The following is a 143,770-nucleotide window of genomic DNA, read 5'->3' as shown; positions in this document are numbered from 1 at the left end:
TACACGTTAGTTATTAAGAGCAAAAAAAAATGCTATATAAAATAAGCGTTATAAAAGAGGTGTTGTCTTCTTTACATAAATATATAGATTATAGCAGTGATGCGCAAACTACGGCCCGCGGGCCAGATTCGGCCCGCGACGTGGCTCCATCCGGCCCGCCTAAACATCAGCACAAAGTGAAGAAAATTTTTAAAAAGGTTGAAAAATGTATTTTTGATACGTTAGGACTTTTTCTTGGATGGATTTCATTCTAATCTAATGTTTTCTAATATTCATATTATTTTTAAATGAACACGACGTTTATTTTGTTCGGTGACAAGTGTTGACAGTTGTTTTAGGTTCTTGGATAATTCCGCTGCTGTCTTGTAAGTCATGCTCTAAACATATTGTGTGTAATATAGGGCATCAATTCGGTATCAATTTTGGTAACGTTCTTTTGATATCAAAGAGAATAATACGTACCATTTAGTATTTGTGCCTTAATGAAATGGTAGAGCCGTAAAAACAAAAACTAGATTATGAATGTAGATTGTTGGTTTGAGCCGCAAAGAAAAAAATCGCTAACTTACGGCTAGTTGAGTGAGTTGAGCGACTGACGAGAAAAAAGGGATAAGATTTGTGCCCACGGTAAGGGCAAACTACAGAGTTGTTTTAACTTATGAGAAATGAAGCGTAAAAAAAATGTTTTCTAGCAGTGATGAAAGAATTTGTCCTGGGGAGAAAAACAGTTAAAGCATTCAAACGATTGGACGATATTGGTACAAATTTCCATTCAAAACTAAACGACAGAGCAGCAGATTTTGAAATGTTTTCTGTTGCCATTGAGGACTGCCCCAACAGATCTGCAAATGGAGCTGATTGACTAACAAAGCCAGACATTCCTGGTTGAGAAATTTAGAGCGATTTCTTCACCAATTTGTATGAAGGAACTTTTCAAATTTCCGAAATCAAGTGTTATCACAATGTTTACAAGCACTTCATTGATTAGACAAACTTTTCATTGATAAAACGGATGAAGCCGATCTTACTTAATCGCCTAGCACTGCTACGGGTTTGCATTATAATTTGTAATAAAACTATTTAAAATGGTTTATTCGCTATTTCATTTTTTTAAATTTATTCCATGATGTGGCCCGCGACACGAGTGTCGAAAATTAAAATGGCCCGCCGGTCGAAAAAGGTTGGGCATCACTGGATTATAGGATTGACGAGAAAATTTACCAAGAACTTTTTAGGAAGGGGCAAGAGTCGTCGGTAAGGGCCTGGTACAGATTTTCTCACATTTTAAGTAGTGAAATGAAGCCCTTTTTTTTTCTACGGCAGGGAATGCTTTAGAGGGGGGTAACTATCAGTGATGGAAGAAATGTGTCATGAAAATAGGAATGCAGGTTGAAGCCGCCACTCTTTTTTCGCATGACAATTAGAAATCTCAATTGAAAACTAAGAGATAGAGCAGCAGAGCTGGAAATGTTTTACCGTTAGCGCCGACATATCTGATAGCGCTCAGCCCTTGCTGCTTCTTCGCAGTACCGGTACGAAAAGCAATGTTTAAATCACGGGAAAGATATCTGCTACGAGGAACATGCATTTGGGACGAAGTTTTAGACATCATGGAGGAGGAGGCTTCTTTCCATTGGGAGAAATTAGTGGGAGTGACTGCTGATACCGCCAGAAGTATGGCTGAATGACATAGCGAACTGGCACCAAGAGTTATTGGAAAAAATTGTCAAGTCTAACAGAAATTAAAAAAAAAAAAATACTATATTAGTAGAAGTAGTACTTTTTAAAAATTGAGGGGGAGGGGGAGTAATCTATTATTATTCTTAAATTAGAATGACATCAATATCATGATATGCGTAAATTTAGGTACCCATTTTCTTTTTTTAACTGTTATAAAAAATTGAATTTAAATAGGTGTAGGCCTACATATGATGGAACTATTGTATAGATCCAAAACATTATATTTCAAATGTTTTGTTGAAGATTTAAGGTGCTGACAACTTGTAATATTTTTCAATAAAGCTGAAATGAATGTTGAATTTTCAATAGATCCAAGCCCAAATTTACTGTTGTGTTGTGTATTATGAGACTTAAGCCTAAATGTAGTGTGTTATTAGGTTTGTTGTATAGTATCTAGCTAGAATGTCCCTGAGGATACATGCAATAAACAACTTATATAAATGTCCTTATAGAAAAGAATGTCATAAATATTTATTCATTTCATAGAAATATGCCAGGTGCATTGACTGTCTCTAAATCTAGCCTCTAGACTACTCTAGAGTAAAGAAATGTGGCTAGGTAGCCAAGATCACTGACGCTGACTGACTGGTTCAAGAAATGGGTGAAACTGCGTGAGCGGGCTGGGAGGGGTGAGGGGGCTGGGCTGGTGAGGTGTGGAGCAACATACGTGGACCAACACAAGATATCCTTTGATCGGGAAACAATAAATTGACCAGAGAATGCGGACGTCCAGGTGTGAATCTCACAGTGACGAGGGCCAGATGCGTGGCGCAATCAGACAGGAATTGTCGCTGTATATGCCAATGAAGGTTATGCTTTGAAGTGTCTATCCGTGCTTGCTTAAAGGGAACTTACTGTCAAAACGAATCTTTAGATCTATATCAGCATTTTCTTATTGCAAAAATGTGAGCGGGGAGGAGACTGGCTGAAAGCTCACTATAATATATCTCTTTCATCAAAGCAAAAGCATTTTTTTTATGGACGAATATTTTGTTGTTATTTAATTACCAGCAATAAATCTAATTACCATTGGTATAACCTGCTAGTTCCATTGCTTACTTTAGTATACTTAGTGTCTAGTTTGTCCATAAAATACATTTAGTTTAAAGTCCTGATTATAAGGTGTGTGGGAAGCGTGGTCGAGAGGCTAAGTGCGATTGAACTTGGCTTTGCTACCTAGAAGGGGCCTCGAGGTTCGACACCTGACTCGGGCAGAGTTGTGAGCTACGCGCTTTCTCTCTAATTCTCACTTTCTCTTTTTCTCACTCTTTCACTCTCTCACTTTCTCTCTTTCTCTGTCGGTCTCTTTCTTCACTACATTGGGCACATATTTATCTATAACTCTTTATCTTATCCTTATCTTATAAATACAGGCGTTACTTCAAAACAAAAAAAAAAAAGCATTTAATCATGCATCACAAATAAATGACTAAACAAAGGAAAAAATGTTTACAATAGTACAGTGCTTTGAAAAAGACTTTGATCTAGTAGAAATATCATCCCATTGTTTTTTTCCACAGGACATCGTGGATCAGAAACCCTGTGTGTGATTGTCTGACAGTCTTGACACGGTGTCAACAAGAACGGTGTGCTAGATTGAATTACGACATAACACTGGGATAACCTTACAACAATGGGGGGGCTCAGCTGATACTTCCTCTTCCTTTTGATACAAAACTTTGCAGACGGTAAGCGGAACAATTACCACAATCCCCTTGTGTTCCGTTCCACGTCTTTATGTGTGTGTGTGTGTGTGCAATCCATAGACATACATAAATATAGACTGGCCGATAAAAGAGTTTTATGAATAGAAAATGTGTGACTTGCAATTTTGTGAACTTTATTATACAGCAGTGTAGTTTTGTTTAATCTCTAAGACTGAAGATCATGCAACTGTTCAGCATTCGGAAATCCGACAACAATAGATATACATGTTTTCAAGTTACATGGTTATTTCCTTTTTCCAGTCTATATTTATTTATGTATATGCTATTATAATTTGAAGTTTTGAACTAGCAGCATTTTTATGCACTTTTCACATATTAGTTGACAACCATAGACATAAATAAATATAGACTGGCCGATAAAAGAGTTTTATAAAACGAAAATTGAAGACTTGCAAATTTGTGTACTTTATTATACAGCATTTATGAGCAGTATAGTTTTGTTTAATCTCTAAGACTGAAGATCATGCAACTTTTCAGACTTCGGAAATCCGACAACAATAGATATACATGTTTTCAAGTTACACGAAGTTATTTCCCTTTTTCCAGTCTATATTTATATATGTCTATGGTGCAATTATTTATATCTTTTTATCTGACTCTAATATTTCTGATAGTCTCTCTTTATACGTGTATTTATCTCCCTTTAATACGACTATTTATCTCTTTTTAATACGACTAATGATCTCTTTTTAATACGACTAATTCTCTTCCTGTTTACATTTATTTACTGGGCCGGCCTTACAAAGCGCTGAGGCCCAATTTTATGGATGCGTGTGAGGTCTGTCTTCTAAATTTGTTTAGAATAACAGCTATTACTATTAATTAGACCATTACATCAACATGTATTATACAACATGCATAGGAAGCAACTCAAACGCAATAAGCAGCCGGTGGGTGAATTAAAGTGACGTCAATTGTATGATACGTCAATCGTAACGAAACACTAAATATATTAACCCTATAAGTTTCACTTCTGTTTCTGTGGCCTACGGCTTACATTCCATGTGGCCAGCATAACGACCAACCGCCTTTACTTTTCCCCAACTAATGTCAGGTACCCATTAGAGCTGGGTGGACTAAGAGGCGCCTGAAAATCCCGAAATTAAAAATCCCAGTCTTCACCAGGATTCGAACCCCCGCTCCCTTGTTTGGAAGCCAAGCGTTTCACCACTCAGCCACAGCGCCATTTCTTATCATAGAAACACATAATGTTTGTTTAAAACTGTACTCAATTAAAAAAATAAACAAACCAACTTGTAACTAGAGTGCGAATCGTTGGGGCATCACTGTTGACTATTTTATAACCTTAATTCCATTGTCTAGTCTAGGTGGTCTGTTGTCCTCAACAAAATAATGTGAAAGAAAAGTTTTTTGAACTGGCTGTATCTGTTGTGCAGCATTCGCAGAGTGCCTGAATAGTGACACTCTTTACAATACATAATATATAACACTGATAATTAGTTTAATATAATGCATATGATTGATTAAGCAGTCTACCATAGGGCCTATTATTCACCTGTTTAGATTAATACATATAATTATGCAGTTTAATAAAATCCATCTTCTTGTCTACTATCTTATTTCATTGAATAAATTTTATAATAAAATCAATGGGGGTGGGGGTCCAAAATTGAAAATACACCAGAGCCTTTTACTTGAGGGGAGCCCTAAATGAGTGTCAGAACTTTTTTTTTACATTAAATATTACGACATTGTCTCATGTCATGATGTCGAATGTCAATATGCAGGGGCCTCTAAAGAGATCGAGCCCCCCACCCCCCCGTCCCCAAAAAATTCTATATTGTAGTATACAATTGAACACATCTTTCCTGCGGGATGTAGACCCCCCCCCCCTAATTATTGGCTTAAAACAATTTTTCAAGCTCCTTTTCTTTATTGGACTTCCCACGAAAAAGAGTGCACCAAGGCGCACTGAAGATCTTATAACGTGAAAGATGCGCATTGCTAAAAGTATTTTCAAAGAATCATTTCTTTAAAAGATGTTGATATTGATAACCGCTTATAAATAGCTTATTGCTTACAATATGAACTTAGTAGGTGTTATGGAGACTGTATGTGTGTGTGTGTTTCTATGGTAACGGTTGGTGGAGGCTAGCGATTAAGTTGGCGGCTATGCATTTTGAATGATGCAACAAAAGTCAGCTGACTTGATGTCAGATGACTCCAGATTGCCAGAGTGAAAAAAATGTGACTTTGTAGTGAGATTTGGTTTCAAAATACCATTTTTATATTGTTAATAAAGTCCATTACATTTATTTATTTTTATCGTTGTCTATATTGTAATCAATAATATAAATATAATATTGTTTACAAAAGAGGTTATTCCAGTTTTTTAAAAGTTTGAAAGTAAAAATATACTACAGTGGTTTAGTTGTCTACCAGCAGTTTGATTGCTACAACTAAGCTACCGTTCATAGGAATAGGCAAATAAATGAGATTGACTATCCCACATTAGTACAGACCCTGGTCGAGTTAACTTAGCCCTAGGCTCTTGATGCCGAGCTATAGGTGTACCACGCTCGCACTTATGTTGAAGGCCCTTATCTACTGTTGAAAGAAAACACGCCTATGTGACAGCCCCATTGGTTTACTGCTCCTGAGTAGAGCAGACATTTTTATGAGTCTCAAACGTTTGTGGACATTAACACGCCAGTACCCACACTTTTTTTTTATTGTGGGTCAAAAGGAAATTTTTTTACAAAGCTTATATCAACTCGCTTAAGTCTGTCTAGTAAAAAGTTTGTACACGTTATTTCTCCGACACCCGATCTCGGATCAAACTGAAATTTTATTTTATTTTATCTGACAACGAATGAAATGAAAAAAAACAAAACAACAACAATTAGTTCATTAAGTATTGGTAATTAATTACTCTGTTTGTTATTTCGAATAATGGAAGGTAATGGTACTTGACTGAGGTGTGGGTATAAGCAGAATTAGTCCCCTTTATAGATCGCCGCTTTAAAGTAAGCTTGAAACAAACGATAACTAGACAATCTTCTATTTTCATAACTCCTGACTAGCAGAGTGGTTAGAATGCTGGGCTGAGAAGGCTTGAGTCATGAGCTCAAATTTAGATCGTTCCTTACACATTTTTTTAAAATAAATGCTTTAGAGTTAGCAAAAAAAAAAAAATAAAAATAGCGCTACAAAAACCATTGGTAAAATATTTTTAATCGCACAGATTTATTGTTGTTAGTCTAGTCTAGATGATGTCTAGATCTATTTTCTTTCTCTATGATAACCCTTTTCTCTCATTCTCTATGGCATTCTCTTTCTTTGTCTATGATAACCCTTTTCTCTCATTCTCTATGGCATTCTCTTTCTTTGTCTATGATAACCCTTTTCTCTCATTCTCTATGGCATTCTCTTTCTTTGTCTATGATAACCTTTTTCTCTCATTCTCTATGGCATTCTCTTTCTTTCTCTATGATAACCTTTTTCTCTCATTCTCTATGGCATTCTCTTTCTTTCTCTATGATAACCTTTTTCTCTCATTCTCTATGGCATTCTCTTTCTTTGTCTATGATAACCCTTTTCTCTCATTCTCTATGGCATTCTCTTTCTTTGTCTATGATAACCCTTTTCTCTCATTCTCTATGGCATTCTCTTTCTTTGTCTATGATAACCTTTTTCTCTCATTCTCTATGGCATTCTCTTTCTTTCTCTATGATAACCTTTTTCTCTCATTCTCTATGGCATTCTCTTTCTTTCTCTATGATAACCTTTTTCTCTCATTCTCTATGGCATTCTCTTTCTTTGTCTATGATAACCTTTTTCTCTCATTCTCTATGGCATTCTCTTTCTTTCTCTATGATAACCTTTTTCTCTCATTCTCTATGGCATTCTCTTTCTTTGTCTATGATAACCTTTTTCTCTCATTCTCTATGGCATTCTCTTTCTTTGTCTAGGAAAATATTTGTCTCCCTAACTTTCATTATTACCTTTTCTTTGTCTCTAAATTTCTTTTCGCCTTTGTTTTTGACATTATTGTTCTTCTTAATCACCTTTCCTAAAACAGTTTTTTTCTCTTTATACACCAAAATCCCTTTCTCTTTAACTGTGGCAGTGCCAATAGAAATAAGAGAATCTCGCTGACAATCTCTTCGTTCTGTCTTTATCAAAGAACATTTTTCTCTGTATTTGTAACCCTCTTTCTATTTCTCTTTCATTAGTTAAAAGCTAAGATGCATGACGCGTAGGACGTAATCATGTTAATTTTTGAAGTAACGTCTGTATTTTCTCTATCTCTCTCTATTACATAACAGGCAATTCAAACAACAATTGGAATATTAAATTCACAATTAAATAATTTGTTTAATCACGCTTTTCTACGGGAAGCAGGAACAGCTTTGAAATTAAAACGCTTTTGGCTGTTGACACCTAGATTTTTTATTTTTTTTTTTGGAATTTTAGATAATACTAATACTGACTTCGCCCAACTCTAATGGGTACCTGACTTTGATTGTGGAAAGTAAAGGCGGTTAGTCGTTGTGCTGGCCACATAACACCCTGGTCGTTAACCGTAGGCCATAAAAACGGATGACCTTAACATCATATGCCCTATAAATCGCAAGAACTGATGAGGCATGTAATTAATATTGCAGAACATAATTTTCAAAGAGATTTTGTTTGAAACTTTTAATTAGTTTGCAAAATGGACATTTAATTTATAGTCCTTGATATTGTTGATGATGACCTGCTAAGCACTCTCAGAACTTTAACTCTATGGCCTCGAGGTCTTCATGGCTCGGAAAGAGTTGCCTTCAAGGAACAGTACTGGGAAAAAGAAGACCGGTGTGAATGCACATTTTGTCATTTCATAGTTATAATATTTTGTATGGTGTAATCCACTAATTATAACACACATTTCCTTACGGACAATAAAGATTATTATTATTATTATGTTAGAAATGAACGAGTAGTCATTCTCTGGCGCTGCCAGGGTCGAGTTTCGCTAAAGAGAAACAAAATTCATCGTAGTCCCTTTAACAGTTTCCACTGAGGAATTTTCTGGTGATGTGGCAGGTTATTATTATTATTATTATTATTATATCAGGCCTGTCATTGAATGAAATTCTATCCAAGGCAAAAGAGAGGAATGGAGAAAGACGCATCTTATGTGGTGCCCCATTTGTTCGAAGGGATAGGTGAAGGTAGAGGTGTTTAGCTCAATGCAAAAATCCGCAACCAACTCTGCTACAAATTATCGCGGTTTTTAATGTTTTTTTTTTCCCATCTCTTTTCACAGAACGATGTTTGCGATTTTTTATTCTGTAGTATATTGCTGAAGTGTGTGATTTCCTTGTCCTGTGCATAAAAAAAAAGGTGTTAGTGTGCGTGAATGAGAGAGTTAAGACCTGAGAGGAGAGACAGAAACAAGAAGTCTTGTTGTGAATGGAAATAAACTCAATGTGAAATCAAGTCTGTGTTGAGAGAACATTAAGTCTTGTCATCGTCCGTATTAGTGAGGGTTGGGTCTTTTTGAATGTCCTCACGGGAGACCCATTGTGTCTCGAGACAAAGGAGACTTCTAGAATTTCTGCTCGTGGTTATAAGATGAATATAAAGTGACAGCGGCATAAATGGACACATGTATGACGTGGGCTAAGGTCAAGGTGATCGGGATGTTTTGGCGTGTGTTAACAATAATGACCTTTGACCTGTAAATGTACTCTTGTGTTGAGAAACTAATGCACTGGGCTGCTGGAGTTGTAAAAAAAAAATGTTAAGTGTGTCAATATTTAGAAATAGATCATCTGGTAAATTCTAGTTGTGTGATTTTAGACTTGGAGAGAGAGAGAGAGAGAGAGAGTGAAATGGAGAGAGAGAGGAGAGAGAAAGAGAGAGAGAGAGAGTGAAATGGAGAGAGAGAGGAGAGAGAAAGAGAGAGAGAGAGAGTGAAATGGAGAGAGAGAGAGTGAAATGGAGAGAGAGAGAGTGAAATGGAGAGAGAGAGTGAAATGGAGAGAGAGAGAGAGAGAGAGTGAAATGGAGAGAGAGAGAGAGAGTGAAGTGAAGTAAAGTCCCCCTATAAGACCGTGCCATTTATAGGTAGAATGATGTTAAAAGTCATCTGTTTCTATGTCCAACGGTTAGAGAACAGGGTGTCATGTGGCCAGTTTTAAACCAAGATTTCAACCCAGGACCCCAGGTTCTGAAGTCATGTGCCTAACCACTCAGCCACCGAAAGAGAACTGGGTGATAATAATAAATGTAGGAACAAAGAAAGTTTTGTGCGGCGACAATTTAAGTTGATTAAAACGAGTTAGAGTCTTCTTGCCTCTCTGAATTAGGACCAAAACAACGAAAGTGCTCACTATTATACTAAATGGGCCTCAGTAAAAACACGCCACTCTCCACGGTCTCTTGCTAGTCTTTTAATGGCTTCCCAGCTCTTTCCGGTCCTCTCGGCTTCATCTAGTCCACTGCGTCGCCACGTTCTTTTTGGTCTTCCTCTGCGTCTTGTTCCCTGGGGGTTCCACTCTAAGGCCTGGTTTACCGTGCGCGAGCATGCTACTCAGTCTCATCGTGGCGCTCGCGTGGAAACGGCCATTAGAGGCAGTGGTTAGGCTAAATGGGTAGCAACACAAGACTCCCGTGGGGATGCCCACGGGTAGACGAGAGTCCACCCATTGCACGGCGAGTAAAAGAGTCCCCACAAACCTGTCACAAATCCATGCGCCGTTCCTCAAGGGACCGTTACATAAACGGCGAGTCCCCCACGGTTAGCTCGGTATAACAAAGGAAAATGGTGGAGACTCCCGGTGCTCTCGGCCTTCGGCCATGTCCAACCAAGCACGCGTCCGGGGCCAAAGGCATCGGAAACAGAAATGCTTTACATATGCATTGACTTGGGTCTCTCCCAGACAGAACGGTGGTTCAGACAGGTTTGTTATTCTGTACTGTTCTCAATATGACGCCTTTGTACAATGAGAGTAAACTGTATTTCTAATGTTAAAGGGACGTAATCTGGAAAATACTTAACGTTTCTTGAATATTTTATACTTATTTTCCTTGTAAAAATGGCTCATTCTTTAAGAATGTTTATTACCGAACCATTTTTGAAATCTCCTCTTCTCAAAGAAATATTCGTACTGGTATTGAATAACAAGCGAAATATAACAAATACTTTTAAAAAGCTTAAATGAGTTACACATTTTAAATACATTAATTTCTCCCACTTCCATTTTTCGAGAGGGAATAGTCGGTAACACAATTACACATTGTCCCTAAAAAAGAGTGAATCACTACGAATTTTGACTAATCATATAATCAAGTTACTGTTGATGGTAATACATTAAGATAGTGAAAAAATATTCAATCCATTTGCCATAATTGATAATTTTGCTTTATAAACTAAAGGGAGATAAGACGTGTTGAGAATAAGATCGTCGCCTAAACATATCTAAAAATTAAAAATATATAACTTTGAAACCTTCCATCTTCATAAGCAGTTCTCTAGCTCAGTGGATAGCTTGTTGGCCTCCATCAAGCAGGCTTGAAACAGTCCCCACCCCCTCCATTGGTCTACACGAGTGGTTGGACCGTGGCGCACTGAGTATGCAAAAAGCAAAAAATTGCGATAAAAAAGAAAGCCAAAAAAAAAAATAAAAAAATAAACAATTGGTGAAAATATTTCCAATTGCACAGATCTATTGTTATCAGTCTAGATCTATTACAAATTCAAATTAACTAAATGATTGATTCAAATAATTGATACAATTACACTAAATATAAGCTTTGTTTTGAATTTTTTAAAAATATTTTCCCCGATAGAAGAGCTAGCACCACGCGTAGACGTAAATAAATATAGACCGGAAAAAGGAAATAACTTCATGCAACTTGAAAACATGTATATCTATTGTTGTCGGATTTCCGAATTCTGAAAAGTTGCATGATCTTCAGTCTTAGAGATTAAACAAAACTACACTGCTGTATAATAAAGTACACAAAATTGGCAAGTCACAAATTTTCGTTTCATAAAACTCTTTTATCGGCCAGTCTATATTTATGTATGTCTATGGCACCACGTTAATAGTCGGAAAACATCATTGCTGGACTAAAACATCATTGCTGGACTAAAACATCCAAAGAAGCAATAAACTAAATCGTGATCAAAATACTAGCATGCACTCTTCGAGATATTTACTGCGGGATAATTACGATAAAAAAGCTTTATTATTATTATCATTACTGGCTGGCTTGGTCACCTCCATAGAATGCCACAAGATCGACTTCCACAAGACACTCTGTATGGTGATCCAACAGAAGGCAGGAGAGCCGCTGGTCGCCCATTTTGCGGTATACGAATGTATGCGAAAGCGACATGAAGCTCTTCAAAATTGACACTACCAGCTGGGAAAAAGAGGCACTCCATATGGAGAGAGAGCTTAAAGGAAGGGTTCTGGATAGCAGATGCCATACACAACAGAAGCAGAAAGAAGGGTAAAAATGCAGCGCGCTTGCTGATTACAGAGGCCCAACCTGTGACCGCAGCTGTGTATCAAGAATTAGCCTCTTTTTGGTTTAGGATACCTCAGCTTTTTAGCTTTACACTTCAGTAATCTTGCTGTTTACATCCTAGGAATCCATGGGCTTTTGCCTCTTTTCTTTGCCTCTTTTTTGGGCTAGTGGCCTCTTTATTTGGGCTTTTTATTTCATAACAACAAGATACATATTTTATTGGTAAGGGTACAAATTAAATACTTACATTTTAAAATACAATGATTGCAAAATGACAGTGGAAATAATTACATTAAGGTTGTCATAACATTTTAACGTTTTAAGTTGCTTTGTACAGGTTATTCATCACATGGCATTTTTTTTTGTAATAGCATATACTGAATATTTTTTCAATATAAGGTACTTAAAATGTATATAGTGAGAATGTCAACAATAGATAATTCAATAGAACAAACAAGCCTCTTTAGTCTCATAAGAAGTTGCAAAGGGAAAAGAGCACCTTTCGAGACGTCAAATGCCCCAGAATATGAATTACTACGTGCTACTTGGCCGATATTATAGAATGTTTTGACTAAATGTATGTCTTTTTTTTACACAAGTTCCTTGCGGAATATCGAGATGGAAGATTATAAAACGTTCACTTAATTTTTAAAAAATATATTATGGATTAAAAAGGTTTCAGAAGTCTACATACATTTCTGAATTTTTTTTTAATAGTGATTATTAAAAGAATGCATCTCTTTGTTTCATTAAGGTCAGCTGGAAATGTGACGCTATCAAAGATCTACCTGGAATCTACCATATCTACACATCATCGTCTCAAAGTACAGACATCATCGTCTCAAAGTACAGACATCATCGTCTCAAAGTACAGACATCATCGTCTCAAAGTACAGACAGACATCATCTCCTTTTCATCATCTTATTATCTTATCAAACAGTAATTGTAAAAATCATGAGATAAACAATATTTAATGCATTCATTTGTATTTGCATGCCAAAAAAATTAACAAATTAGATAAGAATAAAATTAAATTCCATAAAAACTAAAAAAAAAAAATTAATAACACGTAGGCCTATAAATATAGAGGTCATGTAAAAAAGTGTTTTGTGTTCATCTAGATCAGTGATGCCCAAAATACGGCCCGCGGGCCAGATCCGGCCCTCGAAGTGTTTCCATCCGGCAAAAAGTGTAGAAAATCCCCTCTTCAAAGGTTTGATAAAGTTTTTTTTACCTACGTTAGGGCCCTAACTTTTTCTCTGATGGATTGGTACCATGACCTTTGTATGTTTATGAAATGGGACTAAATGTATAATCTAACAGGAAAGGTGAACGGATCTTTACTTTTTTTTTTTGCGGAACATGACAATGAGCCAATGTATTTGATTTGTAAAGATAGTGTGGCTGTTTAAAAAAACAAACAAACAAATATGGCAGCATTCTTGATTTGAGCCGCGAATAAAATATTATTAAACTTCGCCTAGAGATTGAAGAATTGAATAGTTGTCGAAAACATATAAGAAAATGAAATGAGTCGGTGGTTAAGCCAGATAGAATGTTGCTCACATTTTAAGTAGAGAAATGAAGCCATTTCTCCGAAGGGTAGAAAAGAAGACAAGCTTCAAACGTCTCACTAATTAATGTAAGTACTAGATCCACGGGTTTCTAATAAAATAGTTTTAGTTCTATTTCGTTACGTTTTTGTATCTTTTTGGTCGTGTGGCCCGCCTATTGATTGTAAGTACAGAAGACGATCCATAGATTCATATTGCTGAACAATGTTTGCCTTTAGCACAATTTAAAACGTTTAAAAGAAATAAAAGCAAAACTTATATAGGCGACATGATATCCTGAGGACGGGTCAAGTCAGCCTTAATTAGACAAAAAAAAATAAAACCTTATTTCAAGGCTAAAAATGACGCGCCCATTTATAATAAATAGCGATTGACAAATAAAATAAAGTGAAAGATGGTCGTCAGGAGTTATCAGCGGCATGGTCAAAAAGCATTCAAATCGTTCTTATCTCACAAAAGATTTCCACTACTTCCACCACACCTTGGACTTTGATGATAAGTTATCAGCGGTATGATCATTATTGTTAAAGAAAAAAAAAAGTATGTTCCCACTGCTATAAAGGAAAAACATGTAAGTAATTCAGGTTATCCATAAATAGGGAGAGTAAGACAAGGGAAGCAACTTATCAGCTCACCTAATTATATTTAGATTGTGTCCCTTGATATTTAAGGTGTCGCAAAAATGTATCGAGAACGCAGAGCCTGGAAAGTTCTGAGATTGAATTCACAGATACGCGGAGTTAGATTTTCTAAATCATGGCGAGTATAGCGATGATTGGAAAAGAATTATTATGGGGATTATTAAAAACTTTCTTGTCCATAATAATACCATAAAAACTATATAATAAATAGTAAATAAATACAATGAATGAATAAGATGAAAGACTGTATTATTTATGCATTTTAACTATTTTCAAACATTGTATATTTTGCTTTGAATGTTTATTACAAAATTTCCATCAATATGGAAGTGTGGTCAACATAAAGAGGAACAAGTGATATCGACAGAGAATATTTAAATATCGATAAGTTGAAAACTTACATTCTCAAGCGTAAACATAATGTTGTAAATCTAAGGCAGACAACTGAACAAGTTCTCATAATAAATAAGTGTGTTTATTTACCAGGACAAACACATAGCAGCCTTCTGCATTCCAAGAGTCTTGTTACTAATTCTACCAGTCCTTTCACAAGCAACCTGAATACGGACCAAAGACAGCCTTCCCTGCTTCGCTCCAGGTTCCAACAACAGTCTTCAGAAAGCACAAAAGACGGCTCTTTGGTTTCCAACAATTCAGACTCTTCACACTGGCCCCAAAACACCAAAATAGAAAGAAAACTATATGGAGAACTCCCTGATTTGGAAACCACTGCGCAGTTCATCTCACATATTGGTCTAGTCATCTGAACGCTCCAACATAACAATGAGAACAAAGATGAAGAAGATGAAGACTCTTCACAATCACTAGATATCCTGCTCTTTCATCTATCCTAGCGCCTTCCTATTCAATAGTGCGCTCGTGCGCACCACAAGCATTGGTGCAGGGCAGGGTTACAACAATAACATCTGATACTTATTGAATTGTCATAAGTCTCCTGTGGCTACTAAATCGTGTCGCCATTACAATGCTGGATTTACTTGTAGGCAACATAAGCTAAAGCCTAAGACCCCCACTTGATTGCCCCCCCCTCCTCTCCAAATATTGTTTTGATTATAAAGCAAAGGAATAACATGACTTATGTTTATTACAATGGGCCATATCTAGTCTAAATTCGGCCCTACGCTGTCATATAAACATAGGTACTAAATACCAGTCACTTTCAGACCCATATATTTCTCATCGCTAGCTCACTGATCCTTTGGCTTGTTTGGTGTGCTTGTAGACGCACTGTAGCTTACTAAGTGTATCTTCCATAGACTTATATATCAAACCGTGAAATCGGAAACAAAATCTTATCCGCGATTGACCGATTCACAGACCTATGTATAAAGATTATTATGTACGTAACTCTTTTTCAAGGGAAGTCGCCCCAATCAATCTTTTCTGTCTTAGAAAAGTAGTAATGATCTTTAGTTTTCAAAGTTCAGAAATAATGCAAAATCAATTCTAGGATTTTCTTTAGATTAGTCACAGAACTATATATTCATGCAAATATATGAAACAAAGCCATTTCCTGTTAGTTTCCATTGAGATAAATAAAAAAAAAATTCTAGATCGAAATAATTCATGTGTGTTGATTTTAATCTTCTTATGTACATTTAAATAGATTGATCACCGAGATCTTTCTAGATTATGTATCAAAAAATTGCAAAATAATAATTATGAGACGAGAGTACTCTTATTTTTGATGTTCAATTACTAGATCTAGATCTAAAAATTAAATTATATATTACATAGGTTAGGGTTGAAAAAAATGTTACTACCTATAACTACTTTACAAAACAACGCCTTGTTTCATCTTTTAAAAAAAATTTTCACGACATTTTTGTAGTGGTAAAAGTCTCCATGTCCAGTCTAGATATAGTATATATAAGTCTATGGTATGTGTCACAGTCTTAGTTGACATTGCATGATCTAAAGTTCACGTCATGTTAAGAGTTTGAAAGACACGTGGAATTCCTGATGTAGAGAACAGGAAGTAGAATAAATAAAGTTGACTTTGAGTTCAGTCAAGTCAGTAAGGTTTTGCTCCCGGTCCAGGAAGGTTGGACGTTGCTTCCTGGACTGGTGTATATATATATATATATATATATATATATATATATATATATATATATATATATATATATATATAGGATGAAAGTCGATGGACTAGTGATTGGTGATTAGTTATATTTGAGAGTTGATTTCATTATGTGCTTATTGAATATTAAGGTATTAATCGTATTTCAAAGGATATCTATAGTTGAAGCTCCAGTGTCACTAGTAGTAATTGTTCTTATTGTTACCCACTGAGATGCGGACGTGATTGATTAGTAACTGACATATGTCGGATACTTTTGATACCGCTGTTATGCGGATAGGATTGTTATTTCTTGACTTGTAGCACTAACAAGGAGTGCAGTACATTATTATTATAGTAAAATAAACTTCATGTTGTCTGCTGAACGGACTTGAGTCAGTCGTGTAGTGTTTGTCTTATCACGTGTCTAGAGTACTTCAGGAAGCAAGAACCCAGTATTACACGACATTCACATTCTACAAAGTGTTTGTCTTATCACGTGTCTAGAGTACTTCAGGAAGCAAGAACCCAGTATTACACGACATTCACATTCTACAAAGTGTTTGTCTTATCACGTGTCTAGAGTACTTCAGGAAGCAAGAACCCAGTATTACACGACATTCACATTCTACAAAGTGTTTGTCTTGTCACGTGTCTAGAGTACTTCAGGAAGCAAGAACCCAGTATTACACGACATTCACATTCTACAAAGTGTTTGTCTTGTCACGTGTCTAGAGTACTTCAGGAAGCAAGAACCCAGTATTACACGACATTCACATTCTACAAAGTGTTTGTCTTGTCACGTGTCTAGAGTACTTCAGGAAGCAAGAACCCAGTATTACACGACATTCACATTCTACAAAGTGTTTGTCTTGTCACGTGTCTAGAGTACTTCAGGAAGCAAGAACCCAGTATTACACGACATTCGCATTCTGCAACATTACACCATTCAGCGTTCATTGACAGTATGTTTTCTTCCAGTCTAAACGAACCACTGAATAGTAGACAGTCTGTGCAGGCACGCAACTCAAAAAGAAATTCCTACATCTCAGATCTACTTTTGTCTTCGCCCATTAAGATATCATAATAATCTCGGCCAAGGACACTTATTGTTAACTTAAGATCAATGTTTCATTGTTGTCATTGCGCTGCATAAAGTAGTTCTGATTCTTAAGCCTGTTAAATTTAAGGCGTACGCAAAGCTTACTCTATTTTATATTTTATAGGCCTATATCATTTTTCTCTGTATAAACTTACTGTAAGATATCCATATTTGTCTCCACCTTGAAGACTGTTCTCATTATGAAACACGGAGCCATTACCTGTAGCAAGCGTCAATATTGTGATTTCTTTTATAAGACACGCCTACGTGTGTTGACATAGTCGCCCTTTCCCGTCGATAGACAAACAGACCGTTTGAATTCAGGTACCAACCATCAGGGTCGGCCTTACGCATATTGGACCGATTGTTCTAAATGGCCCCGCGTCTGGCAGGGGACCCGCCATTTCTATGATGCCACGCTTCACTTCACATAGCCCATAAACCTTATAAGTAGGTCAGCCAAGATAAAAAGTCATATCTTTTTAAAACCTGGTTGCCCATTGAACCATTGGGTCAAGACTTGCAAGGTATTTGTTTAAACGGACACGCTAGCCAGCATTTAAAAAAGAGTCAGGAATAATTGTAATATCTAGAAAAGTCTTTATGGCAGACTATGAAACTATACACGGGAAAAAAAGTGGGTGAGGTGGCTGAGTGGTAAATCGCTTGAATGAGAGGTCTTGGGCTTGAATCTAGGCGAAGACTGGGATTTCGAATTTTGAAATTTTTAGGAAGCCACTGAGTCTCTAATGACTATCGAATATTAGATGGGGAAAGCAAAGGCGGCTGGTCGTTGTGTTGGCCATATGACACCTTAGTTAACTGTTTGGCCAAAGAAACAGATGACCTTAACATTATCTGCACTATAGATATCAATGTCTGAAAGGGATACTTTTTAATAAGAGATAGACAAGACAAGATGTCTAGGTTTAGACAAGGCAATATGTCTAGGTTTATGGTTTATGAAAAGTTCATTAAGTTTCATCGTAGTCCACTAACTCTAAATCACAGACATCTTGTTATTTACGTTATATAATTGATGTGAAATGTATACGACTTACATATATGCACTTATATTTTCTGTAACCTATTTTATCATTCATACATTCATTTTCTGTCACTGAGCTTTAAGGCATTAAGGTTTACACAACTTAATATAGAGACTGTGACTTTTCAGTGTTGTATTGATAGGAGCTTGCGGGTGTGTGCTTTATTTTGAAAATCGAACAGTTAGTGCTTCTTCATTTAGTACTTCTTCATTTAGTGCTTCTTCATTTAGTGCTTCCTCATTTAGTGCTTCCTCATTTAGTGCTTCTTTACTTAGTGCTTCTTCATTTAGTGCTTCTTCACTTAGTGCTTATTCATTTAGTGCTTCTTCATTTAGTGCTTCCTCCTTTAGTGCTTCTTCATTTAGTGCTTCTTCACTTAGTGCTTCTTCACTTAGTGCTTCTTCATTTAGTGCTTCTTCACTTAGTGCTTCTTCATTTAGTGTTTCTTCATTTAGTGCTTCTTCACTTAGTGCTTCTTCATTTAGTGTTTCTTTACTTAGTGCTTCTTCATTTAGTGCTTCTTCACTTAGTGCTCATTTAGTGTTTCTTCATTTAGTGCTTCTTCATTAAATGCTTCTTCACTTAGTGCTTCTTCACTTAGTGCTTCTTCACTTAGTGCTTCTTCACTTAGTGCTTCTTCACTTATTGCTTCTTCATTTAGTGCTTATTCATTTAGTGCTTCTTCACTTAGTGCTTCTTCACTTAGTGCTTATTCATTTAGTGCTTCTTCACTTAGTGCTTCTTCACTTAGTGCTTATTCATTTAGTGCTTCTTCATTTAGTGTTTCTTGAGTTTGGTTTTCTTTTGTTTTTCTTCCATACTTCGTATCTTTATTCCGAAATGAAGACTATTTCATCCTAGCTCAAATCTCCCGCAGTATGGCGTGAACCGGAATCGGACAGGGCTTAAGCTCGGTACCATCGAGACAACAGCCCAGAGCGCATACCCCACTACCATGGAGACGTCCTACATAATACGTTTCGGTTCTCACTGGTTTTTGTTATAACGATTTTTTTCCGCCATTGCTCTTGATGCCTGTGATATTTCACTTTTAATAAAATGTAAACTGTACGATGTAAGGAATTGTTAGTTTCTTTGTATTCAATATGAGCTTATTGTTGCAGTCAATGAGAGATAGTGTCAGTATCGGGAATATTAAATTGTATGTGACTTACTTGACTTGGCTTAATCCTGTGCACTCCCGGAGGAGCATAGGGCCGCCACCACACCTCTCCACCGAACTCGGTTCTGAGCAGCTTTCTTCATTTGCTCCCATGTCATTCCAGTACCCTCAGTTTCACTGATGACTGACCTCTTCCAGGTTTGCTTGGGTCTGCCTACTTTCCTTTTGGGTTCCAGTCAAGTGCCTGCCTTGCAACATTGGTAGCTGGTTTTCGCAGAGTGTGTCCTATCCAGCTCCATTTTCGTTTTGTGATGTCTTGAGCTATGGGCTTTTGTCTAGTTCTCTATGTAGATATCTTTTGATAAGTGGACACTGTACACTTATTCTTTAGTAAGGGAAATTACTATTATCTTTACCTGTCAGCGAGCTGTATACAGCTGCTGCGGACCTGCCACATCACCAGAAAATTTCTCAGTGGACACTGTTAAAAGGTCTGCATTAATAATTTTGCTTCTCTCTAACGAAGCTCGACCCTGGCAGTGATAGAGAATGAATTCTTGTTTTTTTTTTAGCTTTAAAAAATTATAATAATTCTAACAAATAATAATAAAATAAGAAAGAGGTTTAAGAAAAGAACAACTAAAATATATGAGAAATAACTAAACGAGTAAAGCATTTTATATGTGGATTTTATTGTTTTTATATAACTAAACATTTAGAAGTAGAGTTTTATTTTAGCGCAGCCAAAATATACAAACATGAAACTCAACAACAATGTTCTGATGTTTTAACATGATTTAGATGCTAGGGACACTACACAATAAGTCTGGTGTTTTTCAAATGATGTAATGGTAATAAAAGTAAGAAGATTATTAAAGTGATTAAGTAATTAATTCACAGATATAGTAATGGCGTTTTGTTGTTAAATCGCATCTTCCGTCATAAACCCAAATAAAGCTACTGTAGTTGGCAGCCACTGTACAGTTTTCTGTGAGACTATTAGCTGTGCCTTCACCTGTAACAAGATGGTTTTAGTTTCAGATTAAATCATGAGCAAACATTTACATTTCGTAATGTTCACTAGGCCTATTGTAGTAAAAAAACAACAACCACAAACTGTCTTATTTTAAATAAAATAAAATTGAAAAAAAAAAGTTTATAGTCAAGAAACAAGCTTTTTAATATATAAATATATACAATCATAGTCAAGAAACAAGCTTTTTAATATATAAATATATACAATCATAGTCAAGAAACAAGCTTTTTAATATATAAATATATACAATCATAGTCAAGAAACAAGCTTTTTAATATATAAATATATACAATCATAGTCAAGAAACAAGCTTTTTAATATATAAATATATACAATCATATTCAAGAAACAAGCTTTTTAATATATAAATATATACAATCATAGTCAAGAAACAAACTTTTTAATATATAAATATATACAATCATAGTCAAGAAACAAGCTTTTTAACATATAAATATATACAATCATAGTCAAGAAACAAGCTTTTTAATATATAAATATATACAATCATAGTCAAGAAACAAACTTTTTAATATATAAATATATACAATCATAGTCAAGAAACATTAGTAAAAAAAACAAAACAAAGGACAACCTAAGAAAAAGCACCCTGACTATACAAATATATATCAAACACAGACGTGGCCAAACGTAATTTAAAACCAACTCAAACTTGTTTAAGCCTAGAGAATAACAGCAATTACAGTTTCGTGACAACTGCGTTCACACCTCGCTGATGCCAGTCAATGGATTTGAGGTCAATTTGCAGGTGTTTTTTTTACAATGTGTGTCTCCTGTCGTCCAGGTATTTGATGAGAGAACAACACACTGGAGCTTGCATACTTTCGAGCTAGCCAGATAGAATAGCTCAACTCCATAATACTATATACAATGTTTATTTACAACTAGCCGGATATACCCGCGTGCCTTAGTTTGTGTATCACTGATCTAGTACATTGGATTTAGATGTATGTCATAAACATGGCGAAATGTTCCATTAACAATTTTTTTTATTTCCACACAAAAATGAAAGTAGGCTCTGAAAATGGAATCTACCCTTTAGCCGACATATTCCTAGCTAATATAAAATACTACTGTGAAAACGGGTTTACCCGATTTGTTAAAAAGTTTCGTTCTTCAAGAAAGATATTTATTTTTTTTCCTCTTTAGGGCCTTTTCGTTGTGGGGGAGACATTTAACACACTGCCGTCTCTTCTGTGAACATTCAAGCCGAATTATATCAATATTAGTCAAAATGTATTGATTTCTATAAGTAACATGCATATATACATACAAACATAGGCCTGCATACGTACATACGTGATACTTACATAGGCCTACTCCTTAAATTGTGTTCTATAAATTAAAATATACACAGAAAATGTAATAAGGGTAATGGTGCATGCCAAACCAAATATGAACATGATACAATAGATGAGACTTATAATGACTTATTCTCCATATTTTGAGATACACAATGAGTTACGACTTAGTACTTTGTAACTTTTAGTACTTTGTAACTTTTAGTACTTTGTAACTTTTAGTACTTTGTAACTTTTAGTACTTTGTAACTTTTAGTACTTTGTAACTTTTAGTGCTTTGTAACTTTTAGTGCTTTGTAACTTTTAGTGCTTTGTAACTTTTAGTACTTTGTAACTTTAGTACTTTGTAACTTTTAGTACTTTGTAACTTTTAGTACTTTGTAACTTTTAGTACTTTGTAACTTTTAGTACTTTGTAACTTTTAGTACTTTGTAACTTTTAGTACTTTGTAACTTTTAGTTTTTTGTAACTTTTAGTACTTTGTAACTTTTAGTACTTTGTAACTTTTAGTGCTTTGCAACTTTTAGTACTTTGTAACTTTTAGTACTTCGTAACTTCAATATATAAATACTTGGTACTGAGTTCTATAACTACCTTCTCCCATCTTTGAGCATAACTCTCATTGACTAGATTTTCTTGATTGACATAACTTGACTTCTTTACATGACTTCTGAATTAAGTCCACTGGCTCTGAAATCAACAGCTCTCTAGCTCTCATGTCGACAGCTTACTTTCAAGCACTTCGATGCAACTTAGCTGACGGATTTTGAACCCGACAATTAGTGACGTCACGGATAGTGGGGTTTGGTTTGTTGATGCTAATATCAGTTGGTATCAGGGCTGCAAGTTGACAACATCGTATTACTGACAGAAGATCGAATACGGTCTTTACGTATACAACAGTGTTCAAGTTATTTAACAGTCTTTTTATGTGTGTGTGTGTGTGTTTATTTTACATGTTTTGGATGTTCCTTCAGAGTTGAAGATTATTTACTTCCTAGTCTAAACTTCCCGCAGTACGACGGGGGATGGGTGCGGGCAGGGTATGAACCCGAGACAATCGAGACGGCCGAACGACAGTCCAGCGCGCATACCGCAGCCATCCTGGAGTTCTTCACTTTTTCTTGTGATAGTGTTTGTTACATCTAGCTTGCAAGAATAACACCCTTACAAGAGACATCCGAAGAGTAGGTAAACGTGTCGAAGTCAGGACACATAATAAGAGAAAGCCTATTACAATACTAAATGAATGACTTCTCTCTACAGGACTACTAAGTTGACTTGCCATGTATAGTACACTAACCACTCATCTGATTACTAATGTTGACATGTTAGGATTCTCGCTCTAGGTTTAACAAATTCGCATTAAATATAATTAAGTGCCCGAAGGTTACTATTTTATCTCAGACAGTCGTTTGGTGATAAATATATATCCATAGCACAAAAACGCGAAAAAGAAATGCTTTTAATACAGCGGTTCTCAACCTTTTAAGCTCGGCGACCCCTTTTTACAATCCCCCACTTTGCCTCGACCCCCCCCACCCACACACACGTACAGCAATAGAAGAATAGGCAATAACAATCCATATTTTCGATGGTGTTAGGCAACCCCTGGTAAATCGTCAATCGACCCCCAAGGGGGTCGCGACCCACAGGTTGAGAACCCCTGTTCTAATATCTTTATATTTCAATGAGACTCAACCAAGTATCCTTATAATTTCATGAATTAGACGCTTAAAAACAGACAGGGCGAAATTTACATCACAGACTGACCCTGAAGTGGTGGGGTTCCGCATAAACTTAAAAAAATGAAATATAATATTAAATTTACAATACTGTTACGAATCTCACTATCCAGGCTCTCTGCAAACTGCACCATACACCACCAACTTAAAGAACTTGACAACTCTGGGCTCCAAAATAACGTAACACTTTAATAGTTGAATAAATAACAGCCAATACTGTACAATTGGCAGCACGTAGAACAGTACAAATAGCTCTGCGATAACAAATATCTCTCCGATAACACCGTTCCGCCGTATCAAGTCTTGCACTGGCCTCTCCGTCTCGTTCCGGGCTTGCACTGGGTTCAACAGTTCGGGACTGACTTCACACACTTGGGCTCGTTGTGTCGGACTCGATCACAGACCAAGATCAAGACGCCGTTCGTCTCAACTGTACTTGACAGTACTCCGCACTGAACCGTCGTAATGCTCCGTACAGAACCACACCGTTGAACTGTGCTGTAGTCGACCGTGTTCTGAACTCCTGTCGTGAACCCGCTTTCTGAACCGTCTTGACTGCGACACCTCCGCTCTTTATATAGGGTCCCTACTGGCCTTCTAGAACCGGACAGAACGTCGCTCGACCGTTCTGGGACGCTCCTGAGCTCTGTTCACGACGCCGATCCTACTCGAACCTTCATGTTGTTAACTCGTCTCGGCCGATCGTCGTAACTCGTCACGGTTGACCGCTCGTCTAGCGCTGGCCTGGGGCGATTTGCGTCGGCTGACTACACTCACACCACTACCCCCATCTGTGCCACCACCAGGTTTATAACACTGCCCCCTCCTTAGATCTGTCCGTCCCGGACAGAATCAACATCATGACATTGTCTGTAAAGTTTCATCGCTGCAGGCGGGGGTCGATCAGTGGCAGTTGGCTTGCCTCTTGAGCTTGATGGAGCCATCCATGTTGCAGTCAGCAATGGTCGCTTCCTTCTTCTCCTCCAATTGGCCTTCACCTGGTTGCATGAACGTCTTGCGTGCATCGCCATCCACGTTGAATTCAGAAAACGTTTTCTTCTTCTCTTCCAGTTAGCCTTCATCTGGTTGCATCGATGTCGTTGTCGCATCGTCATCCATGTTGTACTCAACAAAAGTAGCCTTCTTCTTCTCTGCCAGTTGGTCTTCATGTGGCTGCAGTTATTTCTTGGGAGGATCACCATGCACTTTGGACTACGCAAACGTCGCCTTCTTCTTTTCCTCCAGTTGATCGTCCTCTTGTTGCAGTGACGTTGTGGTTGCATCGCTCTCTTGTCGGTCGGTACTGAGGACAGCCACTTGACACATGGAGAGGTATAGGATGTAAGGGCAGGGATTACCAAGATTGTTGACCAAAGAGGTGGCTTCATAGGGCTTTGCGAAGAAGGACTGGGATAGGCTTCAAATCCACAGGACAGGGAATTGTGGGACAGGTCATCATCTCCAGCCTTGTCTGGATGGCATGCTTGTGGGGCAGGTTGGTAACACTCCTCGTGCAAAGGTCCCTCGTCTTCGGCTTCAGGCTCCATTCGGCTTTCTTCACCACCATCAGGACCTCTCTCTCTCTCGTCTCAGTATCGGGACAATCGCCTGTTGGTTTCAGACCTGGTCGATGACTTTCATCGTGCGAATGTCCATCAACTTCAACGTCAAGCTTCTTTGGATTCTCTTCACCACCATCAGGACTTTCATCTCCAGTCTTGGCAGCTGGACCAACGTCTGTTAGGTCCGGACCTGGCTGGTATCTCTCGACTTGCATATGTCTCTCAACGGCTTCGTCAGGTTTCAATGGGTTCTCATGATCACCATCAGGGCTTCTCTCGCTGGTCTTAGAATCTGGGCAGGCGTCAGTAGGGTCCAACCTTCGTAGGCCACTTTCAACTTGCAAACGTTTCTCAGCAACATGCTTGGACGCGGAGCAAACATTCACTTGATCTGGCTTGCTGTTTGAGGTGATCTCTTCTTGCATAGCTGCCATCTGTCCCTGCATAGCTGTCATCTGTTCTTGCATGATACTGGTACTGGTGGTCAGTTGCTGCATGCTACTGGCGAGCTGTTCCAGCAAGTTAGGTTCGACTTCAAAAAGATATGTGTCCGGATCTTCTTTTTCTTCCAACATGTCTTCTCGGAGGCGTGCTTGTAAAGTTTCCTTGTTACCATATACCTTCAGCCTTCGTCCACGGAGTTCTTCCTTCAGTTCTCTAAATTCGAGTTCGTACAGCAGTTTCAGACGAGCCATAGTAGATCCGATCCAATCCGATTCCGATCCCACTTCTGACACCAGTTGTTACGAATCTCACTATCCAGGCTCTCTGCAAACTGCACCATACACCACCAACTTAAAGAACTTGACAACTCTGGGCTCCAAAATAACGTAACACTTTAATAGTTGAATAAATAACAGCCAATACTGTACAATTGGCAGCACGTAGAACAGTACAAATAGCTCTGCGATAACAAATATCTCTCCGATAACACCGTTCCGCCGTATCAAGTCTTGCACTGGCCTCTCCGTCTCGTTCCGGGCTTGCACTGGGTTCAACAGTTCGGGACTGACTTCACACACTTGGGCTCGTTGTGTCGGACTCGATCACAGACCAAGATCAAGACGCCGTTCGTCTCAACTGTACTTGACAGTACTCCGCACTGAACCGTCGTAATGCTCCGTACAGAACCACACCGTTGAACTGTGCTGTAGTCGACCGTGTTCTGAACTCCTGTCGTGAACCCGCTTTCTGAACCGTCTTGACTGCGACACCTCCGCTCTTTATATAGGGTCCCTACTGGCCTTCTAGAACCGGACAGAACGTCGCTCGACCGTTCTGGGACGCTCCTGAGCTCTGTTCACGACGCCGATCCTACTCGAACCTTCATGTTGTTAACTCGTCTCGGCCGATCGTCGTAACTCGGCACGGTTGACCGCTCGTCTAGCGCTGGCCTGGGGCGATTTGCGTCGGCTGACTACACTCACACCACTACCCCCATCTGTGCCACCACCAGGTTTATAACAATACTATATTTGATTCTGTACAATAAAGGCCAGCATTTTACTTATATGTATATATTTTTTTGGTCATTTATTGACGTATTCAAAAGAGGGTAGGTATCACCACAAAAATCTTTCCCAAAGCCTCTCGTTCGGTCCAAAAGTTGAAAAACAACTAGAGCGTATCTTAAATTGCTTACCATACATGTAGATTGTGTTCTTCCAGGTAGGATTGATCACCTCACCGTCTTCCCATTGAAATATTCCGTCTGTCACTTGGTCCGTCAGGCCAAGGAATGTGAAGGTCCCAAAAACATTCCTTGCAAAGTGAAGAAATAAGTCATATCTATCCTGGGTCTTGGCCTGCATGACTCTACCACCAATGGCTGAATAATTATATTCTAAGTAAAACAACTAAGATATTCATTGTGTAAACACTTTAAAGATTAAACGTTTAATTTTTAGAATATTAAATCAAAACAGATTAGTGCCTAGCAAGGCGAGTTATTTCATGGCCTCAATTAATCCAAGACTATGGATCATCTCATTGAAATTGGATGAGTGCCTGGTTATTAACTTTGGTCGAAACGCAGTTAATCTATCCAAAAGGATTGATTAGTGTCAATATAGTTTGGAAGTGTGGTCGAGAGGTCAAGTGCGCTTGAACTTGGCTTGGCTACCTAGAAGGGGGCTCGGGCAGAGTTGTGTTTACTGAGCGCCTAAAGGCAGGACGGAAAACCAACTCCTAGATACCCCCTCCCCCCCCCCCACTGGTCCACAAATGAGATTGGACCAAAAGCGCTCTGATCATGCTATAAGCATGAAAGTAGCGCTATATAAACGCTATAATAATAATAATAGTAATAATAATCAGCAGCGAGGTAGGTTCTGGTGAAGACTTTGCACTTTGTGTTGCCAGCTGCCTAACTGATAAAAACAAACCTGACTGTCATTAAACGGGAAACCTTTCATGACAGAAAACTTTAAAATAAAGTAGCAATTATACATAAAACACTTCAAATACAAAAACAAAACCTAATAAAATACACAGGAAGACACAAAGAACAATAAAAACAGAACTGATATTAAGCATAGTTGTATCAATCCGTTTGGATCAATCATGTACTTAAATTTGTAACACATCTAGACTAACCATAACAAAGCATTTATAAACATAAATAAAAAAGGTGTGCATGTGTGTGTGGGGGGTGGGGGGGGGGAAAGACCTGAATTTGAACTCATGGTTCCAGCTTTCTCATGCCTTTCAAGCCAACACGTTAACCACTTTGCTAATGGAGAGCTTATGAACATGGAAGATTGCAGAGTTATCTATTGTGTCTATAGTCTCGTCCTATTTTTCAGGTTTTTGTTCACTAAGACTCAGACGCCGACCTACAAAGGGGACTAACTCAGCTTATACCAACACCTCAGTCAATTACAAGCTAACGTTGATCATTTCAGATGATTATAAAATGATGGCGTACCTGAGCAGTTGGATTGGGCTTCTGTGTAAATGGCCCATTTCTGGGCCAAATAAAAACAGTCCACAACACTTTTGTAAATATAGAGCCTGTATCCCTGTGTTTGGTTGCAGTAATCAGTGAAGTAAAACTTATCCCCCGTGGAGTTACTTGGTCTTGGTACACCATGCATGATTTTATCTCCTGGTGAAGCAAGAGAACATAACTCTACATTTTATCAATAGCGGATGTAAATATTACAGCATAGACATATATAAATATAGACTGGAAAAAGGAAATAAATTCATGTCACTTGAAAACATGTATATCTATTGTCGGATTTCCGAACTCTGAAAAGTTGCATGATCTTCAGTCTTAGAGATTAGACAAAACTACACTGCTGTATAATAAAGTTAAACAAAATTGCAAGTCACAAATTTTCGTTTCATAAAACTCTTTTATCGGCCAGTCTATATTTATTGATGTCTATGTATTAGAGATATAATTGTAAGTGACAATTAAAAAAAAACAAAAAAACAAATCTGAATATGAAAAAAGTGTTTCGAATAAAAAATTTTGATTAAAGAAATTGCATTCTTAATTTGTATAAACCAGCCAGAAACATAGAATCTCAGAGTGGACTGGCTGTATGGGCATTTGGGCATATGCCCAATTGGTAAAATAAAGTGGACACGCGACATTTCGACGCAGCAGTTTAAGCGCGATTGTCGTTTTGACGCAGCAGTTTTTTTGCGCGAGAGATCTGACGATAATATATAAAGAACAATTCTTTTTAATAAACATTGTTTTTCACTATACTTTACTATATTAGATAAAGCATACATTCTTTCTACCCTCCCGAATAAAAAAAATAATTATGATTTCATATTGCTGATGGCTGCCTGGTCGTATGTTATAAGTTCGGGACATGTTGTCTAGATGGTCCTGGGTTCAAACCTGCGGACCGAATTTCCTCTCCACATACACATTATACTTTTAGTGGAGTAACCATAAACGCACAACAAACTTTAATCCCAGATCTAATGGACACAAATAGCTATTGTTCGTTATATACAAAATATGTTTAAACATACACACACACTCATGATATAGTTATGCATCATCCTTCTTAAGGGCATTATGAAACCAACATAGATATAGATAGTGTGGCTAAAACATTTCGAAACAAAACGACTGCGACAAAACTACTGCTTTAAAACAGCAGCGCCAAAACGTCCTGCTTCTAAGTAAAGTAGGCCTACTCCTTTCAGATATTGCGAGTTATGGGACGGATATTTTAAGATCATCTGTATCTGTGTTCCCCCGGTTAACGAGGGTGTCATGTGGCCAGCACAATGATCATCTGTCTTTATCTTTCCCCTAGTTCACAAAAGTCAGGTACCCGATAGAGTTGGGTGGACTCCAGACGTTCTAAAAATCTCGAAATTTAAAATCCAAGTATAAACCGAGATTCAAACTTGAGACGTCTCGGTTCAACAGCTAGGCGCTTTACCATTTAACCCCCTACCCCCCAAATGCCAGGTAGGACGGCACCGTAATTGGCTGATGAACTGACATTGAAAGGAACGTATGTAATACAGTACGAGATTGTATAAGGTTCTCTTACAAAAGGAACCCCAAAAAAATTCACGATTGGTCACGCATTATAAAAGATATTTTACAGACCTTACAGTACGATGTCCATAACCATGTCTTTGATTCCGAAGCTGAAGAATGAGTGCGCAGTGTCTCACATGATTACGCAAAACGCATTTGTGTCCTGCACATTTTTTTCGCATCTAATGGTATTTCATTTTGCCACACAAGTACTACAAAGGCAGTTTAAGTTACAAAGTCGTTGTCCACCAGGAGTGTGTTAAAGTTTTCTTTGTCTTCTGCGCCTGTCTTCTATAAAGGTTTTCCTCTGGGCCTCAAATGTGTTATCGCGGCCTTCGTGAGAACTGCCCAACAGTCTCTTTCAGAGGCCATCTGCTGCAAACTACTTTCCTCTAAGCCAGCGAGGATAAAAAATGGCGCCTGAGTGCATCTTTATAGCGCTTACGTGGGTACTTCTGTTACTAGTCTAACACATTCTACGTAATAATCTAATAGTCTTTCCCGTACACTTAGCTTCAATCTTGCATATCTAATAGTCTTTTCCTGTACACCTAGCTTCAATCTTGCATATCTAATAGTCTTTTCCTGTACACCTAGCTTCAATCTTGCATATCTAATAGTGTTTCCCGTACACCTAGCTTCAATCTTGCATATCTAATGGTCTTTCCCGTACACCTAGCTTCAATCTTGCATATCTAATAGTCTTTCCCGTACACCTAGCTTCAATCTTGCATATCTAATAGTCTTTTCCTGTACACCTAGCTTCAATCTTGCATATCTAATAGTCTTTTCCTGTACACCTAGCTTCAATCTTGCATATCTAATAGTGTTTCCCGTACACCTAGCTTCAATCTTGCATATCTAATGGTCTTTCCCGTACACCTAGCTTCAATCTTGCATATCTAATAGTCTTTCCCGTACACCTAGCTTCAATCTTGCATATCTAATAGTCTTTTCCTGTACACCTAGCTTCAATCTTGCATATCTAATAGTCTTTTCCTGTACACCTAGCTTCAATCTTGCATATCTAATAGTGTTTCCCGTACACCTAGCTTCAATCTTGCATATCTAATGGTCTTTCCCGTACACCTAGCTTCAATCTTGCATATCTAATGGTCTTTCCCGTACACCTAGCTTCAATCTTGCATATTTAATAGTCTTTCCCGTACACCTAGCTTCAATCTTGCATATCTAATAGTGTTTCCCGTACACCTAGCTTCAATCTTGCATATCTAATAGTCTTTTCCGTACACCTAGCTTCAATCTTGCATATCTAATAGTCTTTCCCGTACACCTAGCTTCAATCTTTCATATCTAATAGTCTTTCCCGCACACATAGCTTCAATTTTGCATATCTAATACTCTTTTCCCGTACACCTAGCTTCAATCTTGCATATCTAATAGTCTTTCCCGTACACCTAGCTTCAATCTTACATGTGGTTTCTAATTTCGGTGTTTCTGAGTTTCAGGTTTTTGGGACGCCCCTGAGTCATCCCACTCATACATTGGAAAGGTAAGGCCATTTTTCATTGTGTTGGCCACATACCACCCACCGTTAACTGTAGGTCATAGAAACAGATAGATCGCTAGGTCTGAACATGTCACGTTATCCTGATTGTGGAGATGTATTCAATGACACTTTGTAAACAGAAATAGAAACAAAAAAAGGATTGAATGAAAGCTAAATTTAAAATATTATTTAAAAATCATAAAAAAAGCTTATCTAAGGGAAAGAACTTTGCACTTACAACTTATATCTCAATAATGTAGAAGTTATTTCCTTTATTCGACATAAAAAAAAAGTTACTAATTACCAATAATAAGTTAACTAATTGTTTAATTTTTCTAATTGATTCATATAATTATTTATTAATAGAATAGTACTAACAATTAATTTTTTTTTTATTGACTCATAGTTTTCTAGGTACAATAAATAATTGTTGAAAGTCTCAACTTGACCCTAGACTCGTCGCGCCCAAATCTGCATGTTGAATTATCTTACATGACGAAACAGTACATATTTATCAGTATCTGTGAAAACTGAAGAATTAAATCCCTTTGTTAGTATATTATAAACTATTTAATGACCAGTAATTCTTTGACTAATTGATTTGTTTGTTTTTTAGATACATGCATTGTCTAAGCCCATGAATAATTGAGCAAAGTTTCAACTTGAAACGAAACATTTTTACCAGACAGACAGATAGAAGGAGTTGATATAAGTTTTGTAAAAAACATAAAATGCACATAAAAACATATAACATCAACAATACGAACAACTTCCATCTCTATTAACTGCATAGTTATTTCACAGTGCTTAATTCCCTTGCACGTACACATGGTTTAGGGTTGTATCTTCAAGTGTTTTCTTCTGAGCACATAAAATATCATTTTGTTGTACCTAGATGTATCAAATTCTAATTCCTAAACAAAACATAAAAATTACCTGGGGTACAATTCCGTGTATTTACATTGAACACAACACTGTAACAACTTGGGTAATAACTCCTGCAGGCTACTAGACACGACGCCAATGTGGGGGCCTTCCAATGATTCCCAAGTCTCGAAGCCCCGTACTTCACATCACTCATTCCATTGTAACTCAGAGTGATGATCTGTTTGCAGTCTACGGAGACTTGAAATATATATAGAATATTTTTTTTAAACTTAATCTTTGAAGATGTAACTAAATGGTTTTCAATAAGAATTTTCGTGCATGGGGAAAAAAAACTCTAAAAATTTACCTGTTTGGTGTATCGGGTGTGTAAAGTAAAGGAAGTATAGATATGTTTTGCTTTCAGAAAGATATATGATAATTTTGCGCACTTTTTGGTACTTCTAATTCAAATATTCAAAGCTCTTCAGACTAACCCAAAACTCATTTCTACATGAATTAAGCATTAGACTTTCATTATTTGATACAAGGGTCACTACGGAGTAAGATCCACCAGCTTAGGGTAATAAATGGATGGCTGCCTGGTCGTACGGTATTCGCACTGGACTGTCGTTCGGACTTCACGATGGTACCGGGTTCATACTCCGCCTGCTGCCATCCTCCGTCGTCCTGCTCAGTAGCGGCCTCAGGGGGTGGCAATTGGGGCGACAGCCACAGACCCCGCGCCTGAAAGGGGTCCCGCGATAGGAGATTCCCTTGCGACCGTCAGATTAAAAAACAGGCCAGTTCTCATAAACTAGGTCTTGTTTGCTCACTATTTCCTGGCGGCTATATCATACAAAGTACCACGTAAGCTCTTAAAAATCATATTTTTGGTTTTCAAATACAGTTCAGTTTTGGTAAAGCATGCATCTTACGACCTGTACATTCTAAGCGGCTATCATTGTTTAACAGTTCACCTTGGCATAAAACAAAAAGTAGCCGGAAGCAACCAATCGAATTGATTTATCTTGTAAATAAAGATTCAAACAGTACTGTTATCTGACATTACAGTATACAAAGAATTGGTGCGCACACAATAAATATACTGTTACTTTAGTCCGCCATAGAAAATAAAGGGACGAGGGTCTGTGAAAAGCATTCCCTGTTTTGTACTGCGGCCTAGCTCGCACAGTTATTTGTGTCTATCAGCATCCAGAAAGTTTGACGGTGACGCATTCATATTTTCCCCAATAGGCTATTGGGCATATACATCGGATGGCCGTGTGAAAGCCCGTGTTTCAGTTGAAAAAACAAACGCGGACGCTTTTTTTTCAACTAGAAAGTCGTATCTGCGAAAGTCAATGTACTACTGTAGATCCTATCGTACTTTTAAGACTAAGACTAAGACTGCTTTATTGATCCTTACGGAAATTTGTTGTGATTACAAGGACTCGTTTCTCATAAAGACAACACAACAGAAAAATACACATAAATACAACAGACAACATAAAGAGTTCATTCAGCGACTACACACAGGTATCTTGATGCATTTCATGTTCCCTGATCAATGAGTGGCGGTGATAGTCTGACCGAGTGAGGTACGAACGAGTTTTTGTACCGCTCCGTTCTTGTTTTGATTGACAACAGTCGCACACTTCGCGACGACCTGGCGTAGTTCTGATGGAGCGGATGGCCGTTGTCTTCCAAGATTTTTTCGATTTTTCTTAGGCACGTTTGTTCAAAAAGTTCCTTTAAATGTCGTAATGTTGTGAGTGTAATTTTTGATGCTTTTTTAATGATGTTTTCTAGACGTCGCAACAGTTTAGATGAGGCGTTGCCTTGCCAACAACTTATTCAGTATGTTAGCAGATTTTGTACAAACGCGCCGTAAAATGTCTCAAGGATCTTCTTGTTTAGTTTAAAACTATTGAGTTTGTATAGAAAAAAAGAGTCGCTGGGCTGTTTTCTTTGTCAGAGTTCCAAGGTGGTCTTCCCATGAAAGCTTGTTGTTGATGATAACGCCTAGATATTTTTTTAAGACTTAAGACAGTATTTTCTTTTTCTAGTAATTTGTTTGGCAGGGTAGCTACCGGAGACCACTTAGCAAACGAAAAGCCGCTGCGACTGGAAACATATTGATAATAAAGTTAAGCAGCATGAGGTTTTGTAAATCACGTTAAGATGTTTGTAAAATGTTTGTAAAATGTTTGTAAAATGTTTTTAATGTTTCGAGTGTTCCTTCAAAGTTGAAGATAATTTACTTCTTAGTCCAAACAGTTATCCGAATGGACCAAACCGCACATATTTAGCCAAATCTGTGAATAGCGAAGGATCTAATTCCTAAATTAGGTATCAAACAAAATTATTAATTACCATTTAAATTTAATGTTGATATTGTTATATAAGTTTTGAGAAACTTAAACGGCAATGTTTGTATTAAATGTGTGAACTCTTGAACCTGTGGTTTTGAGCTTCAGAAAGGAAATTTCTCAAACCACATCATTACGTGACAGTAATACTAATCTACTTCGCCGCTTTTTATTCACAATTTAAATAGACATATGGTCGGGAAAAATCAACTTTAGTTCACTTTCAAATGAAATGCATAATTACACCAAATATAAAACCATAAAGCCCAAGGATTCCTATGATGATAAAGCTAAAACTAAATAGCGCAAATTCTGAGGTTTCCTTTAAAAAAAAAAAAAAAAAAAACATTATATGAACAATTTCAACGTGAACTGTTGTGTAAACCGTAAACATATGGTGGTGTCTTATGTGTTGTTGGCAAGGTAATCTCTTCAGTACTGAATAACAATTTATATTTCTTGGAATCTTTGGGCTTCCATAGGACATAATGACAGATCCTTCCAAAAAAAACCCCAAAAACTTCGTTTGTCTACAGCAAAGGACAATGGACAACCCAGTGATGGTCAAGTTTGGACAGTTTATGAACAATTTTAACGTGAACTGTTGTGTAAGCCGTAAACTTATGCTAGTGTCTTATGTGTTGTTGGCAATGTCATCTCTTCAGTACTGAATAAAAAAAATGAAACCATTTTATTCTAATGTAGACTTATCTATTTCATAATACAGACCTTTTCTAATTTAACAATATAAACAATAATGATAACACTAGTCTGTATTGTCCATAGGAAATTTGTCTTGAACTGTGTGCATTATACGAAGCTAAACATTATAACTATAGAAAACAAAAGATACATTCACACCAGATCCACTCAAAAGTGGGAAGCGTGTCCGAGAGGCTAAGTGAGCTTGAATTTGGCTTGGCTACCTAGAAGGGGGCTCAAGGTTCGACACCCGACTCGGGCAGAGTTGTGTTTACTGAGCGCCTAAAGGCAGGACGGAAAACCAACTCCTAGATACCCCCTCCCCCACTGCTCCACAAATGAGATTGGACCAAAGCGCTCTGAGCATGCTATAAGCATGATATAAGCGCTATATTAAAAAAAAAAGCTATAAAAGTTACAGGTGAAATATTTATGTTAGACAGTTAGATTGTATTTGCATGGGAAGAAATGAGTTTTTGTGTCTGTTTATGTAAACGGTATCTCCTTTAAGTTGATAAAATCACCAAATCCTGACCCCAGAGGATGTGTTTTTTTATTATTATTATAGCATTTAATGTTATTTAAAATTATTGCTAATAAAAACAAAAACCATAAGACCTAATACAGTAGTTGAGGTGGGTTAGATAATCATAAATATCTTATATTTAGAAATGTTTTGAGCAAGTTTACCAAATATTTCTTTCACACATATATTTGGTGGAAGCGTGGTCGAGAGGCTAAGTACACTTGAACTTGGCTTGGCAACCTATGAAGGGGGGCTCGAGGTTCGACACACGACTCGAGCAGAGTTGTGTTTACTGAGCGCCTAAAGGCAGCACGGAAAACCTTCTCCCAGATACCCCCCTCCCTCACTGAGATTGGACCAAAGCGCTCTGAGCATGCCAAAAGCATGAAAGTAGCGCTATATAAAAGCTATAACTTATTTTATTTACCAACCACTTGCTATTTACCTTTACCTATCCCTTAGTCTGTTGGACCGTTGGGGCACCAGGCAAGATTTGTCGACCGTCTTTCTCCATTCCTCCCTTTTTTTTGTCTTGTTCAGAACCTCTCTCAATGGCAGGCCTGTCCATTCTTTAATGTTGTCCTCCCATTGCTTTTTCTGTCTGCCTCTTCTTCTTTCCCTGGCACTGTTCCCTGAAGAAAGGTCTTTGCGAGCCCCGTAGATCTTGTAATGTGGCCAAAGGTTTTAAGCTTTCGCTTTTTCACAATAGTAAGCAGGTCGTCATGAGCTCCGATCGCTACAGTAACACTGTCTCTGATTTCTTGGTTTGTGATGCGGTCTTTGAATGTGATGCCTAGGATCCTTCTGTAGCATCTCAATTCCATTGCTAGGATCCTCCTCTCAAGCTCTGCATTCAACGTCCACGACTCACAAGCATATAAAAATGTGGCCATGACCAGAGAGCGCATCAGTCTAATTTTGGTGCCGAGGGCTAAGCCCTTATCTTTCCATATTATTTAAGTTTTGAAAGGGCTGCTGTGGACTGTGCTATTCGGGCCAATAATTCGGGTTTTGTTCCCTCCTCTGAGACAATAGCTCCGAGGTATTTGAAGCTGTTAACTCTAGTTAGCTTTTCACCTCCAATACTGATGCCTCTTTTAAAGCCCTGATGGCTATTGGTCATAATTTGAGTTTTTTCGGCATTTATTTGCATGCCATATGCTGCGGAAGTCTTGTCAATGCGCATCACCAGGTCAGCTAGTTCTTCTTCTGTCCCTGCTAGGCCGTCAATGTCATCTGCGAAGCGCAAGTTAGTAATTCTTCTTCCTCCAATGCTAACAGTACCTTCATAGCCCTCGAGGGCATCTTCCATTATCCTTTCAAGGAAGATATTGAAGAGTGTTGGTGACAGTAGGCAGCCTTGTCTTACTCCAACTGTGGTTTTGAACCAGTCCCCAATATTATTGTTGAAGTACACCGCACTGGTGGCCTCCTTGTAGAGGTTCTCGATAACTTTGATTATGTTTTTATTAATGTTGTACTTTTCCATTGTCGCCCAGAGTGCTCCGTGCCATACTCGATCGAAAGCTTTCTTGAAATCAATAAAGACATGGAAAAGATTCTCTTGGTGTTGGAGATATTTCTCACAGAGTATTCTGAGGTTTAGGATTTGCTCTGTTGTGCTGCGACCTTGTCTAAAACCTGCTTGTTCTTCTGATATGATGTTGTCTGCTATCGGTTTTAGCCGGTTTAATATGATTTTTAACAGTACTTTGCTGGGATGACTTATGAGGCTGATGGTGCGATAGTTTTGACAGAGTTGTAAGTTGCCTTTCTTTGGAAGTGTTATTATGAGTGATTGGGTCCAGGGTTTGGGCCAATCTCCTGATTGCCAGATCTTGTTGCAAATCATATAGAGTGCGTTTATCATAGTTTCTCCTCCCGCCTGAAGAAGTTCGCCAGGAATGTTGTTAATTCCGGTCGATTTTCCCTTTTTCAGGGCTTTTACTGCTGCTGCTACTTCCGAGCGAAGAATCGGATAGTCGTCAATGTTGGAAACTGTGGGGACACTTGCTATACAATTATGTAAATCGTAATTACAGGCAAAGTGTTTCCGTTTTTATAAGGCTCGTTTTAACTCACTCTATCAGGTAAAACGTTTGTACACGTTATTTCTCCCACACCATATTTCTTTTACCTGGCAATCAATATAAAACAAGGTTATGAATGTGGTCCGCCCAGGCAGATAATAAAAAAAAAAACTAGGCACGGTTCAATATGGTCAGAAAGAATATCAGGAACTATGAACTACAAACTATTACCAATAACAACCCTGTCTCCGTCCATATACAAAGAAGAGACGTGCTGTCGCTAGTTCGACTAACGACTTAACTCTTTGTCCCCATAATTATTTCCCAAGTTCTGATGGAATTTTTTTCATTTCGATCATTGTGTTTGTTTAAACTTCAATAACATTTTTGTATGTAATCAGGAAATGTTATATAAGGTATATAATTATAGAAGTATGCATGCTCTTTTTATATATATAACACAAATTAAACTTTATAAAACCAAAATTTATTTAATGGGGTCGAATCAACGTTGGTATCGTCGGTTAGGAGAGAAAGAGTTAATACCACAGGATTTATTAAATTTATTATGTTAATATTCACTAGTATTCGATGAGCTGATAGTTATAAAGATATTGTTAAATCCTAGGTGTCACTTACAAAGACCACATTACGAATGAAGAGATAAGAAACAGGATGAATACAGCAATTAGACCTTACGATGACCTGCTAACCACTGTCAAAAAACGTAAACTCAAACTCTATGGCCACATCACAAGGTCCTCAGGGCTCGCAAAGACCTTCCTTCAGGGAACGGTAACAGGAAGAACATGAAGAGGAAGACAGAGAAAGCGATGAGAAGACTACGTAAAGGAATGGACGGGCCTGTCAGTGAATGAAATTCTATCAAAGGCAAAGGACAGACAGGAATGTAGAAAGATGGTAGACAGATCTTGTGTGGTGCCCCAATGGTCCAACAGACATAGTGATAGGTGAAGTTAAATATGAACTTGGCCTGACTGATGTCATTTAATGATTGTCTAATTGATCTAATTGTTTTGTAAAGGGCCGATCTCTCATTTGAAGCTTCAGCAACTGCAACTTTTCCCTTTAAATTGGTGTACAGATGCATGCCCGCTGCCGTCGACATGTATCATATATATTTTTAAATATTTTTTCTAGTTTACAAGATCTAAACGGGACGGACGAACATACAGACAGACCAGACAAAACTAACAGCAGCTATCCCATTTCGGCGGCCGCTAAAAATAACCAATTAGGTCATTAACTATTGGTAATTTTTTTTTTCGGTATCGAACAAGGGAAGAAAATCGTACTTGACAGATGTGGTGTCATAAGTTGAATTGTCCCCTGGAGGAGGCATGATCCCTAAGTGAACTGTCGTTCAGATTTATCGATGGTCCAGGGTTCAAACCCTGTCCGCTCCCATCCCCCGTCGTCCTGCGGGAGGTTTGGACTAGGAAGTAATTATCTTCAACTCTGAAGGAACATCCGAAACATGTCAAACATTTTACAAACAAGTTTCTTGATGCATTTAAAAAAGCGATCAAGATAAAAATTCACCAAATTACCTCCCTTCTGCCCACCACTCACCTTTTCCCACCGGACCAGTGCTAGGATCAGAGCGTATTGAGAAAGCAAAAAAAAAACATGAAACAGCGCTAAACAAAAACAATTGGTAAAATTATTTCTAATCGCACAGGATTATTATTGTTAGTCTGGATCTATTACATAATTAATTACAAGTTTGATCCAAACTATTTGATACAGTTACACTTTATATTAGTTTTATTTTATGTAACATTTTTGTTATGTGTTTTTCCTGCTATAAGTCACAATTCTTACCTGAGAAAAATGGAAGAAAGCGCACAGAACTAGACAACATTACAACTAGGACATAGTTTGCCATCCTTGAATAAAGGTTTACGTCCCCGCAAGTATGTTACTAAATAAAGCAGCAACACATTCTGTACATATCTAACACGAATTCGTAAAACAAATTTAAAATATTAAAAAGAATATACTTCTTTTTTATTCTCATCCAATTTTATAGTTCAAAATATTTATTTTTTTAGATTAACTTACAGTATGATAAAAAGAATGTCTGTTCTAAAAATCAGCATAACTTAAATTCCTAATAAGTTAATAAAAACAAAATATGTCAATCACGTTTAAATTATTAGTTTTAATTTTGTAAATATTGTAATTTGTAAAAAGAAAAATATTTGAAAAATTTAGGATAAAAAATCTGACTTTAAAAAAAAAATTATTACTAGCTTATGTATAAATCTAGCATCCAGATCTTGGCTCTACCACTGGAGTCTAAGCTCAAGAAGGTAAGGGAACATTTTGTTCATATTTTGTTCATTGTTTTGGCATTACGAAAGTATTGAACGCGTTTCAAAGACCATAACCAGAAACATTTGAAGAGAAAAGCAAACCAAGAGCCAGTCCTTGGTTTTAACTCTATCCATTGTCACATTGAGATATTTACATTCTCTGTCATTGTTGTTTAGCTTTGCTCAATAACGTTCGCCTGCTATCCGTTGAGTTGACCACGTCATGGATTCACTGAAGTTCCTTATATTTAATTGTTACAAAAAAAATAAAAAACTATCACGGTCTCAACATCCAGATTGGATGCCATTGTTCATGTTTTTTGCTTAGAAAAAGAAAATCGATAAATATCTTTTCAAATGTATAGAAAGAACATTTTTAATAAATCGATGAATGCATTATTTGCTTATTAATTTATAATAAAATTATTGCAGAAAAGCTCATTCTGTGTTGTAAATAGGCCTATATGTGATAAATCCAGATGTTTCAAAGCTGCCAATATCTTTCTCACGATAGTGGAATCGGTTAGCATTAACTCTTTCTCTCCTAACTGACGATACCAACGTTGATTCCACCAGAATGTAGTAAATAATTACGGAGAGAAAGAGTTAAGTAGTTCAGTTATTGGACGGAAACTTTGCGTAAGTTTCCTAAATTGTTTTATTTTGCGGCGGCTGAGTGGTTAAGCGCTTGGTATCCGAACCTGGGGTTCTGGGTTCGAATGTAGACTGAGATTTTAAATTTCGGGATCATCGGGCGCCTCTCAGTCCACCCAGATCTAATGGGTACCTGACATTAGTTGGGGAAAAGTAAAGGCGGTTGTTTGTTGTGCGGGCCAAATGACACCCTCGTTAAACGTAGGCCACAGAAACAGATGATCTGTAATACATCATCTGCCCTATAGACCACAATGATATTACCATTCTGAATCGGCGTTTATGGAACTGATTTTTTGCTGTTCTTGAGTCTTTAGCTGCTGGATAGATCGTTGACACTGCACGTCTCTAGAGACAGAAACAATGTACATTACATCTGAGTAATCTCCTCTACAAAAGGGTTTAAAACAAAAAGCATTAATCAATCAGATGTGTGTTTTATTACAGGTTTCAAGTGTGACACAAAATCTTTACATTAAAATGCTTAAACAAGTGCAAATGATTGGATCAGTGCATCAAAGGTTGATTAGCATATCAAATGACACCGACGACGTTCAGTTTTTGAGATTTAAATTTCAGTGTTTTGGTTGCCTACGAGCAAAAATGTTTGTCTTGGCAAATAGGTGTATGTGTTTGTATGTGTATGTGTGTGTGTGCGCGTGTGTGTGCTGGGAAGAGAGAGATCTTCTTACATGTTTGTGTTTTTAATGAAATTGTGACTCGCTTCAAAGCCTAACACCAGATTATTAAACCACTAAAGACTTTTAAAGTTTTTGCCGACAAATTGTTTCATCTGTCTTTTTGCAGGTCAGTGACATTAATTTATTGAACTTTAAATATTTTTAGGTCAGAGACATTACCCGATTTTTAAAAACTTAAATCTAGAATATTTATCACAGACACACGCACACACACACATATATTTATATTATATTATATTATATTGTTATAAACCTGGTGGTGGCACAGATGGGGGTAGTGGTGTGTGTGTAGTCAGCCGACGCAAATCGTCCCAGTCCAGCGCAGGACGAGCGGTCAACTGTGACCAGTGACAGTACACGCCAGTTCGGCAACGACCTGTGTGTAAACATTACGCACGCAAGTCACGGCGATTGTGATCATTCTGAGTTGTCAAGAACGTTCCATCCGATTCTAGAAGGCCAGTAGAGACAGTATATAAGAGCGAGTGTGTCAGAAAGACGGGAATTCAACGTTACCTCGCAATGTGACCAGTACGAGGCGAAGTTAGAAACAGTACGGTGTGTGAAGTCAGGCGGAGCAAGGCTTGGGATTTTGGACAGTTTGTGTAATATTGTTGCCAACTGTACAGTATTTGTAATGTATTTGAAATTAAATTGCTACTGTTACTTTGGAGCCCTGATGAGTTGTGAGGTTCTTTAAGTTCGTTGTGTCGTGTGGTGCAGTTTGAAGAGAGCCTGGATAGTATGAGAATCGTAACAATATATATATATAATATATATATATATATATATATATATAATACCTAAACCGGAAACTTGTCCAAATTACGTACTAGATTGTTTGACATGTAACTATTTTTCATACTCTTTGGGAATTCGTCTTATGAATCTTGAAACTTATTCTTCTGGCTCAGAAAAAGTAATGATCTTTAGTTTTTCAAACTTTAGAAATATTACAATCCCATTTTGCGGATTTTAAATAGAATGGGCTATTGATCTATGGCCTCCTTCAGTCGCGAAGCGACTATAATGGACCATCTCATGGAAATGACATGAATGATTGGGCATTAGCTGTGTTCGGAACGATGTCGCCCACACATCAGTCCCCCCCCCTTCTCCACGCAGCTGATGCATCCAAAGGAACGGCAGTACCGATACAGTTTAGGGTCAGCGGAGTCGCAGGTTCTGTCAGGGTGTAGCACTGGGTGCTGCAAACATCCTAAGGGCTGCCAGTTACTGTTTTTTTTTTCTCAGGGTTGACTCCCGAAGCCTTTCCCATGATTGGGTATAGCTGCAAGGCAACAGAGGTTTGAATTTCAGAGTTTTCCTTCTCCTCTGTGGGTAGCCAAATTTGTTGATTAACCCTTAAAACGCGTATGGTAGTTAAGCCTCTAAACATCAGAATTGTAATTCCGTTTTGTTTGCACTCACTGAAAAAACAGCTCAGCACTTTAAGGGTTAATCAGTTTCAGATTAAAACAGGAGTTTCACAAATACAATAGTTTAGAATCAATCCAGATAATCAATAAGTTTCACTAATTTAAATACTTCAGTATCAATCCAAGGTAATCCACGTGTTTTACTGTTGTAATATTTTATGTACCAATCCAGATATTTAATCTTATCTTATATATTAGAGACGTCACTTAAAAAAAAATATGATTACGTCCTACGTGTCAATTTAGTCATGCAAGTTAATCAATGGTTTTCCTGGCTGAGTCAGGCAACCAATACCATGCTCTAATAGCGCTAGGGAAGAGGGAGTATTTCTGCAACTATGTACTAGCATATGGAATAAGGAATGTCCCTTTATCTCTGTCTCTTGCTGAGAATTGTTTTTTTTTTAATTAGTCGGACATTTTCATCTATGGCGTCTGGCTAATTGGTGTATCCGGTGTAGAGAATAGAGGGAGTGTTGGTTAGGTATGCAACTACAACTTATTTAGTTTGCAACAGGGAGGCCCAGTGGCTGAGCGGTAGAGCACTTGGCTTCCTAACCGAAGGTCCCGGGTTCGAATCAACCTCTAAACATCAGAATTGTAATTCCGTTTTGTTTGCACTCACTGAAAAAACAGCTCAGCACTTTAAGGGTTAATGAGTATATTCCTCCGTATTACAAATACTCGCCACAAGTTCTCGAGTCAACCGATCACTTATTAAACTGGAATAGGCCTCTTTTGACTCACAAAACTGTGGTTTTTAATCGCCCTGATCTGTAGTTTATTGATTTAAAAAAAAACAACCTTTACAATCATTGACATCGCCGTACACTATCCCATAATATAAGGAAAACCGAAATGGAAAAAACAAATAAAACATGGGAACCTATGCTAAACCTAGTGCTCAAAAGAAAGAGTTTTTGTTTATAGACATTTTTGATTTGTTGAAAGCGTGAGCACTTAAGGCACTTCACCATCCCACCAATCGTTATTGAGACAAATAGATCGTTGTGTCCAAGAAATACATGCATGCATTCCATAGACTTTTATGTCTTTAAACTTTGCGATTATTTCTGTAGACAAATTGGATTTCACTTTATAAAAGCAGGTTTTAAAGTTATTTTGTATCTGCATGAAATTTGCCTTTGCTTTTTTCTATCTATCTTATCTTGCCTTACAATATTTAAGTATCAATCCAGATAAACAATGTGCTTCAATAATACAATTATTTGTTATCAATCCGGATAAGCAATGTGCTTCAATAATACAATTATTTGTTATCAATCCAGATAAACAATGTGTTTCACTAATATAAATGGTATAAGGTTCAGTTTCAGATTAAAACAGGAGTTTCACAAATACAATAGTTTAGAATCAATCCAGATAATCAATAAGTTTCACTAATTTAAATACTTCAGTATCAATCCAAGGTAATCCACGTGTTTTACTGTTGTAATATTTTATGTACCAATCCAGATATTTAATCTTATCTTATATATTAGAGACGTCACTTAAAAAAAAATATGATTACGTCCTACGTGTCAATTTAGTCATGCAAGTTAATCAATGGTTTTCCTGGCTGAGTCAGGCAACCAATACCATGCTCTAATAGCGCTAGGGAAGAGGGAGTATTTCTGCAACTATGTACTAGCATATGGAATAAGGAATGTCCCTTTATCTCTGTCTCTTGCTGAGAATTGTTTTTTTTTTAATTAGTCGGACATTTTCATCTATGGCGTCTGGCTAATTGGTGTATCCGGTGTAGAGAATAGAGGGAGTGTTGGTTAGGTATGCAACTACAACTTAGAACTTATTTAGTTTGCAACAGGGAGGCCCAGTGGCTGAGCGGTAGAGCACTTGGCTTCCTAACCGAAGGTCCCGGGTTCGAATCATTGTTTGTTTGTAAAATGTTTTACATGTTTCGGATGTTCCTTCAGAGTTGATGATAGTTTACTTCCTAGTCCAAACCTCCCGCTGGACGACGGGGGATGGGAGCGGGCAGGGCTTGAACCCTCGACCGTCGATAAATCCGAACGACAGTCCAGCGCGCAAACCGCACAACCAGGCAGCCATCCGCACAACCAGGCAGCCATCCAAGTCATTGAAGTCTGAGATTCTTAGGAATCTTTAGGCGCCTCTTAAGTCCATCCAGCTCTAATGGTTTTTATATGTCGAAAAACACAGTAAAACAACCTAAGGCCTCCGATTGGTGGGGACCTCGCTGAAGAATCAAAACAAGTTGTTTTTTTTTCTATTTTATTAGGAGCAACCAAAGTCACGTCATCTCGGGCCTTCAGTAACAGCTACCTCCAGCCTCCAGCTGCGCACAAAACTACCCCGTTGACATACAACGAACTCAAAACATACAGTCAACATAACATGCACACTGTTTACACGCCATGGTTATATATAAACAAAGGGATATAATTCTTTCAAACGTAAATAATAATAAACAAACAATAGCTTTAGTTTCCCAATACACGCAACTGACAAGTATCGCAATATTAATTATGGGGTGACATTAGTATTGTACTGTAAATGTAATGTGTACTTTAAATAAGAAACAACCCAGCACAACTACAGATGGGTAAAAAAAAAAGAGTTATCAAACACACCTTTTAAACGAATCCATTTGCTTTGGATAAATTACTTTAATGCATATATTATTTTCTATATCCACACCTGTATCTCAAAGCATATTGATTATGGAGAGAGGCTTCCAAAGTTTCCTAACCCTTGCATTCTTTTTCTTGTGATCCAATGACCAACGAAATAAACAGGTAGAGTCAAGTGACTTCACGTAGGTCGCGGGACACATATTTAATCTTAAATATAAAGTATAATGTAAGGAGAATGTATGTAGGTATGTCCAGTGTAAAAATCAGAACCGTTTGAACAATGTTGATACAATTTGGGCTAAATATTCCTTATATCCTGTCGGAGACCGTTCTACATGTTTAATGTCCTTCCCACAACTGGAATGCCCTTAAAAATAAATTTAAAAATAGCCCAATTTATCTCTTAAAGAATATTTTTTTTAAGAAATCGGGTAAACTCTTTTTCACAGTAATTTATAGTTGATATCAATATGTCGGCTAAACGGGTAATCCCATTTTCACTCTCCACTTTCGTTTTTGAGGCAAAACATTTTAAAAAATTATGGGTCTTGCGTGATTAAAAAGTTTCCTTCTACTGAAGTTGATAGCAGAGGTGTGAAATCGAGTTCATTCGTTCTAAAAAGGCCTCAACACTGACCTTCAAAGTCACACCCTTTGTACAATTTAGACCACTGGCACTTTTCCACGTACAGACATGTGACGTGCCAATGAGCTTTTGGTCTAAACCTATAACGATTGGTCTTGGAGAAACACGATTACTGCGAGACTACAGAGATTTTGCATTAGTTACGCTTAGATGCATCGCTGTAACTCAAGAACAGATTGCAGATACATGTGAAATCGTAATCGGGAAAGAATATTTTAAAACGTCACAAGTCAAACGCGATTCTCATAAAGGGTAGAAGATATTTACCCTTTTCAAATTATTTTATGTACATGCTCAATGAGGTTTTAACTTATGTTAGACCCAAATCCAACGCTTCAGTTGAACTGGTGAATGAGCACCCAGGCGTAAAAGAAGCTGGACATGTTTTCCTAAGTAACTTATCAGTGCTTGACCGTCACTATAAACATCCACCCGTACTAACCCCTAGTTAAAACCGTCACTTAATTTTGGCTAATAATATGATCTGTATTGATTACACCTTACTCGTGATTGGGCACTGTGTGTAAAGTAGGTACATACAAAACTATAAGGATCTACTACATTTTTTTTACACTTTCATCATAGTACACACTAACACAAGGGTTAATACTGCTATTTCGTATCATGTATTTTAAAGTGTCTATAAACTCGAGGCATGACGGTTGCAGATTTCTATTCTGTCCTTAAAAAGAATAAGGGAGTATCATTTTGGGCTATTTATTACGCATTATACTTTGGTTTAAAGATTATATTCTGTCAATTTTTCTTATATACTGTGCCATTTGAATTTAGACATATATTTATTAAAAACATTATCTCTTGTCATGATGCGGAATGTCAAATTCAGGGGGTCCTAAAAAGGTCGAATCCCCTCCAGGTCCCTAAAACCCTAGCTACACCACTATACATGATCAATTGATGATAAGGGTAGCTTTTTATAAAAATAGAGGCTTATGATCAAATGCTAATGTGGTGACCTTCTTTAATGGTGTAGGCAAATTTAGCAATAAGACATTAAAACAAAGCATTCTACAAAATAAAAACAAGCCGACAAAATCCAAACATACATACATAAGATTACTGTTTAAGTCTAGCTGTAAGTCCTTCGTCATATTTTACACAATTATTAAAATAAAACTTCACTCGGTATGTACCAAAATAACTGTCAGTACAGACGACTAAATTAGATACGAACTATGTCAAAGAATGCCCATCAGAACGCAGGAGACAAATGTCTAGTTACAACAGAACGCAGGGGACAAATGTCTAGTTACATCAGAACGCACGAGACAAATGTCTAGTTACAACAGAATGCAAAAGACAAATGTCTAGTTACATCAGAACGCAGGGGACAAATGTCTAGTTACGACAGAACGCAGGAGACAAATGTCTAGTTACATCAGAACGCAGGGGAAAATTGTCTAGTTACACCAGAACGCATGGGACAAATGTCTATTACAACAGAACGCAGGAGACAAATGTCTAGTTACGACAGAACGCAGGAGACAAATGTCTAGTTACATCAGAACGCAGGGGACAAATGTCTAGTTACACCAGAACGCATGGGACAAATGTCTAGTTACAACAGAACGCAGGAGACAAATGTCTAGTTACAACAGAACGCAGGGGACAAATGTCTAGTTACATCAGAACACAGGAGACAAATGTCTAGTTACATCAGAACGCAGGGGACAAATGTCTAGTTACAAGAATCGGCTTTTTGTGGGGAGTGTTCTGTGTCTTATACATAGCGATCTACTCCAGTGAAGTTCAATGCAATACAAACAAATCACTTCCTGAGCATGACACTTAAAAGCATCGATCATCATCGAGTTATTGATGATCTGTGAAACAACGGGGGGGGGGGGGGGATTTGGCGGGGGGGGGGGGGGGAGACGATTATGTAAACTACCAGCGTACAATGAAAGACATTCAATACGTTTATGTCCGTCGCTAGATGTCGTGCCCAATGACACATGAATGGACAAGTGGCATTATGTTCTTCTCTTGCCGTCATTGTAGGATACTTACATAGAATGTCACTTTGATGACCAGTGCATGGGTAAATATTGCAAAAAAACTGTTTGATAGATTGTTGACAGATTAACTTTAGGTTTTTTCTTTCAAGATACGAAACTCGCCAATTGTTTTTTAACGTAACTACAGTCTACGATTGCACGAACTGTTCTTCTAGTGTCTATAGTCTATAGCAGTGATGCCCAAAATACGGACTGCGGGCCATAACCGGCCAGCGACGTGGTTCCATCCGGCCCGCCGAAACGTCGGTATAAAGTGTAGAAAAAAAAAAGTTGAACAATGTATCTTTCCTTATGTTCGGATCTCACTTTTTTCTCTGATGGATTGGTACCATGACCTTTAACATTTGTGTGTTTCTAAAATGAGATTCGGAATGTAGAATCTAACCGAAAAAGTAAACGGATCTTTACTTTGTGTGGAGCATGATAATAAGCCAACATATTTGCTTTATAAAGAAAGTGTGGCTATTTGTTACTTTTTTTTAAAACAACATTAAACGTCATTATGAAACTAATATGGAGACATTCTTTTTTTTTAGCCCCGAATATAAGATTGTTACGCTTACAGATTGGAGGATTTATCATTGATTTATGACAATATTTACCAAAAAAGAGATGAATGAGTCGATGGTAAAACTGCAACGTGGCTCAAATTTAAGTAGAGAGACGGTACCTCTCTTCAACGCGTAAAAATATGATTCAAATTTCTCATGAATTAATGTAAGTACTAGGATCCACGGGTTTCTTTTCCTTTCTAAGTCTATTTCTTCTCGTTTTTTATTTTAGGTATCTTTTTGGTCATGCGGTCCGCGACATGAATGTCGGAAATTAAAATGGCCCACAGGTGGAATTACGTTGGGCATCACTGGTCTATAGTGATCAGCTGTTCTAGTGTCTATAATAGACTGCTGTTCTAGCTTTTACGTTGGGCTGCTGTTATAGTGTCAATAATAGGCTAATGTTCTAGTTTCTATCATGGGCTGCTGTTATAGTGTCAATACTAGGCGATGTTCTAATGTCTATCTCGGCTGCTGCTCTAGTGTCAATAATAGGTTAATGTTCTAGTGTCAATACTTGGCTAATGTTCTAGTTTCTATCATGGGCTGCTGTTATAGTGTCAATACTAGGCTAATGTTCTAATGTCTATCTCGGCTGCTGCTCTAGTGTCAATAATAGGTTAATGTTCTAGTGTCAATACTTGGCTAATGTTCTAGTTTCTATCATGGGCTGCTGTTATAGTGTCAATACTAGGCTAATGTTCTAATGTCTATCTCGGCTGCTGCTCTAGTGTCAATAATAGGTTAATGTTCTAGTGTCAATGCTTGGCTAATGTTCTAGTTTCTATCATGGGCTGCTGTTATATTGTCAATACTAGGCTAATGTTCTAATGTCTATCTCGGCTGCTGCTCTAGTGTCACTAATAGGTTAATGTTCTAGTGTCAATGCTTGGCTAATGTTCTAGTTTCTATCATGGGCTGCTGTTATAGTGTCAATACTAGGCTAATGTTCTAATGTCTATCTCGGCTGCTGCTCTAGTGTCACTAATAGGTTAATGTTCTAGTGTCAATGCTTGGCTAATGTTCTAGTTTCTATCATGGGCTGCTGTTATAGTGTCAATACTAGGCTAATGTTCTAATGTCTATCTCGGCTGCTGCTCTAGTGTCACTAATAGGTTAATGTTCTAGTGTCAATACTAGGCTAATGTTCTAATGTCTATCTCGGCTGCTGCTCTAGTGTCAATAATAGGTTAATGTTCTAGTGTCAATGCTAGGCTAATGTTCTAGTTTCTATCATGGGCTGCTTTTCTAGTGTCTGACCAGATGGTCCAGTGTCTGATATGCTGATCTAATGTCTGATCTGAAGGTCATGTGTCTGACCTGATGGTCGAGTTTCTAATTTGGTGATTTAGTGTCTGACCTGATGGTCGAGTTTCTAATTTGGTGATCTAGTGTCTGACCTGATGGTCGAGTTTCTAATTTGGTGATCTAGTCTGACCTGATGGTCGAGTTTCTAATTTGGTGATCTAGTGTCTGACCTGATGGTCGAGTTTCTAATTTGGTGATCTAGTGTCTGACCTGATGGTCGAGTTTCTAATTTGGTGATCTAGTGTCTGACCTGATGGTCGAGTTTGTGTTTGTCTGTGTCTAACGTCTAGTGTCAATCATTGGCTGCTGATCTAGTGTCATCATCATCATCATCATCATCATCAAACTCCATTTGGGTAAGGGCTTGAGAGGCTCAAATCCTCTCTTGGTAAAAGCACTGGACAGAAACCCTGCTGTCTTGCGTAGTGCATACATGTCGCCATACAGGTCGTGAATTTCGGGTGTCAGACCCGGTGGTCTAGTGTCTTTTCTGCTGGTCTAGTGTCTTTTCTGCTGGTCTAGTGTCTTTTCTGCTGGTCTAGTGTCTTTTCTGCGAGATGAGATGAGTGTCTTTTCTGCTGGTCTAGTGTCTTTTCTGCTGGTCTAGTGTCTTTTCTGCGAGATGAGATGAGTGTCTTTTCTGCTGGTCTAGTGTCTGAACTATCACCTCTTCCCTTCACTCTCTATCTATAATATATTTTTGGGAAAATCGAGTGTTATTTTATTTTTACTGAGCAAGATATTTTAAAAAAATGACACAAGAGAGAGATGAAGAGAGAAAGAAAGGAGGAGGAAAGATAGGAAAGAAAGAGATGAAGAGAGAGAGAGAGAGAGAGAGAGAGAGAGAGGGAGAATGAATAAAATTTGAGTGCATTCGCCATACATACATTTGTTCGTTCATTGACTGATCACGAATAGCTTTCATATTCTTTCAGTGTTGCCTTGTACTGAAAACGAGACAGGCTTTAACTCTAAAAGTCAATGTATTTGACGTCACACAAGTCTAAACACAGGCATAACACCTAGTACACTATTGAACTGTCCATTATTGCCTGCTTGTTACTCCACCTATAACATGACCATGGTCAATGTTCGGTATAGTTTTTTTTGCTCAGTCTGGTCTAGCGTGATCAATAACAGAAACAAAGGGGAACTAACTGACACAACAAACAGTCGTCAATTCCATGATGAATTACTCCTCTTTGGAGGAATGTAAACATTGCAAAAGAAGAGCTCCAATTACTTATATATCTACGTTTCGTTCATTATAATGTGAGCCTTTTGGACTGACATTCTTTTTCTATATAATATGCTAAGAAGTTTCAAGTTACAATGAATTTGGTCCAAGTTGGTAATGATTGTCAACATCTATAATGTGATATTTTGACAAGGATTACTTGAAGAGTGTTTCTTACAATCACCATTCATTGTCTTCTTCTTCTTTTATAATACAGACGATGCTTCAAAAAAGAAGATGATTACGTCCTACGCGTCAAGGATTTAGTCATGCATATTAACTAATGACTTAAATTCTGCCTAGTCACTGGTTTTCCTGGCTAGCTCAGGCAACCCATTCCACACTCTAATAGCAGAAGGAGCACTTGTACAAATTTATCCTAGCATATGGGACGAGGAATGTGCCTTTTTCTTTGTCTTTCAGAGTATTTTATTAATTTTTTTTTTATTTGAAGATTATGGTTCAGTGTTTTATGTATAATTGCTACTTTACTTTTAAGTCTTCTATCCTGAAGGCTTTCTAACTTTAGTGATTTTACTAAAGGTGTTACTCTAGTCAAATGTGAATATTCGTTTGTTATGAATCTCACTGCTCTATTTTGTGTCTGTTCCAGTTTCTTAATGTTTTCTTGAGTTGAGGGGTCCCAAACGGAGGATGCATATTCTATTATTGGCCTAACCAAGGTTAAATAACATTTTAGTTTTATGTTCTTATTTGATTATAGTTTTTAGTCTGTGTTAATGTTTTATCAAGAATAAGATAAGTGGAATTAATTAGTTTTAGTTTTTTTGTTACTCTTAATAACTGACATTTTTCTGGGTGGAAAGACATGCTCCAATTTGATTCCCATTTCTGTAATTCATCTAATTCTCTTTGAAAAATGTCTGTATCTTGTGTTGTTTTTATTGTTCTATATATTATGCAATCGTCTGCAAATAATCTGACTTTTGTTTCTGAACTAATGCAATTTGGTAAATCATTTATGTAAATTAAAAATAGTAGTGGACCTAAGACTGTTCCTTGAGGTACGTCTAAGTTTACTGTTATTGGTGTTGATTTAGAGCCATTTATTATTACAGGTTGTTCTCTCCCTATCAGAAAATCTTTAATCCACTGATGCAATGGATCATCAATGCCAAAATATTTTAATTTTTTAAGCAAACTATGGTGGTGAACTTTGTCAAAGGCTTCTGAAAAATCTAGTAAGATAGCATCTATTTGTTCACTATTATCTAAACCTTTTGAAAAATCATCAATAAGACCTATTAGTTGTGTTTCACATGATCTATATTTCCTAAAGCCATGTTGGTATGGTGTGAGGACATTATGTTTGTCTAATTGGTTTATGATGTTGCTACATATTATGTGTTCTAGGATTTTACATGTGATGCTAGTAAGTGATACTGGTCTGTAGTTTCCTGGGTCAGATTTTTCTCCTTTTTTAAATAGGGGGGTGACATTAGCTTCTTTTCAGTCCCTTGGTACTCTGCCCTGATTAAGAGATGCCTGAAAGAGTATTTTGAACACTGGGGCTAGCTCATTGCTTAGTTCTTTGAGTAATCTAGCTGGAATATCATCAGGTCCAGACGCTTTATTTGGTTTGGTGTTGGCTAATAGTTTTTGAATTCCCTTTTCTTGTACTTCTATATCTTCTATGTTGTCTACTTGGTTCAAATTAAGTAATATGTCTTTCTCTCCTGGGGCTGAAAATGCTGATGCAAAGTATTTGTTTAGGATGTTAGCTTTAGTTTCATTATCATTATGTGTTAAGTTTTCTCCTTTTAATGGCGCTATGCCTGTTGTTTCCATTTTCTTTAACGTAATGTATGACCATAGATTTTTGTTTATATCTTTAGATATTACATTGTGTATGTGTGGTGGGTTTGGCACAGAACAAACTAAAGGACAAGGCCACTCGTAGGGCGATTCAAAACTGTTTATTATACATTAAAGACCTGCAGCCATACGAACACATGGTGTAGAACCAAGCACAAAAGGGAGTGGAGATGACTTAGGTCCAGTAATATACGGACATTACAGCGATACGAGATGCCGGTCGAATGGACAGTGCCCACGTTGGTCTGCCTTGTCATGCGCGGACACAAGGTGCCATCTAGGGTGAAGGGTCACGTGGATATCGAGGTGGCCGGTGTTTTCTAAAAAGATATCCACTCCACTACAGAGCCCCTAGCTTGAAACGACCCGTCCCGGGGCGTTCAGCCTAGTAGGTTTCTGAAAACCGAAACAACTGTTTCTTGTCAGTGTCTTCTGGGACGACAAACATCTTTCCAGTTTGTAACGTGCTGGTTCCATCGGTCATACAGAGTGGTCTGTCTTTCTCTAAACATAATGACTGGGAAGCTGTAGAAAGTGTGATAGGGAGCAGTGAGCGAAATCGTCTTTGTGGCTGGTTAAAATGCTTGTAGTTTCTTCTTTGTCTATCTGGCCTCTGGACTCTGTTATGCTTGTTCTTGTTTGGCTGCCCAGAGTTAAAGTTTCTATTTCTCGATGTTTGAATTGAGTGACTTGCATCTGTATTGTACATTGCATCAGCTTGTTGCTCATTGGTTCGTTGTTCTACTTGGTGGGTTGGCTGTGAAACAATGGGTTCACTGTTGCTCACAGATTGAACCTCCGCTGTGAGTTGTGGTAATTGCTGACAGTGACGCCTTACATGTCCAGCTTCCCAGCACTGGCTGCAGACTGGTGATCCATCATCAGTGTATGGGAAGAATCCTCTCTTCGTCCTTAACCACACAAGACCCGGCGGTGCTGTTGGTCGAATTCTGTTTTGGTTGCTATGTTTCGTGTGTCTTTGTGTTGGTCTGCGTTGACTATGTGGTTGACTAGAAAGTGGGTTAGTTGAGCTTGGCAGACTGTTATAACCAGACCCCTGGTGTTGTTGACTAGAGAGTGAGTTAGCGTTAGTTGAACTTAGCAGAATGTTATAGCCTGACCCCTTTATCTCTTCAAGTTGCTTCTCTAACTTGGCCAATTTTGCTAAGAGAACCTCAGACCACTGCTCTTGGGCTCGAGCTGCATCTTTGTTCTGGTTCTCCAACTTAAATGCATAGTTTCGTAGACTTTGAAAACTTATCTGGGGATGTTGCACTATGAACCTAAACAGCTCTCTGCGAAGTTCTGGATCTCTGACTCCATAGGCATATTGGTCCCTCAATCTTTCCTCCTTGAAGCAATCTATTCCTTCTCTTTTTTCTTGTCTTATGGCCGTTGTGAACTCCTTAAATAGTCGGTGAGAGAATTCGAGCAGTGACTCACTTCTTCTTTGCTGCGACATCAGAAATGTTATCTCTGCCTCTCGCACCGGTATGATTACTTCAAACGCAGAGGTAAGTGCATCGAGCAGAGCTTCTGGATCACTTCTGATATGAGGTGGCTGAAGATCTACCTCTACTCTAGCTGGACCACTTATATTCGCAATGATGGTTGCTGTCTTCTCTTGAGGCGAGAGGTAAGGTCGAAGTTCCCATAGATCTCTTATTTCTCTGACGAAATCTTCAATTGAAACTTCATCATTTCTGCCTTCCCCACTGAAATGTCTAATTTTTCTAGCAGGTTCTATGATGTAGTGAGGGCGCTGACAGACCAGCTTCAATGCCTCAAGTTCAGCTTGTAGTCGAGTCAACATCCCCTTAGTGACACATTCCATTCCCTCCGGCTCTCCTCCACTGCACATGGGACCCACGTCTCTCCCCTTCACTGAACTAGGTTCCACCATATTTCCCTCCATCTGGCTGCAGGTCTTAAGAAACTCTAACAATAATAGTAACCTAATAACGAAATCTATCTCAACAGAAACAATGTTCAAGCGAAGTGAAATCACAATTAAGAAAATATAAGCAAATTATATTAAAATAAACTAAACTAAATCTAACTACCCTGAAACAAAAAGGAGAAAACAAAAAATATAAAATATTTGAAAGTACAGAAACAGGAATAAACTAACTGTTACTTGTTGACATCTACGTCTGGTTGTCACTTTCTTAGTTTCGGTTGTCAGGAAGCAGATTCTGAGACGACTTCTGGTCCCACAGTGTAGTCTCTCTTCCTGACCCCACTCGTGCTACCAAGTTTCTGTGGTGGGTTTGGCACAGAACAAACTAAAGGACAAGGCCACTCGTAGGGCGATTCAAAACTGTTTATTATACATTAAAGACCTGCAGCCATACGAACACATGGTGTAGAACCAAGCACAAAAGGGAGTGGAGATGACTTAGGTCCAGTAATATACGGACATTACAGCGATACGAGATGCCGGTCGAATGGACAGTGCCCACGTTGGTCTGCCTTGTCATGCGCGGACACAAGGTGCCATCTAGGGTGAAGGGTCACGTGGATATCGAGGTGGCCGGTGTTTTCTAAAAAGATATCCACTCCACTACATATGTATTCACTTTGCAGCTGTCTGCTTACTTTTTGGGTTAGGTGTTTAATTTTTATGTACTTTTTATAAACTCTTTCTGCCTTAGTTTCTTTAAATTTTCTATTTAGGTTTCCTCTGTTTACAAAGCTTCTTTAATCTATTATTAAACCAGCATTTATTTATTTTGTTTGATGTGTATTTAAATGTTATATGATTTTATATAATCTTTTTAAGACAGTTTTTATGAAATTCCAGAGGTCATCGACTAGTTGGTTAATGTCTTTTTCTGATAAGAATGTTTGTTGAAAGTTTAATGCAGCTTGGTGTAGTTGTGTTAGGTTGCATTTGTTCCAGAGTAGGATTTTTCTTTTGGGTTTTATATTGGCTACTTCTTTTATCTGACTGTGTATTTTTATGATCTCATGGTCTGATAGACCAGGGATAATATCATAATCAACTACTAATCCAGGTCTGTTGGTTAAGAAGAGATCTAATGTGTTGTTTAATCTAGTTGGCTTTTTAATGATTTGATCTAAACTTAGCCAACATCAAACTTGATATAAACTTAGGTTGTGTAAAGTTTCTATAAAAAGCTCATTTATGTCCATAAGGTTTTGGTGTTCATCTAAGGTCAGTGTTTTCCAATTTATATCTGGTACGTTGAAATTACCCATAATCCAAAAATCTGCAATTTTATTTGTCTCTTTAAGTGTAGTAAACTGATTACATAGTTCCTGCATGTATTCTAAACTAGAATTTGGCGGTCTGTAAATACTGCCTATTATTAGGGATGTATAGGTGGCACCGTGGTATTAATTTTACAAAATGTTGATTCTATATTTTTTGAGTTGGGTAAGGTAATTTCTTCTTTTTTATTGCTAAAAGAACTCCTCCATGATTATCAGCCCTATCTTTTCTAAAAAATTCATAATTACTATTGAAAATTTCTGCATTATAAATTTCAGGATGTAGCCAAGTTTCTAAGTCTGCTGTTTTCTTCCTAATGCTTTGAAAATGTATTACTAAGGTTTTAAGGCATTTTGGTATTACTTCTTTAGTAGGTTTGTTTAGTAAGGCTGTTGTATTAGTTTTCGGAGATTTAACAGGAGTGGATCTAGCTAGTGGTTGGTGAGTTTGGTTTGGGATGGTGTTTAGGATGTTGTATGGGTTAGAAGTGTCCGCATCTAAGGAATCAAACAGTCCCCTTAATGTAAACTGAGGTACACAGTGCCATGATGCGTCTTGGTTGTCTAAGGCATAATAAACAGGTGTATTCATATGGAGACATGATGCATGGTACCATTCATCGAAGGTGTCATATTGAATGTCTTTCTGCTCTGAGCATGTTATAAGCATAACAGTAGCGCTATATAAAAGCTATAAATATAAATATATAGTATTAATAGATGGTTAGTAGATCTAAAGACTCAGAATTATAGTCTAAGTCTAATCTAAGACTAGATCTAAGACGTCTAAGTATTAGTATGATTAGTGAGACAAAATAGTAATAAACTAAAAGTTGTTAATTTGAATTAATTAGTGGAAATAATGCTGAATTAAGTTTAATCTATATTTTAAAGATATTAGTTTCTTAGTTAAATATCTTTTTAAGGAATTTGGTTTGATTTTAATACAACAAAACAAACAATATAACTAATCTAGGATGGCTGCCTGGTCGTGTGGTTTGCGCGCTGGACTGTCGTTCGGATTTATCGACGGTCGAGGGTTCAAACCCTGCCCGCTCCCATCCCCCGTCGTCCTGCGGGAGGTTTGAACTAGGAAGTAAACTATCTTCAACTCTGAAGGAACATCCGAAACATGTAAAACATTTTACAAACATCTTTGATAACTGTAAACAGTCTGTGAGTTGAAAAAATATCAACATTTTTCAACGTTTATATAAAAACTTTATTACAGTCATTTAATGTTTACATATATTGTTATAAAATAAAACAAAATTAAATATTTATTTAAACAAGGTTACAAAGACAGTTTGTGTGGAAACACAAACTTAAAATCGGCCCCCGAAGTGGTCCACCCAGGCAGGCTTCAATATTTTCAGAAAGAACATCCAAATGAAATTATATCAAAGACAAATGAGAGATAAGAATAGAGAAAGAAGGTTGACAGATCTTGTGTAGTACCTCAATGGTGCTGCAGATCAAAGGATAAAATATTGTGATGTCGGATTTTCAATATCTTTTCTAGTTTACGAGATCTAAACGGGACAGACGGACAGACGGACAGACATTTCGCACAAAACTAATAGCGTCTTTTCCCCTTTCGGGGGCCGCTAAAAATACTTCTTTTTAACATAAAAAAACATTAAAACATACTTCTAAAGAAATTCCTTCTGTATAGAGCTTATAGAGCGATTATTTTCTCTTAATAATTAATGAATGTTAGATTTAAAACCCGTAAAACTGAGAAAAAATCCAGGTTAATCTAATGTGTAGATCTACTAGACTTTATATATTATAGTGTTCTAATGCTTAAGCTCTTTAAAATTGTCGTTTTAATCTTTTCATTATTTGCTTAGAGATTTCTCCTTCTGATCTTTTTTCATTATTGCAATGACAATGCTCATTGTATCTTTGTCTTTACTGCTTAGAAATAGATCCATATTGATTTACAGTCACGCAACTTCTGTTATCTTTTATTTCTGTTTTATAAACTAACACAACATTTTATAGTTTATAAGCAAGTAAAAAAAGCTTTAATATCTTATCTTATCTTATATAATACAGACGTTACTTCAAAAAAGAAGATGATTACATCCTACGCGTCATGCATTTAGTCATGCATATTAACCAATGACTTAAATTCTGCCAAGTCACTGGATTTCCTGGCTAGCTCAGGCAACCCATTCCATGCTCTAATATCACTAGGGAAGAAGGAGTATTTGTACAAATTTGTCCTAGCATATGGGACGAGGAATGTGCCTTTATCTTTGTGTCTTTCAGAGTATTTTATTAAATTTTGTTTTTGTATTTGAAGATTATGGTTCAGTGTTTTATGTATGATTGCTACTTTACTTTTGAGCCTTCTGTCATGAAGGCTTTCTAAATTTAGTGATTTTACTAAAGGTGTTACTCTAGTCAAATGTGAATATTCGTTTGTTATGAATCTCACTGCCTAAATAGCCTAAATACGCATGCGAAAATAAAAAAAAATGTGATGGAACATTTGTAAGAGTACGTTAGACTAAGAAATGTCATTATTAAAGTTTCAGTTCTGCCAAACAATAAAATGTGACTGGACGAAGAAAGAAGAAAATTGAACGCGGAAGATGAATCGACTTTGGTTTGATGTCCTACTTTTTCTGTTAGGTAAGTCTGAAATTTTATTTAAAATGCAGCTTAAAGACTTCGTGTTCCATGCATCATGTCTTCTTTCATGTTTCATGTTTCATTTCATGTTTCATTTCATGTTTCACGTTTAGTTTTATGTTTTATGTTTTATGTTTCATGTTTTGTTCCATGTTTTATGTTTTATGTTTGATGTTTTGTTCATGTTTTATGTCTCGTTTCATGTTTTAAGTTCCATGTTTCATGTCCCATGTTTCATGTTCTATGTTTCATGTCTTGTTTCATGTTTAATGTTTCATGTATAATGTTTCATGTCATGTTTCGTTTCATGTTTTATATTTTATGTTCTATGTTTCATGTTTTATGTTTCATGTTCTATGTTTCATGTTTTATGTTTCATGTTCTATGTTTCATGTTTTATGTTCAATGTTTCATGTTTTATGTTTCATGTTCTATGTTTCATGTTTTATGTTCAATGTTTCATGTTTTATGTTTCATGTTCTATGTTTCATGTTTTATGTTCAATGTTTCATGTTTTATGTTATTCTCTTGTTCCATATTTCATGTCTTGTTTCGTGTTTTGTTTCACATTCCATGTTTCAAGTTTTGTTCAAGCTCTATGTTTCAAGTTTCATGTTCTATGTTTCATGTCTTGTTTCATGTCTCATGTGTCATGTTTTTTCTCTGGTTTCATGTTTCATGTTTCTTGTCTTGTTTCATGTTCCATGTTTTATGTCTTGTTTCATGTTTCATGTTTCGTGTTCCATGTTTCATTTTCTATATTTCATGTTCCATATTTCATGTGTATGGTTTATGTTTCATGTCTTGTTTCATGTTTCATGTCATGTTTCATGTATTGTTTCATGTTCCTTGTTTCATATTTGAAGTCTTGTTCCGTGTTTTATGTTTGATCTTTCACGTTTCAAGTCTTATTTCAAGTTTAAAGTCTTTTATTCATGTTTCAAGTCTCAAGTTTCATCTCTTTTTTAAGCTTCCATGTTGTGTTACACGTCTTGTTTTAAGCTTGACGTCTTGTTTCTAGCTTTATACTTGCTTTAGGCTTCCTCTGTTGTTCCAACCTTCATATTTGTATCCTGCTTGAGTCTTCACCTATTTCTATTTGCTTCGTAACTTATTTTATTTCTTGTCTCATACTTCCCAATTTTTATTACAACGCTCATATCAGCTCTGTCTGTCTGTCTGTCTGTCTGTCAGGTACACATTTTATACACGTTATTTCCTCAGCTTCTCGTTGTCGGATCAAGTTGAAACTTTTACACAAATATTTCTTGTTCCTAACAAATTATAAATCTATCCAAACAATTATCCAACCCGACAATCTGCCTCTTTATATTTTCTTACATTTTGACTTTAGGTTCACTTATATCGTCCCTTGTTTTATCTAGCTTAATGTTACTTATTACAAAGCTTATATAAACTCACTCTGTCTGTCTGTCTGTCTGTCAATTTTTGTACCCGTTATTTCTCCCACTTCTCATTCTCAGATCAAGTGGTAACTTAATTCATTATTCATTGTCTCTAGCAAAGCATGACTCAATGCAAACATTTCGTTAATGATAAATTAGTTTTTGTTGATATAAAATCCTGGAAATAAATCTTACAGTAATGAGATATGTGTCTGTAAATGTACAGTTCTTTCCGTTATATATTTATATTTCACTTGCTTTTAAAGATTTAAAAAAACATTAATACTAAAATAATTTGATTTGTAGACAACCCTGTAAACAATTAGTATTGATAATTGATGATTTTACAATTACTTTCTCAGATATAGCTATAAAAACGTTATTTAAAAAAAAAAGTTTTAATGATTTCTCACAAGTGTGCAGGTCGATACTTAAAAGGTCTTGTTTCAATCACACTGTATAGGCGTATGGACCTCACAAATTGAATTGGAGATTCTTGTCCTGAAGTTTCTACCACTTGTACAGCGATACAATTAAGGGGCTGCAATCCATGATTCGAAAGAGTGCCTCTTCCCATGAGAGTTAAAAATAAAAAAAGGTTGAAATAACAAGTGCAAGCATAGAACAAAACAAAAAAATCTTGTCGACACTACAAACGGAACTTCCGTGCATTAAAAGCATTCTGGGTCAGGAACATCGATATTTAACTTCCGTGTTAGACTCGGTACACACACACACACACCACACACACACACACACACACACATAAATCGTAATGAGAAAAAAGTAAAACAGACTTTAAAACTTATTTCCATACGGGGCGAGAAGTAGGCTATAAAGTAAGTTCTTTTTAGACCTTTCAATATATAGGTCAGATGATGTAAAGGTCGTCTTTTTAGTGACCTACGGTTTACTAGGAAGAGCATACAACAAAGCTGAACTTTACTTTGAAGTTATGATAAGTAAGCTTATAACATACAAGATAAGACAAGATTGACACATGAAATGCGTAGGACGTAATTATCTTCTTTTTTGAAGTAACGTCCATAATATATAAGATAAGCTCTAATTGTTTATTTTTATTTGACTTTTCACGTCTAGCTGGGTGTAAATCTTTTACTCTTATGAATTTCAAATCGATGACCAATGCAAGTTACGGGTCAGCACAGATAGGAGACCCATGGACAGCTGTAACCTTAACGTCATGTATCGTCAACTGCAGGATAAGATTTAACAATTGTTTTAGTGTCGTGTACAATGAGATACATAACTTGTGTACTCCAGGTGAGTCTCATGTCTGTGACGTATTCAGCAGGAAGGATTTAGTGATCACCTTACTTTAAAAAAAAACACTTCCAATAATAATTTCATAGTAACCGATACAAATCTATCAAAAGGGAGGCAATTTTCTAGTTTTTAACCATCACGTTATTTGCAAGAGCCAGTTAAATTTGTGGCTAGTATACTCTAGTTAAATATGTGGCTAGTATACTCTGGTTAAATATGTGGCTAGTATACTCTAGTTAAATATGTGGCTAGTATACTCTAGTTAAATATGTGGCTAGTATACTCTGGTTAAATATGTGGCTAGTAGGCCTATACTCTTTTTCAGATAGCCTATATTAACTCGCTCTGTCTGTCTGTTTGTTTGTCTGGTAAAAAATGTGTACATGTTATTTCTCCGACACGCAATCTCAGATCATGCTACAGTTTTGCACTGTTATTTCCTTTACCCGACAACACAGGAATCAATTTAAAAAAAATTCCAATCGGATATTAATTATTTTGTTTGGTATCTCGAACTAGTGAAAAAAATGTACTTGGTGGTATAAGCTGAATTAGTCCCGCATTGAGAAATCTAAAATCATGAAATTGCGCTAATCACAAACAATTGATTGTAAAAATGGTATGTTCGTTGCACAGATTTATAATTTTTAGTCTAGATGTATGAAAAATTTAATGACATGTCTGATCCAAAGTTATTGATACATTACACTAAATATAAGATTTGTTCTTTTATCAACTATTATTTATCTTTTCGTGTATTCTTGCGGTTAAATATTTGTGTTTGTGTTTGGTGGGAAGCGTGGTCGAGAGGCCAAGTGCGCTTGAACTTGGCTTGGCTACCTAGAAGGGGGCTCGAGGTTCGACACCCGACTCGGGCAGAGTTGTGTTTACTGAGCGCCTAAAGGCAGCACGGAAAACAAACTCCTAGATACCCCCTCCCCCCACCGGTCCACAAATGAGATTGGACCAAAAGCGCTCTGAGCATGCTATAAGCATGAAAGTAGCGCTATATAAAAGCTATAATATATATGTATCTTCTGCATCGTCTGCTACTGAAACTAACTTTTTTTTTTTTTTTTTTTTGGTTTTCATGTTTGATTTGGTTCCGTAGTTTTGCTACAAAACTTAGGAATGCAAATACCGCCAGCAAGAGGGCTCGAGCTCGTATCCTGTCTTGAGCAGAGTTGTGCTTGTTTAGCGCCTAAAGACAGCACTGTAGGTTAAATGGTGTAATGTTGAAGAATGCGAATGTCGTGGAATGCTGGGTTAGTGCTACCAGGAGTACTCTTGACACGTGACAAACATATATACCACAAATTGACTTAAGTCCGTTTCAGCAGACAAATATAAAGTTTATTTGACAACAATAATAATAATACTGCACTTCTTGTTAGTGCTACAAGTCAAGAAACAATCCTATCCGCATAACAGCGGTATCAAATATATCCAATACGTTAAACTCTCCAGAGTAGATTACAAATCACGTCCGCATCTCAGCGGGTAACACTGTACAGAATAATACTGATTAACTACTAGAAATACATGTCTCAAAAAGACCACTGGCATCAACCGCCCAAAATATACTACCTAACTGAAAATTCTACTCGACTTTTCTAAGTCGCTACTGTCCGTCCCGGACCTAAAAAAACTACTTGACTGCCCGGTCTAAAGGATACCACTTGACTGAACTAAAAGTCAACTTTATTCATTCTGTTTCCTGTTTTCTACATCAGGAATTCCACGTGTCTTTTAACCTCTTAACATGACGTGAACATTAAATCAGGCAATGTCAACTGAGACTGTGACAGCACGGAAACCTTCTCCCCTTCTCCCAGATACACGTATGATTTCCCCTACCTTCCCAAATGGCCTTAAGAAGTCTTTAAACCGTTGTGCACTGAGCATGTTCTTATAATAAGCGTTATAGAATATAAAAACAACAAGCAGGATTTTAAAAAATACTTTAAAAAAAAGCAAAACTTATATAAGGGAAAGAACCGCGCAAACATTTTTAATACTGCGAGATTTATCTCCCTTTTCTATATAAAACAAAATGAAAAATCACCACTACTAAAATAACTTTTTTTTTTTTTTGTATTGATTCGTATGTTGTCAACGACAATAGATAATTGTGGAAATGTTCAACTTGATTCAATAATTGGATGTTAGAGAAATTACGCGTACAAGGTTTGTAATAATAATAATAATAATAATAATACCAGACAGAGTGAGTTGGTATAAGCTTTGTACATATAAGAAAAATGACTGAGGGAATGTATTCTGTTTTAATTGTGTGTGTGTGTGTGTACAGGAGGCAAGATAACGTATAATGTATCCAGAGGAAGTTATCAAGTAGGCGATAAGTTTTATTACACCGACCACTGCAACGCCACCCAGGGCTACAAGCTCTACGTCTACAAGTCTGTGGTGAACTGTTTCCGCCTGACTACCAATTGGGCTGTCTATCCTGAAGCGAAATCCAATTGTTCTGGTAGGACCATTTAACATTAAGAGCTAAACTAATGTGGTAAATAAAAGCCCATCAAACAGTGAGGATTGAAACTATTTACTTCAGGCGATAGACTAACAAAAAATTCATAATCTGCTAACATAATGTTTTGCCTGGATATATAGGAGCTGGCTATCGTACTGGTGGTACATTCTTCTCGTCAACAATTAATATCTGAAAACTAATTAATTCCCATACGAAACGTGTAAACATACGGCACAAATGGTTTCAACTTTAACTTGGACACGCACCAGTGAACACTTTAGTCTCGTTTGAGTACCATTGTATACTTAGTTTAGACTTAAGTAGAGACCCACCATGGCTGACGAGCTTTGAACGCGACAGATAGTGACGTCACGGTAGTAGGGATTTAAGAGATTAGTTATATCATTAACAGTTGGCGTTTGAGTAGAACATCTTTAGTGACTGTATTAAAGTTAGATGAATGTTACAGAAGTGTAAACTTAGAAACTTATTATCTGGTGAGGGTGCATGCATGAAGCTCTCGCCTTTAATACGCTCCCACAGTATTCTCAAGCACCTAGAATAGTTATCAAGGTTCTTGCTGAAACACAAGGGGGGGTGGCTGAGTAGTTAAGCATTTGGCTTAAAAACCTTCGGTATTTTTGGGGGCGCCCCTAAGTCCACCCAACTCTAATGGGTATACATTCCCTCAATCAACTCCTGACTTTAGTTGGGGGTAAGTTGTGCTGACCCACACTACACCCTGCTCGTTAACCATTGGCCAAAGAAAAAGATAACCTGCTATATAGACAATGTGGTCTGAAAGGGAAACTTTCCTTTAATTTTTTTTTCTGGCGTTGGGACTCATTAAGTGTTAATTAGATATTCACAGATAGTTATAATACAATGCATTAGCTGTCCATTGACATACACACACATAGATAGACAGATAGATAGATAGATAGATAGATAGATAGATAGATAGATAGATAGATAGATAGATAGATAGATAGATAGATAGATAGATAGATAGATAGATTTAAGCAGGTCCGGTCGTAGCAATTGAGGGGCCCTGTGCGAAACGGATTTCGCGGGGCCCAGTCTAGGTAGATGTCATATCATTATTTATAGCTATTGTGAATGTATTAGTTAGGAAGCTCGAAGTACATGGTATATTCATTGCTCATGATCTCGCACGGGGAAAACAAGTGTCCACAGTTGAATTGTGGGGTGTTAATCTGTAAGGATGTCTTATCAGTGATTTAATATCAATTGTGTACTTAGAATATTTCATTGGACTTGTGTAATATAGTACGTATCTTTTTATGGCTGGATTTGCCAGTTGAATGTGCATCTTCATTTATGAATAATAAAAGAAATGTCTGCTACTTGGAGACTTTGTGATCAATATTAATATTGGTTGTGCTGTGCTGAATGGAAGTAGACCTACGAGGTAAAAAGTAGTTCACCAGCTCAAGTGAAACAAGGCGTAATATTAATATTTGTTGTGCTGTGCTGAATGAAGTAGACCTACGAGGTAAAAAGTAGTCCACCAGCTCAAGTGAAACAAGGCGTAATATTAATATTTGTTGTGCTGTGCTGAATGAAGTAGACCTACGAGGTAAAAAGTAGTTCACCAGCTCAAGCGAAACAAGACATCTTTAATTACATTGACAGTAGGAAAAAGCAAAATATCAAAATTAAGCATTTGTTATAGAAAATACAATTATTTTCACAATACATTTCTATTAAGTGAAAGCTGACAATGTCATTTTTTTTTCGCGCGTTAAATTGGCACCCCAAAATGACACTTTTGTCTATTTTATTTCAGATTTTTTAAAGTGTTAATTTCATGATATTTCCATTGATTTGTTTTGGTATATATTACAATTACAGAATATTTATAGGAGCCCCTCGAAAATCAGGAAGCCACGGAAATCCTGCTATTTTATATTAGTTATAATGTTTTAATTAAATAGGTTACACCTAGAATTAGCGCGGGACATATGAAAGTGCGGGGCCCACTGCGACCGCATATGTTGCAGTGGTCCAAGTCCGGCCCTGGTTTTAAGTTTATTTAAGTTATATATGTACATAATTTTATTTTAAAAAATTGATTTCCATGTCATCAGCCATTGGAGGAAGAATCATGCAAGGCAAGACCAGAGACTCTCTCGACCTGTTTTTGTCTTTCTGTAAGAATGTGTATAAAACTTATACTTTCTTGGGCTTGACGGACATTGTCACAGAGGGAACATTTGTCTGGGAAGATGGAACCGTGTTAGACCCTACCTGGAAAAACACTGTTTTTTACTCAGGTGAGAGCTTCAATCTATGGTGCGAAACCTTTTCTGTCAGAATCCAAATCATAGGCGGACTACTCTACCTTCATACTATCATCGGCAACCACAATATCTATCTATCTATCTATCTATCTATCTATCTATCTATCTATCTATCTATCTATCTATCTATCTATCTATCTATCTATCTATCTATCTATCTATCTATCTATCTATCTATCTATCTATCTATATATATATATATATATATATATATATATCTGTATATCTATCTATCTATCTATCTATCTATCTATCTATCTATCTATCTATCTATCTATCTATCTATCTATTTATCTATCTATCTATCTATCTATCTAAAGTTATTTATTTATCTATCTCTACAACAGGTGAACCAAATGGAGGCTCCGTCTATCCAAATGATGACTGCGCTGTCTGTGGTTCATACAGCGGTTTCTCAAGTGTTTTCGATGCAGGATGTCTTAGAGTACCACCAGAAGAACATTATTACATTTGTGAACTTGTGGAATAAAATGGCAACTCAAAACACAAATGTTCTTCTTGGTTCTATCACTAATTTATCAGACACGTTCAGGTCACAGGCTCAACTATGAATCAAATACATTCAGCATTAGTTCCTAGTACAGTCAAGTGCTATTTCTTTTCCTTGTTTGAGATACCAAACAAAGTAAATTATTACCAATAGTTAACCAACTAATTGGTTAATTTTTTTTTTTATTGATTCTTATGTTGTCAGATAAAAGAAATAATTTCAGCTTGATCCGAGATTGGGTGTCGGAGAAATAACGTGTACAAACTTTTTAGCTAGACACACAGACAGAGTAAGTTGTTGTAAGCTTTGTAAAAACAAGATTTGTAATTCAAGTAACGCTTTAAGGTTTATGTCGTAAAAAAAATGAACTGTCAAAAATCAGTATTGTCAGAATTTGCTACAACGGTTGTTTAGAATAGCATTTGTTTATAAACAGTAATTATATCTTGCTGTTTACATTCGTCATTCTGCCGATTCACACACATATACTAGTCTGGTAAGTCACCCGTCACTCCGTAGTTTGTTTTTATCTGATTACTAATAGAAACGTTTGTTACAATGATATAAAGGTTTTGAAAAATTGTCGGGAGATTTTATCAGCTTAACGGCAACACACAAAACTACATTGGATTTCAACTTAATCTTTGAAAATGTTACAATGTTGGCAGCACTAAAGAATCAGAACAAATTCAAACAATGCACAGCTTAATGCTCAAAGAAAAATAATGTTGATAACTGTTGATAAAGGCGTTCTGTAAGAAATAGACACGCACGCAATTATAAACAATGGGGCTGTGAGTAGCTCGTTGAGAACGGATCTTTTTGTGTCATCTTCTTCTGTTTTAAAGTAAATTTCACATACACAGAGGTGTTAGTTTTACATTAAATATAAACTATTACGCAAAATGCAGGGACCCCAAAGAGATCAAGCCCCCCGGGCCCTCAAAATGATGGCAGATTCCTAGCTACGCCACTGTACATACAACTTAATTTGATATAGCGAAAAAAAAATTAACACAACTTTTCTCGTTAAATATTGTTTTAATTTCTTATTAATATTTAAACGTTTGAAAACCATACTATCTTAAAGAATAATAGATTACAGAAGTCACTTCAAACAAGAAGATAATTATGTTCTACGTTATAAGTTGTTGTTCTTTTCAATTGTGTATTGTATTTTCTATTTACACATTAGAGTTAGTATAGCCAAGGGCAAACATGTCGTGTGGGTGTTAAAACAGGTTTCTGGTGGGCTGGCATCAAGTGAGTAAGTAGGGTAGTCGTCAAATGAGCCGCTTGGAATAACTTTTTAAATAAAAATATTGTTTAACTAGTTTTCGAGATCTGAGTGTGACAGACGGACAGACGGACATTTTGCACAAACCTAATATCGGCTTTTTCCCCTTACGGGGGCCGCTAATAAAGCTTGTGATCGGCCCTCGCCATTCCTTTGTATAAATAATCTGTAATATCGCAATACTAGAACACAGCATCTGTGATAGTAAATTTGTTTTGAGTGACTAGCAGTGTACACTGTATCAATATATTGACAAACTAAGAACAATTAAATTGACCGCCAGCGTACAATGGCTTCGTATTGTTATCGCCTATAAAAATAATACAAAATTTCAACTTGATCCAAGATTGGGAGACAAAATATGACTAAACGTAATAAGGGAGTTAAATCCATATATACATCCACATCTCTCATTAAGTAGCATTATTCTAGCATTTATTCTCTTTATTTCGATATCAAGCAAACTAATTAATCACCAATATTTAATTAAATACTTGGCTATTTGTCTTATTGATTAATGTCAGGTACAGTAAATAATTGTGCAAAGTTTCAACTTTATCCGAGAATGGGAAATGGGAGAAAAAAAAACATGTTCAAACTTTTTACTACACAGAAAGAGCGAGTTGATATAACCCTTATAAAAAAATTAGATAGCCATAAAACAGTTATGAAACATACTTTATAAACAAACAAAGCTTATATCCGAACTTGTTCTAAACGTACAAACATGAGATACTATTTAGTAAGGAAAGAAAGAAATGAAATTATGTATCTAAAAAAAGCTAACTAAAAAGAGGGACTGAAAGGTCGAGTCGACATATAACAATAAGGCTTGTCTTCGAGTCTGAAGATTAATAAGGAATGCAGTATTTCTCGTGACAACGCAGCCCCAGCTGTGACCAACATGTTTTGCCACATTCACGGGTCGAAATATGATTAAGATTGGATTGATAAGCCAAAGAAAAGTCATAGTCATTATAGAGCAGGTCTTTCCAAATCAAGTCAAAAGTCTAGATCGGAGAAATTACGATGCACAAAGAAAATAAAATGGGAGTTCCAGAGAACAAAAAAAAAAGAGATAAAGAGACAGACAGAAAAGAAAAGGAAAGAGAGCGGACCGTCGAATTTCATTGTAACAGATACACCAATTGAAGTCTGATTCACGGGCTAAAAAAGGATGTTGGGTTGATCGTTAATAGTATTACAATTGAAAAAACAGAAAAAACTGTTTTTTTCCGGCCAGAATTATTTAATATTAAGCCTGGAAACAATAGTATTTATGTATTATTTATTTAAAGATAGAAATGATTATGTCAGTTCATTTACATGATTTAAATGATTATTTCATCTTATTTAGATGAATAATATGGTTATATCTATTCATTTATATTATTAATATGATTATTTAAGTTCATTTATATGATTAATATGATTAATATCAGGTGACCGAGCCTCGATCGGATGAATAATTTGTTATGGAAGGATATATACCCGAAGTCATTTTGAGAATATTTTTGTACCAGGTGGCCGAACCTCGCTCGGTTAAATAATTTCGGAAGGTTATATACCCGAAGTCATTTTGGGAATATTCTTGTATTTACGAAAATGAACGATCGGATAAAGACTACTAATCTGAAGAGTTGTTTTAGTGTTCTGTTAGTTCTAATTGTAGGCCTAATTGAACATGTCGATTAAATTTAAAGTCTTTTAAGTCCTCCTACAGTCCGAGGCTCGAATCCCGGTGAAGACTGGGATTTTTAGAGTCGGGATCTTCGGGCAAATTCTGAGTCCATCCAGCTCTAATGGGTACCTGGCATTAGTTGGGGAAAGTAAAGGCAGCTGGTTATTGGGATGGCCACATGACACCCTCGTATATAGTAGGCCACAACAACAGATGACCTTTACATCATCAGCTCTATGGATCGCAAGGTCTGAAAGGTTGACTTTAATTTACTTTTACATCCCAACCACCAAAAATAAAGAATCTGACGATTTCAACACTAGGGTCAGCAGTGTACAGACAGCTAATATGGCTGACCAGACTGAAAGTCTGGACCAACGGAAAAAAAAAACAACGGCTGAGAAACTAGACTAAGAGTTCAGAAAATATAATAGACTTGGACTACTAAATACAAAAGTACAAAACATAGGCCCAAATAGGATTGCTTGGCGACCCGTTTCTGGAACCCTACCAGAACCTCAGACCCCTGGGTGACACAAGACGAAAGTCAAGTACCCCGAGGGAGAATAGGTGACAATAGTGACAGATCGGGGTCAAAGTGCAAGTCAAGGGCAGCCATTCTTATGGCTAAAAAAGAAAAGCCATAAAGCTTCCTCCTGTCTTCATGCATCTATTGAAAAAACAAACAAACTCATGTACGAACCCATTCCAAGTTCATCTCAGCTGTATATATATACTCACATCATCCTACACGTTATTTTATGTAACCTTTATTTTATTGTCATGTTTTCATATGTTTTTCCTTCCTTTATACCACATTATGTATAATGTATATATACCATATCATGCTACTATTATTACTTTTATTATCATGTTGGCATAAGATGGATGCCTGGTCGTGCGGTTTGCACGCTGGACTGTCGTTCGGATTTATCGATGGTCCCGGGTTCAAACCCTGCCCGCTCCCATCCCCCTTCGTCCTGCGGGAGGTTTGGACTAGGAAGTAAACTATCTTCAACTCTGAAGGAACATCCGAAACATGTAAAACAAACATTTTACTCATCATATATACTATTACTGCCTTTAAAAAAACAAAAACAGAATATGAATATAATATAACCATATATAACATTAGTTAGACCAGGTTCACATCGAACTTCTCCTTTACTTTCACCTATCCCTTGGTCAGCCTGGCGGTTGGGGCACCACAAAAGATCTGTCAACCTTCTTTCTCCTTTTTTCTCTGCCATCTGCCTTTGATATAATTTCATTCTGATATCTTTCTGAGTATATTGAAACCTGCCTTTATACATGCCTGGGGGGGGAGGGCCGATTTTGAGTTTGTGTTTCCACACAAACTATCTTTGTAACCTTGTTTTATATGTAAGATCTGGTAACAAACTTCTTATCACAATTAACAGAACAGAAACAAAAAGGAACTAACTGACAAAATAATCTGTAATCAATTTCTTGACGAATTATCCGTCCTTCTTGGAATAAAGACGTAATAAAGACCAACGATTTCTAATTAAAGAAATCTCTTGTTTGATTCTTAATTTACTAAGTCGACAGACTGGACTTTGATTTTGTTTGTAAATTAGCGTAGTACCTTCAAAAGAAAATGTACCTCCTCAAAAACAAACATATGCTAGCTAAAATGTTTATGTAAGAAAAAGATGTGAAACACAAACACACATTGACATACAGTAAATGATCAGTGTCAGGACTGAGTTCTGGTCAGCCTGGGTCTCCTGTTTACTGTAGAGGAGAAGGGGGGCAATTCAGGTGGTGGATTTCAAAACTGTTATTGTTTTGGGTTGTTTTTGTTTGGTGAGATGTTTTGTTGAACAATGTAACTCATGATAAGGAGTGTTTTTGTTGTTCCTAGTCCAGGACAGTTGGACTTTTTGGATATATAGTCTAAGTGTAGACTCTAACTATTTTTCTGTATTATAGTGAAAATAATGTAATTAAACGTGTTATATGTCGGTAAAGTGGCATTCTGAATCTTATTTTGTCATTGTACGTGTCATTATGGTATTATCCAGGACTTGGGTACATTTAGCATGACACATACATATATTAGTGGAAGTAGACCTTGACATTTTGGGGGCCCGTCCAAAACAACTACATGCGATGGCTGCATCAATCTCCAGTGAAGTATCTGCTGTATCCAGACAGCATATATCTCTCAGTACTGCAACCTGAAGTATCTACTGCACCCAGGCAACGCATATCTCTGAGTACTGCAACCTGAAGTATCTACTGCACCCAGACAACGCATATCTCTGAGTACAGCAACCTGAAGTATCTGCTGCACCCAGACAACGCATATCTCTGAGTACAGTAACCTGAAGTATCTGCTGCACCCAGACAACGCATATCTCTGAGTACAGTAACCTGAAGTATCTGCTGCACCCAGACAGCGCATATCTCTGAGTACAGTAACCTGAAGTATCTGCTGCACCCAGACAGCGCATATCTCCAAGTGTGTACTAATGAAAGAGTTCAAGTCCATAAGGAGCGGAAACTCGTCGTCTGTATTTTAGACTGTTACTATCTAATAATAATGATTTAACATGCCGAATGTGTTCACTATTAGCAAGTAATAGTAGCTCCCCCTCGTACGTCTAAACATAAGTGTATATGCATGGCCAATTTCGTTCCTTATAATTGGATTACCAATACGCTCATTCCTTAGATTATACTGAAGAGGCTGCTGCTGGATCTCATACTTATATGAATTTAACTTTTGTGGTACATTCTATTAGGATTATACTGAAGAAGCTACTGCTGGATATAATACTTATATATGAATTTAACTTATGTGATACATTCCAAGTACCGGTACCGCGCGTAGGTATAAAGCCATGTTGGGATTACCTGTTGGATTATCTACCTGAAATAGACTAAGAGAAATCACATTATTGGATAACCTTGGACTATTGTCTTTAACCTGTTGGAGTACCAGTTGAACAACATAAGTAGGAGAAGAGGTATTAGTATTATTTTAATTTTGCTTTAATTGTTTTTGTATGTATATCATTTTGTGAGGTAATATTGTAATAAAGGACACTGCTGTAAGAAAATGTCAGAGTTTATACCTCGTCCATTTGAGGAGATAGTAGCCCAGGCTCAGATGTTGGGGTTTAAGGGCAAAACGTTAAAGAAATTTATAGAGGCCCAACAGAAAATTGACTTAGATAGACTGACAAGGGAAGCGGAGGAGAGAAGACATATAAGAGAGATGGAGGACAAACAACTAGCAAGACAACATGAAATGGATAAGAAAGACATGACAGTTAACGACAACCCTCAACAGAATAAACAGTTAGACAAAAACCTAAAATGCATGACAGACAACGAGGACTTGTTATTCTACTTAGAACTGTTTGAAACGACTGCTACTGCTAACGACATACCCAAGACAAGATGGCCACTTGTCCTCACTCACAAGTTAAATGAAAAACTAAAATTGTTTATGATACAAACATAACTGATACATAACACTGACTATGACTTTGTTCAGGGGGAGCTCCTAAAACAAGCCCAACTCACGGAAGAAGCCTGCCGAACACTGTGGCATGAACTTTCCCCAAAGACGGACGACATGAAAGATTTTTATGTCCATTTGAAAAGGACATTTGACAACTGGCTTAAAACATCACAAACCCCAATGACAGTAGACGGTATAATTGACCTTATAATGAGAGACAGACTTTACAGCGTGCTATCTTCTGAGGCCCTGAAAGATATTTTGCTACGAAAGCCTACTTCAGCCCAAGAGGTCTTAGACTGTATTGATCAATTTAGAGATGCCACGAAAGGCTCCACACATATTGTAAAGGGAAGTAACAAAGTAACTAGCAACGATATCCCATATGTAGCTTTTGGTGCCACTGGTCAATCTAACAGTCGTCGCCCGAATAATATAAACACAGAGGGTACACAAGTGATATGCTATAGATGTGGAAAGGGCGGACACATTGCTCGATGGTGTCGGGTAAAGATAAATGAGAATAAAGGTCCAACACAGCAATGACTAAGAGTATTACCAGAAAGGGGGCAACAAGTGGGATTGTTTGCATGTCACACTGATACATTTAATATTTTGGATTATAAAGATAAATCAGTTGGTGGATTGAAAATAGTGGAGGGATTTTTAGGAGATCGAAGGGTATCTGTCCTACGAGATACGGGGGCGAGCATAATTGGGGTCCGAGAAAGTTTGATAGAAGAAAGTCAGAAGATAGATGGGTTTTTCACTTTAAAATTAATAGATGGACAAACTTTTCAGTATCCACTTGCTTGGATAGACATTGATACTCCATTTTTAAAAGGAGTCTTTGTAGCGGCCATGTTCAAGGACCCAATAGCAGATATTATTATTGGAAATGTTGATCAGGCTAAAGCATTTTTATATGGGAATGCTGTTACTAGGGCAATGGCGAAAGCAGAAGACAATAGGGTCAAATCGGAAGATAATGACAGGATTGGTTTAAGTAAATGGATGGAATTGGACAGTGATTTTAGAGAGGATCAAAGAAATGATAGTTCGTTAGTTAGATTATGGGAAAAGGCGAAAGCAGGAACGGTCGAAGATAAGAAAAAGGGATTGGTATCATTTATAGTGGAAGAAGGTCTACTTTACAAAGAATTTGAGAGAAAAGATACCCCTGGGGTAATAGAACGACAACTTGTAATCCCTACGAATAGACGTGAACTAATATTAGAAATAGCACACTCCACACCTTTAGCGGGACATATGTCTATAAATAAAACCAGGTATCGGGTATATTCGCATTTCTTTTGGCCTGGGGTAGATAAAGATATAAAAACATACATTAAATGTTGTGACCTTTGTCAAAGAGGTAGACACCCAGGAAAAGCTGGAAAGGTAGAACTAGGGCGCATGAATATTATTTCCACTCCATTTGCTAAAGTTGCTATTGATATCATAGGACCACTCCAAATGACAGATCGGAAGAATAGATTCATTTTAACGTTGGTTGATTTGGCAACAAGATGGCCGGAAGCTGTACCACTACCTAATACAACAACACCAGTAGTAATAGAAGCTCTAAGTGCTATTTTTACTAGAATAGGATTCCCGGAACAGATACTCTCTGATAACGGATCTCAGTTCAGATCCGAATTATACAAAGAAATATGTCAGTTTTTTAAAATAAAGATTGTTAAATCAACACCATTTCACGCCATGTCAAATGGGGGCGTAGAACGCTTTAACGGGACTTTGAAGTGCATGCTGAGAAAGACGGCCGAAGCAGAACCTAAGAATTGGGATAGAGTTATAAATGCACTTCTGTTTGCGTACAGAGAGGTACCAAATGAGTCTACTAACATTTCCCCTTATGAAATGTTGTATGGAAGGAAAGTCAGGGGGCCTATGTCAATTCTAAAAGATCTTTTTACTAATCAACAGGTAGAACCAGAAATAAAGAATGTTTTTGACTATTTATTAGACCTAAAAAGTAGGCTGGCTGTGGCTTGTCAAATAGCTCAGAATAATAGCTCAAAACGTAAGGAAAATTATAAAAGGTATTATGATAGAAATAGCAAAGAAAAAGATATTCAAACAGGTGATTCTGTCCTTTTACTGAAACCACAGAGACAGAATAAGTTAGCCTTGCACTGGGAGGGGCCTTATAAAGTAGAAAAAAGAATTAACAAGTTTAATGTAAAAATAAAGAAAGGCAATCGAGTAAAAATTCTTCATGTTAACAGATTAGTAAAATATCACGAAAAAAACAACACGGAATGTACGGGTAAGGAAAATAGTGATCTACAACTCTCGGGAAGTGCGTCACATGTCTTGTATGGGGGTCAAGGGGAAGAATTATTACATGCGTGCATAGCGTCCCTTGTAACCGACCAGGAAGATGATAACCAAGAGGATGAAGTTACTGAGTTACCTACTCTTGAGAGTACAAATTCCAGGGAACATATTAGTATCAATACTGAATTAACCGAATCCCAAAGAGAACAGATTCAGACGCTAGTTGAGAAGTATAAAGATATAATTACTGATATACCGGGTAAAGCGAAGGTTAAATCATTCAACATTGAGCTCACAACAGAAAACCCTATTACACTGAGGCCATACGCAGTTCCTATTCATATGAGAGATGTCTTAGACCAGGAGATAGAGAACATGATTCAAATGGACATTATTGAAGAGTCTCAATCGCCCTATGCCTTTCCTGTCGTTTTGGTTAAGAAAAAAGATTCAACAGTACGTACTTACATAGATTTTCGGAAATTAAACGCGGTTACCAAATTTGACGCGGAGGCTATTCCAGACCAAGAAGATCTTTTCTTACAACTTAATAGTGCCAAATTTTTTACAAAGATAGATCTAACAAAAGGCTTCTGGCAAATACCAATAGAAGAGAATAGTAGGAAGTACACTGCATTCAGGGTACCAAGTGGTCACTTTCAATTTAAATATCTACCGTTTGGTCTGCTTAATTCTCCTAGTTTTTTTAATCGGACTGTTAGGACCATTCTTAAAGGACTGGAAAATGTTGATCAGTGGCGTAACTAGGGGGTTGCGTGCCGCACCGGGTGACACCCAATAGTGGGGTGACATCCAAGTGAAAAAAATGCACTTCTGCAAAATAAAAAACAACAAACAAACAAAAAACTTTAAAATGTTACAGAAGCACGTTTAAAGGACATAAGAATGGTTGTGTAAACTTATTTTTACTGGAGAAAAAAATCATTAGCAGGACAACTAGTGGACATGTTTACAATAAGAAACTCAGGAGAAGACTGAAGAACATTTATCAGGCTTTCTAATCTGGAACATTTTGGCAGCCGGGCTTAGGCTACAAAAAAAAAATTAAATTGTGGAAATGTTATCCAAATATGAGCCAGTACTAAAATAATAACTTTTAAGATTGCAAGGCAGCGAGGCAAAAAAAAGTACTTTCCAACCAAGTACCAAAACTCTAAGAGTTCATACATGTTTTAGCAAACCAAATAAGGGATATACTTATCAGTTGCAAGGTACTCTGGTATCTTGTATTACAGCACAACTAACATAGATCTCTGAAGTTGTAAAATAAAACAGTAGCAATAGTAATGTTTAAATCACAGAAATGTAAGATCTATTTCTTATCTTATATAATACAGACGTTACTTCAAAAAAAAAAAAAGATGATTGCGTCCTACGCGTTATGCATTTAGTCATGCATATTAACCAATGACTTAAATTCTGCCAAGTCACTGGTTTTCCTGGCTAGCTCAGGCAACCCATTCCATGCTCTAATAGCACTAGGTAAGAAGAAGTATTTGTACAAATTTGTCCTAGCATATGGGACGAGGAATGTGCCTTTATCTTTGTGTCTTTCTGAGTATTTTATTGAATTCTGAATATTTTGAAGTAACGTCTGTATTATATAAAACAGAAGATAATACGAAATCTCAAAGGAATCTTCTTGTTAGTGAATGTCCTAAGAGGGAGAAGACTCTTGAAAACTCAAGGCCCATTGGCCTGACTGAACAAGCTCTTCTGTCTGGAAGGGATCTGTAACGCTACTGTTGAATGAGAATCATGAGATATATGACATATGTTGTTTGAACGTGAAATAGGGGACTTCACATTGATATTCATTTGTTGGTCACATGATGAGAAACCGCATGCTCAATAGACAGTCTATGCCATGACGTGTTAGGTCTGCAAGTCTGGTATGTTTTTATAATTGTATAAAGTGAATTCGTTTTGGATGTAAAATACCTTTGATGTGATATGATATATTCAGGTTATTGAGGGCTGATGTTGCCAACTTATGTTATCAATATTGTGTAATAAAATTCATGTCTGCTATCCCTGGAGTCTGTTGGTAAATCTACATGTTGTGTCTATGGATAAGATATTTAATTAGTAAAACAAGAACATTCTAACAAGGCCAGAAGAGGCCCTAATACAACTCAAGAACACTCATACTATGGAGATGTGACAGGATTCAAGAAGATACTTTTGTTACATCTCTATTACCGATGGCGCGTATCCCAAGACGCTCGCTGAGCACACTGTAGAACCCCCCCCTCTTTTTTCCAATATCCCTGCTCTGTGCTTCAGAAGTGTGGGTTTCCGTCCCGTCATAAAAAAAAACGGCCCCTTCAGAAATGATCTGTACATAATGACGTTTGTTAAGACTCACTTTCATCCCAGCCACTGCAATAGACTACACGGGGGTCCTGCTCCTCTAACGACAGTGCCACGTTGGATCTGAGAAGCATTGCCCAGGCTAAACCGATTCCTATCTTCAGTTCTTAGACCATGTAGTCTCTGGGGTATGATTAACATTGTTTATACAGCGCTACTTCATGTTTGCCTTTAAGTATAGACTTCACATGAACGCTTGACATCCACAGGTCAACCCTAACACTGAGAGCCCCGAGACGGACTGCTCTGTCTGTGCCTCGTACAGCAGTTTTAATAGTGTCTTTGATGGCAGGTGTGACTGGACTTCGCCTACCAGCCAGTACTGCATCTGTGAAATGCATACGTAAAGCTAGATGTAATTTAAATAAATGGCTTCTATAGGCCTACCTGAGAAAATATGTGTACACAATTTTCTTTGTTTGGTTAGCATTAACTCCCTTTACTTAGATGTCAAATACTATACACCTGAAATGAAAGGTATGTGAAGTCATAACCTTTTAAATTAGAAAAAAAAAAGTTTTTTCCTTTTTTTTAAATTAAGACAATGCTTTACTTTATAACAATATTAACTTCAACAGTCCCTTGGATTGTTGGACCATTGGGGCACCACACATGATCTGATAACAGTCTTCTCCGTTGTACAGTTTCCTTGCAGAAATGTCTGCTAACCATAATGATCTTGTTATATTGCTATTGTATCTTAACTAGTGGTCACCAGCGATTATGTTTCAGATTCCCTAATTTATAACAATTAATATTTACATTTACATTTGTTCATTTGTAATTGACCTTCTATCAAAGGAACATTGATGACTTGATTAGTTTACTCTAGTTTATATTTCTCGATCTAATATATCTTTCATAGGCTTAATAATTTAAGCTTGAAATTAATGTTTTAAAGTAGGTATTAACTAAAGTTTTTTTTTTCTTTCAAGAATCAATAAAAAGAAACAAACATATACTGATGCATATAAGAATGTAATTTTAAATGTTGACATAAGAAACAAGAAACTTAACAATAATTTTAAAGGGTTAACAAAAAGTATCAAAAATTAGTTTAAAAAAAATAATATACTGAACCCTGTAATGTAATTTTTCTTTTTTAGTGCCAAAAACCTTTTTTTTAAAACTGCAATAGCAAAATAATAGTAGAAGTATTTTTTGTGTAGAAAAATATACCATAAAGGTTGAAAAAATATTTTAAAAGTGTATCAAGCTATAAAAATGTTTGTGTTTAATTGTTATGTTCATAGTAATAACCAGTCAATGGCTGCAATATGCAAAAAGAAAAAAGCAATCCTGAACTTAATGAGCATTTTATTTCTACATGAGATGGTGTGCAAAATTTGAATATGCAATAGCATATTTATTCAATTTTAATTGAATACACAGAAATATTTGAGTCGAGAGGTCATTCAAACTAAAGTCATGTTAAAAAAGAAGTAACCTACATTTAATTTGAACATGATTATATTTTGAAACATTTTAACAGCCTAACCATAGTTTTCACTGTGTAGCAAATCAGGCGGCTATTTTTTTCCCCATAGATTAAACTATTAAATTTCTAAATTTCTTTTTTCTAAATACATTTCCAGCTTCCAATATCCGTCCATGAAGAATTAGCAGGCTAATTAGAAGGAACTGTAAAAAAACAAAACATCTCAAAATAAAGAAATCAATAACAAAGACAAAAACAAACTTTTAAAAGTTTCAATGGAATGTCATGTTAGATGTACATTTTAAAAGAATGTCAGGTTCAATGTTCAGTAGTTTTGGTCAATGTCTTTGACATTTGGAACTAGCAGTAAAAAAATGACATATAATACTTTGCATTACAAAATAATTCAAATATTACAGTGCTGAGTTACAGGCAAAGAAAGGTAAATAAATTATAAAATGATCATAAGTACAAAATTTAACAAAAATAAAAAAAACATGTTTACTGTTTAAAGTCATATGTGCAGAACTAAAATACATTTTAGTATGAGTATGTTATTTATATTTGGGCTCCAACTCGCAGATGCTCTAATTTGATATTACTGGCTTGTTGGATTTTTTCTACTGTAAATGGCGCTTCTGAAAAAGAATTTAAAAAAAAATCTGACTTGATTTACATCAAATACTATTGATAATAACTGCATTAATAACCTTTGAAACCTTTAAATAAAATTCCTTATATGATGTGAATGTTCCTGGCACTAATAACAATAATGTTTATGATCAATATTAAAGGGAGGATAATATGCATCACAATCACATAATGTCACCAACAGCAGCAGACTTAACAAAACAATTGATGAGAGTTGTAAAAATGTTTGTTTGTAAAATGTTTTACATGTTTCGGATGTTCCTTCAGAGTTGAAGATAATTACTTCCTAGTCCAAACCTCCCGCAGGACGACGGGGGATGGGAGCGGGCAGGGTTTGAACCCGGGACCATCGATAAATCTGAACGACAGTCCAGCGTGCAAACCGCACGACCAGGCAGCCATCCAGTTGTGTAGTGTTTACTTTAGTTTCATTTCCTATTGCAAACTTAATCACAAACTTTTGTTGATTACCATAAACTGAATAACAATTTTGAAATTCCTCAACAAATGGACAGGTCTTTTAAGACTGGTTCTTTGGGCTATTAATATTTTCTTTCTAAACTGATGATATAGATCAGTGGTCTTCAACGGGGGCGATATCGCCCCCTAGGGGGCGTTTTCGAGATTTTGGGGGGCGCTGAGAGCCAAAGGGGCGATAGGGGGGCGCTGGGCACAAAATGGGGCGGTAAGGGGGCGCTGGGCATAAAGGCGGAAAGAAGAAACTAAAGGTGCTCTGAAACAGAACAAATTTAAAAATTCTTCAACATTAAAGCTGGGATACTAAGTATAGACACATTATAGTTAACTTGCTTCTAATTTAAGAACAAAAACAGCGTTAGAAAATGAGTTCGGGAATCCCATTTTCTATTTTTAAATTCTTGTTTCTTTTACTGTGATAGGAGAGTATTTATTGTCCTTGGATCTTGCGCGTATAAACGTTTAAGATTTGATCAACAAACTAGGTAATACGCCTTTTAGATTATATCTAGATATTTTAATATATTGATATTAAAATATTAATTGCAAAAAACATTAAAGGTAACATTTAATAGAATAATTTAACTTTTTAAAAACAAAAAACATTGATAAAATGTTTTTACGAAAACTCACTGGGATGTCATGTAATATTTCCTTGAGATTTAGTGAATTGCAACTAGAAAAAAAGTAAGCTCTACTTTGATGGCATTTTCAGATGATAATAAATGACATTATTAAACATCTGTTACTGACGTTCAAATTGAGTTGCATGAAAAAATAGATTTACAAAACTATGTCTTCAGTAAAAAGAATGTAAACATAGGAGGCACACTGTGGCGTAGCTAGGGTGGGGGGGGGGAATTGAAAATCCCCCGTGCCCCATTTAAAGGGGGCCCAAATTAGTGCTTTTTAAATTAATTTAATTAAATATTACTCAAAATGCAGCGGCCCCCAAAGATGTCAAGCCCCCTGGACCCCAAACGATGGAAATTCCTAGCTACGCCCCTGGAGGTACAACAGAGATGTGGCTGCATTTAAATGTTTCAGTAAAATTCCAAAACTGTGGTCGAAATTGGAATTATGTTTTAGCTTTTCAACATACATGGTTAACCTAGATTTAGTGCGTAACAAAGTTAATGAATAAGCAAAGAAATAGACTGGATGTAGCCACTAGAGGAGACCTTCCCCTCGCTTTGGCAAACTTAAAGCTTGAAATCTCTCATATTGTCAGACTGCAGGAGGCACAAGATTACCAAAAGCTTAATTTCTTTTTGTAGTGAATTCAGCAATAATAATATTTATATTAAAAAGTAAATCTAAATTTACAATTAAACCTAAAAACAGTAGGCCCTAATATTCAAAAATTTAAACGGAGACTATCCTTAGGATTTGAAAGAAAGTCTTTACAATTAATTTTTGTGTGTAATCACTGCAAATTATTTGACATAATTTTTGCATAATGATAATATTGCCTGTTTTTGCCTTTAATTCCGAAGATTACGGCTGAGTCCAGTGTTTCACATAACTAAGCAAACCCAACTGCGACCTACATATTTTCCCGAATTTTATGCAGACAAAGCCGTTGTATGCTGGCTTTTCTTTGAGTATCAAATGTTTGTCCCGCAGTTTTTGTAAGAGCTCTCGAATTGTTTCTCTCAGAGGCTATCTGCTGCCAGAGAATGCTGCCAGTTACTTTCCTCTATGCCAGTGAGAGCGAAATGGCGCCTGAATAAATCTTTATAGCGCTCACGGGGGAGGGGGGCACCTCTGTAACTCAGTCCTCCTCAAAGCTCGTCAGTCATAGGCCAAGGAGTTCACAACAATCGCCTTTGGCATGCGGTCGTCTCCCAAGCGGGATAAGTGTTATTGACAGCATAAAAATTAATAGATAGATGATATTTTGTTCAAATTTGCCTTCTCACACTTCTTTATAACTGTTTTTCTTAGAGGGGGGCGCTGGCGAATTTTTGTAAAGAAAAATTCGAAAAGGCCAAAAAAGGTTGAAGACCACTGATATAGATACATATATATATAAAAGATACAAAAGATATTTTATTGTAACAGGATCTTTAGGAAAAGCATGTGGTACAATTAATTTCTTTTTATTTATTTTTCTAAAGAAATAACTAATGCTTCTTGTATATTTTGAGTCTTAATAGAATAAAATACCTGATAACTTGTTTGAAATTCAAAACAGATAAATAAGTCCTCATATTTAAAAAACATATTGTTGTAACTGTAGTGGTGGGCCAACAAAGTAAATTGTGTGTGCCATTATTGTAACTCTTATTTTCAAGTTCTTGAGTTGAATGTGTTGTGTAGAGTGGAGTTTACAGAACGCCTGATAAGGGAGAATGCCTCTACAGTATGAATAGGTTTTAAACTTAGAAATTTTAAGATAAGAAAACTTGTTTGTGTTGTTGGTTCTGACCTTACCGCATTTCAAGTATTACTTCGCTTATTAAGGTTCGTAGATGTACTACATAAATAGAACTCACCAACAGGGAGAAAGTTTTTCTGTCCATTCAGTTCCTCTCTAACAGACTCCAAGCTAGACTTTATGGCTAACAGTGCTCCGACAGCTAACCCAATAGGTGGTTCCCCAACAGCTGAAATATGTTATATTTGGGGAGATAATTAAAACTATTTTCATTTAGAAAAAAAAAAAAGTGAAAACTCCTACTATTGAAGTCTACTTTCTTGGTATACAACAAACTATATCAAAGAATAACTTCAAGACAGGAAAATTTAAGCTCCCCCAACTGTTGAATGGTACATTTTGGTACTACAAAAGTATAATGTCTACATTGAACTAATATTACCTTTTAAATGTCTACATTGAACTAATATTACCTTTTAAAACAATACTATTTTTATGACAAGACAGCTATTCAAAAGACTTTTATAAATTTTTACACTGATAATATATAGAGGTAAAGAGATAGTTCTAGAAATCACAATAGTTTATCTTTGGGGCAGATAATGTTAAGGTTATCCGTTTCTCTGGCCAACAGATAACAAGCAGGGTGTCATGTAGCCAGCTCAAAGACCAACTGCCTTTACTTAAAGTCATGTACCCATTACAGTTGGATAAACTCAGGGGTGCCCAGAAAATCCCAAAACTCAAAATCACAGTCTTCAAAGAGATTAAAACAGAAGCAAAGTGCTTAATCACTCAGCCACTGCGCCCCCTAAATTTATTTTATTTATTTATTTTCTATTAGTCTTATACTGATTCATCACATTTTTAACATTAAGATGTCAGTATCTACCAACTATGATGATTGAATCTTAGAAAATATTCTTAGAAGAAAAATATTTACAATTTCTATTGAACAAACCTTTAGAACTCAAGATTCCATTAGCATTTGGTGCGTCAGGTAACAAATGAATTCTCCAATCTATAGGAATATCTTTAGTTGTTGGTGGTTTGTATTCCTACAAGAGACATGAACTTAATTACAACTAGTGAAATGTGTATCTGATTGTACAAATTAAATGTATATTATTTTTATCTGCTCCATCATATTAATCCAAACCCAAACACCAAAATAAAAGAGTTTGGAAGAAGGTCTCCACGCTGCTATTGTAATACTCAGCTTATTCAACAAAAGATAAATTTTAAAATCAAAATTCCAAATCCACATCCTGATTCAAACTCAAGCCCCACAGTTTAGCAGAGAGCCACTCAGAGTAAATTGTAACCAAAGCTTATGCATTAATAGCTTGCAGGTTGAAATATTAAAAGTTTCAGTATAAAACAGCTGAGTGTTTGATATGACTTCTTCATTCTCAATGTGTAATATCTAAGGGATCAAAAACTCCATTCTAAATGTGAGAATTTGTTTTCTGATGGCAGTGAACCAAAGCTGATTTTTTTTAAAATTTGATCTATCATGAAAAATGAATGCTTAAGTTCCCCTCTCAGATAATGTGGTCTAAAGGGAAGATGAAGTACATGTTATCTGTTTCTAAGGTTCCCAGTGAACGAAGATGCCATGTGGCCAGCGTAATGACCAACTGCATTAAATTTTTCCCAACTATTGTCAGGCAAATAGAGCTGGGTGGAATTGGATGTGCCCTAAAGATTCCAAAGTTAAAATCCCAGGACCCTCCAGTTTATAAGCCAAGTGCTTTACAACTCAGCCACTGCTTACCGGATGATAATCAACACAATTAAATTAAAACTATATGTAACATAGACCTGTGCTATAAATTTTGTCAGCAGTGATGTAACTGGTATATGGAAAGTCTATAAACATCCATTTTGTTGTTTGGGTTTTCAGTGTTTAGAGACACAGATCTCCAAAGCTTGTATAGACTCCTAAGGTTAAATTAAAGCTTGATAATAAAATGAAAATATTGTCTAGCATCCAGGAAGGGGGGGGTTCGACACTTTACAAGACAGATACACAGAACCAAGAAAAAAACATCATGCATATATGTTACTGTAGTTTGCGGCATAACCTTTAATGTATGAAATGACATTTATTTCTTACCCATGTTCCATCATTAAGCACAACACCAGAGACTTTGTCATAAAGAACTTCCTCCGTCAGGTAGGCTCCAAGTCCCATGACAAAAGATCCCTCTATCTGACCAATGTCCACTGTTGGGTTCATGCTGAAAGATGAAAAATGGTAGAAAGGAAAACATTATTACCCATGAACCTTAGCAAAACTTTTTGGTTTTAATGTGATGATGGTTAAATACAAGTGATTTATCAAGTCTAACATTTGGTTAAGGAGGCCCCTTTTAGATCACATTTATAGATGTTTTTGTTTTCTCAAATTAATGAAAAATATACAATGTTTAAGAAATTATTTCAAACTAAAAAAAATATCATTTAAAACAGAATTTTGTAATTCAATATTGGAATACTAACATTATATCTACTACGGCAAATGAAGTATACAGACAATGGCTATCCTGTTAATTTCATTTAGCTAGATTAATATGACATCCAATCATTTTGGTCCTAATAATTAACAGGCTTATCCAATCAATCAAGTAGAGTCTATGCCTTGAGTTATAACATGGTTTTCACTTCATCATTAAATGTAGAGGAACTGATTAACTTATGATATGATCAACCAGATTTGATTGTAATTTTCTCTTCAGTTCTTATGGGATTACACAGGTTTTAATAAGATTCTGACCTATAAAAAACTTAATGACTTTGAAATAGATTACACTTATAATGTAAATCTCAATGAAAGCAGGTTGGAATAAAATTAAAATTCAATTATAGCTTTTTTAAAGTACTACTTTCAAACATCCTTATAGCATGCTCAGAGCGCTATGGTACAATCTCATTTGTGGACCAGTGGGGGAAGGGGGTATCTGGGAGACGTTTTTCCTGATGCCTTAGGCCCTCAGTAAACATAACTGCTGGAGTCAGGTGTCAAACCTCAAGCCCTCTTCATAAGTAACCAAGCCAAGCCAAGTTCAAGCCCACTTAGCGTCTTGACCACAATAAAATATTACTAAATGTCTACATCCTTCATTAATTTTGTAAAGGCACATGATATGATATTCTTCTCTACCCAGGAAACATAAATATTGTGTTTTAGTTGTCCAAATAATGCCCCAACTTGCACTATTATTAGCCTATATTATTGTTAGAAATGAACAAGTAGTCATTCTCTGGCACTGCCAAGGTCAAGTTTCGCTAAAGAGAAACAAAAATCATTGTAGTCCTTTTAACAGTTTCCACCGAGGAATTTTCTGGTGATGTGGCAGGTCTGCAGCAGTACCGCCCTCTGACAGGCAACGAGGATGTTCCTAGTTATTATTATTATTATGTTAGAAATGAACAAGTAGTCATTCTCTGGCCCTTCCAGGGTCGAGTTTCGCTAAAGAGAAACAAAATTCATCGTAGTCCCTTTAACATTTTCCACTGAGGAATTTTCTGGTTATTATTATAGTCAAGCAGTGAAAGGCATTCATGATTTACCTCTCTCCAAAGTCTGCCATGATGTCCACACGTCGGACTTGATGTTCCCCAGTCAGCACATCCACTTCTGTCTCTACCACCCCAGTCATGTATGTGAAGTAGACAGTGATAGGTCCATTGTTAAAGTGACTGAAAAAAAACAACAACAGCTCTGTCTTATCTTATAAGTTAACAGTTGTTCCTTTAAAAAAGAAGATAATTATAGACTGCACATATCCATGTGCTTATCTAGTACTGCATGTTACTTAGAGACTAAAACTTAACTAAATCACTGGTTTTTGTGGCTGATTTAGGCAACAATTTCCTTACTCTAATGGCATTAGGGAAGAAGGAGCACTTATACAATTTGTCCTAGGATATGGAATACTAGGCCTAACTCTTTGATTCATTTTGCATATTTTATTAGGTTGTGATTTTATATTTGTAAGTTCAGTGATTTTTATAGTCATATTTCAGAATACAGAATAAAAAAAAGGTAAAAGATTCACTTTAAGACCTTTCAATCTATGGGGCAGATGATATTAAGATAATCTGTTTCTTTGGCTGATGGTTAGTGAGGGTGTCATGTGGTTACCACAATGACCAATCGCCTTCACTTTCCCCAACTAACGTTAGATACCATTAGAGTTGGGCAGACTTATGGGTGTCCTAAAAAATTCCAAATCATACAGATTCAAACCAGAGATCACTTGATTTGGAGGCAAGCACTTTAACCATTCAGCAAACATCCCCCCCCCCATTCAGAATACAGTAAGTAAAGTATCCCCTCTCAAACCTTGCAATCTATAGGGTGGATGATGTAAAGGTCATCTGTTTCTGTGCGTCAAGTGTTAACAGGAGTGTTATGAGATCAGCACAATAACTAACCGCCTTTACTTTTCACCAACTAATGTCAGGTACCCATAAGAGTTGGATGGACTCAGGGCGCCCTTAAAATATCAAAACTCAAAATCCAGAGATCCCTTGGTTTGGAATTAAAGTGCTTTACCACTCAGCCAAACTACAATAACTTATTAGCTGTTAATAACTTTATTAGTATAATAAAAAATTCTTTTAACTAAATCTGCATGTACTTCAATCTTGTTTGGAATTCGATGCACAGCAAAAATCATTATTTCTCAGTCAATCACATACCTGCTTGTTGCTTGAAGGTCAATGCTACTCATGAATGCAGCTCCGACCAAACCTTTCCAATCAGCATCTGGCATTTTTTCCCGCAGGGGAGCCAGGCGATCATTGAGAATATTACATGCTCCAATGGCACCCTTCAAGTACACAAAACAGTGCAGTGTTATTATCTTATCTTATCTTATCTTATATAATACAGACGTTACTTCAAAAAAGAAGATGATTACGTCCTACGTGTCATACATTTAGTCATGCATATTAACCAATGACTTAAATTCTGCCAAGTCACTGGTTTTCCTGGCTAGCTCAGGCAACCCATTCCATGCTCTAATAGCACTAGGGAAGAAGGAGTATTTGTACAAATTTGTCCTAGCATATGGGACGAGGAATGTGCCTTTATCTTTGTGTCTTTCAGAGTATTTTATTAAATTTTGTTTTTGTATTATTAGTTTGAAAAAGTTTTGAATTTTGTTTTTAAAAGTGTCATGTACATATTTAATAAAACCTATTTTTAGTGCATCTACAAAAGTGCAAGTTTAAATAAACCAACTTTAAATATCTGGGTTTCTATGGTGGAACTTCTTCCCCCCCCCCCCTCTTTTTAATTGAAGTTTTTGGACTACGACGAAGAGAAGTGTTTTTGTTGCTTTTTTCGTCATTGATTTTCTTTCTGGCAGTAGCTTTTCTTCTAATCTCAAAGGTATATCCTGCTTTCTTTAGTACTGGTATTATCTGTATCAGAATTCCTCAGCTGTCAACTGTTATTCCATATGTCAACTGGCATCTGAGATCTTTTATTCCCCCCTCTTAAAATTTCATGTTATTTGAGTATATTTAAATTAAGTTTTGTTGCAGTATGCTTGAATCTCCTACCATCTTTACAAAATTCTAATGAATAAGAACATTTTTTTTGTAAATATGAAAACTAATTTGTTGCTCATAGTTAAATGTAAATAATAATAATAATAATAATAATAATTATCGCTTTTATATAGCACTACTTTGATGCTTATAGCATGCTCAGAGCGCTATGGTCCAATCTCATTTGTGGACCAGTGTGGGGGGAGGGGGTATCTAGGAGTAGGTTTTCCGTGCTGCCTTTAGGTGCTGAGTAAACACAACTTTGCCAGAGTCGGGTGTCAAACCTCAAGCCCCTTTCATAGGTAGCCAAAACAAGCCAAGTTAAAGCGTACTTAGCCTCTAGACCACACGTCCCACATTCGAAAATGATTAGGATAATATATGCCCAATTCAGATTAGGATAATATATATGCCCAATTCAGATTAGGATAATATAAGCCCAATTCAGATTAGGATAATATAAGCCCAATTCAGATTAGGATAATATAAGCCCGATTCAGATTAGGATAATATAAGCCCGATTCAGATTAGGATAATGTAAGCCTGATTCAGATTAGGATAATATAAGCCCAATTCAGATTAGGATAATATAAGCCCGATTCAGATTAGGATAATATAAGCCCGATTCAGATTAGTATAAGCCCGATTCAGATTAGGATAATATAAGCCCGATTCAGATTAGGATAATATAAGCCCGATTCAGATTAGGATAATATAAGCCCGATTCAGATTAGGATAATATAAGCCCGATTCAGATTAGGATAATATAAGCCCAATTCAGACTTACTGCGACACTGCGTTCACTAGCAGTGCTTCCTCCAGTCATCCAAGAGTTTGGCGTCACATTGTTCTGGTTGGGTCTGACTTTGACAGAATCAAGAGGAACCTTTAATGTATGAGCCACAGCTTGGGCCACCTAGCACAGAGAAAGTTGTCTCACATTAGATACTCAAGATAATTAATTTTTTTGTTGTTATCATGAAAAAAAAAAATCTTAAATCAAGATGAAGTTGCATTACTATTCTACAATACACAGCATGGAGGCTGCCTGGTCGTGCGGTTTGTGCGCTAGACTGTCGTTTGGATTTATCGATGGTCGAGGGTTCAAATCCTGCCCGCTCCCATCCCCCGTCGTCCTGCGGGAGGTTTGGACTAGGAAGTAAACTATCTTCAACTCTGAAGGAACATCCAAAACATGTAAAACATTGGTACACTGAAAGGCTGAAAGAAGACTTGTGGTGGGGGCTACTTAGCATTGGACTTAACTAATCATGTTATGTGTACTCTATTCAGATCTCTGAACAAGTGAGGTGGCTGTAATAGGAGGCTAGTAGACACTAACAAATACTTTCTTGTCTCTGTACATGCTAACTTTATTCATCTTAGATCGTCCCTATGTATAGGCCTATCTATTAATTAGGGCATTCTTTCGACATGTCAGCAATGTGGGTTACTGGGTTACAATAAATTAACAGGCCTGAAAAAACAATGACATTTACAATCACAGTGGCAGTCTTTGGGAGGAGATTACTGAGCAGCATTCTCTTGTGGTATTTTAGGTCTCAGGAAATGATTTTTTCCCTTTGCAACTTGTCATGTGACTACAGAATCCACTCTTTGATACAAATCCAAGGTCACAGGTTGGAGATTTGTAATCACCAGTCTTTGCAGTGTTTTCGACTTTCTTCCCACTTTTTAAATCTGCAATCCACGACCCCTCCTTCATGACTATGATGACCCTGTGGTATTCACTGTGCATATCCAAGTTAGTGAAGGCATCTACTGCTGATAACAGTGTGAATGTTCTGATCCCCTGGTCTTCAAAGGACTTCATATTTGATGAATTTATCCAACTCTTATCTTATCTTATATAATACAGATGTTACTTCAAAAAATAAGATGATTACGTCCTGTGCGTCATGCATTCAGTCATGAATGTTAACCAATGACTTAAGTTCTGCCAAGTCATTGGTTTTACTGGCTCAGGCAACCCATTCCATGTTCTAACAGCACTAGGGAAGAAGAAGTATTTGTACAAATTTTTCCTAGCATATGGAATGTGCCTTTATCTTTGTGGCTTTTTGAGTATTTTATTTGATTTTTTATTTGGAGATTATGAGTCAATGTTTTATGTATAATTGCTACTTTACTTTTCAGTCTTCTATCCTGAAGGGTTTCTCAATTTAGTAATTTTACTAAAGGTGTTACTCTAGTCAAATGTGAATATTCATTTATTATGAATTTCACTAATTTATTTTGTGTCTGTTCCAGTTTCTTCATGTTTTCTTGAGTTAAGAGCTTCCAAAAAATTGATGCATATTCTATTATTAGTTAATTCTCAAAGGTAAAATGTTTCATTATTTTGGTTCTATGAAATGTCTTCCATTCATTATAGCACAGATTGAAAAACGAAAAAAAAAAAAAAATTCCATACTGACCACGAATTTGAAATTTCAAGTTTTTACATTTTAAACAGTTATTTACCTTCATGTAAAGACCTTGACCCATTTCCACACCAGAGGTTAAGACAGTCACAGTGCCATCTCCAGAAAATACCGATACATGAGTTGGGAAACTAGGGGGAAACCACTGCATGGCATATTTCACTGCGCACATAGTTATGCCCCTTTTACGCCACAAGTTATTCTGTTGAAAAATAAAAAAAAAGGAAATGTTAGCATTTTAAAAGTCAATATACTTTGTTACAATTTGATTTTTACAAAGCTTACATGTGCTGAAATTTTGCAGAATTATCAACATTTAAATTATACAGAGATTTAGAAATTTGGACCCAATGATGACCTGCTAACTATTGTAAAAAAAAAATGCAAGCTAAAACTCTATGGCCATATTACAAGGTCTTCAGGGCTTCCTTCAGGGAACACACAAGGAAAAAGTAGAAGAAGCAGACAGAGAAAGCAATATGAAGACAAAAAAAAAAAAAGAATGGATTGCAAGAGTTTGAATCCGAGGTAAAAGACAGAGAGGTATCAAAAAAGATGGTCAACTAAATTTGCGTTACCCCATGAGTCCAACTGACTAAGGGATAGGTGAAGTTAAAATCTAGAAAATTAAAATTTTATTTTTTCATCCTTTTTGGTTTTTAATTTGTTTTGTTTTCGTTTATTCTCTGATATGTTTTGCTAGTTTACTTTAATCTGCATCCACTATCCACGCTATCCACTACTAACCTTATTATATCTTTGTACATCCTCCATCCTAATTGGCACTTCTGCTACTTGCTTCAGTCTTGTCCAGATTTCTTTCAATGTGCAAGTTGTTAGTTCAATCCCTTCTACATCAGTCTATAAATATAGCAGCAGAAGTAATCATCATTAGTTATCATGTTAGCTATGAAAGTTATGTCTGAGAACTAAATAAGTCAGTTGATGCAATCCTTGACCTAACATAAATGGTTAAAAGTGTTTTTTTTTATTAAGATAAGATAAGATAAGATAAGATAATTTTATTGATCCAATCAAATGGAAATTCAGTTTGACTACAATTGACAACATCAGCATACCTACTGTAACAATAACAGTATAGATGAAAAATTCGAACAACATTCACTCACACACATTCACAACCAGTGCTTTATGAGTTTGACTTCTATGTACTTCTCGATGACGACAGCTGATCTTGTAACACTCTGACCGAAAGTGGGATAAAGGTGTTTTTAAATCTTTCTGTTTTAGTCCTTATGGAAAGGAGGTGACTACTTTGTTCAGATCTTATGTAACAGTGGTTTAATGGGTGCAGGTTGTCCATAAGAATCGAGTGGCATCTTCATGAAAAAGCTCTTCAAGAGATGGTAGCTGTATTCGAGTGATATGCAATGCTTTTTTTAATTAGTCTATTTAGTCTAAGTCTTTGTGCCAGTGAAGTATTACCATACCAGCAGGTGATGGCAAAGTTAATTAGACTGCTGATGGTTGCTGTATAAAAAATTAAATAATTGTTTTGTCAATGTTAAATTTTCTGAGCTTACTGAGATAGAAAAGTTGCTGGTGAATTTTTGTGTAGAGGTTTTGACAGAGTTCACTCCATTTCAGTTTGTTGTTGATGGTTGTTTCTAGATATTTATATTCTTGTACTTGTTCTATGGTTTGGTTATTTATCTGAATTTCTGCAATATGGCCTTTATGTTTCCTAAAGTCAATAATCATTTCTTTAGTTTTCTGAACATGTAAAATTAGAAAGTTATCTATACACCATTGGTAAAAGGTGTTAATTATTACTGCTTGGTCATGTGGTATGCACTCTACACTTTGTCGCAATGATCCCAGGTTTGAACCATGCCTGAAGACCTTTCCCTGCCATCCTACAAGCCACTTGATTTTTTTTTTTTATTTCTTATCTGTTTAAGTCAACATTTATTTTTAAAAGGTGTCATAATGTTTTACATGTTTCGGATGTTCCTTCAGAGTTGAAGATAATTACTTCCTAGTCCAAACCTCCCGCAGGATGACGGGGGATGGGAGCGGGCAGGGTTCGAACCCGGGACCATCGATAAATACCAGAGTAATAACCCTGAAAATGTCCTCCATAAAAGATGTTTAGAAAAAGAAATGACCAACATAAAAGATGTTTAGAAAAAGAAATGTCCACCATAAAAAATGTTTAGAAAAAGAAATGTGCTCCATAAAAGTTCCAGCACTAAGGCAGCCTGAGCACTTTACTATTCAGCCATTCTGCCAATATATTACAATGGGATTGAATATTTTTTTAGCAACAAATCAGGTTGCCTTTCTGTGACGTTTTAAGTTTCCTGCTTCTCAAAAGATGGATTCTAAACAGCATACTACTTTTTAACAATTTAGCAAAATGATACAAGTTATTAATGCTAATTTTTAAAACCTTCACTAACAAGATATTTTACAAACTACATTAGAATTTTTTTCTGTATTTATAGGCTAGCAATGATGAATCCCTTGAGTATGATCATCACTGCCTTTCCACTTGTTTACAAAGCAGAATGGTGACAGTTGCCTATTATGGATGGATGCCTGGTTCAGATGGTCAGTCATATGGGCTTAAGATTGTTATCACAATGGTCTAAGAACCATGCTGGGTTCCATGCCCTGCCATCTTTCATGAGGATGTAACTAGGACATAACAATCTTCATTGCTGAAGGGAACTCCCAAACTTAAAAACAATCAAAAGAAGTAAGAATTACCTGCCCTTTCTCATAGACATTGATTTCTTTAAACAGGATCGGGTGCTGACCTAATTCTTTAGCTAGATGTTCCATGATGGTCTCCATGATCAAAGATGCAGGCACAGAACCTAGAAGCAAATGCAATATAAAATTAGAATAATCTTGACTCTAAATAATTTATTTGTAACCAGTAGCACAATTGAATGTTTGTGAGACAGAAGGTAAAGTTGATCAAACTTAACCCATTGAATTAGTTTAATTTTTGTGACGATTCATTTAAGATTGATTTCAACTAAGACTAAGACTAAGACTGCTTTATTGATCCTTACGGAAATTTGTTGTGATTACAAGGACTTGTTTCTCATATAAAGACAACACAACAGAAACATACACATAAATACAACAGACAACATGAAGAGTTCATTCAGCAACTACACACAGGTATCTTGGTGCATTTCATGTTCCCTGATCAATGAGTGGCGGTGATAGAGTCTGACTGAGTGAGGTACGAACGAGTTTTTGTACCGCTCCGTTCTTGTTTTGATTGACAGCAGTCGCCCACTATATTTAACAACTTCCAGTGATCTAATGGCTTTTACTTATAATTTATGTTGTTTTTTTATGTTTTGTTTATTTCCAGTCAAGCAAGGAGGCATGGTGGTTGAGTGGTTAAGTACTTTGGTTTCCAAACCTGGAGTCCTGTGTTTGAATGTCAGTAAAGACTGGGATTTTGAGTTTTAGAATTTTTAGGGTTCGCCTGAGTCCTCACAACTCTAATGGGTACCTGACTATAGTTGGGGAAAGTAAAGACGGTTGGACATTGTGCTGGCCACATGACACCCAGCTTGCTAACCATTGGCCGAAGTAACATGACTTTAACATCATCCCTAGATCACAAGGTGTGAAATGGAAACTTCTAAAGAAGCAAGAAACAAAAGTAAAAAGAACATATTTTAACCTTTTGCTTAATTTCGATAGCAGCCTATTTCTGTAAAACTTCAATCATTAAAGATATCAGCAAATTATATTATTGGTAGAGAAAATTTAAAAAGTCTGACCTGGGCCTCTTGTGGCTGCACCTACAGGTTTGTTTGTTCTCATTTGCATAAGTCGAATCTTCCAGTTTGGACAGAAATAACCTAAAAACATATTAAATTAACAATCAAAACAGCAAATGCCATCTATCTATCTTTGTCAATACTAAACAATAGACAACCAATAACAATATTAAATTAACAATAAAAACAGCAGTGCCTTATATCTATCTAAGTCAATACTAAACGAAAGATAACCAACCTTGGTCAAGTAGAGGAATAAAGTCAAACACCATAGGCGTTGGTCGAATACCAGCATCAACATAGATGTCTAGTATGATGGCTTTAAGTTTACCACTACGGTCACAACCAGCCTTTATTAAACAAACAATGTAGTATTTTGTTAAGAACAGTAATACAAGAATCTTTCTTAAGAATATAGCAACAACAATTATTTGCTTAATGCTAGTACTAAATTAAAAAACTTTTAATTTGTAAAAGTATAGTAAGTTCCCCTTTCAAACCTTATGATCTATGAGGTAGTTGTAAAAGTCATCTGTTTCTATGGTCCATGGCGAAATAGAATGTCATGTGGCTAGCATAACAACCAACCACTTTTACTTTTTGCGAGTTAATGTCAGGTAGGCTACCCATTAGAGTAGGTAAAGATAAAGGCACATTCCTCATTCCATATGCTAGGACTAATTTGTACAAAAGCTCCTTTTTCCCTAGCGCTATTAGAGCATGGAATGGGTTGCCTGAACTAGCCAGGAAAAATAGTGACTTGGCGGAGTTTAGGTCAATGGTTAACATGCATGACTAAATGCATGATGCATAGGACGTAATCATCTTCTTTTTTGAAGTAACGTCTGTATTATATAAGATAGATATGATAATGGACTCAGAGGCGTTAAAAAATCACAAAATTAAAAATAACAGACTTCACTGGGATTCATGGCAAGACCACTCAGTTCAGAAGCCATTTAAGCACTTTACCAGTCAGCCACCATGACTCCATGTTAATTTGTAGTTGTCACACACTGACATTGATCAATAAAGATGATGAAAACATATCAAGTGATACAAGACACATGAACCTACCTTGTACTTGGCAAGTATAGGAAAGCGTTTACTGTTGAATTTCATGTTGGTGGACAAGTTGATATTAAGTCGAACAGGCCTATCAGAATAATTGAAAAAAAAGGTTTTTAGCATTAATATTATATCTTATCAAATGTGTGATAATCTTGTAGGCTAAGTATTACAGTGACTTAAAACGTTCTTAAAAACAAAATGCAGTGTGATGAGTAAAGCCGCACAATCTGAAACAAACATTTGAAGCTCATTCAACATTTAGCATTAATATTATATCTTATCTTATCTAGTATGTGATAATCTTATAGGCTAAGTATTAAAGTTTTTACAAAAATTCTTAAAAACTAAATGCAGTGTGTTTAGTAAAGCCGCACAATCTGAGACAAACATTTGAAGCTCATTCAACATTTTTTGGAATTAATATTATATTCTCTTACATTCTAAAATATTAGGAGTTTGGCTTCTTCAGAAATTATCTTGGAAAAAAGTACAAAATGATTGCTGAAACTATTACTTTAATGTGTATATATATATTTCTTATTTTAACAGAATGATATAAGGTCATGCTCACCTTCCTGTTACCTCTGACTTAAGATATAACGTCATGCTCACCTCCCTGTTACCTCTGACCCAAGATATAAGGTCATGCTCACCTCCCTGTTATCTCTGACCCAAGATATAAGGTTATGCTCACCTCCCTGTTACCTCTGACCCAAGATATAAGGTCATGCTCACCTCCCTGTTACCTCTGACCCAAGATATAAGGTCATGCTCACCTTCCTGTTACCTCTGACCCAAGATATAAGGTCATGCTCACCTCCCTGTTACCTCTGACCCAAGATATAAGGTCATGCTCACCTTCCTGTTACCTCTGACCCAAGAGCAGTTGCTGCACCAATGGCACAGGTATGAACTATCTTACCACCAAAAGCTCCACCAAGTCTTGGGACTGTTACATTAAAACTGAAACAAAAAAAAGATAACTGTTTTTAGAGTAAATTGTAGTCAGAGTTCTGTTCAATGTGAGGCAGATTCCTAAATGATGTGGATATATATTTGTTTCGCCATAAAGAAGCAAAAAAAAACAGGGCTAGGCATCAAAAAGAGAGATAAATGGACCACTGTCTGACAATGGTTTTGGACATTATAGCCAAGTTAACTACTGCACTCCTCCTTAATCAATAGACTCAACGACAAATGCTATATATTATTTGTTTTACAAGCAAATAAAATGAATTAAATTATACTCTTACAGCTCTGCTTTATGGACACCTAGAAAATAGTACAAAAGGGGTGTGCAGTCCAAAGCAACTAAAAAAAACCCAGTGTTTTGAGAGACATAATGGATTCCAATCAAGAGAACAAAAAAAAGAGAACAATGAAAATAGTGAATTTAGCCTCTAATGATAGATCCTAAAACTTAAATTGTAACTATTGTTGTGATTTCCTTTGTTGAGTAGATTTGTCAATTTTATGACAATACCAATACAAAGCATTGAAATGCAGAAAGAAATCATTAAGATTATATCTACTAGGCTTACATCAAATCTATATATCCCAGGGAGGGAACTGGTCAACTTCAAAGTACCCTACTATTGAGCTATTTCATTGAATCAACAGTAAGTTAAAAATTTATCCACTCATTGTCAACTCCTCTTGTTAGTTATCCACCCTTGGATGTCCTGCCTATTTGTTTTTTTGGTTAGGACTTAACTTATCCATTCTATTTTCTAAAACATTGCCTGCTTTTAAATCTCATTCACTTTAGATGAGTCTTTGTGTGCACCACTCAGTTTCATGATGATTTTTTTTCACAAGCATTTTTTTTTTGGCTATCTTCTTCAATGTTCAGATTTGGCTTACATACACAACTTCTGGTCTTTTGATATTTTTGTAGACATTTTTCTTAATTTTCCTTCACATTGTTGCTATGTGATAAATGCGTCAGAATGCCTGGTTTCCACAAGCCATTTTTTTTAATATCCCTGAACAAGTGTTGGAAAACTATGTTAGGACTGTACAATTTACTTACTAATTCATTGGTTTTCCTAAAACTTGAGCCACGGATCTCTGTACAACATCTGCACACTGAGTGGCGCAGTAAATGTCCATACCATCTTCTGTTGGAACACTCAAGGCTACCTGGATGTCAATTATTATCATTATTCTCAAATAAGTTGCACATCGTAAGACAGATAAGAAGATAAGATTGTTAAATACATTTCATTTATAACAAAACTGAGAAAACCAGTAGTTGCTTTTCTTTGTAATTAACTGATAGCTTTCAAGTCAATAAAAGGAATAGAAGTAGACATTCTATTCTGATGTGGTAACCACTGGTCTGAACTATTTCATATCTTTAAAGCATCATCTTTTATTAAACTTCCCTTTTCAGAACTTGCAATCTATAGGGCAGATGATGTTAAGGTCATTTGTTTCTTTGGCTAAATGTTAACAAGGGTGTGATGTGGCCAGCACAATGAACAACAGCTTCTACTTCTCCAGCTTAAGTCAGGTACCAAATAGAGTTGGATGGGCTTAGAGGTGCCCATGAAATTCAGAAATTCAAAATCCCAGTCTTCACCAAGATTCGAACCCTGGACCGCAGGTTCAGAATCCAACCACTTAACCACTCAGCCACAGCATCCCCACATCTTCTTGTTTATACTATAAGTCGACAGCTTCAAATACTTATGCTTAAAATAGTTAAAAAAACAACAACATTAATCTTACTTGCTAGAGAGGCACACTTAGAATGGCTTACCTGGTTTTCAATATAGAAATGATATTGCGTCCCTTCTTTTACCGTACCTTCCACTTTGACGTCAGCCAATTGCATAGCACCTAATAGAATTTAAAAAAAAAACATCTTGTAGGCTTATGTAAACATAGTTATTTCCCAATAGTGTACTAAAGTTATTTTTTTTAATCAGTGACTTTTTATTTTTTTAAAAATAAAACATTATAAAGATTTCTTCCTATTTTTTTAATGTCATTTTAATTTTACTTAAATATCAAAGGGAATAATGCATTCATATTGCAGTAATAATTTAAGCCAAAATGTTAGACCTAATAAAATTTCTCATGATGTCACCTTCTGCATCTCCAATCAATTTTTCAGCAGTCGCAGGAGCAAATATAGTATTTCTTTCAATGGCATCTTCCAGTTCTAGCACAGGTCTTTGGACATCACCAAAAGTAACCTTGACCTTTCTTGCAGCTTCTTCAGCTAGAGCTTGTGTCTCTATTGGGATATTTAATTTCATAAAAATTAACAGAATGCTAACACAAAAATAAAATCTACTTTGAAATCAAAATTAACGCTGGTTTCTTTAAATATAAGGCTATAAATCACATACACTGTCAAAAACATATATAACTATAGTAAATAACATTAACTAACTTGCATTTAGTACTATTAATTAGAAATGATTAAATAATCAGACTACATAAACTATTACAAGCATTTTTTTTATTACTAGTATTTTTTTTATGCATGTAGCCTATACCAAATACCAACCTGCCAAGATAATTCCAATGGCTTGACCAGCATATTCCACATCTTTAGTTGCAAACAGCTAAATGGAAGAAAGATTTTATTGGTTATGAAGGCAGCTGTTGAACTATTTTTTTTATATTGAATGGTTGTATGTTGTTGACAAGTAATGACAAGTTTATTTTAAAAAATGACAGTTTTTTCCATGACCTTCAAAAGCAGATTTCAGTTTTTGAGTATATTTTATCTTACAGACATTGCTTCATAAAAGAAGATTATTAAGTTCTACACTTGTGCGTAGGCCAATCTAGTCATGCGTATTAATCAATGATTCAGGCAACCCATTCCATGCTCTAAAAGCACTATTATAGTGAAGAAGGAGCATTTGAACAAATTTGTCCTAGCATATTGTTATAAGCCCGACATGCACACCGTGGTCCAAGATAGTGCAGAAGGTGTGCACGGCCAGAAACTAGACAGAAAAGGATGTTAACATTAGGTCTAGATGAAGATGCTGTGCTCAAGGCAGATGTCCTATGTGTTTGTCATGTCTCCATGTAAATAAACACCTATGTCTCGTTGAGTTGCCTCCCTTCAGTTATTACAGTATGGAACAAGGAATGTTCCTTTTTCTTTGTATCTTTCTGAGTATTTTATTAGGTTTTATATTTGAAGATTATGGTACAATGTTTTATGTATAACTGCTACTTGACTTTTAACTCTTCTATCCTGAAGCGTTTCTAAACTTAGCAATTTTACTAAAGGTGTCACTCTAATCAAATGTGAATATTTGTTTGTTATGAATCTCCCTGCTCTATTTTGTACCTGTTATCATCTTCAATGATACACTCCCTAATTATGAATGAACTAGAGCCCAATAAGAAATTTTTTATTGCATGTTTACAGGTATGAAAAACTTACTTTATATAACTCTAAAAGCATTGCTAACAAAATTAAAACTAACCTCCTCTTCCCATCCAGGAAACATGAAAAATTTTGGAATGTAATTGTTGACACCATCTCTAGGTAGATCAGCTGCACCAATATACTTAACCACACCAGGTATTTTCTGAGAAGCATAATCATCATGCTAATGTAAAAAACCTTTTGTATTTTAATTCAGCGATAGAATACTTATAAGACATTATACAAGTTAAAAGCTTACAAATATATATATATATATGTACACTTGTATGAAAAAAAAGCAACTAACATTATATGCCACAGTATTCTAGCATAACTTTCTCTTAAAACTAATAACACAATAACACAATAACAATTATGTTGAGTTCTGCCAGGTAATGGGGTCTACATGAGCTTTACTGACCAGAGCTGATGTTGTGTCCACTTTATGTATCTTGCCAACAGCAACATCTGAGATGACCAGTGCAGCTTGTAGCTCATGTTGGAATATTGGCATGTCATTAACATACACTGCTTCACCGGAAGCCTAGAAGAAATTCAAACATAAATATAAAAACATTCTTAGTACATTTAAACTTCCTAAACATATGAACAATGTCCAGAAATGCTGATAGTTTCTGGATGTTCTAATTTTCTTTGTTATTACAATTATTTCAATTCCAAATATTTGTTTAATACCAGAGTAAAGCTTTTGGACAATGAAAAACTAATAACAATATTTTTTTTAAATACTATGAATTTCACAAATAGAAAGCTTTTAAGTTACAAAAATATTTTAGACTGGAATAATTACTAATTCAATATCTCTTTCTTTCTTAAAATGTTGCTTTTGAATTACTTAGAAAAGTGAGTAGTATTGTTTTAGCAGTTTTCTGTTAAAAAAATGTTCTTATGTAATAATTGAAAGATGCTCTAATTACAATAAGGCGCTGTAATAACATTACAAACACTAAAGCTAAATTGACAAACTAATCTTAAAAAGTTTTAAACAGGTAGGTCTTAATGTTCTTCTTGAAAGTACTGTAGCATGTTTTCTATCTGAGATCAATGGGAAGTGAGTTCTAAACCTTTGGGCCATGCACTGAAAAAGCCAGCAGAGCATAGCTTTTGAGGGAGAAACGTGGCACCACTAGAAGCGCTGAGTCGATTGAGCGCAGGGCTCTCTGAGGGACATATGACCAGTTCTCTAAGCTACAAGGGCATCTCGTTGTTATATATACACTGATGACAAAGTGTGGCCACCTTGTAATCAATTCTCGCTTTCATGGGAAGTCAATGGAGCGTGCGCAAGAGCGTAGTAGCAGAATCTCATTTTTTTTGTCTAAGGACTATTCCTGCTGCAATGTTCTGTATATGTTGTAGCTTGGCTATTTTGTCATTGGGTATACCTGCTAGCACATTGTTGCAGTAGTCAAAGTGGGAGAGTATGAATTGATTACTTGCAAATGACCATTCAGATTTACTTGTATTAAACTTGAATATTTAAAGTTGTTAAAATCTGGCATGAATAAAGTGTTTATAGTTTCTCTAAGAATGTGGGTATACTCTTACCTGCAGTGGTGCTGTTTTCTTGGGCAGAGGTTGCCTCAGTGGAAAGTCTTCTTTTCTCTCTTTGTATGTTTGTAAACCAGAAGAGAGTGGTCTTTCCAAGCTCACTGCCCCTGATTGTAAAGTATACTTACTAGGCTTGTACACTTCCAACAAAGTCTGGAGCAAAAACCAAACAATTAAAGGCATTGTTTGAAAAGCACAATGGAAATGTAGGTAGGCCTATTTAACCCTTAAGATGCGTGTGGTAGTTTAGCCTCTAAGCATGAACATTGTAATTTCATTTTGTATGTCTTCATTGCCAAACAGCTCAGCACTTTAAGGGTTAATAATTATACAACATTTACAAAAAATATGCATGACTAGATTAACACATGGACATGTGATCATCCAGAAAAGGTTAGCAATGTTCTGCCAGTTTTAAGAAGGCCTTTAGGAACCCTATATTAAGAGCAAAGGTGTCATTAGGTGGCCAGAAAAGATAACTACTATCGATTTGTGGGAGAGAACTAGACAAAAGCCCATAGCCCAAGACATCACAAAACGAAAATGGAGCTGGATAGGGAACACCCTGCGAAAACCAGCTACCAATGTGTTGCAAGGCAGGCACTTGACTGGAACCCACAAGGAAAGAGGAAAGTGGGCAGACCCAAGCAAACCTGGAAGAGGTCAGTCATCAGTGAAGCTGAGGGTACTGGAATGACATGGGAGCAGATGAAGAAAGCTGCTCAGAAACGAGTTTGGTGGAGAGGTGTGGTTGCGGCCCTATGCTCCCCTGGGAGTGCACAGGATTAAGTAAATGTCAAAAGTAATTTTACCATTCACAATTCAGTCCAGTACAGCAGACTTTAGTACAAGACAAAGAAGCCAGTGAGTTTGTCGCAGTGGTACAGGTTTCAATGGCAAGACATTTGTACAGTATTACATGTTGCCAATTGTACAGTAATGACTTTGATTTATTAGACATTAAAAAATTAAGTTCTTTAATTTAGATTGCTAGTGTCATGTGGTGCAGTGTTTACAGAGAGCCTGGACAGTGAGAGTCTTTACAATATTAATCTTCACAGAAAATTTATTTACTGTACCTTGTATAATAAATTGACAGACAACTCCCTCCTGTATTTCTGTGAAGCTATCAAAGACTCTTCTACTGGATCTAATTCGGCATACATTATCTTTAACGTCTCTGAAAAATTTTTTAACATTTGTATTTCTTTTTATTGTTGATAAAAAAGAAAATGGCTGAAAACGTATCAACCCAACAGTTATGTTAAAAATGCTATCCCCAATCATCATTCTAATCATACATCACAGAAACAAAAACCACAGAGAAAAATGTTTAACTCAATAATTTCAAAAAGTAAAACTGACAATACAACAAAACAAATTTACCATTGATGACTTCATCAGACAGAGTCTTGTTAGCAATAAACTCCTCAGCCTTAATGGCGTGAACCTAGAGGATCAGATACACAATGACGTCAATAACATTCATTATTTTAGCCTAAATATTAACTGAGAATTTTGCTTTTTTGCCTAAATGCATTTCTAAATAATTTTACATCTGACTAAACATATATATATATATGTATATATATATATATGTGTATATATATATATATATGTATATATATATATATATATATGTATATATATATATATATATATGTATATATATATATATATATATATATATATATATATATTGTTATAAACTTGGTGGTGGCACAGAGAGGGGTAGTGGTGTGTGTGTAGTCAGCCGACGCAAATCGCCCTAGGCTAGCGCTAGAGGAGCGGTCAACCGTGACGAGTTACGACGGTCAGCCGAGACAAGTGTCAACACGGCGGTTCGGGAAGGATCGACGGCGGTCCGGGAAGGTTCGACGTCTCGTGAACAGAGCTCAGGAGCGTCACGAGAGTTGTAGTCATCTGACCACCTAGAAACGTCGATCGGCGTTCTGTCCGGTTCGAGAAGGCCAGTAGGGACCCTATATAAGAGCGGAGGTGTCGCAGTCAAGCGGGTTCACGACAGAAGGTTCAGAAAGCGGGTTCACGACAGGAGTTCAGAACACGGTCGACTACAGCACAGTTCAACGGTGTGGTTCTGTACGGAGCATTACGACGGTTCAGTGCGGAGTACTGTCAAGTACAGTTGAGACGAACGGCGTCTTGATCTTGGTCTGTGATCGAGTCCGACACAACGAGCCCAAGTGTGTGAAGTCAGTCCCGAACTGTTGAACCCAGTGCAAGCCCGGAACGAGACGGAGAGGCCAGTGCAAGAGTTGGTACGGCGGAACGGTGTTATCGGAGAGATATTTGTACAGTGTACGTGTTGCCAATTGTACAGTATTGGCTGTTATTTATTCAAGTATTAAAGTGTTACGTTATTTTGGAGCCCTGACTTGTCAAGTTCATTAAGTTGGTGGTGTTTGGTGCAGTTTGCAGAGAGCCTGGATAGTGAGATTCGTAACAATATATATATATATATACATATATATATATATATATATATATATATATATATATATATATATATATATATATATATATATATATATATATATATATATATATATATATATATATATATATATATATATATATTGTTATAAGCTTATAACTCTGGTGGTGACTCCGATAGGGGTAGTTGTGTGCATGTAATCAGCTGACACTAATTAGTCGAGGTTGAGAGACTAGTAGAGTTTGGGATAAAGCCGTATAGAGTTGATATGGAATACAGTTACCCATATGGAATGGGTGAAGCATTTGTACAGTCAGTGTTACGCTGCAGCCAATTGTACATTATGGGCTGTGATTTATTAGAACTTAAAATATTATGTTATTATGGAGCCCTGAGTTGTCAAGTTCTTTGAGTTGGTAGTGTCATGTGATTAAGTGTCATGTGATGAATGCTGGGATAGCGAGTGTCATTACAATATTATGGTAACAAAAGAAAGATGTGACATGTTTAAGAATTGCATTTTTCTTTCAGTTGCTTGTTGTCAAAATGTGACATAATGCTAAAGAGAGCTTTAGTTTCTACTTCTACAAATAAAAAAAAAGTTGTTTAATATTCTGTTTATTAATCTATTATATATATATAGATAATATAGATAGATTTCCAATTAAAATGTAGAAATGCAGAAATCTTTTTCCGTGGTAGAACAAATATGAGAATTGAAATATAGGTACCCCTATCATATCTAGTTATTTATCGGGGCAGATGATGTCCAGTGGAACTTTTTTTTTTACTGCCTGGTCAATTGCAAGCTTCTCCTGTTTTCTGAGTAAAGTAATATAAACGGCATACTCACCACATTAGCACTGATTCCACCAACAACAAAATTTGGTTTTCCATGTATCTTCCTATCTACCACAGTTATCTTGAAGGCTGCGTTTATGTAGGCATGTGCATTCTAGCAGAGAGAAGCATGACAGGTCTAGGTTATGAAAGTTAGATTAGTTGTTTAATTGTAGAGTATCTATTTTGATCTGTACTTAAGACAAGAAATAGAAAAAAAAAAACTTTTTAAAAACAAAGCTTATCTAAAGAAGGAGCCGCTAAGTACTGCCATTTATCTAAAAATTAAAGGATTTAACTTTCTTTCTGCTTTGTAAAACAAAATTAATTAATTACTACTAAATGATTAACTAATTGGTTAATTTATGGATTGATTCGTGTTTTGTTATCGACTATGAATATTTATGCAAAATTTAAACTTGATCCGAGAATGGAAAGTGAAGAGAAAAAAAACATGTCTAAATGTAATAAAGAGTCTGAATTCATATATACATTCACATCTCTCATTAAGTAGCATTTATTCACCTTTTTAAAATCAAACTAAATAATTAATCACCAACAATTAATTAACTAATTGTTTAATTTTTTTATTGATTCATATCTTGTCAGGTTTAATGAATACTTGTGCAGTGTTTTAACTTGAGCTGAGAATGGGAAATGGGAGAAAAAAACATGTTCAAACTTTTTACCAGACAGAGTGAGTTGATATAAGCTTTGTAAAAACTTTACTAACAAACAAGTCCATTGTGACTAATTATGACTGTCTGTTGTGAAATATTAATTCAAATTAATTATAATCTAGATCTATAACGTGAAGAGAGGAAAGCTGAACAGGCAGTAAAAAAAAATTAAAGATCTTTTATTCATCAAGATTCAAGGTACAGTGGAGGAATCCTTAAGAAAGTGTGGTCCAAAGAAATGCTACCTAGACAACAAAGATTCTTTAAATTCAGCTATGGACAGCTATGACCAACTAGACAACATAGAATCTTTATATTCTGCTATGGACAGCTATGACCAGCTAGACAACTTAGATCTAGATCTAGATTCTATATATTCTGCTATGGACAGCGAAGTCCCAGAAATGTGGAGGGTTCTAAACACACTTGACATGGTCTATTAAAACCGTATTAAGGGGAATCACTCCTTCACAATTGCAAAAAAAAAAAAAAAGAGTAAACTTTCCCTATGTTTCAAATACAGTTATTCGGCGCTATGATGTAGATTATTGTAGATCAAAGTCACTGGACTGTTGATGTGAGATAATTGTTTAAAAATAGGTGGGGAAACAAATATCAAAATAATCATAATGAGGCTAAAATAATCATAATGAGGCTAAAATAATCATAATGAGGCTAAAATAATCATAATGAGGCTAAAATAATCATGAGGCTAAAATAATCATAATGAGGCTAAAATAATCATAATGAGGCTAAAATAATCATAATGAGGCTAAAATAATCATAATGAGGCTAAAATAATCATAATGAGGCTAAAATAATCATAATGAGGCTCAAACAATGACTAGACTTCATTAATTGAATTTGGTCCAAAGTTGATAATATTGAGATTAAGACTATTTAGACCTAGTTAAGCTAGTTCTATCTGAGTAAATGTAGGCTATACTAAAACTGAGGCAAACAGATAGGCCTATAGATCTTTAGTCAAACCCCAAATTAAAAGAGCATCTAAGTCTACAACACTTTTGAATCCAGTAGAACAGCAGGTTCTTGGCAAATGCTTCCTTTTCATAAAACTCGAAAAAATAAAACATTTGAATTTCCTTGTCCATAACGGCACAACACTCTCCCCTAAAGGTCCTGGATATTGATCCTAGAATCTAGATCTATTTAATATAGAGTCTAGATTTAGATCTAGATGTCAGTAGACTGTCAATTCATATATGTATATAATATATATTTATAGAATCTATCTAGATCAGCGGTTCTCAACCTTTTATGCTCGCCGACCCCTTTTTACAATCCCTAACTCTGCCGCGACCCCCTCCTCCCCCCCCCACACACACATACAGCAATAGAAGAGTAGACAATAACAATCCACATTTTCGATGGTCTTAGGCGACCCCTGGAAAATCGTCAATCGACCCCCAAGGGGGTCGCGACCCACAGGTTGAGTGAGAACCCCTGATCTAGATCCAGATCAAGACTAGATTTCGTGAAAATTAAAGACCAACAAATCGTTTAAACAAGAAAAAAAAAGTTTACTTTAATTAAACCAGATTCAACCAATCAACCTTGCATTAAGTCAAAAGTCATAGTTCAAGGACATAGGAGTGGATGATTTGTGTACTTTGTGAGGTTAGTAGTCGACTAATCGATGGTCTCACAAAGTCTTAGCTAAGGAAGTGACAATTTTTATTTCTGAAACCTTTACAACAAAGTTTATTTACCTGCCACCGTGGCGTGATCTTAAAGGATCGGTAGTGGTCATTAGGCTCCCATTTAGGTATGTCTATGCTTACAATAACTTTCCGTTTCATGTCCACTTTCCTGAGAAACTCCATGAGGCTATACTTTGTCGTTTTGTTGGACTTACTGTCTGTTGAAAGAGATTTGGAATAGAAAACAATTGAACCATGACCTCCCCCATCAGAAACATTTTTTTTTTTTGTTCAGGGTGCCTATAATTATTCTGTTCATTCTGGGTCGTTTTATTAGTTCCAAACAGTTGTGAAATAAATTCTTAAAAAAAAAATAAATAGATCTATTCTATGTACACAAGGCCGGCCATCATCATCATCATCCTCATCATTTCTTTGGGTTCCTCATGGAACATAGGGCCTCGACAAAAACACGCCACTCTCCACGGTCTCTTGCTAGTTTTTTTTTTCGTTTCACAGCTCTTCCCGGTCTTCTCGGCTTCTTCAAGTACACTGCGTCGCCACGCTCTTTTTGGTCTTCCTCTGCGTCTTATTCCCTGGGGGTTCCACTCTAAGGCCTGCCTAGCTAGAGAAAACTGGGGTCAGGATTATTTCGGATAACTCGAAGCCATTTCATTGACTTTTAATGAAAATGGGACTAATTAACGCTAGTTTAAGACACAGAGTAGACCTACTTGTGCATGTAGTCCCTTAATTCTTCTTTAGTATCGGGCGTAATCCACCTCTATTTTGAAGTAACGTCTGTATTTCAAAAGATAAGAAGCAAGCATGTTTTAAATATTATTTAAGTTCTTCGTCTGTGACGGCACCAATTTAAAGGTGAAGCTCTGGGCGGCTGCAGTCTTTGCACCGTCTCAAGTCCGGCCCTGCTCGATGCAGTTATGTAGGGGAGTTAACACACTTGACTAAATGACCACGAAGTCTAACCAATGTTCGATGGTCCCCGAATCTCTAGAATAGAATCAAGGCACATTGGCTCTTCTGCACAAGCTCAGTCGCATCACACTATTTTCTCTCTTTCTCTCTTTTTCTCTCTTTTTCTCTCTTTCTATCTCTGTCTGTCTTTCTCTCTCTCTAAGCAGGCCTACATAGAGATGTTTAAAATCTTGTTTATTTATATCTTATCTTATGTATATGTTTGTTTTATTTACCATAGATGTCAACCTTGGCTCCAATGGCTTCCAAAACAGTGAAGAGGTCAGATGGAAAACCTGGGTTTGCGTGTTTGATCATTAAATTCCCCGCCATACTGCCAGCCTGTAAAGTAAGGTAGCAGTTGACTGAACCGTGAATTGAAGTTAACGCCCACTAAAGAAACTGTTTATACAAAACACAAAGATGTGAAGAAGGAAAAAGTGAGAGAGAAAAAGAAAGAGAGAAAGAGAAATTGGGAGAAAAGACAAGATTATGTGTGTTTATGTGTTTTTGCGTGGTTAATTGTTTGTTGTGTGTCAAGTGTTTGTGTGTTTAAGTGTACGTGAGGTTATGCGTTTGTGTGTTTAAGGTTTTGCGGCTACGTTTGTGTGCTTAAGAGTTAGCGTGTTTAAGTGTTTGTGTGCTAGTGTTTGTCTAAATTTGTGTGTTTAAGTGTTTGTGTGTTTAAGTGTGTGTGTTTAAGTGTTTGTGTGTCTAAGTGTTAGTGTGTTTAGGGGTTTGTGTGTTTGTGTATTTAAATGTGTGTGTTAAAGTGTTAGTGTGTTTAAGTGTTGGTGTGTTTAAGTGTTGGTGTGTTTAAGTGTGTGTGTTTAAGTGTTTGTGTGTTCAAGTGTTAGTGTGTTTAGGGGTTTGTGTGTTTGTGTATTTAAATGTGTGTGTTTAGGTGTTAGTGTGTATGGGTTTGTGTGTTTAAGTGTTAGTGTGTTTAAGTGTTGGTGTGTTTAAGTTTTTGTGTGTACGTTAGCCATCTATATTGTTTTCCAATTATAGAGATGATGAGTAGACTTGGTCAAATGTTTCCAAAATAATAAAGAGCAAAAAATATACCAAGAAAATTAGAACTGAGTAATAAATAGCTATAACTAGTAAAAGTACTTCAGAAAACCCACAAAAACTGATGTAATGGAAAGAACTGCACATTTACTGCCATTTAGGTCATTACTCTAATCTTTGTTTCCATTTTTGTATAGTAAACAAAATTAATTACTTACCACTAATTAATGAATGGAAATTTTAATTTCGAGAATTTTAAGGGTGCCTCGGGGCCCACCCAACTCTAATGGGTCCTTCAGACTAGTCCTTTAATGGCGATGTACTTACGTTTCTTAGCAACGAGCCCCTGATGACCTTGATGTGTCTTATGACCTTGGCCTTCAGACTAGTCATTTATTGGCGATGTACTTACGTTTCTTAGCAACGTGCCCCCGATGACCTTGATGTGTCTTATGACCTTGGCCTTCAGACTAGTCGTTTAATGGCGATGTACTTACGTTTCTTAGCAGCGTGCCCCTGATGACCTTGATGTATCTTATGACCTTGGCCTTCAGACTAGTCGTTTAATGGCGATGTACTTACGTTTCTTAGCAGCGTGACCCCGATGAGCTTGATGTGTCTTATGACCTTGGCCTTCAGACTAGTCGTTTAATGGCGATGTACTTACGTTTCTTAGCAACGTGCCCCCGATGACCTTGATGTGTCTTATGACCTTGGGGAAGTAGTGGTAACCAGGCGTAGTCTGTAGTGCCTGTAATCTTTCCTTCAGCTTTGTCAGTGTAGTGCCAGCGCCGAATGTTACGCTTTGTTTAGATTCCTGAATAGAGAATTGGAGATAATATTTAGAATTAGATCTTTAAAGGTTTGTATTAGCTTTTAAACCAGTTAGACCAAAACTTTTTAAGCCAGTAGATCATATAAATGGCCTATACAAGTGACAAGGGCTTAACCCTTATTTACAAATACTAAAACAAAACCTAATAAAATACACATAAAGATACAAAGATAAAGGCAACTTTGTTATTCGATATGCTAGGTCAAATTCGTGCGAGTGCTCCTTCTTAGCTTAGCATGGAATGGGTTGCCTGAATCAGCCAATAAAACCAACGAACTATTTTAAGTCATTGATTACCATGCATGACTAGAATGCCACATGAAATGCCTAGGACGTAATTATCTTCTCTTTTGAAGTAACGTCTGTAAATTATAAGATAAGATACGTGTTATTCCTTTTTTTCTTTTTAACATGCGGATTTCTTACACTGTCCGCGGAAGCTTAGATGGCACAACACCACGTCACGTGTCAAATGTGACCTTACGCCGTAGGTTGAGGATAGCTACTTTAACTCTTTACCCCCGTTATTATTTTCCCACGTTCTGACAGAATTGTTCATTTTTTCATATTTCTACATTCAACCCTTTTATCATTAAATTTCAATAACTTCTTTGTCTGTAATCAGAAAACATTTCTTTTGGTATATAATTATAGGAGGATGCATGCTTTTTTTTATATAATACAAATTAAAGTTTAAAAAACAAAACGAAAATTAAAGGGATGAAATCAAAGATGTTATCGTTAATTAGGAGAGAAAGAGTTAAACATTAATATAAATAACGATTAAAGAGAAACACGCTAAATGAACGGAGATCTCCGTGTTGAGAGATCTATGGAATGTTTAAAAATCTACTAAGAAACCATTTACAGTATAAAAAAACAAAAATTCAACTAGACGTCTACTTGGTGTGAAGCCATTGTGATTCAACAAAAAGCGCACCTTCTGTAATGTCATGCCTGTACAGTTTTAAGCGGGGGGCTCGGTGGCTGAGTGATTAATCGCTTGGCTTCCGAAACTTGGGTCTTGAGTTCGAATTTCGGTGATGATTGGGATTTTGAATTTCGGGATTTTTAGGGCGCCCCTGAGTCCACCCAACTCTAATGGGTACCTGACTTTAGTTGGGGAAAGAAAACGCGGTTGATCGTTGTGCTGACCACATGACACCCAGTATGGTCTGAAAAAAAAGGAACTTTAAAATTTTTGTTTTCAGTTTTAAGCGCATTCAACTTTGTGAAGCCCCGACACTTATTACCTACTGTAGGTCTACGGAGAAACCCTGTGTAACAAATCATCATTAGACATTTGCGCACCAGCGCGACAGTGCAACATCGTAGTGTTACGTAAAAAAATAAAAACAGAAGTCCCAAATGTGCCTTCACTCTTGAACTAATGCTCCTATACTTTTATTCAAGTCACACATTCGGAGTGGGCAAAAACTGGAACTTCCTGGGTGGATAAGGTTTTCGAAAACGGCTTTAACGATTATCCTAGAAATGTGGCATTTGATGTCAACGAGACCACAGGCCTGCAACGTCACAACCTGTGGGCATTTTAGACCAATAGCTCGTTGCCACGTCGTACAGACCAGTTTAATCAGTTGCTTAAAAACTCTTTTAGCTCTTCGTCTGCTGGCCCTTTTGACGTAGACAACTTCGACATTAGCTAGCGGAAAGCATTTTTGACTGACAATGTCAAAAGATTTGAGATTCTAACCTATTTAGCAGCACCTTGACCTTTGTGACTGAAAGCAATGTCACTGTCGATAAAGAAGCATTCAATATTGAATTCAACTCTACTTCCTTCTTTCTCAGCTTACAATGGCTTCGTGTTTATAAGAAATAGAAAATTAAGTAGGCCACAGTGAGGTCTTTTAGGTTATATAGTAAAAGTTCGCAAATCTTGAAATTTCAAAGACTTAAGATTAAAACCAGGTGTTCAAATTATCCCTTAAAGGGAAACTCCGATGGTTTTGACAATTTTTGATATAATATGTGTTTTGATTTACAGATAATGAATATATTATTATTTTGTTTTTATTTGCAATAATAACTTAGGAATTGATATTTTTCTGACGTAATTTTCCTGCGCATCTGTCAGACTTTCACCGGGTTTCTATGTGACGTCACACATGCCTATTAATTTAATATATTGGTTTACTGTATAACGGAAAACCATTACAGTAACGTTTACATTCTCGTAAAAGAAATATATCTTTGTCTAAGCAGTTAAATCTAGATCTTGTAAGCAAAGAAACAAATGCGTGTTTAAGGAGATTTACATGCTTGACTAACCACGGCAGTGTGTATCTTCTCGCCTGACCACTCAACACACAACAAACACTATCGCTTGGTTGTCTTGTCATGACTGACTACACGTTGTCTAGACTAGCCTTACACTGACTAGTCAGACCTGCAATCTATGCCTAACCTAAAAACAAAATATCAAAGAACCCCGTTTTTTTTTGGAAATGTCAATAATTTACAGTCTAGTTTATTAAATATAAATGTTTCTAAGCATTTAAATACAAAATGGTAAAATGTTTACTATTACAACTTTTTACGCAGAATTTAAATATGTCAATAACTCAAATTTGAAAAACCATCGGGGTTTCCCTTTAAGTTCTCCCCCTCTCCTTAACAATAGCAGACATATTGAGTACAGTGGCTGCCTGGTCGTGCTGGACTGTCGTCTGGTCGCCTTGATAGTCCGGGGTTCATACCCTGCCCGCTACCATCCCCCCCCCCTCACGTTCGGAGAGGTTTGGGCTCAGACGTAGATCTTCAACTATGAAGGAACATTCGAAGTATGTAAAACACACATTTTTTTTTTGTACAGTTAGCGCGAGTAAAAAAACTACACTGCATTAAATTAGGCCGAATTTACATGTCGCATGCAACAGATCAACAGTTTTTGTATATGCGCTATTTCTTGACAGTGTGTGTATTTATAGTTTATAGTAAACAAAACATTAATCCCGCTGAATATATTTTAGTTTGCTTTATAAATTTAGACAAAAACCTAAGTTATATGTGGCGAATAGATGTGACTTGATAAAAATAAAGTTCCCGTTCATACCTAGCGATCTATGGGGCAGAAAGTGTAAAGGTTTTCTGTTTCTGTGGCCCATGTTTAGCGAGGGTATCATGTAGCCTCCTTCACTTTTCCCAAACTCATGTCAGGTACCCATTAGAGCTGGGGGAACTCCAAAGATCCCGAAATTAAAATCCCAGTCTTGACAAGCTTCGAAAGAGGGATCCCCCGTTCTGAAGTCAAGCGCTTTATCGCTCAGCCACCGCGCCTCCGACGTGACTTGACGGTCATATAAAATGTAATACATTTTCAACCAATGGAAATGAAGATAAAACAACGAAAAACTGTCATTTCTCTTTGAAACTTGAAAATGTATCAGCGAGCAAAATAACATAACTTTTATTTTCTAAATATTTAAAACGTTGTGCAGACTATGATGGCTGCCTGGTCGTGCGGTTTGCGCGCTGGACTGTCGTTCAGATTTATCGACGGTCCCGGGTTCAAACCCTGCCCGCTCCCATCCCCTGTCGTCCTGCGGGAGGTTTGGACTAGGAAGTAATTATCTTCAACTCTGAAGGAACATCCGAAACATGTAAAACATTTGACAAACAACATTTGATACTCGAGAGACGTAGCCTACTTACACTGTACAGGTACAGCTCCTTCACTGCTCTGAGATCAATGTAGATTTCATGTGGCTCTTCATGTTTGAAAATACCTGCAATTTAGACAAGTATAAGCTTTTTGTTAGTAATGACTTAAATGTTGAACATATATGATATAACGTGTCATATAAAATATCATATAAAATGTCTTTAATGGACCTTATTCACCAATCGTAAACAAACAACATTTAGCCACACGAATCTCTTTCTTTTCTATAAAAAATTACGTTATCCATAAAGGCTGTCACGTGCTACGTTTTTTTTCCCATTGGTTTATCAATATTATCACGTGGCTAAATGTTGATGAATGAGGTCCATTGTTTAACATTTTTGAGATCTCGATATGCTCTGGCATATGATATGGTTACATAGATGAATTGTTTCATATTGAAGAACTGTTTTAATGGTTCACACACGCTTGAGAACCAAAAGAAAAGCCATTGATGGAGATGGCGAAAATAGAAATTAAATACACCTTCCCCCCCGATCAGACAACGGCTTTGTTTACATCAGGTGTGACAACTATGCAGGTCACCGGGTCATCGTATTCACGCGAATACATCTCTCATTCTCAAGCTTCAAAGATTAGACGAATGCCTTATTAGGCTATTATTTTATATATTGTGCATATAGTCAAATTTTGAAGTCTTTCTCTTTCCCAAAACACTGATATCTTCCCAGTTATAAATAGCCTACCTGAAGCTATAAATTGCATTAATAAATTTATATCTAGCCTAACTAAAACTATAAATAGCCTCCTGAAGCTATCAAAAACCTACCCGAAGCTGCAAATAGCCTTCCAGAAGCTATAAATGGTCTACCTGAAGCTATAAATGCTATACATAAAGCTATAAATAGCCCACCTGAAGCTATAAATAGCCTTCCTAAGCTAAATATGGTCTACTTGAAGCTATAAATGGTCTATCTGAAGCTATAAATGGTCTTCTTGAAGCTATAAATGGTCTACCTGAAGCTATAAATGGTCTTCCTGAAGCTATAAATGGTCTACATGAAGCTCTAAACAGCCTACATGAAACTATAACAAGCCTATCTGAAGCTATAAATGGTCTACCTGAAGCTATAAACAGCCTACATGAAGCTATAAATAGCCCACCTGAAGCTATAAATGTCTAGCTGAAGCTATAAATAGCCTACCTGAAGCTGTGTTAGCAAAAATACACTTGATGTCGTGGGTCTTGTGCTGCTGCATGACCTTGCCCAGTTCCTTCATATTCACAGGTCGATACCAGCGTCCATCTTTCAGTTCGAGTGAGAGGGAACTAAAAGGACTGGACGTTCTATCACCACTGGAAGAACACGATCCTTTCTTGCCACTTTTCTGACCATTGCAAGGTTGACCGGTCTTAGGACATAGCTTTTTGTTCAGATCCTAAGTTCAAAACATGCAAAATTTAAAAAGTCTTTTTAAAAAACAAAGCATCTCTTTTTGTGGCGGCCCCCAACTTTCAAAATCTTTAATAAATATGTATTTCATTAATGCTAATCTAACGACACATTGAAATAATTGTTAATTTAATCTTACGTTCCTTCTTTGTCAAATATTTGTGAGACATACTTTTTAAAATTGTTTTTTTTTGTTTTGTTTTTGCCCCCCCCTTTTTTTTCCCCTTTTCTTTTTGAGTGTGAAGTCTGTAGTATCTGCGGTATCGTACATCCGGCCTTGACTATGACAAACTTACGCTTTCATATGGCTTACCTCTATGTCTATACATTGTGTTGACGCCCCTGTGGAATCTACTGCGAAGGACTTCATGGCATCCAGGATTGACCTGTAACCTGTGCATCGACACACGTGACCATCGAATCCATCTTCTATTTCCTGCTGTGTAGGTTGTGGTACTTGATGTAACAGCCTAAAGTCAAAGGTCATGTATTTTATATCTGCTTCTAAGGTTATTCCTAATTTCAATGATTAAAGCTAAAATAAAAAGTACCATTCTATTGCATGAGATCTAGGAGCCTTTTCAACAAAAAGGTTTATAATAAACTTGGTAAATTTTGGCTTCCAAAATGAGGGGTCACAAGTTATAGTTCTGGTGGCTAGGATTTTGAACTTCGGAATTTCCTGAGTCCACCCAACTCTAATAGATACCTGACATTTGTTAAGAAAAGTAAAAGTGGAAGATCATTGTGCTGGCTACATGACACCTTCGTTAAATGTCGGCCCAAAACAATGATCTTTACATCAAGTGTCCAATATATATAGACCCCCAAGGATTGACTTGAAATCTTGACATTTCACCTTTAAGTTACAAAATAAACTGTTTAGTGAACGTTGAACTTACCCATACATAGACATAACAAACCCAGGTGTACAATAGCCACACTGTGTTCCATTAAATTTGGCTATCCTCTCCTGAATAGGATGGAATCCATCTTTCTGATTCCCGATACCTTCTACAGTGGTGATTTGCCATCCGTCTACACTGTATAGTGGACACAGACACTGAACGCAAGCAAAAAACAGATGTGAAGATATATACATGGAGTTGTTATAAGCTTATGAAGTAAAATACCGCACAGAGAGAGAGAATATTGGAAAGTAAAATTTACCTAAGCATTTCTGACAACATTTTTTGCTCAGAGTTTAGAATTTAGGTCTGGTCAGCTAGTGTCATGGTTAGGTCAACTTAAGGTCAACATCATGTCACGTTGAGTTTAGAAAACTTCAAATAGTTTTAGATCAGGTCAAATGGAATTAAGGCTTTTTCAACTTTAAGGTTTGGTCAGGTCACCTATAGTTTTAGTCGACTAGAGCTTAAGTAATGGCATAAGGAGATGTCTGTTGCTGTGCTCAAAAGTAATCTCTTAAAATTTCAACAGTTTATTAGAGCATCAAACTGAAAGGAGGCAATATCTATTTGAATGATTGGTTTCTATGGTCACAGCGTTGTTTGAGAACTGCTGTGACACGAGGTACACAAGATTCACTTCAAGTTCTTAATTATCATGTTTCACGCGAAAAGTGGAATGTAGTTGGGAATAATGTGTAGGCCTCGTTATTTTTAATCTGCCCACATGGTCAGCTTTCTATTTAGTCATCGGAGAGAAAGGACACATGTCTGAGAAGTTCTATTTGTATTAAGTGACTTGTTCTTACGTATCATTGTAAAAAATCATTGGATATTGAATCTTGCAAGTAATTATTGAAGTATTGTTTATTGTCTTATGGCTTTATTTGCCACAGTGTTATTACTTTACATTTTAATTGATCTCAATGTTTGTTGTGCTACTCTAACTATAGTAGACATCCGAGACAATAGTTCAAGACAAGAGAAGACCAGTTTAGTTAATACTCAGCAGACACTTTAACTCTTTCTCTCCGTAATTATTTTTCCACGTTTTAGAAGGAATTCTTCATTTTGCTCATTACTATTTTGCTACCCTGATGTGATTGGGCTTCAATAGCTTTGTTGTTTGTTATCAGAAACTGTTGCATTTGCTATAGACTTAAAGGGAAATGCAAGCTCTTTTTAATATATAATTCAAAGTCAAGTTTAAAAAAGTTAACACTAATTTTATTTAATGAGGTCAAAATCAACGATGGTATCGTCGATTAGGAGAGAAAGAGTTAATAAGCACCAGAAGAGGTGTTACATCTATAGTGTGTCTCAAGAATCTGTCATTTACCGAGTTGATGCTCATCGTTTGAATCTTGTCCCCATCAGGGGCGTAGCTGACGGTGACTGCACAGCACCCGCACCCGGCCTCCTTGCACATGACTTTGGTGCCCTTGAGTCCGGCCACATTTCTGATGTAGTCATTCAGTGTAGTTGTGGATGGATACGTATTAGGGACTGAAAGAAATTCAAGAAATATGTGGATAACTAGATTCTGTAGAGTTGTGTTTTTAAGCCGCTCGACTTTATTGAGATATATTGAGACAGAGGGGCACGGTGGCTAATTGGTTAAGTGCTTGGCTTCCGAACCTGCAGTCCTGGGTTCGAATCTCGTTGAAAACTGGGATTTTGAATTTCGAGATTTTTAAGGCTCCCCCTGAGTCCACCCAACTCTAATGGGTACCTGACTTAAGTTGAGGAAAGTAAAGGCGATTGGTAGTTGTGCCTGACCACATGATACCCTGCTCGTTAACTATTTGTTTGAGAAGTGGATGTCCAAGGACATTCTCTTACAATCTACTATTCTAAACAAAATGTTTGTTTTAAAATTGGAAGTATCGATTTGCATTGTTTATTGTCTGCTTAGATCATGTCCACACGAGTCTGTCACTCAGTTTTTACCTGACAATTATTTTACTTTCTTCCGACACTCTGACCAATTAATTGCAAAGAGAAGATCAATATATAAATAAAATAGTTTACTGCAGATGCCTTAGAGATAGGCTTTTTTGAACAAGTTAGATTTTACTCTTCAACACAAAAACCAAACACTGAACATCGAAGAGCGAGAAGCCTGAATCCATTAAATAAAAGTCAAGCTGAAGTTTATAATTGTCCTAATCTCTAAATAACCTACTTTAGCTACATAGACCACTTTTTGAGATTTGTAGATCCTGTTTTAGCATTCAAGGACGCATATTAGCTATTGACATTAGCTCTACAAATTTTTTTAGCTATGGAGACCCTGCTGTCACCCTGGAGATACCTCTTTAGTTCTAGAGACAGCCCCCCCCCCTTTTTTTTTCCTTTTTATGCCTAGAATACTGCATCATTTTTTTTTTCACTGAATAACTCTAGCCCTACCAATATATTTGACAAATACACCATTCTTCCTATCCAATCATCTTTGGAGGCTAAGGGGAAAAAATAGGATTAAGTTACAAAATTTATGCAGTCAAACAAGTCCTTGATGTTCTGGGGTTAAAAAAAAACCCAGCAGACAAACTCCGCTTGTAAACATGGCTTTGTGAAGAGATTTATAACAAAGATTCCTCTAACATTAAAAGGCAAAATCAATCTGGACTATCTTGTGTTAGGATGTAACATTTAGCATACTTTCTATTGACACGGAAGCAGAACAGCCGTTCAAATCGAAGCAATATCAGAATAGCCGGTATTACCCGATTTGAGATTTTAAAAACTGAACTAACTCGCGTTCAAATAGCAACCAATTTAGATAACTTATCATAATTTTGTTTTTAACATCTAGATTGATAAATCTTATTTATTTTTTTTGTCTGTATTTTGTGTGTTACCCTTCCCTGGCCAACACTTTATCTTATCTTTTGCATGTCAACTAATGACCACGTAATCGATCAATTAATTTTATTTTAGCACAGACTAATCGATCAATCGTGTCCCTTTTGTCATCGTTATAGTATTGATAAATTTAGTCCACTACTATTGCCTATTGATCTTTCTTTTTTAAAAATAGCTAATTAGCACTGACGTACACATGAAACAATTCTCGGATAACATTTTACAAATGAAAATAAGTTCATAGACATTTAAAAGGAATAAGTGACTTAGCACTGTCACAATTGTTAAAAGAACATTGTGATTCCTTTACATCATTATGTAAATAGATTATAGTGTTGTTTTTTTAAAGTGAACAAGGAAGATAAGGTGGGGCTACAGCCCATGGGACTCCACTAGGAAATGGTCCCGAAAAATAGATTTGTCAAAAATTCTTATTTCGACGAATCAACAACTTAACTTTTTTTTTGTTGCATTTTTTAACCAACAATACATTAACTCACAGTTGGCAACACTGAAGTGGTTAAAAAGTGTCCGATTGTAGTACTCTCTCTCTCTCTCTCTCTCTCTCTCTCTCTGTGTGTGTGTCTCTTTCTAACTTTCTATTTCTCTCTCTCTCTCTCTCTGTGTCTCTTTCTCACTTTCTCTTTCTCTCTCGCTGTGTCTCTTTCTCACTTTCTCTCTCTCTCTCTCTCTCTCTCTCTCTCTCTCTCTCTCTGTGTCTCTTTCTCACTTTCTCTCTCTCTCTCTCTGTGTCTCTTTCTCACTTTCTCTTTCTCTCTCTCTCTCTCTTTCTGTTTCTCTTTCTCACTTTCTCTTTCTCTCTCTCTCTCTCTGTGTCTCTTTCTCACTTTCTCTTTCTTTCTCTCTCCCTCTCTCTGTGTCTCTTTCTCACTTTCTCTTTCTCTCTCTCTCTCTCTCTCTGTGTCTCTTTCTCACTTTCTCTTTCTCTGTCTCTGTCTCTTTCTCATTTTCTCTTTCTCTCTCTCTCTCTCTCTCTCTCTGTGTCTCTTTCTCACTTTCTCTCTCTCTCTCTCTCTCTCTCTGTCTCTTTCTCACTTTCTCTTTCTCTCTCTCTCTCTCTGTCTCTTTCTCACTTTCTCTCTCTCTCTCTGTGTCTCTTTCTCACTTTCTCTTTCTCTCTCTCTCTCTCTCTCTCTGTCTCTTTCTCACTTTCTCTTTCTCTCTCTCTCTCTCTCTCTGTGTCTCTTTCTCACTTTCTCTCTCTCTCTCTCTCTGTCTCTTTCTCACTTTCTCTTTCTCTCTCTCTCTCTCTCTCTCTGTGTCTCTTTCTCACTTTCTCTCTCTCTCTCTCTCTCTCTGTGTCTCTTTCTCACTTTCTCTTTCTCTCTCTCTCTCTCTCTCTCTGTCTCTTTCTCAGTTTCTCTTTCTCTCTCTCTCTCTCTCTCTCTGTGTGTGTCTCTTTCTCACTTTCTCTCTCTGTCTCTTTCTCACTCTCCATGTCTCTTTCTCATATAATGTTGCATGCTTTTAGATATTATTATTTTTTTTAACTTATAAGTTAATTTTTATTTATTAAAACTTTCGAAAATTATTTTTACCTAACACAAATTAAAGTTTATAAAATCAAACATTAATTTAATTTAACAGGGTCAATTCAACGATGGTATCGTTGTTATGGAGATGAGGAGAGTGAAGGGTACAGTAATATTGTCAGAACATCTATAAAATTGACATGTCTCTCGGAACGGCAATGAGATTATGTTTTGTATATTTAAGACACCTTAGCCTCTGAAACTCTGCAAACTTTGCATACCATGGAGTAAGTCATAGACCTACAGATCCCTTACCAACCACGAAAGTGCTTCCCCCTTTTCTAAATTTGAAGTAAAAATGTATATATACAGTTACATCCTTCACTATCCACATATATTTCTTTAAAATAGCCCACAGTTTGGGCCGAAGCAGGACGATTTTGGCTCAGCCTTTTTGCTGCTACCGTTTTGGCTCAGCTGTTTTGGCGCAAAATTGTTTTTGCTAATTTTTGTTTTTGACGAAATTCCAGATATTATAAGAAACAATACTTGTTCTCAAACCTCCCATGTTTCTACTTTAACCTTCCTACAATTGTGTTATCTCCCTTTTTATTTTATTTGACAGTTACCCCCCCCCCCCCTTTCCCTCTTCTCGTTTCTTTGCATTAACTTAAATCCTTTTTTTAACTCTTTAAACCCTCCTTCCTCCATTCACACGTCCAAATACAATAGATAAATGCATCTCTGAGGGATGTAGAGAGTTAACTAGGGATATATCTTACCGACGTGTCTTTGTCCATTGATGTGAAACTCTATGTCCATTTCACCACTTGTCCTGTGAATAACGTCAATAATTATAAAACAACATCATCAATTAAATTCAATGTAAGTCACTAGACCCATGCAGGAACTAGAATCACGACTAGCAGGAAGCCTGGCAGCTATACCCAAATATGGGAACGGCATCGGAGTCAACGCTGAGAACAAATCAGGAGCTGGCGACCCTAAGACAGTTTGCCAGCAGCCAGTGCTACACCCTTGTAGAACCTGCGACGCCGCTGACCCAAAACTATATCGGCACTGACGATCCTTTGGATACATCATCAGTGTGGAGAGGGGGGAACTGATATCGGGGGACATCAAATGCCCAGGCATTCATCTCATTTCCAGGAGATGATCCATAGTAGCTTCGCGACTGCAGAAGGTTATAAATAGATTTGGATGTAGTTATCTTGTAATGTAAATGTATTCATGTAGCGATGTAAAAAAGGTGATGTGGATGTTGTGATGCTTTGATGTTGATGGGATGGTGTTGATGCAGTGATGATGATATGCTGATGTGAATGTAGTGATGCGGTGATGTAAATGCCGTGATGTGGATGTGGTGAAGTTTTATCCATAACTAGTTTGCGGATTTGGTGATGCTGATGTGGTGGTGTAGTGATGAGGATAAGCTTATGTGCATGTGGTGATGTGGCAATGTTGTCAAATGATGTGGCATATAACGATGGGAATATGGTGCTGCGTAAATGGTACACAAATGAGATTGAACCATAGCGCTCTTAGCATGAAAGGAGCGCTTTATAAAAGCCCATAATTTATTTATTTTATTTTATTTAACCATTTAATCTTATCTTATCTTATATAATACAGACGTTACTTCAAAAAAGAAGATGATTACGTCCTACGCGTCATGCATTTAGTCATGCATATTAACCAATGACTTAAATTCTGCCAAGTCACTGGTTTTCCTGGCTAGCTCAGGCAACCCATTCCATGCTCTAATAGCACTAGAATACATGAATACATGCAAGAATAATACCCGCTGACGTGTGTATGTCCAAGATATAGGCATAGGATATTTTAAAACTCCAGACCAAAAATAAATTTCACATTATTATATTCAGAAATATCATAACGGTTAAACCAGAGTTTTCCACGTCTGGCTAATAAGCTGGCAATTTTTTTCTCAATTATATACCTAAACTGTAAAATACTGAAGAAAATCGTTAAAGCCGTTTTCGAGATCCTTGTCCACCCAGGTTCCAGTTTTCAAGCTAAATAGAGGAACTGTAAACTAAAACCTTCTATACCATAGCTAGATCCAGATTTCTAGTTTAAACTACTGTCTTCGAATGTTACCGTATCAACAAACAAGAATACACTATGCTCTAGGTAGAATTAAATGAGCGTAATCATGATTTTTTCCAGGGTGGGTTTCGGAAATAATAGGGTAGAGGTGAAGAATTTTTCCTTTTTTTAAAAAAATATATCATTCATTAGTTTATCTAGAGCAGCGGTTCTCAACCTTTTAAGTTCGGTGACCCTTTTTTACAATCACCCACTCTTCCGCGACCCCCCCCCCCCACACACACACAGCAATAGAAGAGTAGACAATAACAATCCATATTTTCGATGGTCTTAGGCAACCCATGGCAAATGGTCAATCGACCCCAAGGGGGTCGCGACCCACAGGTTAAGAACCCCTGATCTAGAGCAAGGTAACCGGTCTTACAAAAGTTATACATTAGAATAGCCTTTTGTTTTATGTTTCTTGTTTACACTCATTAATTTCATATTAATCAATTTTTAAAACTAGATCAAGGATATTTTATTTTCCTTATTCAATTTCCTAAAAAAAACAAAAAAACACTGCGATTACCTGCAGAACGCGTCCAAATCAGACATTGTTGAATTTTCACAATGGACAGTTTCATCAATAATTAAGCTCGCAAGAAAAAAAAAATTCCAAGCCAATTAAAACACGCGGAGAGCTTGTTCAGTACTGCAAGCCGATTTGTTTTTAAACAAATATTTGCTCAGGTTTGGTTTGGTTGCTGATTTATACCTGGCAAATGACAGACTCTGGCGCATGCGTTATGACGCATCCCTTTTATTTTATTTTCCACAAACAGATTTCTTAAACAATTTCTAGAACTTCAATTACTTTTTTATTTTTGCATAAAAACTAAAAACTTCTTTTCCATTTGTCTTTTTATTATTAATAATATTATCGAATGTGTGTGTTTTGATGCTGTCAGATATACAAACAGCACTATAAAAAAAATATTGATTTCCAAATAACTTTTATTTTCTTTGAGAAAACTTTGGCCTAAAATAAATAGCTTTAACATAGTTTGACTTTTAATCATGGCTCTGATTTATTTATTGACTGTATACTTGAATTTACTTTCGATCGATTTTAAATGACACTTAGTATTCAGTACATGGACTTTATTATTTTTTAAACTAGAGAGCTCTGGATCAGAACTGAACATTTATTGATTGCATGATTCTCTGACTGTATTTACATTTCTCTTAAAAAAAAAAGACCTTTTGGTCTAAATGAACGTACTTTGCGAAAGTCAGATTTATATTGAAAACTTTCTCTTTCTTGTAGAAATGTCACAAAGCTAATTTCCATACTCCTCCCGATGAGACCCTCTTATATTTCCTAACCGTTCTTTCTGTACCTAGTTACCCCTAGTGTTGGTAGCATTCGACGTCCATTTTGACAAAGCTTCTATCAACTCACTCTGTCTGTCTGGCCCAAAAGTTTGTACACGTTATTTCTCCGACACCCAATTTTGGATCAAGCTGAAATTTTTGCACAATTATTTCTTTTATCTGACAACACAAGAATGAATAATAAAAAAAAATAGCCAAATATTTAATTGACTATTAATTAAAATTATTTTGTTTCGTATCTAAAACAAGGGAAAGAAATTGTACTTGACTGAAGTGAAGGTATTAGCTGAATTATTCCTGATTCCCATGGGCGTAGCCAGGATTTTTTTCGGGGAGGTTTTTTTTTTTTTTTTTGGGGGGGGGTCCCTTTTTTCACCTATCCCTTGGTCTGCTGGACCGTTGGGGCACCACACAAGATCTGTCAACCTTCTTTCTTCATTTTTCTCTGTCATTTGCCTTTGATAGATAGAATGATAGAATTTCAATCTTCTGAAAACATTAAAACCTTCATTTTTACCTCCCTCGTCGGATCACTTCAGGGGCCGATATTGAGTTTGTGTTCCCACACAAACTGTATTTGAAACCTTGTTTTCTTTTTGTATTTTTCTTGTTTGTATTGTGGAACCAAGTCCTGTGCTGAGTTGGGGGGGGGGGATTCAGAATGTTTTGATAAAATTCTAGTGAAAATAGCTTGAATAGTAAGGGAAATTGTCCTTCCATAATACTTAAATTTTTGGTGAAGGTGTTTTCAACAACCTTGGCTAACTTATTGTACAGTTGGTGTATTGGACTATAAATATGATCGTCTATACTTCGAACTCTGCTCTACGACACGCCCCTGTTGTACGCTCCAAAATAAAATGTTTTTCATGTTTAGGTTGTTCTATCAGAGTTGACGATAATCTATTTCCTAGTCCGAACCTCCCCCCAGGACGACGGGGGATGGAAGCGAGCAGGGTATGAACACGGGACCATCGAGAATCGACAGTCCAGCGCGCATACTGCTTAACGAGGCTAAAGAATAAAAGTAAAGTTACTCTTTCAAATCATGCGGTCTATTGGGTAAATGATGTTAACGAGCAGGGTGTCATGTGGTCAGCACAACGACCAACCGCATTTACTTTCCCCCTACTAAAGTCAGGTACCCTTTAGAGTTGGGTGGACTCAGGGGCGCTCTAAAAATCCCGAAGTTCAAAATCCCAGTCTTCACCGAGATTACAACCCAGGACCCAGGAAGCCAATTGCTTAACCACGCAGCCCCGCACCCCCCCCCCCGCCCCCCCCGCACCGTCAGGCGTGGTCAAGGTTTTCGACGAAACGTCTGAAAGATGTTTCAAAAAAAACAAAAAACAAACAAAGTTTATCTAAAGGGAAGTACTCCACACCTAATTCCCTTATTCGACCCCAAACAAAATATTTGATTACCGATAATTAATTGACCAATTAGCTAATTTTTAGATTCATTCATGTTTTTGTCAGGTACAATAAATAGTTGTTTTCAAATTTTAACTTTAACCGACAATGCGTTTAGGAAAGAAATAACAGACAGACAGACGGAGTGATTGATATAAGCTTTGTAATTAGCAACCTCCATAAAAAATCAGAAATCAAAAGACGATGTAACGTATAGAGTGAAACGTGATTGGTGAGAGCCTAGAGTCATTTTAAAGAAATCATATGCCTACACCTGGTGTCCGAGGGCCGAGGCGTTAATTTTAGGATAAATTAAACTAAATATGTGCATGTTTCTTTTCACATAAAAAATGTATTCACCGAGAAAACCATAGCTTAAGATTTTTGTGTATAAAAATTTATTTATTTTTAATTCAAGATAACAATGCAAAGTTAATTTTTTGTTATTTTTACATCATAAAAGTATTAGTGCTACAAATGTCTCAATTTTTGTCTTACATTAGAACTTCTTTAATTAACAAAGTATCGGGAAAAGAAAAATGACTAATTCACCCCCTCCCCCCCCCCATTTGGATGGCTGCCTGGTCGTGCGGTTTGCTCGCTGGACTGTCGTTCGGATTTATCGATGGTCGAGGGTTCAAATCCTGCCCGCTCCCATCCCCCGTCGTCCTGCGGGAGGTTTGGACTAGGAAGTAAACTATCTTCAACTCTGAAGGAACATCCGAAACATGTAAAACATTTAACAAACAAACAAACATTTATCAGTCTACATCCAGACTGTCCAGTTAATAGCCGAAAATCAATCTGGTATAATGAGTAAACTATTTGTTTTAAAATGGTTGAGCTTAGAATGGGAAGTGAATCCAAAGCCTTGTTTTCGTTTCAGCTCATAGTGCAGATCTCATTACACTACTTATCAACACGTCTCTGTATAATACATACTAAGGCAAAAGACAGAAAGGAATGGAGAAAGACGTTCGACGAATCTTGCATGGTGCCCCAACGGTAAAACAAGTACAGATAAAAAGGTATGATACATACATATTCTCAATCACAAACTTTGTTCTGACGCATAAAATATTTAATAATAAATAACTTTCAACCTAAGAAATTTATTTTGTACATCGAGGCAACCTGCATATAAAAACTTACCACTGAATTCTAAATCCACCGAATATCTGTTAAGTCCAGGAACTCTCTTTTAATAATTAAACTATCTAATTGTAGGGCCGAATTCATCAAAAACCCTTTTTGAACTATTTTCTCAAGGGCTACAACTCTAACCAGTTAATCATACGTTATAATTACCACAAGACAGACGCTGATAAGCTCCCCCTTGCACTCTGCTTCATATGAATGAAAGGTTGAGTCTGCTGCTTAGTAAACTTAAGTTCTGGTAAGACTTGCGCCATTCAATACCCACTTTGACTCAGCAGATTTCAACCTGTCAGGCACTTGAGCTTGTCCAAGTCAACATGACCCTTTTAAAGTGATCAATAATTTGAAATCAGACTCTATATGAAATTAAATGGTAGCGGTTGAGGAAAACAGAATTTATATATGTGTTTGTATGTTTGTTTGCTCTAATTAATTGTCATATCCTTAGCCTACTATAAATTAGAATATAAGGCGTATGTATGTATGTATGTATGTAGGTATGTATGCATGTGTGTATGTATGTATGTATGTATGTTACTTATAGAAATGAAAACCGTTTGACAAATCTTGATAAAATTGAGCATCAGTGTTTCTTAGATCACGGAGTAGACCGTAGTAAATACATAATGTCCCTCCAACAAATAAGAAGCCCTAAAAATAATAATAATAAATACCAAAATTTATTTATTGAAGAACGAAACCATTTTGTAAACAAATCGGGTGCACCCGTTTTCACAGTATTTTTATGAGAATGTTTGCTAAACGGGTAAGCCCTATTTTCATAAGTCTACTTTCATTTTCGTGGGGAAATTAAAAATGGTTAAGGGAACATCTGGCCATGTTTCACGAAGATCTAAAACCAATGCACTAGATGATACGTATCAACTAGTATTAAGATTATTCTGATGTTATTATGAATTACTTCTTATCTGATCAACAATTTAAAGTAAATTTCATTGATTGAGGAAAGGTAGGCCTACAGGTTTTTTTTTTTTTTTTTTTACCTGGAACGCAGTGCTGGCGTTTGGATGGTCCCTGGTTTGGTTGGTGTGTGAGCTACAGACTGTCGTACCAACGGTCCTGAGCTCAAAACTCTGCACTCCACAAATCCCTGGCATACGTCATGAGGTATAGGCAAAACTTAACTCTTTCTCTTCTTATCGACGATACCATCGTTGATTTTGATTAAATTAAATTAATGTTTACATTTTTAAACTTCACTTTGAATTATTTAAAAAGAGCATGCATTTCCCTTTAATTCTATACCAAAATACATTTTCTGATAACAAACAACAAAGCTATTGAAGCCCAATCATAACAGGGGTAGTGAAATAGTAATTGCAAAATGAAGAATTCCTTTGCAAAACGGGGGAAAAATAATTACGGAGAGATAGAGTTAATTATCTGACAAGTCAATTCATAGTCATCGGTAATGTATGACTTTAACGAAACATTAAAATAACAATAAAGTGTCTGACCACAAGTTTACTAAAGTATCTTGAAATATAAACTGGTTATTTCATGATTTAAAAGTAAAGTCATTCTTTCAGACTTTGCGATCTATAGAGCAGATGATGTAAAGGTCCTCTATTTATGTGGCCCACGGTTAACGAGGTAACTTTACTTTTAAATCCTAAAACTAAAGTATTATTTAACCTTGGTTAGGCCAATAATAGAATATGCATCCTCTGTTTGGGACCCCTCAACTCAAGAAAACATTAAGAAACTGGAACAGACACAAAATAGAGCAGTGAGATTCATAACAAACGAATATTCACATTTGGCTAGAGTAACACCTTTAGTAAAAATCACTAAATTTAGAAAGCCTTCAGGATAGAAGGCTCAAAAGTAAAGTAGCAATTATACATAAAACGCTGAGCCATATCTTCAAATACAAAAACAAAATTTAATAAAATACTCAGAAAGACACAAAGATAAAGGCATATTCCTTGTCCCATACGCTAGGACAAATTTGTACAAATGCTCCTTCTTCCCTAGTGCTATTAGAGCATGCAATGGGTTGCCTGAGCTAGCCAGGAAAACCAGTGACTTGGCAGAATTTAAGTCATTGGTTTATATGCATGACTAAATGTAGGACGTAATCATCTTTTTTTTTTTTTTTTTTTTTTTTTTTTTTTTTTTTTTTTTAGAAGTAACGTCTGTATTATATAAGATAAGAAAAGAGGGCGTCATGTGACCAGCAAAACGACAAACCGCCTTTACTTTCCCCAACTTATGACAGGTAGCCATTAACGCTGGGTAGACTCAGAGGCGCCCTAAAGATCCCGACATTAAAAATCCCAGACTTCACCAGGATTCGAACCTGGGACTCCCAGTTCTGAAGCCAAGTGCTTTACCTCCCAGGCACCGCGTCTCTATTTCGTGATTAACTTAACATATATTTATACCCTATAACCTTTAACTCTGATTTGTAACATATAAAAAGGCCTATCTACTTTTGAACTCCCAGTGAAGCAGGCGATAAAGTATACTTAATTATTTTTAATTAATATTCAATATTTGAATTATAATTACAGTTTTTATGTTTAATTATGAGCGTAGTTAGAATCAAAAGCTTATTGTAGTTCCAGTATTATTTTTCTACATGTTAAAAGTGCATAGAAATAAATTTATATGGTCAAAAAACGGAAGGTAAGCCTTTAACGCCATATCATTAAATCGTCGGGGCTCGTAAAGGGACACAACCATGAAAAAAGAGAGGCAGACACAAGACGCGTGAGGAAAACATTAAAGGAATGGACGAGCCTGTCAATAAAAGAGTCTCTACTCCTGGCAAAAGATAGGATTGAAGAAATGAACTGATTATATTTGTACCCCAACGGTCTAACAGACCAAAAGACACACAATGATAAGACGGAAAGGAGAGAGATGGCCATTAGATCATGTGTGGTGCCCCCATGTCCAATAGATGAAGGAACACCTGAAAAGGATAAGACAAAGAGGAATGGAGAGAGATTGATAATAGATCATGTGTGGTGCCACCTGTCCAACAGACTAATGGACACCTGAAGATGAAATGACAAAGGAATGGAGACAGATGTTCAACAGACCATGTGTGGTGCCTAAACGGTACAATGGGCAATGGGACAGGTGAAAGTTTGAAATTAAAAACATCATGCTCTTTTCTGAAAATGATTTCTCTCTAGATAACATTTACTACCAAGAACAGTACCAGGAAAAAGAAGAAGAGGCAGACAAAGCGATGGGAAGACAACATAAACGAAGGGACGGGCCTGCCATTGAAAGAGGTTCTAACTAAGACAAAAGACAAAGAGGAATTGAGAACGACGGTCGACTAATCTTGCATGGTGCCTCAACGGTCCATCACGCTAAGGTATAGTTAAAGGTAAAGTAAAAGGTAAGAATGATAGCATGCTTAGAACGAGTAGATATTTATACTTAAGTCCTACTATGTTCCCAGGCCTTCAGCTAGACAGTAGACACACTACGAATAGAGAGTTATTTGAATGATAGCATGCTTAGAACGAGTAGATATTTATACTTAAGTCCTACTATGTTCCCAGGCCTTCAGCTAGACAGTAGACACACTACGAATAGAGAGTTATTTGAATGACAGCATGCTTACAACGCATAGATATTTATAATTAACTCCTACTATGTTCCCAGGCCTTCAGCTAGACAGTAGACACACTACGAATAGAGAGTTATTTGAATGACAGCATGCTTACAACGCATAGATATTTATAATTAAGTCCTACTATGTTCCCAGGCCTTCAGCTGGGCAGTAGACACACTACGAATAGAGAGTTATTTGAACCAATTGGGTTAATTAAGGAGAACCTGCTTTCAGTAAACACATTTCTAGAATTCATTCGCTATTTAAACATCGGGATACTTCCTAACAGAACTGCTTTATATTCAACAATATTTGCTAACTCGAGTGATTGGCAAACTTTCAATGCAAGCCTCCAGGCGTTAGTTACAAGAGAGGTTGTGTGATGTGTGTGTATTTGTGTGTGTGAAGATGTGTATGTGTGGGGAGGGCGTCAGGGGCGGACTGGCTATATGGGCATTTGGGCTTCTTTAAGGTTTTAAAATGTTCTCTTAGAAAGTGGTGTTTAAAAAAAAATCTTCTACAAACTATTTTGTGTAGTACTAACTGAATTTGTCGAAATAATGTAATAGCTTTTATCCCTAGACAGTGCTACTAGTAGGCTTCATCCTTTTAGGACCTACACACTCAGCGATTAAAAAGCAACATAAGGCCTAATATTTCTTATATAGATACAGAATTCACTGTATGCATGCGTTCAGTTATCGATACATTATCGAACTTTACAGAATGGTTTTGAGGACAGGTAAGCCTAGAATCGGAAGTCTATCACATGATATACAATTTGTACGCCGGATCGTAACACCCAGGCCCGCCTCTGGAGGGGGTGATACTAGTATGGCGCGTGAAGAAATTTATTTCACTTTTACTCACCAAAACACGCCAGAACGCAGACCCCTGGGATCTATATAGACCAGTTTGGGAATCACTAGGACTAGACCTATTTTATTAGCGGCCCCCGAAAAGGGAAAAAGACGCTATTAGTTTTGTCTGGTTTGTCTGTCCGTCCGTCCATCCCGTTTAGATCTCGTAAACTAGAAAAGATATTGAAAATCCGACATCATGATATTTTAGACCATTTAAAGTTCTGATGCACCGGATACTTTTTTCTTTTCTAAAAGCGACATTTTTTTTTAATCAACTATAAATACACCCATTTTTACAAGTTAATCACAATTAATAGTAACAATAACTGGAGGCTATTTATTAAGGGAGCGGAAAGTTGTAAGAAGGTCGTGTGGTATGCGTTCTGAACTATCGTTTGATTGTCACTATGTACCCGGGATCGAAACCTACTCGCCGCAATTCACCGCTGTCCTGCGGGAGGTTTGGGCTAGGATGTAATTTTTCTTCAAATCTGAAGGAACACCCTAAACATGTAAACCAAACAAAACAAATTCTTTGACACTGTCTATAAGTTGAGTGATTATACTAACTGTGTTAACTGAGTCTCCTAGAGATTAAGTTTTCTTAAGCTTTTTTGGTGTGGGGTTTAGATAGTTTGTTAATATATGCAATTTATGATGTTTAAACATGTTTGTAATGTGATGCTGGCGATTGAAACTTTGGTCTATTGTTTCCTGGATCAGATTTATGTACCTCTTAAAATGAATGAGAATGAGATTGTTTTCCGGTTCTTGAGTAGCCTACTCTCTCTCTCTCTCTCTTTCTCTCTCTTTCTCTCTCGCTCTCTCTCTCTTTCTTTTTTTTTCTCTCTCTCTTTCTCTCTCTCTCTCTCTATTTAGAAAAGATTGAAAAAGTATAATGAGCTCCTATGTTATATAGACCTAAGTTAACTATGTTTTCTATTAGGTTTAAATTAAGTAAAGTTCCCCGTCCAGAACTTGTGATCTATGAGGAAAATGCTGTTCCTTTGGCCCACGGGTAACGAGGGTATAATGTGACCAACACAACGACCAACCGTCTTTACTTTTCCCCAACTAATGTCAGGTACTTATTAGAGCTCAGAGTTGCCTTAATTGTTCCGAAAGTAAAAATCCCAATTTTCACCAGGATTCGAATCCGGGACCTCCGATTCGGAAGCCAAGCGCTTGACCACTCAGCTTCATCTCCTCTTAGGTTTACTAAGCATTACATTGAATTTTAAAGCATTAAATAATTTGATTTTTAATTCCTACCTCCTACTATCAAAATGTCTAGTGAGATGCTACAGTTTCACCATCTTTAATGAATAAGCGTTTAATAGGTAGAAACAGGGGCGGACTGGCTATATGGGCATTCGGGCAAATGCCCGGTGGGCCAGTAGGACCATATTAATCATCATTTTTGAAATCACTTCTTTATTGTATAAGATAAGGGCGGCATGGATGTCAGTAAGGCGCGTATTAAACTCTTAACGCTTTTATTATAGGCCTAGTATTCTCTTACAAAAGGATCCCTCTGAGCTATCGATACATTATCAAATTTAACATAATGATTTTGAGGACAGGTAGACCTAGAATTGGATGTCCATCATATAATTTACAATTTATGGGACGGATGAAATACAAATGCCCGGGCCGATTATGACACCCAGTCCGCCCCTGGGTAGAAACACTTTAAAACAGGTTACAATTTATAAGTATTACAAAAAAAAAGGACTAAAGAGAGAAAAAGGTTGAATATTATGTATGTGTGTAAAAGAGAGAGAGAGAGAGAACTTGGCCCAATATTTGATGTGGCTAAATTGACTCTGCCATTCACTAAGTCCACGTAGACTACGATGCATGCCAACTAGAAGATTGCTAAGTCATAGCTAGAGCTCTATTAAGTACGATCACACCTGTAGACTACACCAGGCATAAGCGTGACCGGGGAGGGGGGGGGGAAACGAGGAGAGGACAAGTACTTTGCCATGCTACGCCCTTACGTCGTGATCTGGAAAGGTAGAATCCACGAAATGGTTTATTAGATTCGCATTAGCAACTGGTAATTTATAAGCATTACAAGAACTCGATGTTTTAAGCCTCGCCCAGGACAATGCAGTTAAAATGGACATTGTGTCAAAACTAATTTCAACGTGTTTGTAAAATGTTTTACATGTTTCGGATGTTCCTTCAGAGTTGAAGATAGTTTACTTCCTAGTCCAAACCTCCCGCAGAACGACGGGAAATGGGAGCGGGCAGGATTTGAACCCTGGACCATCGATAAATCTGAACGACAGTCCAGCGCGCTAACCGTACGACCAGGCAGCCATCCTATGGAGAATATTGAAAATTTACAACTTAATAGATGTTACAAAAAGTTATATCTTCGTATCCTATAGATATGTAGGCCCTTTATAAAACTATAAATTACATTAAAATACTTTTATGATTAAAATGAACAAAATTTCATTCTCTGGCATTTGCCGTCGAGTTTCGTTGGTGGGAAACCAAATTCTTTGTAACCTTCTTCACGGTGTCCGCTGAGATATTCTTCTGGTGATATGGAAGGCAACATAAAATAATGGGCGTGCCTGCCATTGAAAGAGGCTCTAAGGCATAAAACAGAGATGAATGGAGGTTAGAGGTTAAATACATTTCCAGCTTCCAATATCCGTCGAGAGGCTAAGTGCGCTTGAACTTGGCTTGGCTACCTAGAAGGGGGCTCGAGGTTCGACACCCGACTCGGGCAGAGTTGTGTTTACTGAGCGCCTAAAGGCAGCACAGAAAACCAACTCCTAGATACCCCCTCGCCCCCACTGGTCCACAAATGAGATTGGACCAAGGCGCTCTGAGCATGCTATATAAGCATGAAAGTAGCGCTATATAAAAGCTATAATAATAATGTGAGACCCGAAGAAAAGACCTTGTATGAAGACATACAGAAAAGACGAAAAGAAAAACTTTAGCAGACCGCTAGCAGACGACAGCTTTGTGTTCACAAGGTGGCTACAGGATTTGCATAGTCACGAGGAACATTGCTATCATCCTTAATAATAATAACAATAATAAGAATAAGAATGTACTAGAGTCTAGATCTACATCTACACACAAGTGATGGTATACCCTACTACCACACTGCGTGATCGTCAATTCAACCTGTGAAGGATATATCTAAAGCACTTTAGCATTATAACACATTTTACCTCATTAAAAACATAGCAAAAATGTGTTATTTGTATTTCTGTGAATATGTGTGTGTTTGTTTATGTGTTAGAAGCAACTAAATGTTGGATATAATATTTTACAGCTTACGGGCTTTCATGTCAGACTCAATAAATCGATTGACTTGGTTCTCAAAATAAACATATTACCTACTTCGTTTTAAACAAAGATGATCTATTTTCGTTTTTATATAATAACAATATGACGAAAAACTTTTCATTAAAGATAATTCTACCCTTTGGAAGCTGAAGACTATATAATAAGAGTGAATATTTTACTCTTAATAATAATAATAATAATAATAGCTTTTATATAGCGCTACTTTCATGCTTAAAGCATGCTCAGAGCGCTTTGGTACAATCTCAGTTGTGGACCATTTGGGGGGAGGGGGTATCTAGGAGAAGGTTTTTCGTGCTGCCTTTAGGCGCTCAGTAGACTTAACTCTGCCCGAGTCAGGTGTCGAACCTCTAGCCCTCTTCATTGGTAGCCAAGACAAGCCAAGTTTAAGCGTACTCAACCTCTAGACCACGCTGATGGATACCCCCTCTATTGCCCCTACCCACGAAGAAAAATCATGGTTAAAAGTATGTATAAATGTAAAGTCTATATAATTCTCATGATAGGCCTATATAGATCAAAGCTTAGAAGACGGCTCGCAAAATGTTCCTGAACATCTATTTGTGAAACTATTTAATGAACAAGGCCTACAAAGCTACAAAGTTGTCTGGAGCAAACAGATTGGGACATGTTTGTAAACAACTGCCCAGACAGATGAACTTACCACAACTGTTAATTCGTACATCCAGTTCTGTGGAAACATTTTTTTACCAAAGAAGAAAGTTAAAACATTCAGTAATAATAGACCCTGGATGACCAACATTAAAAATTAACATTCTGTCATCATCGAGAATTCATAGAAGTCTGGTTATGTCTGTGTATATGTTTTTCGTGTGTGAATGTTGTTTGTATGTGCATCTATATTGTGCATCTATGTCGTTATTGTACAGTAGTTACGCTGAGGTTGTCAATTGTAGTCAAATCGAATTTCCATTTGATTGGATCAATACAAATTATCTTATCTTATCTTACAAGCAGAAAATCCCCACTGATGTAAGTATGTTTTAGATAAAGATTTTCTAAAACTCTATCGTCCAAATTTAAAATTAATTATTTATTATACTCAGAACATTATTATTCTAGTCTGGCCGTGTTTAGCCTTTTCAAAGGTTTAGATTTCTGAGGCGCCACTTTTGTTGTATCCGAATGTTTAGTTTTCTGATGCTAAGGTGGTGATCTGTTCCACATTCTGCACCACACCAAGATTTGGTGATACGTATGTCCTGGTCGTGGCGCAGTCTATAAGGTGCCAATGTCTTTAGCGGGGTTGCATCCAGAAAGTTGGCTTCCTCGTTGGGAGTCTGAATATTGTGTTTGATATGAGCAGCTTGTGTTCAGCACAAGTCTGGAGTAGTAATAGTCCATTGCTGTTGTACTGACCTATTCCGCGTTTACCTAAGACTCCTTTCCCGATATGATGGTCAGTGCAGACTCTTGCGTTGAAGTCACCGAGAATGAGAAGCTTATCTCTTTTTAGAAAAATCGTAAGATCCATTGTCGAGAACCGAGTCAACCAACCCAGCCAGATTTTCGCTTTTTTTTTTTTTTAACCCGATGAAAAATATTTGCAAGCTAAAAATAGGGATTGTCAGAACAAGTTTTAGATCCTTTGTATTAGATTGGGGGTTCAAACCCTTTTATCGCCTCCTGGATGTCAACTCTTAATCCATTAATTTACCAAAATGCCTAATAAGTAGATTATTGTTTAAAAAAAAATCGCGTACTTTGCGGTACGTAGATGAGCAGTTATTATTTATATAATCATCCATAAGCTTACAGCTACTAAACACATAGAGGTATTGTATGTAAAGATATGGGAACTCTTCGGATAATCTACCTGGGCTTGATCACCTTCTTGTTGGCATTTATAGGTAATTTTTTTTTACTGCCCTTAAAAGGGGAAAAGCCGCTTATAATTTTGTGTGATTTGTCCGTTCGTCAGTCCGTCACGTTCAGATCTAAAAAAAAAAATAAAAATAAAAATTCTATTAAAAAAATACAATTTCTTGATTTTTTTTTTTTTTGCAGGTTTCAAAGTTTTAGTGCAATGGTTACTTTTCACCGTCTAAAAGCGAAAGTTTTTTAAAATTTTAAAATGTGAGCCATTTTTCTTAGAAATAAACAACTTTGAAGTATTACACTGCTGACGTGTATAGAGTTTATATAATAATAGTAATACGAGAGTTAAGTATGTCTATGTGTACGTTCATAGAGTGTGTCTCAAACAGTCTCTGACTACCCGGCTAACTGTGGCTAAGATATTGGGTCCGGTCTGAAAGGGGGACTTTATTTAGGAGAGTGGTAAAGCGCTTGGCTTCTGAACCCAGGGTTCCGGGTTCAAAACCTGGTGAAGACTGGGATTTTGAAATTCGGAATTTCAGGGCGTCTCTGAGTTCACCAAGCTCCAATGGGTACTTGACATTAGTTGGGGAAATGTAAAGGCGTTGGTCGTTTTGTTGGCCACATGACACCCTCGTTAACCGCAGGCCTTAGAAACAGGTGAACCTTACATCGTCTGCCCTATTGATCGCAAAGTCTGAAAGGGAAACTTTACTTTACTTTTTTTTTTACATAAAATAAAATCCAAGATACTTAAAATGTGCCACTGACAAAATAATTGTATTAGCACTACCTCTACAAGCTCTGTTTCTTTAACCTTTCTAACAATTTTCAGCCGAAGGTTACCGCATTGAAGAAAAGTCATCAAGCAAGAGTCATCCTATGGAAGACAAGAAAGTGTTTTCATCAAGCAAGAGTCATCCTATGGAAGACAAGAAAGTGTTTTCATCAAGCAAGAGTCATCCTATGGAAGACAAGAAAGTGTTTTCATCAAGCAAGAGTCATCCTATGGAAGACAAGAAAGTGTTTTCATCAAGCAAGAGTCATCCTATGGAAGACAAGAAAGTGTTTTCATCAAGCAAGAGTAAAAAAGTGGAAGACACGAAAAAGAAGACATCAGGGAAGAATCAGCTATTGCAAGACACCAAGAAGTCATCAGAGAAGATTAAGCAATTGCAAGACACCAAGAAGTCATCAGAGAAGATTAAGCAATTGCAAGACACCAAGAAGTCATCAGAGAAGATTAAGCAATTGCAAGACACCAAGAAGTCATCAGGGAAGAATCAGCTATTGCAAGACACCAAGAAGTCATCAGAAAAGATTCAGCAATTGCAAGCCACCGAGAAGTCATCAGAAAAGAATCAGCAATTGCAAGACACCGAGAAGTCATCAGAAAAGAATCAGCAATTGCAAGCCACCGAGAAGTCATCAGAGAAGAATCAGCAATTGCAAGCCACCGAGAAGTCATCAGAAAAGAATCAGCAATTGCAAGACACCGAGAAGTCATCAGAAAAGAATCAGCAATTGCAAGACACCGAAAATTCATCAGAAAAGAATCAGCAATTGCAAGACACCGAGAAGTCATCAGAAAAGAATCAGCAATTGCAAGCCACCGAGAAGTCATCAGAGAAGAATCAACACGTGGATCAAGGCAAAAACCGATGGAACAAGCGCGCAGCAAGCAATTGGGATCATACTTGTTACTCTTTCCCAAGTTTCGTAATAGAAAGACAGCAAAACACTAAAATGTGTCTCTTTTGGTCTAAAACCGTTAAAACATTCCCCAACGCCAGAGCAGATTGTCAAGGTTTGTACAGTTTGCATTTAATTTTTACATTTTTCTTTAAAAACAAAAGTCAGAACTTTTGTTTCATTTTTGCACTTAGCCACCATTTGTATCTTTCAATGTACTCTATTCTACGCTTTTCTTAACCCTTGGTAGAAGAGAAGAGAAAAGGGGAGTGGGGGGGGGGGGTAACTGGTTTAGCTTGACTCAATTGGTCTTCATCAGGATTTAAACTCGAGCTCCCCTGTTAGGTAACTAACTGCTCTTTGTCTATTTGTTACATTTGCAACACACATCTGTCTGCATGATAGTTTGAAATTTAAACTGTAAAATTTTATAATATATATAAATCTATTGGCCTAAGCTTTCTTTTGTTTTTCTTAAAGTATTTGGGTATTTTTTGTAAGGTATACTATAGCTTTATGCTAGGATCTTGACGACAGACTTAAATTAAATTAAATGTATATTTATGTGGTATAGGTAGTTTTTCTATAAGTATTTTCATGTTTTACTTGTTTGGGTATTTTTTGTAAGGTATACTGTAGCTTTATGCTAGGATCTTGACGACAGACTTAAATTATATTAAATGTATATTTATAAAGGTGTAGGTTAAAGCAAATGAACTATAAGTTGCTTCATATTCGCCTCTATAAAGAGGTTTCTTGGGTGTTTGTGAAAATCGTTGTCTAGGGGGTTCGATCCCTGGTGAGCCACTCTAAGCCCTAGTTAAGTCTTATGACGACAGGAATAATCTTAACGTATAACAGTCGAGCTATTTCACACTCTCCATGGAGACTCAATTCATATGTGTGGCTAATAAATGTAAAGATCATCTGTTTTGTTTTTTTGCCCACGATCAAGGAGGGTGTCACGTTACCAGCACAACGACTAACCGTCTTTACTATACCCCAATTAATGTCAGGTACCCATTAAAGATCCCATTCTTTACCAGGATTTAAACCCCGAGACACTTCGGTTTGGAAGCTAAGCGCTTTACCACTCAGCCATCGCGCCTACCAATCGAAGCATTAGTAAAGTAAAGTTCCCCTTTCAGACCTTGTGGTCTACAGTAAAGGGCATCTATTTCTGTGGCCTACGGTTTACGAGAGTGTCATGTGGCCAGCACAACGACCAACCGTCTTTACTTTTCCCCAACTAATGTCAGGTACCCATTAGAGCTGGTTGAACTCAGAGGCGCCCGAAGATCCAGAAATTAAAAATCCAAGTCTTCACCAGGAGTCGAACCGCCGACCCCGGTTTGAAAGTCAAGCGCTTTACCACTCAGGCACCGCGCCTACCAATCGAAGCATTACAACCCATGAAATAATTAAAATCTTTCTACTTTTTCTCTCATTTCAGCTCGTGGGGCGAGACTTGGAGTCTTCAAAGGTCTTGAGAAAATTACTATTTTAGCTAGGCAAGGGATCAGTATGAAAAGAAACATTTGGATTGGTCTAGATGACATTAAAAAGGAGGGTACTTTTGTCTGGCATGACGGAAGTATTCTTCCCGTCTCGGAGTACCGCTACTTGTACTTTGACTTTAGTAAGGGTTACTATCATATATATATATATAAATTATGTAATTTGAAATTTAAAAAAAAAAAATATTTTTTAAAATGTTTAAAAAAAAAAGGATAATCCGAGTTCATGAGACGCGATATAGACTTTGTTGATAAGTCAAAGAGCTTTGGCCTCTAGTATGTAAGAGTTGTATGTACATCTTACACAGCGTTAATAAATGCAGTTGGGATATAGAAAGGTGAATATCGCTTTTTTTGTGGTGTGGTTGTATCGTAAAAAGTAAAAAAAAGTTCCTTTTCAGACCTTGAGATCTGTAGGGCAGACGATGGTTAACGAGGGTGTCATGTAGCCAGCACAACGACAAACCGCCTTTATTTTCCCCCATTTCAAGTCAGGCACCTATTAAAGTTGGGTGGACTCATGGGACTCCAAAAAACTCCTGAAATTCAAAATCCCAGTCTTCACCGAGATTGGAAACCAGAACCCCAGGTTCTTCACATTTAATATATATTTATGTCTGAGTAGGACTACAAACATTCCAGACTTAACAATGTTGTAATAATGATGAGGAAGGCGAGTTTAGTGCATCAGTCAGAGGTAAATATTCTGTTTCCATACAGAGATGAATGTAATTAAAATACTCTCACATGCGTCATTAAAATCTTGATTTAGCATTTTGGGGCTGAATTAAATACTTTAAATGCAGCTCAGAACTCTGTCTACTTTATTATCTTAGAGATTTCTTTTTGAGTATAATAAAATTTATGTGAGACATTCTAAATAGGTCTTCTTTGAAAAAGAAAAAAGCAATTTAAACTACCCGGTACATCGAAAAGAAATTTCTAGCAAGCAAAGCTAAATTCTGCTTGCTGTTATAAATTCTTCATCACGCTCTCTTTCTCTCTCTCTCTCTCTCTCTCTTGCATTATCTTTCATGTGTTAAATCTATTCTGCCCTTTCTCTCTCATTCTCTCCCTCTTTATCTCTGTCTCTGTATGTGTCTCTCTGTCTCTCTCTTAGTCTCTGTTCTATACATATCTTTTTGTAGATTAGATCTATCTATCGATCTATATATATAATTCTGTTCTTCCCTCAACAGTTTAAACAAGAAGAAGTAAAGGAAAGATCACTCTCTTCTTTCTGCGGATAGTCCACGAGAAAACAAGAGGGGCGGGGGGAGAGCACGTAGTCACAAAATAGCAGGGCCGGACCGTTGTAACAAAGAAATATCACTTTTTTTTTTTATTTCTACCTCACGTTAAAAAAACAAGGGGGGGGGGGGAGTAATCTACGCTGTAGTAACTATCGAGGCGACAGAGCACGCTCAAGAGTTTGGACACCGTGGAAAGATCACTCTTTTATTTGTGCAAGTCAAACGGAGGGAGTTATCCTAGATAATTTATAAGCGAAAAAAAAAAGAGGGGCAGGGAGGCGGGGGCGTAGTACTCATCCGTCACTAAATAGCAGAACCAAACTTAACCATTGTAGAGCCCTATGCGAAACGGATTTCGCGGGGCCAAGTTTGGGTAGGGATACGGATGATAAGTGAAAATTAAGAGTTTGTATAAGAAAATAAATTCGTCTTTGCATTTTATTCATTCTTTACTACGTACAGATTTACTTAACGAGCCTTGCGTGTAGCGAAGTCATACAGTATATCATAAAAATTCTATTTCCTACATAGATCACGCTCAATAGCAAGAATTACCAAATGTTTCAACATATCTACGAAAATTGTTGATCTCAAGTAATTCTTCATTAGTTTGAGGCGCGAGAAGCTTCTTTCACTAGATTCCACAATTGCCAGTATTGCACTATGTCGCTTTTTTTTTTTATCGCGCGTAGGATTGGCGTTTTCTATATTGAATGACTCCCCAAAAAGACAATTTTCGTGTATATATTACAGTAGATTTGTATGAGTTTTCAAAAGATTTTAATAATTTCCGGATATTTCCAGGACTTTTTTTGTATATTTTGTAATTTCCGAATATTTCCAGGACCTCCTGTTAAATCAACAGGAGGCCGCGGGAAATCTGTTATCAGTTATAAAATGGTTTCATTTAATAATTTACACACCTAAAATAAGCGCAGGTCCTATAAAAGTGCGGGGCCGACTGCGTTTTGCGTAGGTTGCAGTGGCCTAATCTAATGGCCCTGCAAAAATAGCGGCGTACGCTACGCCGCAGGTCGACTAGTGTGATATAATGATATTTTGCTTGTTTTCTAGGCCAGCCAGATAATGCTCCCGGTGGTCAAGACTGCATCTACTTCTGGACTCTGCTACGCTATTTGGACGATAATTATTGCAGTAAATTTTTATATTACGTATGCGAGAAAGTAATAAACATCAAATAGATCTTGTTTGTTGTGCATCTGTTGTTAACATGTCTATAAATAGCTCGTTTATCCAAAGCACTGACCTTAAAAGCTAGAGTGGACACTTCAATTTGCTCTTGGAGGCGGCAAAACACATAAAGACGCAGTTACTGGTCATATACACAACAAACATTTTCAGTGCGTTCTGTCCATAGATCTATCAATTCTTCACATATAATCTATATTTATGTCTGAGTAGGACTATAAACATTCCAGACTCGGAAGTCAATCGTATTACCACTCAGCCACCGCGCTTCCATACATACACTTATATTTTAAAAAATAATAATTATTAACCTTATCCAAACATTCAAAATTAATAAAATGTGACACGTAATAAAGAAAAACTAAAAAACAAAATTGAGATTTATTCTTCTTACAAAATTAGATAAATTGGCAACTCGAAAAAAAAATTCTTGATCTACTTCACAATGGTAGTGAGCTAGAAATGACTTGGGTCACACAAATTACGACTTTTCCCCTTGCAAATAAAAATGAATATCTCCCCTTCCATTTGTCATACAATCTAGATCTAGAAAAACTCGGCGTTCCAGTACCCTCTCATCGTGGTCACCGGGTGAACACCCCTGCTCTCACAGAGGTGTGGCCAAGGGTACTGGTTGCTTGCCGCTGATGAATGAGCAGCCGGCAAGTGTAAAAGTGCAAACAAAGGGGTTATGTCCAACCCCCCCTCCCCTGTGGGGTCCGGGGCAACGGTGAGTAAGAGACTCACGGGTTCTCTGAAAAGCGGATAGCGCTGGACACCAACTCGAGGGTTGGTCGGGTTCTCCTGGGACTCGGCTGTTCCTTCGCAGGTCTCTCTTTGGGCAAAGACTGGACTGACTGGCGCGGCCTTAGCGGGCTGTGTCGGGGGGGACTGTTTGGCGTCCACAAGCTAGGCTCTAACTAGCCCATTCCCTGGTGCGCTAGTGGAGGAATTGGCAAATGGTAACTTAATAACGACAAATGGTAGTTCCAATACTGGGAATGTCAAAAAACGTGCGCCACCCCACTCCTGTCCTGCAGGACACTTATTTGACAAACTGTGGTGGTGATTGCTTAGGCAGATTCTTCCTTGCCCTTCATGGCGAAATGAGTTTTGGCCATGCACGCTGCTGCATTAGAGCAGTAATTAAGGCCCCTCAGATCTAGAAAAAAAAAATCCTGGCTACTTTAATGTAATGATCCGTTGATACTTTTTTTTGTACCAATGCGCGAATCTATGAATGAAGCTTGAGTTACTAATGCTATTAAGAAGTCTGGGACCTTTTTAAATTTCGCTTTTTCGTCTCTAAAAAGATTGTTTAAGTGCGAGGCCCTTAAGCGGATGCCTAGTTTGCCTATGCCTAAGACCCGCCCTGCTACCACAGTACCAGGATAAAATTAACCTGGATAAAATGAAGGACCCCCCAAAATTGCCATATTTGAGACAGAAGGAGATGACATTTCGCGGCCCCCAATATTTTAGACTCCATTGACCAGGATACACAAGTAAATATGCTAAATAAAACTGCGACAGATACGGCCTTGGGTGAGTAGAGAAACTCCGCCGCCCCCCTCCCAAAAAAACCCCACTGAGTAACAGAGGATATACTTCAACTCTGTGACAGCGACAAGGAGCTAAAAGGGAAAAAGTTGTCCGACCCTAAAA

The 143,770-nt window shown here is 36.7% G+C and overlaps 4 protein-coding genes across 7 annotated transcripts; 2 read left to right on the top strand and 2 right to left on the bottom strand.

Annotated features, from left to right (window-relative positions):
- Positions 1–20,277: 20,277 nt before the first annotated feature.
- Positions 20,278–32,290, bottom strand: LOC129924790 (C-type lectin domain family 4 member M-like). Its single transcript, XM_056021810.1, has 4 exons — positions 32,158–32,290; positions 28,119–28,298; positions 26,835–27,020; positions 20,278–20,542 (listed from the first exon to the last, which is right to left on the bottom strand). The coding sequence occupies exons 2-4, from the start codon at positions 28,285–28,287 to the stop codon at positions 20,409–20,411; spliced, it is 489 nt and encodes a 162-aa protein (XP_055877785.1). The 5' UTR covers positions 28,288–28,298; positions 32,158–32,290; the 3' UTR covers positions 20,278–20,408.
- A 9,158-nt stretch (positions 32,291–41,448) lies between these two features.
- LOC106073377 (C-type lectin domain family 4 member E-like) lies at positions 41,449–66,973 on the top strand. Of its 3 annotated transcripts, none has more exons than XM_013233907.2 (6): positions 41,449–41,515; positions 58,861–58,963; positions 61,471–61,653; positions 63,968–64,147; positions 66,262–66,447; positions 66,822–66,973. In XM_013233907.2, the coding sequence occupies exons 2-6, from the start codon at positions 58,924–58,926 to the stop codon at positions 66,962–66,964; spliced, it is 732 nt and encodes a 243-aa protein (XP_013089361.2). In that variant the 5' UTR covers positions 41,449–41,515; positions 58,861–58,923; the 3' UTR covers positions 66,965–66,973. The 3 variants fall into 3 exon arrangements, with proteins under 3 accessions (XP_013089361.2, XP_013089363.2, XP_013089364.2); XM_013233909.2 differs by lacking the exon at positions 41,449–41,515 and adding an exon at positions 48,058–48,174; XM_013233910.2 differs by lacking the exons at positions 41,449–41,515; positions 58,861–58,963 and adding an exon at positions 61,110–61,208.
- Positions 66,974–79,113: 12,140 nt separating this feature from the next.
- LOC106061888 (uncharacterized) lies at positions 79,114–126,995 on the bottom strand. 2 transcript variants are annotated; one of them, XM_056021809.1, is made up of 34 exons: positions 126,790–126,995; positions 121,539–121,591; positions 117,735–117,901; positions 116,390–116,550; positions 115,801–115,957; positions 115,239–115,473; positions 114,063–114,136; positions 110,220–110,369; positions 108,775–108,880; positions 107,633–107,781; positions 105,236–105,337; positions 103,314–103,377; positions 103,007–103,107; positions 101,925–102,080; positions 100,777–100,899; positions 100,414–100,518; positions 99,474–99,531; positions 99,048–99,197; positions 98,718–98,797; positions 97,986–98,095; positions 96,812–96,916; positions 95,960–96,038; positions 95,121–95,232; positions 94,883–94,963; positions 93,843–93,952; positions 91,857–91,970; positions 91,150–91,311; positions 89,453–89,581; positions 87,811–87,941; positions 86,677–86,805; positions 85,220–85,343; positions 84,062–84,158; positions 83,219–83,329; positions 79,114–80,230 (listed from the first exon to the last, which is right to left on the bottom strand). In XM_056021809.1, the coding sequence occupies exons 2-34, from the start codon at positions 121,576–121,578 to the stop codon at positions 80,151–80,153; spliced, it is 3,852 nt and encodes a 1,283-aa protein (XP_055877784.1). In that variant the 5' UTR covers positions 121,579–121,591; positions 126,790–126,995; the 3' UTR covers positions 79,114–80,150. The 2 variants fall into 2 exon arrangements, with proteins under 2 accessions (XP_055877784.1, XP_055877783.1); XM_056021808.1 differs by lacking the exon at positions 126,790–126,995 and adding an exon at positions 123,419–123,575.
- Positions 126,996–136,398: 9,403 nt separating this feature from the next.
- LOC106061890 (C-type lectin domain family 4 member M-like) lies at positions 136,399–142,099 on the top strand. The gene is made up of 4 exons (XM_056022131.1): positions 136,399–136,466; positions 137,270–138,241; positions 139,580–139,765; positions 141,971–142,099. Exons 1-4 carry the CDS (start codon positions 136,409–136,411, stop codon positions 142,096–142,098), a joined length of 1,344 nt encoding a protein of 447 aa, XP_055878106.1. The 5' UTR covers positions 136,399–136,408; the 3' UTR covers position 142,099.
- Positions 142,100–143,770: the final 1,671 nt, after the last annotated feature.

The sequence above is a fragment of the Biomphalaria glabrata genome, chromosome 2, assembly GCF_947242115.1.
Source record: "Biomphalaria glabrata chromosome 2, xgBioGlab47.1, whole genome shotgun sequence".
In the NCBI taxonomy this organism is placed as follows: domain Eukaryota; kingdom Metazoa; phylum Mollusca; class Gastropoda; family Planorbidae; genus Biomphalaria; species Biomphalaria glabrata.
Note: the sequence above shows the minus strand (reverse complement) of the source record. Positions and strands in the feature narration are given on the sequence as shown.

Coding starts and splice junctions, on each gene's coding strand:
- LOC106073377 (XM_013233907.2), top strand. CDS start 58,924: ATGAATCGACTTTGGTTTGATGTCCTACTTTTTCTGTTAG. Junction 61,654..63,967: donor ACATAACTTGTGTACTCCAG/GTGAGTCTCATG, acceptor GTGTGTGTACAG/GAGGCAAGATAACGTATAAT. Junction 64,148..66,261: donor AGCGAAATCCAATTGTTCTG/GTAGGACCATTT, acceptor CCATGTCATCAG/CCATTGGAGGAAGAATCATG.
- LOC106061890 (XM_056022131.1), top strand. CDS start 136,409: ATGGGAACTCTTCGGATAATCTACCTGGGCTTGATCACCTTCTTGTTG. Junction 138,242..139,579: donor CGCCAGAGCAGATTGTCAAG/GTTTGTACAGTT, acceptor CTCTCATTTCAG/CTCGTGGGGCGAGACTTGGA. Junction 139,766..141,970: donor CTACTTGTACTTTGACTTTA/GTAAGGGTTACT, acceptor CTTGTTTTCTAG/GCCAGCCAGATAATGCTCCC.
- LOC106061888 (XM_056021808.1), bottom strand. CDS start 123,444: ATGTCTGATTTGGACGCGTTCTGCAG. Junction 121,592..123,418: donor GATTTGGACGCGTTCTGCAG/GTAATCGCAGTG, acceptor CGTTATTCACAG/GACAAGTGGTGAAATGGACA. Junction 87,942..89,452: donor CTAGTGAACGCAGTGTCGCA/GTAAGTCTGAAT, acceptor GTGTACTTGAAG/GGTGCCATTGGAGCATGTAA.
- LOC129924790 (XM_056021810.1), bottom strand. CDS start 28,287: ATGCATGGTGTACCAAGACCAAGTAACTCCACGGGGGATAAGTTTTAC. Junction 27,021..28,118: donor AGCCCAATCCAACTGCTCAG/GTACGCCATCAT, acceptor ATAATTATTCAG/CCATTGGTGGTAGAGTCATG. Junction 20,543..26,834: donor GAACACAATCTACATGTATG/GTAAGCAATTTA, acceptor ATCTTGTTACAG/GTGAAGGCACAGCTAATAGT.